Below are 144179 nucleotides of genomic sequence, written 5' to 3' on the forward strand. Positions count from 1 at the left end.
TTTATTCTATTGTCCATTTCTGGTTTGGCCTAGTCCACAAAGTTGTTTTCTATAGATGTGAGCAAGTATGCACATGTTTTAGAGATCTTACAATCGAAAATGCTTTTAAAAAAAAAACCATCTTGTATTAATTTTTTTTTCGTTTGCACTTAATGATTTCAATCAACAACCATTTGCACAAGAACTAATGTCAAAGATCTTCACAATTACGAGTCAAAGTTTCACCATACGTTTCAGGGTTAAGAAATATATTTATAACATATATTTTGTTCTCTTTTTTATTTTGAGATACCTTGATCTAGATAATATTTGAAGTAAATTTACATGAATAATGTGTTTTCTGTGACTCCAATGGTCTGTTTGTTCCTACGGCCATGTCAAGAATTGGTGTCAACTTGCTAGGTCATGTAAGTGGCATAGCCCCAAATGTGGGCAAAGAGAAACTAATGTGAGTAAAAAAAATGGTCTCCCTATTTTTCTCATTGCAAGAAACACCAATAGAGGATTCAATTTGCAAGGGATAAGGACAGAGGTTTGAGTACCGCAAGAACCCTCCATGATCAAGATTTCCATATTTGGTTGTTTCATGAGCTAGATTCTCCAAACCCTAGAGTATTTCAGAATTTGAATAGGTGGATCAAGGATACTATGTTGTTCTTGACATACTAGCCAAAGCAATATTTGTTTAAGTCCATCTACAAATTGATACTAGAAAATTATTTTTATTTTCCATCAATATAGAAGTCATGTGTGCATTGACAAACTTTCTTGGAATAACCCTAATTTATCAATTTTGGTAGGTTAATAATACTGGTATTATTGGGATGATTCTTGATTAAGAAGCTATGATGCAAGCTCTTCAAGTTTCATGGGTGTAAGACACATTTGTCAGAATTTTTTAATCTTATTAATCGCTTAATACTTTTCTTCAAGTTTAAGGAGTGTAATACCTGTCCATGAGATTTATTCCATTGATGAATGTTTTTTCAGAAGGTCTTTATGTAAATTTATGCATTGTCAATGTGTGCATAACCCTATTTCCCTTTCCTCATAACAATCTAATATTAAGTTTGTGTAGGTAAAATATGTACCTCACATGTGTTTGTTGAGCCTTATATTTTTCAAAGTTCATCATTTCTCACATGTTGTAGGTAAATAGATAGGTATATACATAACAATAAACATAAAACAAAAGTATTGATGTGGAACTACGTCTCACTACATTTTTATTCTTTTGATCTCGATTTCAACAAAAACCATCTCTTGTGCCAGAATACTGGCCCTCATGAATGTAGGGAAGTGGCTGAATTTTCTAATAGGCATCATTGTTGCAATATGTATCGTAGTTATGATTACAGTACAACCCAATAGATTGGTGTTTTACATTTCACTTTCAATTTTGTTAGTTATTGTGACAACATGAGACAATTTTTTTTACAACATATTTTTGCCTAAGAAAATTCTACAAAGTCATTTCAAGTTTAGTAGATCTGTATCAATACTTATATATGAGATAATTATAGGTTTGATCATATGGAAAAATATTTTTCTTATTGAAATATTAGGTCCTATAACAATTAATGGATGTTGCAAGCATCAAAATTATTGTCATTGTGCCCCATAACAACTCTATCTTGAAAAATAAAGTGATTAACTTATGTTCTTGAATCTAGTGGATTAATTATATACAATCGAGAATTTTCTTAATGACGAGTACCTTGTATATACATATTTTTAAAGGTAATATGAGGTTTCCTATAACTCAAACACATCTCCCAAGTAAGAGTTCGGGTGAAGATTATTGCTTTTACCTAAATTTATGTCCCTTTTTATTATTATGGTTTCTGAAACTCATGGAATCTCAAATCTGAACTGTTTACCATGTCTATGGATTCCCTAATAATTTATTTGACATTATCAATTTGACAGACATTGATATTAGTATTTTCACATTTGTTTGCTCAAGTTAATGTGCTATGGGTTGGTTATCTTCATGGGTTTAACACAAACTGTGAAACAATCCTTTAACATTAAATATTGATTGTCTTGCATGCATGAATGGAGTAACATTGCTATACAACCACTTGATGTGATTTATTCTTATATATTTAGTCTTGTACTTAATATAACTTTGGGAAATAGTTAGAACACTCACTTCTCTTTCTACATCCTTTGTAAGAACCATTGAGAATGGAAAGTCGTATGATGCTCCTTGATGTTTACATATCATATATTGTCATATTCTTTATGTACTTAATGATAATAAAAATTATGTTCTACTTTTTCTTACAAAAGCATATCACATCTATCGGCTTCTTATTACAAATACAAAAACATGCAACTACTAGTATATTCCTTAATTTAACAATTGTAACATATTTGTTTCCTATCGACTCACTGTTGCAAGCATAAAAGTGTGCAACTGTTGGTCTAGAAAATAAGAAAAAAAGGTACAAACCAATTTATTGCATGGTCAGAAACTCTACAATTATCATTTACTACTCTCGTTTTACTACAATTAGGCTGAGTACTGAGTATTTCCATCTGTACACATCAAAAGCTTTACGTCAATGTCCACATGACAGAAAGAAAAATGGACAATTTATAAAAATCAGCAGTGAAGCAAAGATAAAAAAATGATGGGGCAGATCAATTTTTCTGGAAAGCCAACAAGGCTATTTTCCTAGCAGGTGAAGGCTATGTAGTTTATGTGATGAGTGCACCTGAAACAATCTAAAGTTTCAACGAAATTATCACACGATAAAAAATTTATCAGTCACACTCAATGTTTCCTCTAATCTATTATGTATGCTTGGCTTAATAATTCTCCATTCTTTCCAGCTATCTTTACCACAAATATCCCTCAACTATATTTGGCAAGATATTGGTGAAGAAGCTGGAACACACTTTAGGTCTTTTTTGGCCAAGCCAATTTTCTGTTATTTAATTCTTATGTCATAGTTTTTATCGTTTGTCTAAAAATAGGTAAAACACAAAGATAAATTTATTTGATGGAATAGATTACATATTAGGAATTTTATTTTTTTAGAAAAATACATGATTTTTAAAAAGTAAATTAATATTTTTTTATTAAAATGGTAAAAAGTCATTGAATTTGAATGAATATTTTAATTTATTTATACACTTAAAAAACAATTTAATAAAAAAATTAGATTTTCTTTTATGTCAAAAAAGATGTCATAAATCTTGGAAATTAACAAATGGATGAATTAGAAATCTTCTTGACCAAATAATTATCCTTAAAACAAATATATACTAAGAAAGAATAAAATACTTTATTTTGATACCAATTTTGTTATTGAGTTATTTTTCATTATTAGTTTATTAGTCTTGCCAGTTTTTCAATTTGTAGAGTTGAGCATATATCAAACCTCGTGTGTAAAAATTAATTTTTTTTTTTTTTTAAAACTTTAAAATTCGTTTAATATAGAAGAAATCTATTAAATGTCATTCAAATAAATTAGCTTAAAATAAAATTAAAAAAATATTATAAATTTATTTAAATTAAATGAAAATTATATCCTTAAAATGAGAGAAATGAGGATTTATTTAGTGATTCTACGACTGGATGAAATTTTAATAGGATCGTTGAGGTAAAGGGTCAATGTCAACAAATTTAAAAATAAATAAATAAATAAACAATAGCTCTAATAGAGCTAGAGTCCTGCCTATTGTTTAAGGAAAATACACTTAGGTGATGCATTTTGTCATAAGTGATAACATAAATAATATATGGAGTTTAGCTATGACCAACATTTTTCTATTTTGGTTAGAAGCATCAAACAATAGAAAAATGTTGGTCATAGCTAAACTCCATATATTATTATTTATGTTATCACTAATGATAAAATGCATTGACTAAGTGTATTTTCCTTAAACAATAGGCAGGATGCAGGACTCTAGCTCTATTAGAGCTCTTGTTTATTAGTCCCTGCCTTATAAATAAGGCAAGGAACTAATGTTCCCAATTGCCCCTCCTAATTAATTTTTCTAACCAAAACCATTCAATTTCTAAAGTTCAAATACAAATTTATTTTTAAATTAATTTTGAATCATAAATTCCTCTTTAATGATTGGTTGGTTTGAATTTTTCTAGGGATATTTTCATTTTTTAATTAAAAATTAAAAAATTAAATATCTTCGATTTCTAGAAAGTTCCAGAAATTCTTTTACATTCTTCTGTTACACAAATGCTCTTGTGACTTGTAATTACCTCCGTCTAATGGCTTTTGTGGAGTCAAATTGGCAATGCATACTGTAATGGGAAATTGGAATAGTTGAAAGAAAAATCCACCCCCTGCTTGTATTGTCTATGTCAACACTAGTAGAAATTTGCTTACCATGATATAAATTTCAATCCTAAAAAAAATAACTAAACAATGACATTTTAGTTCAAGAAAAAATTATCCATTTCCCATTACTTATGATGACCTAAATTTGCCCCAAATTTGATATTTTATTATTTGTAGGAGTTGTGCAGATGATACAAAATTTAGTCTATGATTTCCAGTAATCAATGATGGCTGATAAGGAAACAATGGAGGATTCATGTACATCTTGTATTAGCAGTCCATGAATTTTTTTGGAGCCATATGATCCAACCTAGGGTTAAAAAATGAGAACACGATAAGTCCTGACATTGTATATTGTTGTTCATGTTTAGCTTTGGACTGGCCAAAATGTGACAAAAATTATATGTATAAATAATAGAGGAATGAGCAATGGTCATCCTCTTTGATCACATGGCAAAAAGACTCTCTCCTTCAAAATTGATGTGAGGGTAGCTAGATGAGTGTTGAGAAAACTTTCCTCATTTGCTAAATAAGGGCTTCTCCCTATCTCAAATTGAATTCATGTCCTAAATTCAATGAAGATTTACAAATGCTTGGATTACCCAAATGATTTTGTCTAGGCGTTTTTCTTTGTAGAACAAGTTAGACTTCAAAAAATCTATCCGTCAAAGGAAAATTGGGAAAATCAATGACAATTTTTTATAAAAATGCTATAGTTGTCATAGATGGTTTAAAAGAGGGTTTCCAACAATAACACATTTGAATGAGGGGTGTTGTTAATGTATTTTCATTTATCTAGCTGGAGGGCCTTATCTATTAGGAAACTATCATCATCAGAACAAATTAAATTTAGAGGAATCAATTGAAGGGTTATGGTCATCAACGAGGATACCAAGAGATAGGGATTAGAGTGAATGACACGAGTTTGAAGCATTCTGCTAGTACATTCCCACTGACACAACATATTATCTCAAATCGACTGACATAACATCTTATCTCAAATTGATTAAAGGTGAAGTCATTTTTTAATATTTTTGTTTTATTTTATTAAAAAGAAAAATTGAGCTTTGGTTTAAATGTTTTCTAGAAGCTAATTAATTATTCATAATTATTGTATAATATATTATTTAAGTTAAACTAATAAAATCTAAGAGGATTGATTAATAATTAAAAAAGTTTTTTTTTTGGAAAAAGAGGGGTAAAATTTATTAAAACAGAAAGGATTACAACAAGGAGCTATGTCCTGAGCAACAAAATCATCAAATTCTTGTAACAACTCAAGGGGAAGTTGCCTCCTATCTATAATATTCTAGCCTAGAGCATGAACAAAAGCCCATTTGGCCAAACAATCAACAACTTTGTTCCATTCATAAGCAATGCAAGTAAACCTAATGAACTCAAGACGGGTACAAAAGAGAAGATCTTGATTAACGATAGTGGTCAACTACCAACTAACATCTTCAAGCTCCTGTGAGGAAAGCAAGTTTACCACCACTTGGGAGTTAGACTCATAGATGATCTTGCGACATCCCCCAAACAACATTGTTCCACAATATATAAAATGACCTTAGCGTCCATGAGATTGTTAGTATGGTCACCCTTATGCACTGAGAAATTTTTTTTGCTTCACCAAAACTACAACGAGTCACTCCCCTAATACGAGCAGGGCCTGGATTCCCTCGAGAAGAACCATCAATGTTAATTTTTAGAACTCCATGAGGATGAGGAGTCCAATGCTCCTCCTAATTCACCCATCCTTTCCCTTATTGTCAAGGTTGTTTGGGTACTTTTTGATACCATTGAGCTGCAACCCCATCCTGAAGATGAAAATTGAGGTGATTACATGTAGTAAGATCAGTTGGATCCATACCCCCATCTAGCACATACTTCACTTGAATAGTTTCCCAAAGAGAATGTGAGATCTTCCACCAAAGATGCATAACACTAAACTGAACATCTTAGAAGATTCAACGATTCCTCTCCAGCTAGTTATGCCAAAGAATGAATGATGGGTCAACAATCCAAGCAACATGTAGAGGAGAAGACTTGGAGGAAGCATTGCCCAAGTGGGCCCAGAACTCAGGCAAAGAGGAAGCATGCCTACAAGAGCAACCCAAACACTCCACCAAATGTGCCATAATTGAGTAGAAAAGGAGCAATGGAAGAACAGATGGGAGACAAACTCCTCCCCATTACCACACAAAACACAATGAGAGGGACCCTAAAATCCACGTTTACAAAGATTATCCCACGTAAGACAGTGATTGTGAGCCACTAGCCACATGAAAAAATTGGACTTGGACCAAGAAAATTTATTCCAAACTTGCTTCCACCAAGGGACCTCAGCATCCTTGAATAATTGTCTAGTTATCTTCGGATACCCAGTAGAGACATGATATTTACCATACAAGGTACCTCCCCAAGCCAAAACATTTGGTCCTAGTAGAGAGGAACACTCCCTAGAGGCCAAAATATGAGAAAGCTCTCGACGATCCACCTCTATGCCTCTAGGAGGCCAATCAGAAGAGTGCTTCTATCTATAACCAACAACATGTCCCAATTGATAAGGAGTCTTGTAATGAGCCACTTTATCCCATCCATCAACATGAAAAGAATCACAGAGTCTGAAGATAAGGGTACATCGATAATATGGATGAAAAGCCATCCCAAGCATTAAACCAAAACAAAGCCTCAAAGCTCCCTTGCACATCTAGGAAAGATCTCTCTTGACTAATAGAGCATCGGTCTTTAGAGTATGTTAGACCATAGAGCCACGACCTTCAAGAGGAAGTGAAAAAATAGAGCAAGGATTTGCACCTCTAAAATATTTATGGGTGATGATATGAGCCCAAAGTTGGTGTTGTCCAGAGCACCATCACCAATAAAGCTTTGTAGCCAACGCTTGACTACTCAAGAGAGCTGATCAAAGACCAAGACCACCCTCCTTTTTAGGCCTACAAACAGCCTCCTAGCTAATTAAACTTGATTTAGTGTTACACAAATTATCACTCCAAAGGAAATTCCAAGAAGAGCATTAAACACCTTGAGAAAGTAAATAAGACCAGCCTGAACCATGCTTCTATAAGTAGGAAGAGCTTCAATAATAGATTGAAGAAGAGTAACTAGAGCAATAGTAGAAAGCCATCTATGAGTCCAATGATTTACCTTTTCCTAGAGCTTGATAATCAAATTTTGCCAAAAGAGTCGTGGCTACCTAGAACAACAATAGGAATGCCAAGATAAGTCAAAGGAAGCGACCCAATCTGAAACTACAAGATATCAACAATCCTTTGTTGAATAGAACCAGGAGTGTTAAAAAAGTAAATGGAAGATTTGTGCTCATTAACTTTTTAACTTGAAGCTGCCAAATAAATATCCAAAGTATGTCGAAAGGCTTTAGCTTCCTTGATCCTAGCAAGACCCGCAAGAGCAGAATCTTCAACAAATTGAAGGTGAGAAAGAGTAGGTAAACCATTACCCCACCACCACCGCTGAATAAAATTTAGGGATGTCTGATACTTAATGAAACTGCCCAAGCCCTCAACCATGATGATGAAAATATAAGGGGAGAGAGGATCGACTTGGAGGAGACCTCTAGAGGCATTAAATAGTTGGGAAGGTTGACCATTAAGAAGAACTAAAAAAGAGGCAGAAGTAACACAACTCATAGTCCAACTCACCCATTTAGAGCTAAAGCCAAAGGTAAGAAGAATATTCCTCAAGAAACTCCATTTAACTCTATCATAGGCCTTAGTCATATCCAGCTTAACAAACATAGATGGCTCCCTTGAACTAGCCATAGAGTGAATAGCCTCAGTAGCAATAACCACCCTATCCAAAATTTGTCTTCCAATAACAAAACCACCTTATTCCTCTGACCTAATAATGGGGATCCACTTTTTAATTCTCTCAGCAATCAACTTAGTAATGACTTTGTAAACCACATTACATAAGGCAATAAGTCTAAAAAACCCTAGCTGATTAGCTCCCTCTTTTTTTGGAATAAGAGTCAAGAAAGTAGAATTCAATGCCCGAAGTATCTGCTTGCTGGAATAAGATTCCTTAACCACCTGAAACAAATCATGATTAATGATGTCCCAGAATTCTTGAAAGAATTCAACTGGATAGCCATCGGGACCATGAGCCTTTCCCTTAGGCATGCCAAAGACCACCTCCCCTAGCTCTTCCAAAGAGATCGACTACACGAGATAATCATTCATTTCCCGGGTAATAAGGGAAGGAATACAAAACAAACTAATATTTTCTTCATTATCAGCAAGAGGAGAGTCCTTAGAGAAGAGAGTAGAAAAGTATCAAGTAGCCTCCTGGAACAAAGCTAGCAGGGAAGTCAGTTAGATACCTTGAGAATTAACCAAAGAAGAGATATTGCTTTGATTTCGACAAGATTGCATAGTTTTATGGAAAAATAAGTGTTCCTATCGCCTTCCTAGAGCTAATCAACTCTAGCCTTTTGCTTACAAAAAATTTCCTCTCAAAGTTCCCATTCTTCTAGAGCTCTAGAAGCTAGGGATTCAACCCTTCCAAGATCCTATGAGAAACCTCGATCTCTAATCTACCTAGTTATGACATCAAGATCTTCTTGAGCAAGCCTCTTCATAGAGTGAAGGTTCCGAAAACATTATCTATTCCATATCCTGAGCTGCCTTTTAACATATTGAAGCCTTTTAGAAAATGAAAACATAGCAGTACCATATGCAAGAGCACCATCTCTCCACCAACATAATACAAGATCATGAAGAGAGGAGTCAAGAAACCACATCAACTAGAACTTAAAAGGTGGACGCTTTAGAATAAAAGCCCTAGTAGCAAAAAGTTTGATTGGCCAATGATTAGAACCCCTCTAGTCTAGAATTTTCGAAGAGAGAGTAAGGGTGCCACTCAGGCCTAGAAATTGATGGTCATATTGGTCGTTTTTCAATATTTTAACCGTATATGATAGGCTATTTTTTTTAAAGGCCATACACATTGACATGCCAAATTTTTTTAAAACCGTTAATTTGACAGTTAGATTTCTCAATAAACTGTCAAAATCTCTTATAGGGATAATATAATACTTCACTTACTAATATAGATATAACATTATATTAAAATATATGTAATAAAATATAAGATATTTTAATTAATATATAATATATATTTTTGTATATTAGTAGTAATTTAGAATCTAAAACATATGAATTTTAGAAACTCAACTTACTAATAAATAATACTATGATGTAATTGTTAACATATTTTATATTATTCATTATATATTTATATTTCTATATTTTTAGCTTAATTCATTGTAATTTGTAATTATTATTATTTTAGAATCTTTTTTTATAAAGCATGTGATTTTAGAAACTTGTTTAATATTTATATTGATTTAAATTTCTTATTTTTAAAATTAAATATATTAATTTTAGAAAGTTGCCAAGTTTCTTTAATATTTTTATGATTTTATATTTTTAATCTTATAAATTAAATCTTCTACGTGTTAAAATTTTCTTATATTAATTTAGAAACATCTAATATTTTTTAATATATGATTGACTTGTACTTATTTTTAATTATTGTTTTTAAAATTATTTTCAAAACAAATAAAAAACAAATAAAAACTTGTTGTAAATATGAGATTTCTTTATTTGTTACTAAATTATACTTATTCCAGTTTGTATCTATATAAAATAATCGTATCACCAAAAACATTATTTTTTGTCAAACAATTGTATTTTTGTTTTATCGTAGCTTCAAAATTCTTCTTCATCAATTGAATCACATAAGGTAAATTTTATGTAGTTTTCAAAATTCTTCTCTTCATTATGTTGAATCACATAAGGTAAATTTTGTGTGCTTTTTAGAACTCTTCTTTTCACACATAGTTACTAATGTTATATTTATTTTTGTAGGTACATAAAAAATGTCTTCAAAGAGAAGGAAACAAGCAACTGTTGGAGAAATGTATAGGTGGCTTGGAAAAAAAGATTCAGATGCTTCTTGTATTTCATTACTAAATCAGGATGAACAATCTCACAATAAAAATTTGAAAGAAATTTTTGGGACTTCTTTAGATGAGGAATTAAATGAACTAACAAATCAATTTGGGGAAGGGTATAGTTTTAATGATGAAATTGAAGATAGGTCAAATATTTCTAATCAAGAGAAGGAAAAAGTTCAAGTTAAAAGAAAATTTCAAATGGAATGGCTAGAAAAATTTGTGTAGCTAAATCATTTTCATGATGATGGTAACATAGTAATGAAATGTAATTATTGTGAGAAGTACAAGATGTGAGGACCATGGGGTGTAGGGGATGGATGTAGTAATTTTCAACATGATGCTTTGATTACTCATGAAAAATCATAGATACACAAAGATGCTCAAGCAAGATGGATTAATGCAACATAACATAAGATAAAGTCTATTCCTAATCACATTTTAGAGATTGAAGATGTTAATAGGGAAAGAATAATAACCACAATGAAAACAACTTATTTTGTTTGTCAAGAGGATTTATCTTTAACCAAATATGAGAAAATATGTAAATTTCTCATGGATTTGAAAAACCCCAATATGCCAAAAAATCAAGATTACTTTGCATACACAAATCATAAGGGTGCTAATGAGTTTCTTTTTTGCATATCAAAATATCTTGAGAAAATTCAAATACATGAGATGTTGAAAAGTCCTTTTTTCTCACTAATGATTGATGAAAGTACCGATCAAAGTTTAGAGCAACATCTTATTGTTTATGCAACATATTTGACTTTGGAGGGTAATGGGATACCAGTTTCTAGTTTTATGAAGATAATGAGTGTACTAGATGGTAGAGGGAAAACTATATATGATGCTATAAACCAATTAATGAATGATAGAGAGCTTCCATTAACAAAGGTAATAGTTGTCTCAACTAGTGGGGCTTCTACAATGGTTGGTTGTGAAAATGGACTTCTTTCTCTTATGAAAAAAAATGTTCCAAATCTTATTTCAGTACACTACATAGCTCATTATGAATCATTAGCAGTGGGTGATGCTTCCAAAAGGATACTTGAGTTATTGTGTGTTGAAAAAATTGCAAATAAAGTGCATTCATGAATCCAAAATTTACCAAAAAGAAACAATGAGCTAAATGATTTACTTAAAATTATGTAGATTGATATTTTGAGTGTTTTTCATATCCATGCAATCAGATGGTTATCCAGAGGAGAAGTCATAATAAGACTTGTGAAGCTTATGCCAACCATTTTAACCTTATGGGAAAAAGATAAGAAGTGTTCATCATTATATGAAAAGGCAAGGATTTACTCTATTTAGTTTTGTTTACAAATGTTTGCCGATGTTTTAGGAGAACTAAATAAATTGAATAATGTTTTTCAAGAAAAAAATGTAGACATAATAGTTATTGGTTTGGCTCTTGATGAAGCTATAGGAAATTTATATAGATGGTTTTTAAGAAGTGGCACATTTGTAGAAGTTACAAATTATCTTTCAAAATTCTTAATTGATTCTAGTTTGGATCTATTGAAGTTAAAAAAGAAGATGTTGTAATTCATAAGCATGAATTACTATATATTCCTATTCCATATGAGGGGTTTCAGTATGGGGATGTAGGGAAGAATTTCATGAAACCTTGTGTTGAAGGAACATAAGAAAGTTGTCAACACTTGACAAAGGGTTATATTCAATCTCTCATTGATTGTTTGAATGAAAGATTTCCAGATCTTCCTCTTTTTAATGCAACAAAACTTTTTAGCCCTTCTTATTATCCATCAAATCATCAGACCTCAGAGCATTGGCTTGATAAGCTTCTTCAACATTTGCAACATACTAATTGAAACAATGTTAATGATCTTGAATCTACATTTGATTTTACTAGTTGCAAAAGAGAGATGAATTCTTTTGTTGATGCATTGCATTCAAGTTGTGAAGGTTTTAAAATGAGAGATGCATGGAGAGTCTTTCACAATACAAAGTATTGGCATAGAAGTTATCCTCATACGATGAAGTTATGACCGATTGTTCTTACTATTCTTGCAAGTACCGTTGATTGTGAAAGAAGATTTTCAAAACAAAATATCATCAAAGATGTCAAAAAGTCAAATCTAGGTTTGTATACACTAGATGCATTAATGAGAATATCATTAAATGAATGTGAAATAAATGATGTAAACTGTAATGAAGTATGGAAGAACACAAAGTCAAGAAGAGTTCTTGACCTTTGATTAAATTTTTTTTATTAGTCTATGTTTTGTATCCCAATTTTAATTGAATTTTTTTCTTATAGATTGGAATATTAGATGGTGTACTTTTGAGTATATTTTTTATATTTAATATGTTGCAAATTATAGTGAAAAATTATTTAAATTTAAAAATAATTTATTAAATTATTCATATAAAGAAAATTTGACAATCAATAATTTTTTTTGAGCATAAAATGAAAGGCACTAAAATGACTCAACTGTCATCAAAAGTTCATATGATAGGCAGGGGTGACCGTCAAATTCCAGGTGTGGTGCCACTAACCTAGAAACAAGAAATCTATCCAATCATTTTGAGATAGCATCAACCCCAATCCTTTGATTATTCCAAGTATAGAGACCATAAGAAGGCTTAACATCAAAGAGGTGCAAAAGCAGTATGTGCTAACGAAGAAGAGCAGAAGAAGGCCCCAATCTAGTTAAATTACCTTGCTTCCCCTCCAAACTTAAAGCTGAATCGAAGTCTCTTGCTAACACCCAAGGATGAAAAAGGTTGACAATTTCTAACTTATTGAATATGCCTCGAAAGTTCCTCCTTTCCCACAAAATCAACAGGCGCATGCACATTAGTAATCATGATTACCTCTCTTGAGTCCAAAGCAAAAGCCACCATAAAGAGAGCTGAGTGAGAAGACATCTAGCCAAGGGGAGAAATTTTTCATGGATCCCAAAAGATAGCCAAACCATTAGCACTTCCCATAGCCCCAACACATTGGCATTGCTCATGAGGCCAAATACTAGAGGCCTATTAAACCATAGACTCCATAGAGAGCTTAGTCTCTTGGATACAAAAAATTTAGGGAAATAATCAACCACCAAATTCTAAATAGCCTCTTGTCTAGGGATGTTATTCAACCTCCTAACATGCTATGAGAGAATAATCATCATTGAGTAGAATGGGGAAAATTAACATCCAATGGTTCCACTAACCTAGACTCTGTCAATATATCGCCTGTGAACTTAATCTTCTCTTGGTTTGTTTTACGCCCACTTCTTAGAGGAGGAGTAGAGGAAACTTGCTTAAAGGGTCTATGCATCAACCCTAAGGGGAGAGGAGACCCCTTACCCTTACCAGATGCTAGCACGTCCTTAACCAAGTTTGCCAGAACAATGTCATTATCCTCTGACACCATAGGTTTTGCCAAAGCATCTGACTCAAGAGCTATAGGGACCTCACAATTCTAGTGTACCACAACTTGGGATACCCCACAAGTGTCATGAAGTGAAAGTCCCTCATCTGGGCAAACTGGGTCAGATGAGATACCAGGAGGAATACCCTCCTCTAAAATCATACTATCCAACACCTTAAAGCGATTAAAACTTGAATCAGATTGTCGATCTTTCAAAGGCCTCTTCTGATCACGTCCCTTAGCTCATGGCCAAATAGGGGTATATCCATCCTTATCTTGCATTTGAGCCTTTCCCTTTCTCGTAGTATCTAGTTGATTCTTCCCCTTAGTTGTATTATCCATCTGAGCTTGTCCTTTCCCTGTAACATCTACTAGACCACCATCCTTGCTAGTTGTAGAACCATCGACTCCTTTGGAAGTCAAGCTGTGAGGATATTGATGTTGTAAATGACCGTACTCATGACATATTCAGCATCGAAAAGGGAGGGATTAATAATCTAACTGCTGCACCCAGGAAGAAGCCCCAAGACAGATTTCCAAAGAATTTAGTAATGGGTTATTTAAATAAATTTCAACACAAATTCTAACAAAAGAAATGACCTTTTGATCGAGGGATTGATGCACAATTGCAGTTGGCTTTCCTAGCAAAGCAACAATTTGACGGAGGATGTCTTCTCACTAGAATTCTAGGGGAAGGCAAGGCAAGCGAATCCAAACTAGCACTATTGAAAGGAGATCTTCAGCAAAATTAAATCTTGAATGCCAGGGTTTGACAAATAACCCCACATGGTTATAGAAATAAGACCCTCCTTCAAAAACACGATCACGATTAGACATGTATGCGAATACAACAACAAAAAAAAGCTATTCCTAGCTAGCATGATCTCCATATCTCTTTCCACTTGTTGTAAGTGACAAATCCATGCCTCCAGAGTAGATAACAAAATCTAGATTCTAAGAAATTTGCATATCAAAGCATGCTTAGTCCAATATTCAATGTCCTCCATCACTGCCACTGGAGGAATAACCAAAATTGGGCGATCATGGCTACATGGAGAACAACCATTAACTTTTTTCATCTTGAAGCTCTCTCTCGAATAAAACGATTCAGATATTGTTGCATGCACAATTGGAGAAGAACCATTTGTCCTCACCAATACATAAAAAATCACAGGCCCTGCCATGCAAACAATACAAACCCTAATCCAACAATGTCAACAAATGCTCTCCAAAATATGAAACCCACACTAACTCTGCCCAACAACCGTCAATCCAAAAAAGAATAGAGAATAAATTTAACACATGGGCTAGGGTTTGAGCCCTAGTGGAGCATGCCTCCATCGCTATCAAACTATGATTTTATGATTAATTACAAGATCTAAATGTTATATTGTACATAATACTTTTTAAAATATGATTTGTGCAATGATTGTTGGCTATGTACAAAATCAATTCTCCAATGAAGTTCAAAATATTTCAATGAATAATATTTCATAAACTTATAGTAGAAATTATTATAAAATGATTGTTTTATTTGAAAATGGTTAAAGTGACATAAAAATGAGAGATAGATGTCAATGTTTTATATATTATATATCTCACATCTTTAAAATTAAACATGTTCATAAAAATAATTTATTTTATTATCATGTATTTATGATTTCTATTTCTTTAGATTACTTTTAGATTAAATTATTTTTTATTAACAATAAGATTAATAGTTTAAATACAATGCAAAGTAAAAATAACAGCAATCCCCTTCAATAATTAGAACTCTTATTCCTTTCATATTCTTCTTTTACCATTTGGTTGCTGGCATAGGAAGAGAAAATTAGAATAGAAAAATGCAATGGAATGGAATTAATTAATTAATTTTTAAATAAAAAAATAGATTGGGAATAGGAATGGCTATTCCAGTTTCAACTATTTTTTTGCATAGACAAATGCTCATTTTAGAGACAAAATTGGAATATGTCTTCCTATTCCTTATTTTGATTGAGTGTACCAAACAACAAATATAAAACCTATTCTAATTTTTTTTTCCTATTCCAGTCCTATTCTAGCAACCAAATGGACCCTTATGTCATTGCACTTTCTATGCTATGTTCTAGCTTTCATTTTGCACGTAAGGCAGGGACCCTAAGCTCAATGAGAACTCTTGTTTACTCTTTACCTCCGCCCTCTTATTAAAATTTCATTCAGTGTTTTGCTGGAATATAAATTAAGCATTGGCATTCAGAATGCTGACTTTGGGATTCTGAAACTTGGAATCCAGATTATGATTAGGGAATCCAATTTGGGACTGTTTGGTTGACCAAGAATTCATTGTGAGAATACAGATTTCCTCTGTTTGGTTGCACATTGTGGAATTGGAATACTAGCCAAAATAACATGTTAAATATTATCATCCAGCTATAGCATTATCATCATGCAAAAAAATTCAATACTTATTTGGTTTGTTGAAGTCCAAACATTTTTAACAAGTATAAAAAGATTAAGTCATGTTGAAAGTAAACATTATCATAACGGATGAGGATGATATTGTACTTATGGATACTAAAACTTTTATGACTCTTGCTCTATAAAAAAAATACCATTGATTATAATTCACATAATTATTGATATGAAATATGTATATTGTTCAAGTCTCGTTGAATGAATATGAATCACAAGAATTGATGAAATAAGAGTCAGAATCATTCCATTAAAAATATATATATTTGTAGAGATCCAATAAAAAATTTGATCATCACAACATTCAAACTCATAGGTGCAAAGTCTAAATTTTTATATTAAATTTTTACGAAATCTTATCTGGAAACACTTTTACGCCAGAAAAAAAATCAATAGAGTAAATTGTTTTTGTCCTGCATACAATTCATTTAACTGAGAAACAATGTATGTAAAAAAGTTATTTCACCAAACTTCTTTGCAGTAACTACTGAAGCGGATCAGGCGGAAAAAGCCTGATAAATTACTCAGCAGTGGCAAATATATGAACAAGTAATAGTGGAAAATTTTCTCCCTATTTAAAAAAATTAAATTTCAATTCCAATTCCAATTCCAATTCCAATTCGGATTGTGCGGACCCAAACAATGGATTATAATTTTTTTAGAGTTCTGAATGCCAATTCCATTCTAATTCCACCGACCAAACGGACCCTCAAGTAAATGCTCGTTTCTCTCTTTTGCGCCGAAGACGCCAGCGGGAAAGCCAGAACCCAAAGCTATCGACGGGTGAAGCTAGCTTAAGCTCGTATCTGGTCAGGAGCTTTGATTCTGTTCCTCCCATCTAGCTGGGTAGCAGAGGAGGAAGAATAATGCTTTGCATGGGCACCCCAATGTGGAAGATATACAGCGGAGTGGAATCAAAGTTTGTGAATGCCAAGGGTTGCTATGATTTTTCCAAAATTGGCATTAATAGCAATGATACCAGAGCGTTCAGAAGGGGTCGGAGCTTTTTGTTCACATCATATTCTTCAACTAAAAGCAAATGCAGCTGCTCGACTCTACCGCTCAAGCTCGACACTGGTATTTAGTTCTCATTTTGCCTTGTTTTTTTGGTAAATGTTCGATGCTATATTATATTTCATATATTTTTATTGGATTATGGCGGGGAAGATTCAAGCCTCGTCTTATGCTTTGCCATTTGTATTATTCGTGGACTTCACGCAATGACACTTCTGTTAATAGACTCCGCAGGAAACTGTTTGCAAGAACCACTTCATATGCTACGAGGAACGCTTTCTCTATGGAAAGTTTCTCTATTTCCTGTACCGCGGTCGGGTAGTTTTACCTCGAAAACATTACATAAGCGGAAACCACTTTGTTCCGTGGCCTACCATACATGTACAAATCACTTAATTGTTGATAAATTGCCCTTTCTATTAAAATCTGGGCTTCATCTACGAAAGTCTAATGATTAATCAGTTTAGCTCGTTCCATGGATGATAGAACTTAAAATGCTAGTTATGAATTGCTGTTTCAGTATAACGTACCAAATTGAAATACTTGAACATAGAAAAATTGCAACATGGACCAGAAACATTGAACATTCAACATAGTAATGTAGTACATATCCAATAGTAACATTCAAAATTCAAATAGAAATTCAAGTACCCTTCCTTGTGGTGACCTAGTTTAGGAATGGTGAAGGTGGGGTACTCGGGTACTCCAAGTACTTGGTGTAGGGATGTCTTGGGGACAGGTACTTTGAGGTTTGGGTAGGGGTGGGGGGAAAGAGGGTGCATTTGCATCCATGCATATTGCTTTTGAGCATAAGCTTTTATGGCCCGTGTGAGTGACATTCATAAGCATAGGCGAGACAAAGTGTGGATGTATTTTGAGAGGACTTTGTAATATGAAGAGGAAAGAAATTATACCCTTTGCAACTTTAGTTGCATGAGTAGTCAAATTCATATGGAGAATGTAGAATTTTTGGTGATAGATTGTAATACAATGGAAACAATAATTTGAGATTGTTAGTTTCATTGTAATCTCCCCTTTCAAATTTTCCCTAGAATCACAATGGCAATTACATCTTTAACAAGTATAATATCTCCTTAAAACAATACGACCTTAGATCTTGCAACCAAAACCAAGTGGTATTAGAGCTCCAATTTAGCAAAGGTGAAGAATCAAATATTGTGTAGTAGTCAAGATATCTTGGACATGTAGCATGGAGTGACTTCTTTCATAAGGAGTATTGTGTGGTGTCATCCTACCTCAAGGTTTTTTCCCATTTTTGCATTTATTGGATATTAGGGCATCTTAGCCCACAAAAGTCAAATGCTGTGGTGATATCTCCTTTGCATTATTCTATTGGAATTATTATGTGTAGATCTTATCACTAAGATGAGTTGGTCAATAGTTGGGTTAATCTAGAGCATCCTAGTGTCATGTCCCCTCTCTAGTCTGATTAGTAGAGTCATGAGAATTGGCCTATTATTAGAGTCTCGTAGGCTAGCAGTGGTAAATAGAGACTCATACTAAATACTCAGTGACCAGAGTTGGTCCTAAGTCAGTTTGAGAGCCAGTCAGGGCAGTTCCTTAATTTAGGGATTTTCCTAAAATTTAGGAGGTTGTGACAGTGATCAAATTTGAGGCTCATTGGGACTAGTATACGGTTTCAGTTTCAGGGTGACAGGGTATATTCCCTAGTTTCTAGGAGTATCCCTAGTTTTTAGGGATGGGACTGCCAGTTGGCCCACATTGCCCAACATCAGTTGCAGGCAGGTGATAGGACCTGTTCACTGATTATTTGGTTGGTTTGGCTTTCTAGTTGAATAAAAGGAATTTTTAAAAATATTTCCTAAGTTTGCATTTAAAGAAATTAAAATAAAGTTATTTATATAGCTAATTGGAGTAATAAGGGGATTTTGGCTTCATTTGGTTAGGCAGGCCTATGTGTTATAGCTGGTTGGAAAGATCTTGAATTATTATAACTTTTTCTCATCATCCGAAGACCTTCAAGCACTTAGAGTTATGTTATTTGAGGAAATGGGTATTTTTCCTATACATAAAGGCTTTTTAATTGAGAAGATGCCATTTTATAATAAAGGGAAAGATATATTCTCCCTTTAGGGTTCGATTGGCTTTGAGAGGGAGATAAAAGGAGCGTTGGCTCATTCTTTCATTATCTTTTACATCTTCATTCTTGGTATTTGCGATTTTTCTCTGAGGAGCAATTCTAGAGGATTGAGACGCAAACCCTAGAGCTTGGCTATTGGGACACAAACCCCAATAGGTGGTTTCAACAACATTCTATAGTATTGTTTCAGTAGTTGACAAAGATTGTTAAGTTCAGCGTTTGGGGGTGCTTGTGCATTACACGTTGAGGGTCTTGTTTGGCATTTGGGATCTCCTTGCTGCCTTGGTGTGATTATAGCAGCTGTACGACTGCCATTTAGTTGGCATGTGATTTGTTGGTTGGCTTACGTCAACCATCTCTACCCTTTTGTTGCGTGGCTGGTCCATTCTTGCAACTGGCATCTTCATTCCTTGTTTGTAAACACCTTTGCTAGCATACTGATTACATATCTTGCTTGGTATGATTTGTAGCTATTTTGGTTAATTGAATATTATATTATTTGTTGTTGTTGTTAATTATTGTTTTACTTATATTTGGAATATACAAAAAAAGAAGAAACAATGTTTGTGCAACTTTTGTCTAATTCTCCAAGACCACAAGGAAAGTATAGGAAAATCTATTATTTTAATTAAAATTTTCAGAAGTTCATTGAAAAGATCCTTTTGAGATCTTTTAGTTGTATTAGAGCTTGAAACTTGCCAGCCTGTAGGGTTTCAGTGAAATTATCACAATAGGTTATAGAAAAGGGTTTGATAATTCATTTAAGCATTTGGCATCTATTTTATATATCTTCTATGCATCCTAGTGGAAAAATACATAGGTTTTATGAGTGCAAGAGAAACCAGTGGCAAGCAGAGGCTGCCAGAGATGCAGAGACACCAACTATGGGTGAGGCATAGGGTGCTCTTGGTGATGACATGCCTACAGAGGTAGAGGAGAGAGACTGATTATTTCACAGCCTAGGCTAATCCAGACATTGGACAGATTACAGGAGACCCTGGAGCGGATGGAATTGAATAGGCGTGGAGGTAGATAGGAAAGACAGGGAAGGAGCAGGTTGGTTTTCGTTGCGGGAAGCCAGTGTAGTCATCGATCCCATGTTTCGGCAGAGAGCTCCCTTCATTCCCATAGGTAGGAACGTCCATGTATTCCTCTTTTGGATAGACCATTATTGCCTCAATTTAGGCAAGTTGAGTAGCCAACACAGGTGGAGCCACTTGAGATTGGATTCCAGGATTCAATCATGGTAGCTACAGCTGAGTGGAGAGCCTTACCCCAAAGGTTAGGGATGTTTTTCCTTTTCGACAATATTGTGCATAGTGAAGGGATAACACCAGGTTCAGAGGAGATAGGGGCTACAGACCACAACAGAACAACGACCTCAATAGAGTCACTGGGAAGATCACACTAGCTACCTATGATGGCGTGAGTGATACAAGTGCACGAGCTTGAGTGCACAAGCTGGATATCTATTTATCATTGAGATCTTGCCTGAGAGAGAGGCTATACAATTTGCGGTTTTGCATTTAGACGGGGTTGCCTATTGCCTATGATTGGTGGCACCATGGATTGGTCACCCAAGATCACGCCATGATTCACTCCTATGCTGGATTCACTGAGCGGCTCATTGCTAGGTTTGATCGTAAAGACATAGAATTTTACTACCGAGAGTTGGCACATATTAGGCAAACAAGGAACATGGAGTCTTTTGTGAATGAGTTCTAGCGTATTGCAGTCATGGTTTCGGACATGTCTCATAGTTGTTGTGTGATGCTGTTCATAGAGGGTTTGTAGGATAGGTTGAAGAGACTAGTACAAGCATTTAGGCCAACCATCCTCAAGGAGGCCATTGATGTTACATTTAGACTGGACACCTCTCCTACTCCCTATCAGGCAGATAAAAAACCTTTTAGGGATTCTTGGCCTCCCTAGAAGGCCAACACTTCCCAGGACAGAGGGGGACCACCTTCTAGACCACTCAGGATGGACCAGGAGTTGAGGAAAAAACTATGCTTCTCCTATAAGGAGCCATGGGAGCCTGGACATTGTTGCCTTGGTTAGACAAGGTTCATTTGATTGAGGTGACATCTGAGATAGGCAATGAGGAGATACCTGATGGTTAATACTGATACTGAGGATAGTCTAGAGGAGGTTGAGCAGGAACACCTGCAGTTAGAGCTAGACACTTTGGAGCATTTGGCGTTAGCTAAAGTAACTATGGCTACTCTCTCCAGTTATCCCAGATTTCATGCCTTTCGTTTGAAAGGTAAATTGAGAGGCAAGCGGATTATGAGCTTAGTAGACACAGGTGCCATGCACAACTTTATTGACTAGAAGCTAGTTGACAGGTGTGGGTTCCAGTTCGAGGAGTTTGTTGGTTTTGGAGTGAAGGTTGTAGACGGTGCTGTTTTGAGCTGTACTTGGAGGATTCCTTAGCTTAGCATCCGGATGGGGGACTATACTCTGATAGATGATTTTTTTATGCTATCGCTGGAGGATTATGATGTAGTTTTGGGCATGCAGTGGTTATAGGGTATTGGGCAATACATCATTGACCACCATCGCATGCAACTAGAGTTTCTTTCTGGAAGGAAGAAGACTATGTTGAGGGCAGCTTCAAACGGTGGTCCTAAGGACCACAGACTAGAGACTATCATTCATCGTGATGACATACTTTGGGTTACATGTTGTTTTGTGAAGTCCAAAATACCTACACCTCAGGATGGCAGGGCCTTTCATATAGACATAGAGTTCATCAAGGGGAACAATTTTATTGCTAAGACACTTTACAAGAAGCCATGACTTGCTGCCCTATGTTCATTGAGCCAGATTTCGGTAGATTGGAAGGCTCAACTTTTAGTTGAGTATTGCAAAAATCAGTATGCTTGTGAGATCATGGATGGGTTGACACAGGATGACGGATATAGTGTAGTGGGTGATGTCATCTACTACAATGGCAGGGTCTACCTTGTTCCTGAATCACAGTTGAAGGAGCACGTTTTGCATGCTTACCATGATACTCCTATAGTAGGACATCCTGGTTATGGTAAGACCTATAGGGCAGTATGGGAAAGATTCTCTTGGAAGGGTCTCAAGGATGATGTCTTATGCCATGTTCGTGAATGCATGACTTGTCAGCAGAACAAGTTAGAGCATACTTTTTCGGTTGGATTGTTGCAGCCTCTGCCTATATTGGAGCAGAAGTGGACAGGGATATCTATGGACTTCATTATAAGTCTTCCTCAAGTTCAGGGGAAAGATTTTATTTATATTGTGGTGGACAGGTTGACTAAGTATTCAAGTTGTCTTTTAGAGAGATATTTAGATTCCATGGTCTCCCCAAGACCATAGTGAGTGATAGGGAGAACAGTTTCATGAGTTCCTTCTGGTAGGAACTTTTCAAGCTAGGAGACATAGAGTTGACTCCCAACACTAGCTACCATCCTTAGATGGATGGACAGATTGAGGTAGTTAATAAGTGGGTGGAGGGGTATCTGCGCAACTATGTGTCAAGGCAACAAAAGGCATGGGTGCGTTGGCTGTATTTGGGCAAATATTGTTATAATACTATGCACCACATGTCCATTGACATGACTCCCTTCAAAGCTCTTTATGGCTACGAGACGTTATCTTTTGTTGATTTCGCTTTCAGTGACAATAGAGTTCCCTTGGCACAGGATTGCTTGTAGGAGAACCAAGATATCATGAGATCTCTTAGGGAGAATTTGTAGCATGCTCAGAATCAGCATAAGATGTACGTTGATCGACACAGGACGGAGAGAGCATCTGAGGTGGGTGATATGGTTTTCCTTTGTCTACAACCTTACAGATAGAGCACCCTTAAATGGAGAGGAGTTGAGAAGCTCAAGCCTCATTTTTATGGACCTTACAAAGTACTCAGGTGAGTTGGAGAGGTAGCCTACAAGATTGATTACCACCAGAGAGTAGGGTTCATAATGTGTTCCGCGTGTCATGCCTAAAGAAGGCACTAGGGCAACATATTTCAGCATCACACAATTTACCTCCTTTGGATGAAGAGGGTAAATTGATTTTGGTCCCTAAGAAGATTCTAGAGGTTAGGAAGAGACAATTGAGGAGTAGGGTGATTCGGGAGTACTTGGTGAGCTGGAGAGGTCTACCCATAAAAGATGCCACTTGGGAGGGTGAGTTCATTTTGCAGTATCTAGCATTGCAGTTGCTTGTGGGCAAGCATCTCTAAGAGGGGAGGAATGTCATGTCCCCTTTCTAGTTTGATTAGCAGAGTCATGAGAGTTGGCCTATTATTGGGGTCTCGTAGGCTAGCAGTGGTGGATAGACTCATATTGGATACTTAGTGACCAGAGTTGGTTCTACAGTCAGTTTGAGAGTCAGTCGGGGTAGTTCCTTAATTTTAGGAATTTTTCTAAAATTTAGGAAGTTGTGGTAGTGATCAGATTTGAGGCTTATCCGAACCATTATACGGTTTCAGTTTAAGGGTGATAGGGTATATTCCCTAGTTTTTAGGAGCATCCCTAGTTTTTAGGGATGAGACTGCCAATTGGCCCACATTGCTCGACATTGGTCATAGGTAGGTGATAGGACCTGTTCACTGATTATTTGGTTGGTTTGGCTTTTTAGTTGAATAAAAAGAAATATTTTTTAATATTTCCTAAGTTTGCATTTAAATAAATTAAAATAAAGCTATTTATATAGCTAATTGGAGTAATAAGGAGATTTTGGCTTCATTTTGTTAGGCACGCCTATGTGTTATAGCTCATTGGAGAGGTCTTGAAATATTTATAACTTATTTTCATCATCCCAAGACCTTCGGGCACCTAGAGTTATGTTATTTGAGGAGAGGGGTGTTTTCCTATACGTAAAGACCTTTTAATTGAGAAGATGCCATAAGGTTCGATTGGCTCTGAGAGGGAGATAAAAGGAGATGTTGGCTGATTCTTTCATTATCTTTTACATCTTCATTCTTGGTATTTGCAATTTTTCTCTGAGGAGCGATTTTAGAGGATTGGGACGCAAACCCCAATAGGTGGCTTCAGCAGCATTCTACAGTATTGTTTCAGCAGTTGACAAAGATTGTTAAGTTCAACGTTTGGGTGTGCTTGTACATTGCATGTTGAGGGTCTTGTTTGGCATGTTGGGATCTTCGTGCTGCCTTGGCATGATTATAGTAGTTGTATGGCTGCCTTTCAGTTGGCATGTGATTTGTTGGTCGGCTTATGTTAGCCATCTCTACCTTTTTGGTGCATGGCTGGTCCATTCTTGTAGCTGGCATCTTCATTCCTTGTTTGTAAACACCTTGGCTGGCATACTGATTACACATCTTGTTTGGTACAATTTGTAGCTATTATGGTTGACTAAATATTATATTTGTTGCTGCTGTTGTTAATTATTGTTTTACATATATTTGGAAAATTCAAAAAAAGAAGAAACAATCTTTCTGCAACTTCTGTCTAATTCTCTAAGACCACAAGGAAAGCACAGGAAAATCTATTATTTTAATTAAAATTTACAGAAGTTCAGTGAAAAGATCCTTTTGGGATCTTTCACCTAGAGATGAAGATAAATTTGTGCGTAGGCATCATTTGACATTGGTCTTAGAGTTTTGTTGAAATTGCTTCTTGCCATTGGTAGAAAATGCTTATGTATTGTAGCAACTATAGGAAATATTGCAATTAACATGCAATTGCCCTAGTGAAACACATTTGCTCCTTGGTGAAATCAGCAAATTGGCAACAATCCAAGGAAGGGTTTTGACTGTTATGTTTGACTTTAGGGCATTGGTTGTAATGTCCCCAAATTAGGAGAACCCAAAATTTCCCTGGATGATAGTTTCTATATAAAAGCAAGTAGGCTTTTTAGGCTACCTTTTTGCTTTGATTGAAATCCTGCAAACAAGTTAGGAAAAATTATAATTGTAATTCATAATTAGACATTCTTGAGCTAGAATAAACATATATCAGATTAATAGATTATTTGAATCAGATTATAAGGTGTTTCAACCATAGAAGCATAGATAAAAGTTATCAATGAATTTGTTATGCAATATAAGTGTCATACTACACTTCTAACTAGATCACAAGTCTGACTGTTATAGTTATAATCTGTTCTAATCTCTTCTTTTCCTATGATGAAATGAATGAATGTGGATTTGATATTGTGACACTTAAGTGATTGATGTTTGAATGACAAGATGATTGATTTATTTCTGATTCCAAGACATAAATTGATTGATGACGATCTGATTGCTTGCTCAATTGGTTTTTTCTGATTGATAGATTTTGTGATTCAAACTTTGCTGATTTTATGATTGCTTGAGATGCATTGATGAGTGATGATGTATTGATGTATGCTTGGGATGATTGCTTGTTTATAATCTACAAGTGAAAGGGCTCCACCTTTGATAAGATTTGAGTCACTACTTTTCACAATATCCGTACCCCCATATTCATCGTTAATGGACAACACCAATGACTAAATTAATGGACTACACCAATGATTAATTTCCTATTGCACATTTGGTAAGGACCCTTGCCTCACCACCCCTAACGTTCAGGTCCCTCCCTCTTGAGAGGAGGGCACCTCTCTATTGGGGCTGAGGCCCATTAATTATTATTACCCATCCCACCCTAATCCACCTTTCCTACCACTACCTATTCTACGCCTACCTACCCTACTCTACCCTACCTATTCTACTACCTCACCCAAATAGAATAATTAGATCAGCTGGTGTTGCCTTTGTGACCTTTGTGAACAATATGTTATTCTCCCAATTGATCTCCCCTTTGGATGTATTCTTCTAATGGAACCTTCTTCTTTAATATCTCCTTTGGGTGTAGGGAGTCACATCCTTTGGTTACAAAAAAGATACATCTATTTGATGACAACTGATGCCTCTTTCACACCTTATTTAATCTCACCTATCTCTCACTTCTCAAATCTGCTTTTATTGCTTTTCAAATCTGCACATATCATATTTAGGGGTCTGAATTTCCATGAGGTACAATTTGATGCACCATCCAGCTTGTCTTCAACTTTGAGTTTGTTCATGATGGTTCGAAGCTGAATTAAACAACCTTGAAGACAAGCAAAGAATATTGCAAAGCTAAGCGATTTGGTTTCGTCTTTTTTCTTGAGACCCACTTTGATACCATGTTAAATTTTCGAACCAGCATACATAAAAAATTAGAAATGTAATATATTGAAGCTCAAAACACAAAAAAACAAATTGCACAATTATTTATCTTGGGAAAACCCTCCACTTGTGGGAAAAACCCAACCAAACCCGAAAAATTAGATCCTTTATTGCATATTAACAATATTGCTTCACAAGCTAAGCCAAATGAATGCCTTCTTCACTTAGTCTGTAATCACACAATAGACATTTACAAAGGAAGAAGTGCTCATAGTAATGACAACACTTTTGTGAGTCGCTCAAATCACAACCTTGATGCATGTTTACACTTGTTTTTCTCAACCCTCCTGCGATGTCCTGCATGAAGTCTTCCACAAAGCGTTGCCATTCCCGCCTAACCTTTGTTTGCAGCCATGGCTGTCGTTGATCGTTGTTGTCTGTTACCGTTAGCCTTGCTCCGATTTGCAGGTGTGGCTCTAGTGTGGCTGTCCTTCCTTTGTTTTTCTTTGCTCCTATGCCCGATTGTTATGCTTACCTTTCTGTCCTTTCACTCATTCCTTCCTTCAGCGTGCTTTCATGTTATCTTTGCTTCTCTATTCGTTGTTCGTTCGCTGCATCTCTACTTCTCTTCTCGCATATTTTTGTTTCCTTGCCTCATCGCATCGTTGATTGTTCTATTGTTTGCACACGACCTAGCTTGACTTGGTATTATCGTGATCGTGCATCTCTTCATGCGCAGTGTTGTTGTTGTTCTTTGTTGCCAGGTTAGATGCTTTCATTTTTCTATTTGGTCGCGCAGGTTTCTTAGCTTGGTCGCGTTGCATCTTGGACATTTTCATGACATTCTCACGACACTTTCATGGCCCTTCCATTTTTATTCTCTGGTGGTTTGACATTTTGGCTAGACATTCTCACTGCTCACATTTTAAAGGTTCTCTCTTGAGGCATATTGAGGACGACACCCTGGGAATTATTCCATCTGCTACTAGAGGTTGTTGTCGTGCTTACTTTAACAAATGGTTTTTCTTAACAAAAACAAAGACAGTTTATAAAGAGATTTTCCCAACATTCATTGAATAGATAATTGTATTCCTTTTCACATGACATTAACTGTTTTAACTAACAATGATTACTGAAATAACCATGTTCATCTGAGATAACCATATCAATGAACAATTGAAATAACTAATTTAATGATTAACTAAAAATAATTATATCCATGATCATCTGAAATAACTAGAGTAACGATTAACTGAAAATAATTGTGTCCATGATCAACTGAAATAACTAGATTAATGATTAATTGAAGATAATTGTATCAATGATCAATTGAAATAACTAAATTAACGATTAATTATCTTTTCTATATACAAGTAAATAAATGCTTATCATTAAAAGAAGAAAAGAAACATAAAAGTATCGTCTGGTGGGTCTTTGGCTGGCTGTGCAAGCCTCGACTTTTGGTAAGAGAAGCATTGACTTAGGTTTAACCTTCCAACCTTAGACCATACTTATCCCCACACAATCTATTGAATTAGAAAGACCCTCCCTACCTCGAGATCGGGCTTGGGATACCCTTAGTCCAGCCACTTGAGCATTTTGGTATTTAGAATGTCCGCACAGTTATGGACAGACATGTTTGCATAATTGGCACCACTGATATTAAGTGATCAATAGATGGAAAAAATGCTTTTAAACTACCTTGGCCAAGGTTTTCCTAATGGGTTCAACGACCCGATCACCACCATTCGACTTGACAACAGGAATCATTTATAGGGACAAGCATGAGCTATTAAGTAAAATTATTTAAGTAGATTGAATGTATCAAGTCTGATTTCACTTTCTTTATCCTTGTAGATTCCATCTCACCTCTTCACCTTTTCCATGGCTAAATAGCCAATGAGTCCTAGGTGCTCGGAATTTCAGAGCAAACGACTCTTATTGATTCATGAAGATTATAAACTTCCAGCATTTCACAATCTGTGATTTAAAAGCTTATATTCTTTAAAAGAATAATTGTAGAAATAACTATCATCCGATTCCAATTTCTATTGGCAAAAGTAACTTATGATTCCATGTTATAGATACTTTACTATGCTTATTGGTAAGCAACTCCCTAGAGTTATTTAGTTATGAATGAGGATAATCTACAGCTCGTAGCTATGAAAATCAAATTGTAATAACATGGGAATAACATTAATTGGGAATGGTTATCACATGACTTGATATAAATCCGAAACTACCTAGAGTCTTGCTAAATGATTGGTAATCAGCTCTTCTTCAGTTGCTTGTAGACATAACCACAGTGTATAAATATTACTTAAATCCTCAACAAGGAAGGAAGATATGCGATAGACTGTAATAGAATGACATTGCTATGAAATGAAAAAGGTCTTCGCATGGTCTTGCAGAGATTCAATGGATTTATAGCATAGTATTGGCTATGGAGGAAGCTAGAATAAGCAAGGAAAAATGCGATAATAAAAGGAAATCGGGAATGTGTGCTCTTGCATCTTTTGTCTCTCCCCACTCATGAATAAAAAGGTTTTGAAAAGACTCTTTGGCTTCCGTAACTTAAAGAATTATCTTGGCTCTTTGAGCGCCAATTAAAAGCCAGGTGTTCAATCGGTTTCAAACAAGGAAAAGAATAAAAAGATGGAAAAAGAGTTGGAAGGTTATAATTCAAAAATTGTTATGATTTATATTTATCTATGTACATGTAAATATATTGGTGAGGTGGCATCATTTTATTGTAAGAAAATAATATTATGGTGTCACTTCATTTTTATGTCTATGTGTATGTACATAAGTATATATTGTAATAATATGGTGAAAGAGCATTTAAATTCTTTTGAGGTGTGTATTATATTTTAATTAAATTATTTTATGTTTTTTAAATTATTTATTTAATAGCTCATGTGGGTCCTATATATGTATCTTGAAGTTCAAGTCGCTAGGTCCTTGCCAAGAAGTTTAGGGTCATACCTGTCATTCCTATTGATTGGACTAAGCTAGTATCCCATTCCATTGATCCCATTTCGCAATGCTTCCCCCCTTCATCTTCTCCTGCAATCACTCATGAAAACACTACCACTATAATAACAAGTTCCATAATAATTTTCATATAAACATTTATAAGACTTTAGTTATTAACCATAATATCAAAATCAAACAATTGCTAAACATCATATAACAAATAATGGTTAACGACCATCTTCATAAATAGTTAATACAATGGATATAAATAACTACCCACTTCACATGATTATGAAAGAATAATTCGTTAAATCCAATGGCTATGAGTTTTTTTAAAATTTGGTCAAAATTTGGGATGTAACACTTACAAACAAACTCACACCTAGGTTTAGAAAGCTCTCCCAACTAGTTGCATGGGCTTGATAACTCTGACTGTGAGTGTATACATTACTTGCTTCTTGCTGTTGTGCGTCCTATTTGTTTTTTTTGATGTTTTGCAACTAGTGTTTTGCTGTTGAGAGTTCCTTTGCTGTTTCTCTGCAACATTGCAACATTCTCACTACCGTTTGAAACATGGACCCCCTACCCACTCTAGTCATGTATTAGCGGATAGTTGATCGCATGGAAAAACTAGAAACCAAAAATGCATTTTTGAAAGGCACAGTTCATTCTTTATCCACCACAGTTGCAGAATTGAAATTATAGTTAGCTGGTTTATCTTCCACTTTGGATTGCGCCTTGGCTAACCTTAGGCTGTTGGTGGACTCTAATAAAGAACAGGTATAGGAAATAAAAGACCAGCATACCAAACTTGTCTGTAAACAGTCCACCCTTGCGTTTGAAGCAAAACAATAGTTGGAATCTTGGGCCTCATTTTGCAGCAATCCTAGTTCCATACCACTTACAGGGGTTGAGGAACTTGTCCAACTAAACTGTTCAATGAGCATGTCAAATGGGCTTGTGAACTCAACTTATGATTTTGGGGCCTTCCTCCTCCTCCACTGAGCCTCTCCTTACAAGGTATTCCTTCATTAATAATCAACTGGATGTCACAGATATTACATTCGATAGAGGGCAGATCAGACACAATGGTACTCTTTTCCTCAAGTTTCTCACACTTGCCGATTGTATGTGGGTTTTTAGGGCAAGGAGGAAGCTCTTTCCTCATCCCACTAAAATATACCTTAACGAGGATCTTACTGGGTCACAAGTGTCAAAGTTAAAGCATTAATGGGGTCTAGTTGCCAAGACAAGACAGGTTGGTTAGTGGGCTGTTATTAGGAACCTCAGGGCCGTCATTCGTGATTCTTCTCCCCATGGTTGGAAGTCAAGGATGATCTTCGTGGCCAAATGACGTTTGCGGTGGCAATTAGACAAGCGGGTTATACCTTGTAGTTCCCTGTGTGTCCACTGTTGGAACAACAAGGGTACTTTATGGTCCTTGTTGGGTCTCTTTTAGAACGCCATTGGTTTTGCCGATATTGTTTTGGTTACCGAGATTGATGAGTCTTGTCTTCCTATTCGTGGTATCCTAGGTTTTAAGTGGTTGGCCACTTGTAGAGATGAGTTCAAATTTTCGAGTGGGGTTAGGGGGTCAGGTTAGGTCCCTTTTTGTTAGGGACCAGCTAATGTGCGCGACTTCTATTACATACTTTGACAGCTTCACTAGATTCTTGTGGATTCATCTTAGGGTGGATGACTCTTCTACTGGTGACATCTTCATTGTAGTTTGCTATGTTTCACTGGCCAACTCACTTTACAACTTAGAGGAGGGGGACCCCTATGTTGACTTGTAGGATTGTATCAACAGGTTCTCAGCTATGGGCGACATCATCTAGGGGATTTCAACTCCAGGACTAGAGACTTATAGATCCTCCTCCATGACTGGGTGATTGGTTCAGTTTGTACTACGGAGTCAGATCCTCACTCTTTGAGTTTACAATGCATCTTCAACGATAGTGATGGCCTATTGACTTGATCTAGCTACCACTTGTTGTAGCTCTGTGAGTCTTTAGACTTAGTGACTTTGAACAAGCTTACTTGTTTTCGTGGTTCTAGTTGCTTCACTTGTTGGACCCATTGTGGTGGTGTGAGTGTGGTGGACTATGCCCTCTCTTGTACCTCTCTTATATTGTCTGTTAGCTGCTTCTCCATCTCTCGTCTCCCCTTGCCAATCACTCCCTTCTTAGCTTCACCCTCAACACTTCCCCCGCCCCTGCCATTCCCCCCTATATCGTTTCCCCCTACCACTGTTTTCTCCTTTGCTGGTGGCGATCGTGACCTTTTCACTTCCCACCTTAGACAGTCTCTTTAATAATCGCTCTTCACTAACACCTCTTGTGCCTCTACCATGTTTGATCACCTTGCCATTGCCATTCAGGAGTCTGATGTCCTCTCCTTCCCTCACTGTATGACCTCCTTCTCCTACACCTCCCACCGCTTGCTTTCCTACCTTTTAAACTAGTGGTTTGATGACAATTGTAAATCCTTCCACTGCATGGTTTGTACCGCTTTCTCCTCCTAGGGCCATTCATTTGCCTAGCTGAGGCTCTCCTATCATCACCTTCTTCGTCGTAAGAAGTGCTCATTCTTCCTCTCGCAGTGCAGGTCCCTCTGTGCCTCCCTCTTGTTGCCCCCCCAACTCTTTTGGCACACCCTTTTCCCCGCCCCCTCCTCTCTGGATCTTTGTGCGCTTGCCTCTTACACCTCCACCCTCTACGACATTCCTGACCAGCCCCCCATCTACACCACCCCCACTTCCCGTTGTCATCTCTTCACCTTCACCAACATTTGCGAGGTTGTTAGATCTATGCATAGTAGCGAAGCACCTAATGAGGAAGGGCTCCATTTGATCTTGGGTTCTTTCTTCGATGTGGTCTTCAATAGACTTGTTTGCACCGGTTTCCCCTCCTCTTGGTCATGACACATCATCCATTTGATCCACAAAGCCAGGCCAGCCTTAGACCCAACAGCTATAGGGCCATCATGGTTGGTTTCACCTTTGCCAAACTCTATGGTACTATTCTGCACACCATTCTCTCTAGGGAACTTGACAAATGACATTCAGAGGCCAGACCGATTTTAGGAAAAAACTTTTTAGACTATGGATCACATCTTGACTCGTCAGGCTATAACTGAGGATGCTGAACATTGCTTGACAAAGGTGTACTGTTGCTTTCTAGATTTTTGCAAAGCCTTCGACTTTGTTCCTCGAGTGGTCTTATTTCAGAAACTTTAGATATTGGTATTCTTGAGATTCTCATGACTACTATTATGAGATTATATGAGTGTTTTGTTGGCTGGTTCTGGACACCTTAGGGATTCTTCGAACCTATTTAGAGCACTATCGGGATGAAGCAATGCTACCTGCTTTCCCCCACTTTATTCAATATCTACATCGATGAGCTTGAGGCTTTCCTTAGGACTTCTTGCTTCATGATGATGGTTGTTATCTATATGAGGTCTTGATTTCCATCCTTCTTTTTGCAAATGATGTGATCCTTTTGGCCTCCTTTGGTGAAGGCTTCCAATGCCTTTTGGTTGGCCTTGCTTCCTTTTGTGACTCGAGACAACTTACAATTAACCTGGCTAAGGCCTAGGTTATGGTCTTCAACCTTTTGAAGACCTCTCATCTACACTTCTTCCAGGTCGAGGAGATTGAGATTTCATCTACTTACACATATCTGGCTATTAGATTCTCTGGACCTCATTTTAGTATGAGGCCAACTATGCAAACCTAGGTGAACAAAGGTCCTCACTCCCTTGCTTTGCTCGAGTGAAAGTTTTTCTGACACCATTTCCAAGACAGCAAGTCCAAGATGTCCCTCATGGATTCTCTTATTAGACCTATTGTTCTTAATGGTTCTGTGGTGTGGGGCCCCTCCCTCCTTGCTTTCAATGGGATGTCCGTTGAGCTTGTTTAGACTCTCCTCCTTCAACTTATTATCAGGTGCCATCAACTACCCCTACTAGTATCATTTTGGTTGAGTATTGTGCTCGCCCCTTCATGCTCGAGACCATCTTCGACTTGACCTGTTCCTTCATCGGCTTGGGAGGTTTGCTGATTTTGCTGAGGGCCGGTACAAATATTCTTACTCAATATATCAATCCTTAGAGGTAGTTGCATGGACTGATCCTACTGGTCGGGCCCGTTGTTAGTATGCTCAACCTTCTGCTTTTCTTGCTTCTATTGGTATTGAGATTGATTGTCTCCCTCCATTCAAGTATTTGCTGGATGCCCCCACTCATCTCCTCCCTACCTTGTCAGAGTTGAACGGGCACATTGAAATACCCCTAATCAGATATTTGCTCGATCTTTCCCAAAAATATATTCCAAACTAAAATATGCAGATATATTACCAAACTCAAATGAGACCAGTAGAAACTCCAAACAATATGTACCCAGCTACATCTTGAATATAATATTCAAGAGTCAAACATAGGTAGAAATAATACGATACAACAATAACACCTGTAGATTCTCCACAAGAAAATAACCGTTCTTTCCAAGTTGCTATTCAAGATTTGAACATATGAAAGTGCGTTACAAACCAGGAATATAAAACCCGTAAACTCTTATACAACTCTGTAAACATGTTATTTGATTATACAACAACAATACAATAACCAACACTAAAAAACCCAATCTTAAATATACATTAATAGTCAGATTGGAATACTAGAATAAGAATCTATAAGCGCATATGAAACACCTGAATTGATGTCTCCCCAAACAATGGGTTTGCATCCACTGTTTGCCAGCATGAGGGGCCACGTCCTCATACTAGCTGAAAGCTGAAGCTTTCCAAATACTCTTGCAAGAGAGAACTGAAATTTGAAATAATAAATGAAGCATGCCTAGGAATGCCTAGGAATGAACCTCTTTCCCTTTTTAATACACAAACTAAGACTCTTTGACTTCCCTCTGGCGTTTTGTCTTATTCCTCCTTGACCTTTTGCCCTCTTTATAACATTAAATTGACCTTTTTATAATTTGAGTCTATGCTTTCCTAGTCAATTTTAACATTATATATAATAAGACTTCAATATTTCTAATGTCCCAAAAAGGGGACATTACACACATTTAGATGGACATCTACAGGCGATATATCCACATGACATGGATCGATCCCTTAGTGGGTCTTCGTCCTACGATGGCCTTCTATGCTGAGCACTACATATGATGAGCACTACGTTGACCTTTAGGATGGCGTCATTGTCGGTCCTTCCTATGTTGACTGATTTTGGTCTCATGCTTTGCGTATTCCCCTAGGCTCCTTTAGAGTGGGCTCCCATGGACTTCACATCTAGACTGACCACCAGGTAGACCGCGTAGATCGGATTCGCTAGCTTTGTGACAAAGGATTGGTTGAGACAAAGTCACACTTCTTATTCCACCGCCCTATATATTATGAGATTTGGGGGAGGTTCTATTATCTCTTCAAGAATTGCCAGTCCATAGCTTCTTTCTTTAGATACACTGACCAAGGGTGTCTGGGGCTGTACATCTATGAGGCTACGTGTCTTCGTGATCACACTTTGCAGCTTCAGTCTCCCTCGGGTTATGGTTCTGATCAGCTTATCACTTCCTTCTTTCTGCTGGATTCCCCCACTAGAGGCACCAATCATTCACTGGGCCTGTCTACTCCTGTTCATGCCAGATCCGTGAGACCTCGCAGAGATCATACACATTGGCGGCAACCCTCCACCCCCAGGGATGCTCGGAGATGGTCTCGGCGCCCCTCTTGCCCCAATGGTTATCCTTTCGGTTTTTGGTTACTTCCAGCTGGTCAATTGACTGTTGTTGGTTGTTATTCATTGTCCCCCACTGCTCTGGACGTTGGTCCTCTCCTTGCTCTTTGGCTTTGGTTGTTAGTTCTTTCCCCAGGCACCGTTTGGTGTCCTCTTTGCTGCTGTTTCTCTGTTGTAACTTTCAGTCTCGTAGACCCTTTTTGTGGTCTCTTGTTGGACATTAATAATTTACCTAATCTGATCTACACAATGATTACAAATAAAGAGATAAGAATGTGACTCAATTTCCAAGGACAAATATAGAATCCTCGACACATATAGAGCACACTATATTCTGCTCACATGAATATCACACTAAATTTGTCTCGCCTAGAGATCACACTGAATCTCTTATACATGGCAACATGCAATGACTGTTTCAACATCACAAACACGAACCTTCGATCTTCCAAGACAGAAACACTTGACACTTCCCACGGATCGATGACAGTTACATTCTATTTGGTTTCATATTCTCATTGCCAGCAGGAGTGTGACATTTGGTGCGCCAGCTAAACCTTAATGGAGAGACCGTTGAGAGATAATTACATACTCAATATGAGCACCCAAGACAAGCCATGGGAATGAATAACCTACAGCAAGTGCACTTCCATAAAATAACCACGGATGGTGACAGTAAAGAATAAAAATATTCAATTTCAGAACCATTTTAAACATAAAAGACTGGAACTTTGCATGGAAGGAAGAAGGCATGATGGTGAGATAGCTGGCAACTGTTACATGGCAATATCTTTGACATAACTGCAAAGGCAACTGAAATGCATTCAGACCTTTGAAATGAGCATATGACAACATGAAGGACTGCAAAAAGAATTCTTGAGCTGGAAATAACATCACTGTCATACTTGAAGAAACAGAGCACAAAACTGAAGCTGAACAAGAGATACCCAATCAACAACATAAACAACACAAGCAAGATGATGTTCCTGAAGCTATCAAACATTACCATATTGGACTCTGCAGTCTTCATACTAATTATGAATCATATTGTCTCTTTCAATGAAATTAATACCCTGGCATTTCAAAATAGTTTGACAGTTTCCGTATTGCTAAACACACAATCATGGTTCAGTATGATTCTGTGAGCACTAGTACTTTTCTCATGCATCTCAGCTCAGTCCACAGTTGCATGCCTGTTCTCTGTTGACCAGTCGTCAAATACTCAGTTCTGCTTATCTGTGAACAAAATTTTCAATCAATCATATTGCTATCGGGAAAGTCTTTTAGATGACGAGTGATACCAAATTTTAGCTATATTTTTGTGTTAGGCTTTGTAAAATATTAATTAATTGTCAGACTCTCTGCAAGACTGCTTAGAGTTACTCAGTGCCTCAAATGCAATAGATATGGAGAATGTCCATGCTTGTTTAGCTGAGCAGGGAGAGTCTTTAGAGAAATTGAATCAGATCAATGCATCTTCAAATGGTATTGTAATTTATCAAATTCATATCAATGTCAATAAACAGCCTGTCTCATTCTATTCATGTTTTGTTGACCATATTAGCATCTATAGCTTGGAGGATTTACAACAGGCTCTTTTCGGGTTAACAAACAACAATAGCTATTTGTCAGTGATTATCACTGCTAAAGACAAATGAAATCTGTAACTTAAAGTACTGTAAATGTCAATGTTTGCCCTCCCTAGTAAAAGTAAAACCTGGCAAGTTAATCAAACAAGCATAAAAAATAGAAGGGGTTAAATACAATGCGTTATAATGCTAACCTTCAGCTCCACTATTTGAGTACCAGTTCCAAAGCTAATGTGTTCATCCTATCAAAGAGAGTTGATTATAATAAGGCCGTTCCTGCTTATCAGTTGCCACGAGGTATCCTGTTGCTTCATCTGTAGTCTTTGTTTATGCATTAAATTTGTGGCCAGCTTCAGCAGCAAGGCAATGCCATTTTTTGACCTAGTCATGTTACTGCAAGGATATCTGTGCCTAATCTTCCTCCCAGATACATATCTTCCACTTGGCTGTATTTTGCATCTGATATATATGCAATGTGTCTGCCCGAAATTAAAACCTTATCTATTAATTTGGTCAGGCCAGTTGGTGCATTGTTCCTCCATCTTATAGTGGTCCTGCCCTGTCAGCTAGTTTAACTCAAAATATTGATACATTTGGAAATAGTTTTATTCCAACTTAGTCCTTTGAGACTCAGAGGCTAGGCAACAACAACAGGGTTCTTTCTCTTTAATTTGTCATTTGATAACCGTACATATCTTTTTATTCACACATGTGCTCAAAGGTCTGATTTCATTGATAGTCACAAACTTGATATAGCTCTTACCAAGGTAATGCAGGGTGTCATGTTATAATAGTAACACAGATTGCCAGCACCTAAACTGAATATTGGTTCCATAAGGTTGTAAATAAATTGATGAGAAAAGGGTTTGAATGACCCTTATTGAATGATGCATTGCTCATCTTGTCAGTTGTTTTTAAAGCTCAAAAGGAATATGACTGGCAACAATGAGATTATTTTCTTTATGTAGTGGAGATCTTCAACATTCATTATAGTTTCCAGACTCAGTGAGATCTTACTGAACCCATGAAAACTCTGTAGGTCCAGTTGGCCGTGGCTGAGTTGGAGTGTTTTTGGGCTTTAGATACACTGAACACTTTTGTCAAATTTACCCATGACCTTTACCTGGTCTTGTCTATTTTAATACACCACACACAGCATTGGATGTGGTACTTTACCTGATTCAATGTTCTGTATGTTTGTATATTTATGCATGTAACATGTTTACTGAGGTTTTGAGCATGGTCCACCATAAAAGCCCTAATGATTTACTGATTGTGCTCATCCTATTTGACTGCTCTATTCTAATGTATTTTGTTAATGTTTGGTAGCTTCAGTTAATTAAATAATAAATTATATTATGATATATTATATATATAAATAATTATGTTATTACCATTTTATTGAATAGACACGTCCCATGAAGGGACATGTCTCCTCTTGGTTTATTATCAATATAAATAAGAGATTGTTGTAAAGTGGAAAACACATACCGAATATAATGGCAGTGATAATACATTTGCCGCTTTGCGACAGTCCTAAAAGCTAACATGGTATCAGAGCAGGCGGATTACTGGAATAATGTGAATGCAAAGGTCTCACAGAATTATTAAATTGAAGTTTGTGATTCTTTTATCTACTGCAGAGTAAAGGAGAAACACAGTTCATCTAAATCAGAAATCACAAGAACATTGGAACCAAATCTGTGTAGCAGGTTGTCTGATCAATTGAGGACTTTTGACGGGATGATCAGATGATCAGCGAGCCTTGTCGTCCAAACTTTGAGGCTGGTAGTCGGATAAATTAGGGACAAGACCTGTGAGCTCTTTGCAGTCCCAAATCTTTCGTGCTGGACACCATTGCAGCAACTTCACCAAGCGCACGATGGAGATTATTAGCAGAATAATAGCAAAGGAGGTTGCATATATCACACTCTTGACAATTATCCTTGTATCAATGACTTGCATATCAAAGACAATAACTTTTGACCCGAGCAGTCAAAGTATTCGACTATGCAAACCACGGGAGAAACGTATGTCACTTACCACGTGGGGGATAAATCAGATTAGATGTGGAAAGAGAAGCAATTCATCTATGAGGACAGTCAATAGATGATTTGACTATGCATCGCACTTTTACAAAGGATTTAATCATACCAATTTGATTTGATAATCGACATTGGGGAAGCGATAGGTAGCGATGGGATCACAACACATGCTTGTATGGTGTGCGCCACATGGATACTTGTAATTGGGAATCACAAGGTTTATGCTTGTCATCATCCCTTGACCCTGGAAATAAATAAGAAAGGGGTGATGCGAAGGCAAGTATTTATATCTTTAATTAAAAGTGAATATAGATTAGGGAATAGTACTACTACATTTTTAACGATTCACACTTAAGCAATGACCAATCTTTTCTCGTCCTGCTATAAAAGAAACATTAAGGTAAGTACTTATCTAATTCATTATGAATATATTTTTAATTAATGAGTTTTGGTGTATTGAGAAATTGCAAAGACTTGTTAATAAGAAAATGGTAAATAGGAAACATAGATTAAAATATTGAATACATGTATACTATATTTCTCTATGTTATATATTGAAATGATCCTATGTCATAATGCAAACTATTTATTATTCTTGAGTATTATTATAGTGTCTTTCTCTTATATTTAATTTTTTTTTATAAGAGTTATTTGCCTTGATCTTTTCCTTCAAGATTGTTCTTGCAAGAAGAAGAGGGGGATTGAGATTCATATGGAGACTATCATTTCATTAGAGGCAACCTTGAAATGACAGGGAGCAGATTCAATCAACCTTTGGTGATCTCAAATGAATTGATTAAGAGGGAGTAAACCATTTTGAGATGGGTTCCTTTGTGATCAATAAATTGAATCAGACAAGAGGATTGTGATTAAGGAGTATTCCTCGTATCTATGTGATTTTAATGGGCCTACCCCCTGTGTACATCATGAGGAAGTGACGACTTCCAAATGATGTCACTTGTATTTGTAGAAGTTATTGTAAGATGACGATCTTACAATAACTTGTATTACGAGATCTTATAAATTGAGTAAATGGTGAATGTCTTGCATCTCAACATTTTGGGAGACCATTACTCAAAGTATTTGGTGAATATCATTGATATTATGGGAGGCCAATACTCATGATATCATATGTGATATCAAACCTTATTTTGAGTAATTGGTGAATATCATATGATATTATGGGAGACCAATACTCGTGATGTCAAATGTGATATCACACCTTATTTGAATACTTGGTGAATATTAGATGTCGATATTTTTGGAGGCCAATACTCTTGATATCATATGTGATATCAAAACCTTTTGAGTACTTGGTGAATATTATTGATATTTTGGGAGGCCAATACTTGTGATATCAAATGTGATATCTAAATGTTGGATATCTTTTGATCAAAGATATTCTTAATATATGTCTTGTGTTTATCCTCCCTAACTAAGAGGGATTGTTGATGTTTGGTAGCTTCAGTTGGATAAACTTTGAGATTAAACTCATATATATATATATATGTTTCTAGTTTAATTAAATAATAAATTATATTATGATATATTATGTATATAAATAATTATGTTGTTACCATTTTATTGAATAGACATGTCCTATGAAGGGACATGTCTCCACATGTCTCCTCTTGGTTTATTATCAATATAAATAAGAGATTGTTGTAAAGTGGAAAACGCATACTGAATATAACAGCAGTGATAATACATTTGCAACAGTCCTCTAAAAACTAACAATTTTTTTTATTACTTTAGGAGTTGAAAACTATTTGTTTAGTTGTTGGTTCTCTGCCTGTTATATGTTTTATCCTTCGGATATTTGCTGGGTGGATTTGTAAAATCACATCTCTTTCTAAATGCCAGCCCTCATGGATTCTTTTATGGTCAAGGCTGGGTCAGATGTAAATATTTCTCTTTTTTGATAGGATTTTAATTTTTAACCCTTCTCAAAAAAAATTCTTAAATTCTTAATTAAATCTGTTATTCCCTTTTTATACTCATATTGGCAATTTATTGGAGCTCCTTTAGTTTTGCAAACTAGTATAATTATACATAACTGAGTTCAATATGCATTGAGTTCTAAGATCTTAACCTAGTTTTATTATTATATTTAATGAAGTTTCTTTATTAGTAATAATGAAATCGTATCTTGTAGATGGCAACAGAAATTGTCGGAGTGCAAAGACTCTTGTAAAAGGAATGACCTACGTTGAATTGGAAGTAAGTGCTGCAAATATTTTCTTAGTTTGCTTTTTCATGAAATTTGTGTATCATATTCTTGATTATACTTCCGAGAGAGTTTATTTGAATTCCATCACTCAGTCTTGGAAGGTGTGGACTGATAATACTTTTTAGTTTTCTCATGAAGATTTGTATATTGTATTCCTGATTACTCTCAATTGAATATTTTTTGGCTTTCATCTCTTAACCTTTTGACTGCATGATCCATCTGAGGAATCCTTGGTTTTGTGTGTCATTTTGAGTAGAGAACTTGGTTAAAATATTTGGTTTTCATATGCTTCCTTTGTTCTTCTCTTCACTCTGTGAGAGTTTGTATTAAAGTTATGTTAGCAATAGTAGACACATTCATGTAATGCCCCCTTGCAAGTTTACTTTCGTAGACAGACTTGGGGGTGATTTATTGTTTATCGGAAAAGGTGAATGCCTTATTTACTGACTTTAGTTTGAACTAGCCTTTATTTCTAGTTTACTTCTTGGTTGCAATACTGTTTTTTTGAATTGTCAAGGATGTCAAAACTTCTCAGTAAATCTTGATTTCACAAGTAGAAAAGAAGAATGTTGTAAACAATTCTCCATAGATAATTTTCTAGAGAGAATTATTATCTGGTATCAAAACACTTTTTGTTACCTATGTGCATATAAATTTTACTTATAGCAATTTCATTTGAACAGGCCTGGGTGCAGTCACTTGGTTACAGGGCGAGCCAAGCTTTGATGCTATGGAAATGCTTATATGGGAATGGTACATGGGCGCAGCATGCAGATGAAATGCAAGGTCTTATGTTCTCCAGTTAGCATTTGAATTGTTCACATTTTCGTTAAAATTATAGCTTCAAGTCAAGAATTTACTTCAAGTCCGGGATCATTTACCACATTTCATATGATTTATAATAACTTAAAGTTGTAAACCACAATGAAACACATCTACAGAGGTATCCTAATCCTCTTTTTGTAGCATTTTACCCAATAATGCTTCTGTTCTGATCTCCTTTCTAGCGGCTTGTGTCTTTTTGTGTATGTATCATATAGTAATTAATAGCCAATGTTAGCAGATACTTGTATATCATTGTACATAGATTACTTAACTGTCAAGGACATTTGATGGAATGTAATGCCATTGGCAAACAAGAATATATGCATGGCATCTTCTTCTTCTTCTTCATCCCTGACTTGGTCTCTGAGAACTCTACCACTGCGATTGTAGCATCACCAATAGTCACGCTACATTTCCTCTTAGGCTCTAGTACCTTTGGACTGAATAGAGAAGTAGATTAAAATCACTGATTTCATGTGGTCCTTGTACTAGCAGGAGCAGGTCCCCTTGATGGTAGAGTGGGAGGTACAAGTGTTCGGTCCTCACCATAAACCCATAATCTATTTACATCAACTCTTTTTTCAAGTTATGATTCCTTACATACTCAACACTTTTGCATGGGACATGAAGATGGCATGCATTAACTCTTGCAATGCTGCTTTGGAATTCAAGTTGATGAAAAATTCATCTTCATAGCCTAGTGCTCCCTGTTGACCCAGGTTTTGCTTGAAAATAGTTTTAAAGCTAAGTTGCCAGTTCAGATTCCGGTATGGATGCGTGTTCGAGATTCGGGTTCAAAATTTGTCCAATTTTTTCCTGGGTTGGGTTCAGATTCATCTTAGGTTCATCTATAGAAAAACATATATATTTTTAAAAATGTGTGTGTATTTATGCAACAAATAAGTCCATACACCACTCTGCTAATAGTAAACCAACATAGAAAAATACACCACCATATCTACGCTTCAGTTCAATAGGATATTGATTGCATCATTTAGCCATACATACAACATGATACACTTGTTTGGTCACATGCATGGGACATATTTCCATATCAAGGGGACAATATGAGAATGAAAGGAATCGTAAAAAGATAAGTACAGCTGAGATTAGATCAAAAGTTGAGATTCAAATTTTAAGCCCTGGATTTAAAGATGCTGTTGCTTTTGTAAAGAAATCCCTATATAATTGTCAATTTGGATTTCCTCTATAAAAGTTTTCATTTTCATTCACAAATGACATATAAACTGTCTTTTTTGGCCTTTTTATGTCATGCCAAAAACTTTATAACCCAAAACACTAATGATTTTTTTCTTTTAATTAGTAAAGCAATCTAACTTTTTTTTTAAAAAAATAATAAAACCAAGAATATTAAATCTATACTTTAGTTAAGGCTACAAGTTATAAATCTGAAACATAAGTCTGCATTCAATTTCTTGTTTTTCAATCCCTTTTCATTTAAACAGAATATGAAATAGAATACAATACTTCCAGTTCCTTCTTCTCATTTCTTTACAAAACAACAATGAATAAATACCACTTTTATTCAACAGGGATGCCTTTAAATCACATTTATTTAACATTTTTTTTACAATAGAAATCTGCTACTCTTTTTCTTTCTTCAATATTACAACCAGCAAACTGTAAACTATATTCCAAATGAAACCAAAAGAATTATATGTTTTGTTGGCTTCTGATTTGACAGAATTTAAATGACCTTTTAAAAGCAGAGAAATACCTAGGAGTTAGCTAAAAACCGTGACAAGTATTTTCTGAGAAAAACAATTTAAAAGGACCAATTGATAAGACTCTACAATGTCTTCTCCACTTTGAACTCTTCAAAATTCAGGTGTGTTTACCTAGGAATTCATTGTCTCTATCCAATTTTCAGATCTCAATATGAATTCCCCTATAGCAGATAAGTTGGTCTTAATTCTTCTAATTCTAGGACTGTAAGAGAAATGATAAATGACTGATCTATCAAACCCTAAAACTCCATGAATCAAGTATAGGCTCACTTTTCAAATCTTCAACAATAGAACATTAAAATGATGATTTATAAAAGGGTTATGCCATATAGATATTCCAAATTATATCAACTTTAATGGATGACCAGTGCCTTATCTATTGGGCCATTTTCTCACAAGAATTTGATATTTACTTATTAGATCTATCTTATTTAGTTCTAAATCTATCTTATTTACTTGTGAGAAGAATATCAATATTTAGTTCTAAATCTCATTCTTATCAAAATCTTCTTTGTAAACCAGGGAATTCTTCCAATTCATATCAAGCATTTACATAACCCATTTAGATTATAAGCAGAATGTGAACTGAAATATAATTCAAAACCAATTACAACTGAGACTTAGTAAAATTTGCTATTAAATCTCAGAGAATTAATTGGTAACAAAAGAAGAGACAAGTGTATAGCCAACTTTTTGCATCTTTGTATTACTTTCTTTGAAAATATACAATTCAATGTCAACTCCTATCAGAGAAAACTCAATTAGATCAGCAACTATGGAAAAAAAAACATATATAGTAAATATGGACTGACTCAAAAATGAACAAGACCTTGTTCAACAAAATGATTCTCGAACCCCTTCTCTAGCCTTGGGAACTCATTTATATTGCTTGAGTTGCAACAAGCTTCGAGCATAGAGGGAAAAGGACAATTGCCCTTGAGACAAAAATCTCATTATCCTCACATCATGAGAAAAACTGAAAAAAATTCATGGCACTTTCTGTTCAATAGCAAAGTACTTTCTCATTAGCTACTTTATGGTGGGGTAGAGGCCTATTCTATTTTGTCTTTTTCTTGCTCCTTCAACTTGCTCAGTCGCCGTCTCCAGAAGGTATTGCTTTGATATCTGGCACAACCTCCCAAATGGTAATGTCAGACTCTTCATCTGGCCAGGTGGCTTCTCTAACAGTATTCAACTCATTCAAACATTTATTCCACTTGGCATCTATTACAGCTCGAATCTCTGCAACTGTCTTGTTGATATCTACTTCAAGTTTGTACATAATGTCAATAATATCAAAAACTGTAACAATATTAGTTCACTGTTGCTATAAGCAATAAATCTCTCATGTTTCAAGATATTTTCAAAAGAATTAGACCATTCTTGCCACTCCCTTAAGTTATTATCATCATTAACAATTTTTTGAATGAAGCCAAGTGTCCCATTAGCAATGGTCTTCATCTTATTGTTTATCAACTGCATTTTTCCTGAGAAGAAACCATTCAACTCCTTGACTCTGTTTATCATCTTCCTCGTAGAAATGATAACCTCCGTAGGCAATTCTTTCTTCTGTGTCAAAATTGGGACAAGCCTATCAAAGAATGAAATGTATGGGCCCCATATGGTAAATAATGGAGAAAGTAAAGCTAATACTTCTGAGCATTGATACTCTGCTCCTTGTAAAGCAATGCAACTATTGTGGAGATTTTGTGAAGCTTGTTTTAGGACATTTATTTTATGTGACAATATACTTTCCATTGTCCTTACTTCTATTTCTTTGCCTGCTTCCAATTCTTCCACTTCCATTTGTTGATCCATACCCACATTTGATGCATCAATATTTGTTTGTGTCTCTTCATCGTTTACCTCAATGACTGGCCTTGCTACATTCTTCAAAGTTTTAACCTCATTCTCTAGAGCAGCCATTCTTTGTTCAAGCACATAAGTTTTCTTCATTTCTTCTTCATATTTCTTCCTTGTCTCAATGTACATGCAATAAGTTTGAAAGAGCTGTTCTTCCAACATGTCCATCTTGCTTTTCCCCATAAGTGACACTGTGTTCATCATATTGTGTATCTGGTCACTTGATGTTGTAGTGGCATTCCAAAATATCACAATTCCTTGGGGGGAGTCTCTGACCTCCATAAGTGTTGGCTTATCAGACTTAGGGGCCATACTCCAAATTGCCATTGTCTTAGTATCAATATTGAAACCAGTCCCTTTCAATTCTTCAGTGATATTGGTCTCCTCAAATGAGACAAATTTACTTCGTCTTCTAATTTGATCTAACATAAAAGATGAACTTATTTCCCATCCAGGGAAGAGCAACATTCCACTTCTCTTTACTAGCTCTCTAGTTTCAGCTACAGTGAGGGTTTCACTGTTTGGATCATATTCTTGTAATTTTTGCACTAGCTCTGCAACACTTTCCTCTGAATCTCCTGGTTGCAATTGTAGAGATAGTTCATTTTTCTTAATCTTGAAAAGAAAAGATTTGAATTCCTCAGAACTAATGAAGTCATCATCCTTCATAAACTCTTGAGCTTGTATAATTCTGTCATCTATCATCCTGGCCTCAAGCTCAAGTTTGTTCGGGATTTGTTCATTATTAGTGGCCTGCTTTATCAGAAAATTGTGTGTGATATCATCACAATATTTACTCCTTCGTGGCTGAATTTGGAGGGGCTTTTCCCTTGCTTTGTTTGGTATTTCAGTCAACTTCTTCCTCTTTCTACCACCTTGAGCCCAAGAAGAACTTTCTAGTTGCTCCTCTTCTTCTTCAATTTCAATCATGATGTCCTGCTCAGGGGATTCAGGCTCTATTCTGTTTCTAACTTTAGGAGGCACCTGAGACATTATGCTTTCATAATTTTGGATACATTTTTTGAATCTATCCAAATATCTCTCTTCATGATAGAAACCCTTAAAAGAAGGATTTGTTCTTTTCATTCCCTCTTCAATTTTCATTATGTCTTTCCACATTAGGGTCCTATCTCTGCATTCCTCAGTCTCCAAGCAATTTGTGATCACATCTTTGTCCCAACAAGGCTTGCTACTGGGCAAATTGTATTTTTTCATTTGTTTCAGGGCATGCCAAACAAGATCATTAGGCTCATAGGTACTAACAGGAGCTGAAGGCAGTAGAAATTCTCTCATAAATTCATCCAATTCTTCTGTTGCATCCTTGCCTATGGTAAAGTCCCAACTTTAACATTTCTACATACAAAAGTTCCTTTTCTAATTGTGGGTCCCAGGTGTTCCTGTTTCATCATAATCAATTGCCAAAAGAATTCAATGATTCCCATTCTCTCTGGAATGTGTCTTGGTAAAAGATGAGGAGGTTGGGGGCATCCATAAACCCTTATGATGGAACAATTTTCATAAAGAAAAACACTTCCTCAATCATGTCCCAACTTCCTACCATCATCATAGCATTTAGAGGGTTTAATTAACGTTCTAACACCCCTAGGGACCCTCTCAATTATATCAGCTAGCATATTTGAAACTGGATGCAGAAAATCATTGTAGAAAGCTAAAAAATTTGCAAGGGATAGAATCTTTGCCATACCCTAGTCCACCATTGTACTAGCAAGCTTTCTCCCATCTTCTCTGTTCCGTCAATAAAATCAGGATTGATGTGCCCTATGTTCTTGTACAAGATTAGATGCATTAACAATGAGTAATGGTGAAATTTGAAATTTCACATTTCTCCCTTTTGTGTAGCTGTGATCTCATTGTAACAAAATCGTACCCCACATTATGGTGCAAATCCTGTATATCTAAGGTCATGATATATACATTACCAGGAGCATTCATAGTTCCATCCAACCCTATCACCTTGTCCACTCCAAAGACAGTATATTGAAAATATTTGCTGAAAAATTCCAAGGGCATGAGGTCTCCTACCTTTTTAGGAATTTCACCCTTTTCTTTTCTGGACCTTGCAATGTGCCTCCTCATAACTCTACCAGTGAAGAAGCTCTTTTGAGTCTTGAAAGTCTCAGCAAGTTTGTCCTGTTCAATAATTTTGGTCATAGGCCCTCCCAGGTTGAAGACTTTTATGGATGTCTCCCTATCTAGTGTACACAGGATATTTCTATCCTTTCTGTGAAACCCATGGGTCACAGGATTATATGCCTTTATCAAGGCTTTCACCAAATCAACATCAACAATGACTTCTGGCATAATTAATTTTGCCAAATTTCTGTTCCAAGGATTTGAAATGGGTGGCTCACATTACCTGTTGTTATAAAAATACCAAAACAATTCATTGCCATTCATTTTTGGCACTTTAACATCTCTGCAAAAATTGTAAGGATCTTTGAAGATGTGTGAATTAACTGATTGAGAATTTGATGGTCTTGGTAGAAAATAGACTCATTCATCAGCATATAAACTCGCTATCTTCGTCTTTCCTTTCTTGACACTTTGAGTAGCTTCTTCAATATTCACTTGAGCAATCAAATTTCCCTCTTGTGCCATTTTTTTTTGAATTCAAAATCTCCAAACACTTCTTAGCAATTCAACCCTTTTGAACACACTCTGTGAATGTTGTGAATGAAATTCTGTTACATCACCCCTTTTAATGGTGCTTGAGCATAGAAGTAGCATTAATGGCATTTTTAAAGCGACATGCATGAAAATTTTCGAAAACTGAAAAAAGTATCACATTCATGCTTTACGGCGCTCGTACTGTCAATGCTTAAATCCTTTTTACCCTTTTTAGACAATACTTAACATTTTAGCAATTATGAAATCTCAGTAGTCACTTTACCTCTTTATGTTTTATGCAACGACCACGTGAATCCTTAGTACTTTGAGTTGTTCGTGGCATCGCAAGGTTTGCTATCTAACTCTTCTGTCTTGCCTGCAACCATGTGAAACCCTTTATTTCTCGTTCGCAGTTAATCTTAACACTTGATCTTTAAGCCATGCGAAACAATGAACATTTCTAACATCACCTTGTCGCTGCTTCACGACTTCTATTTTACTTTATGCTCTTAGCTGCACGATCGAGCGTGAACACCAACTTCCTCACCTCTTAACCACTTTGCAAGGTCTCACCTATTTGCATTAACTGCATTCCCTAGGCTGCAAAGTTGCAAACACTTTAATCTTCTTTTCTCCGCCTAATAGTAGCATTGGCACTTTTGACCCGCAACCTTGTGTTAGATCTTATGCTTGAGTGATCGCTGCCTCCCCACTTAATCTTCAAAGCTTTCAAAACAGCCAACGAAGTAACGAACAAAGCCAACTCAAGCTTAATCTCTCGTTCGCGGCTTCTATTTTACGTTACAACTTTAACTGCGAGATTGAGCAATAACCAAGCTTTTATAAGATCTTAACTGTTTCGCTAGTTCATGGCTATGTATCAAACTGCAGCATTTAGCCACGCGAACCCGTGATCAAAGCTGGTCTCCAATTCACTCCGTAATACTAACTCTTAAGATTTTAAGCTGCGAAGTTGCGTGAAGGGTTTCTCTAACATTAGTCTCCACTTTGCTGTTTAATTATTCTTATTGCATCATAACGAACTGTCTCCAGATGTCTCCAGATGTCATATTCTCATGCTATTATGAGGCTAGAGATCTAGTGTGCATCCTCCTTTCGCATCGTACCCACTTGAACCATGCTCTCACACTTGACCACGGAGAAGCTGCAAAAATGCCTATTTAACTGTGTCGCGCCTTCGCTGCTTGAACCAACCTTTTGCAATAGACTGCAGAGACCTTGTGAACATTGCCCAATTAATTGAGTCACACCATCGCGCCTTAGAAAAAGGTTAAAACGTAACAAGGCAAATATATAGAGATAAGCCTTGGTTGTGCCATCACCACTTAAAATTTCAATTTTCTCTTAAAGTGCGAAACCTTTTAACACATTCATTTAAAACAAGAAGGGTTAAAAGATGAGAATATGCATACGGCCATGAAATTAGGGCCTCTCTAGGAAATTTCTGCAACATGAAAATGCAAACCCTAATTACACCAATTTAACCTGAATTTTCACAATAGGGTCTTAGGATTTTAAAAAGGTGAAAATACAGGCCAACATATTTTAACAAGTAAACTCCACTATTACATTCCATCTCACACCAACTACCACATAACTTTCTAATCCCTTAACACAAGGTGAGGGTATACACCAAATGGGAGACTTTCCCAAGTACAATGCAAAATAAATATAGCAAGCCTCTTTATACAAATGGATATAATAGAAATAATCTCCTCCAAGCTTTAAAACTTTATAAATAACCTGCAATAGAAAAACAATCTTCCCATGGAAAGCTCTCCTCCTAGCCGTAGGACTTTTCAAGGCCACCCCCGAGGTGGGAGAACCTTAACTAGGTGGGGAAACACATGTTTTACAGCCATTCTCACACACGTATATTTACACATCATATTTTTACAACACATACTCAATGTCACTTTTTAACACAATACTCCCAACCAATGCTTGCACTTAGGATCACTATTGATCCATCCAAAGGGTGAAGGTGGAAATGAACACTGGGGAGAATCCACATCGCAATATAATAACACATGCCTTCACAAGGCTATATATCTCCCATCACATGCCTTCACAAGGCTACCCTATATAATTTTACATGTCTTCACAAGGCTTCATTCACAACCCATATGGCTCCCAATTAAAGAAAACCCTTATGGCCCCCAAACAAATGTGGCACCATAACACCCTTATGGCATCCCTCTCCTTTATAGGGAGAGACACTCAGCCCAAATGCATTCCCATTCACCCTTCACCTAACAAGGTTCTCTTCTCTCCCAAGGGTGAGTTTCACCTTGGAACACCCATACACACACATAGAAAATTAAAAGAAAAATCCAAGAAAACTTACAAGAACACCATAACATTATTCAATACAATACACTACAATACATTTACAATTATACAAATTGCAACAACATCCAACATGAACACAAAGACATTTTTACCAATATGCTACTATGGCCACAAGAATACATTATATAGATACTAACCTTCTTCCAAGCTTGCACAAGGATGGCTGAGCTCTTCTCTACCAAGCTTCCTCTCCTTCCTTCCTAAGATCCCCTTCTTGCCTTAGCCAAAATCCCAAGAGTTCTCTCATGTTTTCCTCCCTTCCCTAGTGGGTTTCCAAATCTCCTGAGTATGTCTCTAAGAATAGAGAGTGGGCATTGACCTACCACTTCTTCCGAAACTCCTCTAAGAAGGCTCTCTACCATTCTCACCTACCACACATCATGAGGTGGATTTCCCTTGGTTTGATAAAAGATTCCCTTTTCTATCTCCTAGGTCGTCACTCTCTTCTAAGGCATTTTTGAAAGGTCATAGTTGATCTTTGGGAAACTCAACTGGCCTAGAAATGTACCCCAACCCATAGTACACCCATGGGACAAGTCATTTTAAGCCTAAACTACCCCCTAGATTCACTTTTTGCCCTCGAAAAACCCACCAAGAGTTGACCTACGAAATTGGGTGATGGGGTAGTTATCTTGGCTCTCTAAACAAGAAATATCACCTAGGGTTCCTACACTATTTACTCAAGTGTCACTCTACTATCTACCAACATGCTTGGCATGCCACATCACAATACATGTGTCAATTGACACCACATAAAACACATCACTTTACAAACACAAAGCACGCCAACATGGATATTTACAAATTTACATTTAGTACTAGTACAATTCACTCCAACATAAGTTTACAAATAAAAATGCAATTATAATTGGGTTTTGTCCCTCCTTAAGGTTAACCTTGGCTTCACAAGGAATGGCACAACAATCACTTAGCAAAGGTTCTCCTTAATATCCACGTTTATACTTCCTGCACACTCGTGAAAATGTCAGTAGTCCAATAGAAAGTAAATATAAAAATAAATGTGCAGGGTAACAAAATCATCATGCTCATAAATCCCAATATCCATTATAACACAATTTACATAAAGAATCTGCATAGTAACATTACCTAATTAAATCACATAGTCTTATCTACACTTCCATATTCCTTGACATCCTTGAATCTATATTCCTAAACATAGTGCATCATTATCTTTCTTATCTACTCCAAATGTAAAATCAACTTATATACACCAATGTAGGAATCAAATGAAAAACATAGAATTAAATTCATTTCCATTAATAAGCATGTTGTACAAGTCATAAACCATGATTAATAACATCACATAAAATTACCACATAATCTGAATAATTAAAATATCACTTGTCCATAAGTACTCAATGTATCGAAGTAGTATGATCATGGAATCTAAGTCATGAGCTACTTACGTATGTACTAGCATGATCAGTCACATCACATGGAATCATTACTTCAACTGAATAATACAATATAACCTAAATAGTTCACACTAGAATCACACATAATGTCGACTCCCTTGCCTAGTGCATATTCTTCTCATCATACTACCATTTTCAAGTTAATCAACTATAAAACATCCCATCACTTTCTCGGGATAAGGCATAAGCCAAAATTTACTTAAGACAACTAATCAAGATGCATTTCTAATTATGCCAACCTAAATTCAGTAATTAATCATAGCATATAGGGTGGATGAGAAAAACTTACACCAACATATCAAATTCACTTATTTACTTTAGTTAAACCCTAGTCTTATTTTACCATAATTAAATCATCTATGAAGGTGGCGTCAACTATTGCTTTCTTTTAGTTAGCATTTCCACATGGTTAGTCAATAATTACCATAGTAAAGCAATATAACATTTTACCAGAAGTAACCTTACAAATTTTGTACACATTAATTTATCTTAAGACCTACTATTAGGTTATCACATTATGGTTTCCAAGTTCCTCCATATTTCTACAACAATTCCTATAAAGGTATATGTCAGATCACTATTGCCGATATTATCATCTGAAGTTGTAAAGCTATGGTTTTATTTAGTGCATAAGAGGAGGGGTCTTACATTTTAATGGTCACTTTTGAGGTTGAGAGGGTCAAATAGATCAAATTAGGCCAAAAAAGCACCAAAAAAAAAGTTTAAAAAAATTGTTTTCAGACCAAATTCGGCCCATGTTTGACCACTGGGCAGCAAATTCTTCAAAATTCGCTCCAAATTCTGCTCGGGTTCTTCTGACAGAATTTGCAGCAAATATGTGGTTTTGTAGGCGAATTTAGGGAGATTTGACAAGAACGAGACTTTGTACAGAATTGAACCAGACTTTGAGGGTTGCTGGAGAGAATTTGGTAGCTTAATTTTGAAGGGCACTTCTTATCAAAATGATCCTTCTCAAATTAGTCTAATATCCTGGAGGGACAACTGAAATGTGCACTACCAATAGAACTAGTTGGTTAACCCACTACCAATAGAACTAGTTGGTTAACCCACTACCAATAGAACTAGTTGGTTAACCCCTTCCCTAATCTATATTTAGAGTTGAGATGCAACTCACATAGGCTCTTTTTTATCTTCTTCATCACTCATGCTGTGAGAATTACAACTCATAGTGACATTGTGAGAAATGAAATTTGTGGTTGCCATACATATGTCATAATGTCATTAAATTATGCACGGGCTCATGACAAAGTAGTTCTGTTTTTTATAAAATTTTATTTTAGGACGCTAGAAGCACATATACAGAGGATATGCAAAAATCCGAATCCTTGTTCTTCAACCTCTGTCAAATGATGACTCCATTTTTTTTTTCTTAACGAAGTTTTGAAATGGAGGATTCACAATTTACAAAATTCTAATTTGACTTTTTAGTTTTTAAAGTATATATGCAATTGCAGAAGAAAAAATATATTTAAAATTAAGTTAGTAAATGGATTTAAGTACTGAAATATTGCTATTGGAAAATTAAACCTAAAGCTAAAAGTTAAAGAATAAGAAATCTAATTACTAATTGCATTTTGAAACCCCCAAATGAGTAAATTACTAACTTGAAATAAGCAAAGTTGTAAAAACTAAAAACTGTCATATGACTGGTAATTTATAGTTGCAGATTTAAGAATGACTTGCAAATGTCCAAGAAATACCTTGAGGCTTGAAAAAAGTGTTAATTCAGTGATTGATTGATGAAGACTTTTCTTTTGCTCTTCCTCTTCCTCTTATTCACTCTTCCTAATGCTCTCCCCCAATTAATGAAGATGTGTTAAATGCTCTTGCTTCACTTTTCCTATCTCAATGTTCTCACTCTTGTAGCTTGTTGCTACTTCAAGCCTTGTTGTTGAAACTCGAGAGTGATTTGGAGTGAGGTTGAGATCTTTATTTATAGTATTTTGGAATCACTCAAGGTGTGGATGAAGCCCATGAACCTTTAGGGTTAGTGTTATTAAGCGTTTTTTGGTATTAAAAAGTTACTTTTTGAGTCTACATGAGGGCAGAGGATGCTTGGGTGTTTCTAGTGTGTTTAGGAGACACTACCGAGCCCTTCAAGGGTCTTGAGGACATCTGAATGTTTACTAGCAATCTTCAAAATAAGAGATGTTGTGGAAGCATCCCCTCTAAGATGTTCCTTCTTTGAGGGAGACATCCTAGAACTTCCCTTGAAAGATGGTGATGGTGGCGGACCAAGGGGTGCACATTTCCTTGCAGTTCCCACAACCTTAAGGATGTCCCTTCTCTTGAAACACTTAGATTTTTGGAGGGGACGTGTCCTCATAGAACACTCATTTTTATATTTTTTTCAAATTTGTGCTCACCTTCAAGGATGCATAACTATCTTTGTAGGTTTGAATTTTTATTCTCTTGATATATTTTATCATACTCTAAGGCACAGTAACGAGAATCGCCTGAATTGGCGATTCCGCGACCAGATTCATGCTGGGCGATTTTTTTGCATCGTGTATCGGTATCGCCGATTTTTGGGCCATGAATCGCCTGAATCGCCGATTTAGGCGATTCATGTAAAAATCGCCAAAATCGCCTACAAAAATCAGGTATGAATCGCCCGCGGCATGTAAAAAAGGAAGTTGAAATTTAAAAAAAAATCACTTGTTTTTTTCACTTTGTTTTTGACCTATTCTCTTTGTTATAAGTCTAAGGCACATGGGACACTTTTTCCTACAAAACTCAAACATTTGGCTGCTCTTATATTAAGTGTGCAATTGTATGTGATCATGCAAATCCTTTTTGAAAACCCCACTTGCCTACACAATGATGTTCCCTTGAATGGTGATGGTAGCTTTTTAACCTTAAAACTTCAGAACTTAGTGATTTGGTTTGCTTCATTTGTAACTTGAATTTCCATTTTTCATTGTAACTTTTCATTGATCTTCAGTTCCTTTAGCACCTGGTGAAATTGTGTAAAAGCCATATTGTTAATCTGCTATGATAATAAATGATGAAACAAACAAACAAGACAAAACTTTGTACATGGTTGCCTATTAAAATAATGTGACTTTTCTTTAATGGCCATCTTAGTTGTCCTAGTTAGTTCAGGTAGTTTTTATTTTTGTCTCAGCTCACTATTGTTTCATTTGGAAAAACATTGTCTCTATAAATCTATCTAAGGAGCTTTCATCTTTGTTCAACACAACATTGCTTTACCATAACATGGTATCAGAGCAAGTCAACAGTTTTTTTCAGAATTTTGTGATTTTTCCAAATAAAAATTTAGAGTTTGTTGACAAATTTTTATTTAAGAATTTGTGAGGTCTTGTTTTCTGAATTTTGAGGGTTGTTTTCTTTGAAAAATCATACTGATTTTTCATAGGGTATATCTGAGGTCATTTTCTCTGTATGATGACATGCAAGGAAAACCTGTAATTTTTGTGGCTTGAGCTCGGTTTGTTGGGAATGTTTTTGTTCAGCAATCCAAGCCATTTTGAAGAATCACATCCATGTTTGGGCAATCTCTCTATGTGGTTTTTGGCTTGCATTTGTGCAGATACTTTCAAGGAAAATCTATTCTGCAACTTTGGTTTTTCTAGCTCGCATTGCCTATTAACCACGTCTTTTTTATGCAATTTGTGCGTTTTTTATTTCTTCCCAATCATGTGTTCTGAAATTCTTCTACCTATATGCATTGTTTTGAGACCCAGGTCTTTGTGTGTTTTGAGGGTTTCTCCTGTGATGGTAAGGCCTGTGTCTGTGTTGTTCTTTATTTTCCTGCTCATGTGACGACTCTAAGAAGTCGAGGATGGCTCTAATGACATGCCTTCTGTTCTATGCAATGTCTTCATCTGCCTGCGACAACATGTCTTGAGCACGTAATCTGCGCTTTCCTTTGGCTGCCTGGAGATGTTCCGGTTTGGGTTTGTAAAGTTTATAATCGTTTACTGGTGGAGACTTGAATTGAAAAATAAGTGAACTTATGTGAAGATTTCAGATCTTCTTTAATATCAAAGTTCTGAAATATATATATATATATATATATATATATATATATGTGCAGATCTGAATATGCCTGAGAATGTAATGCCTTGTTATTGATATATTTTCAGAATTCACAAATGCATAGAATATATATATATATATATATATATATATATATATATATATATATATATATATATATATATATATGCATTGAGATATGTTTACGCCTACGTAGCCATACTGAAATACATAACAATATAATTAACATCCTTAAAAGTCATTGATCAGATGCTTATTGTTTCATATAAAACACTTTAGACTTAACTAAGTCTTGCACCCAATAATGCACCAATTCATGTTTACACATAATCAGATTGTTATTACATTATCGGTATTTGGAACCTGATTGATATTCATAATACAATGGACTTGATCGGCATTTATAATGCAATAACTTGATTGATATTTATAATGCAATAACTTGATCGGCATTTTATAAGGATGAATAGGTATATATATATATATATATATATACTGATTATAAATATTAAAAACACATATACATAATTTTGCTTCAATTTCCATGAAGTTAATCTTCTCAACACTCCCTCTTTAGCAATGCGGGAATTGAAGGAAATATAATACAAGTTTTGCACCACTTAAAAATGGTTTAACCAAATTATGGTGTTCGGCAAAATCCAGCCCGAAGAACAAAGATAATGCATGCTTCAATACTTTTGCTGTTAGAAGATAGATCAACTATAAATAAGGTCATCACCTTACAATAGTGATCTTACACATAAGAAAGGTTGTCACCTTTCATAACACATTTTTGCAAACATCTAATTTTATTCATGAATATAATAATTTACAATTGCATTTACAAATTTGTCATACCAAGTTTACCTCTGAAGTCAACATTTTGCTCATTTGTGAAAATGTCAACATTTTGCTCATTTGTGCTGATATAAATCAGCTTGATAACATTTCTGTCAACCATGTCTCTTATGTAATGATAAGGAGTCTTGATGTGCTTCGATTGATTATGGAAAATAGGATTTGCAGAAAGTTTGATGTAGCTCTGGTTATCACAATGAATCACTGTAGGACTTATTTGTTTTCCAAAGAGTCCAAATAATAGCTTTCTCAGCCATATTGCTTCGCATGCTCCCATGGAGGCTGCCATGTACTCAGCTCCGGTGGAACTCAAGGCAACTATAGGTTGTTTTCTATTGAACTAGGATATCATTGTTGATCCAAGGTTGAAGCAACACCGTGTAGTACTTTTGCGGTTTATGGAACATCCAACCCAATCAGAATCAGTATATCCTTCAAGTTTGATCTCTACATTTTTGTATTTCAAACCAAGACCAATGGTGCCACGTAGATATCTCAAGATATGTTTGGCAGCCATCAAATGAATCTTCGTTGGTTCATACATAAAATGACTAAAAACATTTGTAGCATAGCATATATCAGGCCTAGCATTTACAAGATACCATAAGTGATCCAATGATATGTCTGTAAAGAGTGGAATCAATAGATTCCAAATTCACGACTTCTTCTTTTAGTTTGTGTAGATTAGTTTCTATTAGAGTTGTTAGAGGTTTGCTGTCCATCATTCCAAATCTAAGTCAAGATGTCTTGAGTGTACTTCCCTTGATTGTGAAAAATATGATCTTTTTTTGACATACTTCTAGGCCCAAGAAATAGTGTAGTAGGCCTAGATCCTTCATTTTAAATTCAGCTATGAGATTTTGTTTGCATCTTTCAAATCAAGTGATCATTACCTATTATCAATATATCATCAACATATAAAACAAGTATTAACATATCATCATTAGAAATTTTGAAACATATTTTTGGATCAGCTTCATTCTTTGAGTATCCTAGTTTGGTGAGGTAGCTATCTATCCTTTCATACTAAGCTTGAGGTGTTTGTTTGAGGCCATAGAGAGCTTTCTTGAGTTTACATACATATTTATCCTTATCCTTTATAGAAAAACCTTTGGGTTGTTCAATATATACTTCTTCATTTATGACACCATTCAAGAATGCTATCTTGACATCCATTTGATGTATCTTCCATCTTTTGGATGCTGCAATTGGAATAATTGTTCTTACGGAAGTGTAGCAAGCAATTGGAGCAAAAGTTTCCTCATAATCAATACTTGCTTTTTGAGAAAAACCTCAAACAACAAACCTTGCTTTATGCTTTTCAATACTGCTATCAGAAGCATATTTGATTTTGTATAACCATTTTGATGAAACAATTGATTTGTCTTTTGGTCTACGTACAATATCCCAAACATCATTTTGTAATATGGATTCATATTCCTCAACCATAGCATCTTTCCAAGCTTGACAAGTTAGGGCTTTTTCAATAGTTGACGGTTTAGATTTAGTAAGTTTAGTTACTAATGCAGTTTAACAAGATTTGTTTTTGGTGTTCTTGCTTTCCTCGGAAATTTCATTTGGTTCAACATTATTTTCTTTAATCATTTTCCTTGCCCATGATGGCCTTTTCTTGATATTAGTGATGTCTCTATTCTCTGTATGTGGTAACAATTCATTCTCTTCTAATATGTTCTCCCTTTGAATTTTAGTTTGTAGATTTCCATCTAAGTCTATGGGCTCATCTTTTGTACTTGTAGATAGTTTTAAAGCAGTGTTTTCTTCAAATATGACATCTCTGCTTATTTCAACTGATCTTTGTTCACGTACATAGACTCTATACCCTTTGAAGTTCTCACTATACCCAACAAATATTCCTTTCTTCCCAGATGGTTCTAACTTGGTTCTTTTTTCTTTAGGTATGTGAATGTAAATAGGGCAACCAAATATTCTAAGATGAGTTAAGTTTGGTTTAGTTCTTGTAAAAACTTTTTCAGGAGTTATGTTTTCTAGTATAGAGTGTGGACATCTGTTTTGAATGTATACGGCTGTATTGATGGCCTCTGTGCCCAAAATGAGAAATGTAAATTTTGATCATGAAGCATAGCTTTTGCAGCTTCAACAATGGCCCTGTTTTTTCTTTCTGCTACCCCATTTTGTTGAGGATTATAAGGTACTGTACACTCCCTTTTAATCCCAATAGAGGTACAAAAGGGTTTGAAGTTTTCAGAGGTATATTCTCCTCCATTGTCTAATCTTAACATTTTAATTCTTTTTGACGTTTGATTTTCCACTATTTCTTTGAACTCTTTAAATTTTGGTAGGACCTTATTTGATTCTTTCACCTTTAAAAAATAGATCCAAGTTTTCCTGGAGAAATCATCAATGAATATTATATAATAAGAGAATCCTGCTAGAGAAAGTGTTGGCATAGGTCCACATAAATCAGAGTGAACTAGTTCCATAATTGATTTAGACTTGTGTTAACTAGGAGGAAAAGGTCTTTTTATATTCTTTCCTAGAGCACATCCTTTACACGTGCCTATATGATTTGAATTTAAGCTAGGTGTTCCAGTGGTGATTTTTTCTATATTTGGAAGTGAACTGAATCCAATATGTCCAAGCCGTCTATGCCATACTTCATTAGAATCTGTCACTTTATGGATTAGATCTTGCTTTTGGATGTTGCATAGTTTATATAGGGTCCCGTCTCTAGTCCTTATGGTGATAGCATTCTTGAGATTAGTGTTTTCAGGCTAGTACAATACTTTGTCTTCATTGAAGGTGACTTGAAAACCTTCATCAGCAAGTCTAGAGATCGATACTAGATTTCTTTTTATGCCCGGTACAAAGAGAACATCTTTCAATTTTAGTTTAACCCCAGTTCTTAATTGTATAGAATAGGTCCCAATTCCTTTTACTGGATATGTGGAATTTTCAACAATGGTGACTCCTTTAGTGAGATAATTTTGAAAAGTTTCAAACTTATCTCTAAATCCTGTTATGTGTCAAGAAGCACCACTATCCATTATCCACACATTTTCGTTGGATTTCATCTCACTTGATAGAGCAGAATAGAATAACAAATTTTCATCCTTTTTTGTTTTGGCTAAGGAAGGTAGGATTTTTCCCCTTTCTAGGCAATTTCTGAAAGTATGTTTGAATTTCTCATAGTTATAACATTGAACTTTGGAGAAGTAATTTCTTTTGTAATTATTATTCCCTTTCCTTTGAATTTCCTCTTTTTCCCTCTGTTGTTAGAGACTGAGAAGAGCTTGATTTTCTCCCTCTTGATTTGAAATGATCCCTCTAGAAATTAGTCTTGATTCTTCTGATGTGCAATCATTTTTTTAGTTGATCAAAAGCTGGCATTGAAGGTCTGCTGACAACTTGGATGAATGCTTCCCAAGATATAGGAATCCTCTTAGTGCTATAATGGATAGTTTTTGGTCTTCTACTTTGCTTCCAATTGAGGATATGTGCTTTTTTATTTTGGAATTTTTTTTGAAGTAGGATGAAATTGATTCTCCTTTATTCATTTTTGTATTCATCAGTTGATTTTTTAATGTAATCAATCTACTTGAATTGTTGATTTCAAATGTATCCTTAGTTGTCTTGAATACTTCGAATGCTTTTTTTAGATTTGAGATGGATGGAAGACTACAATCTTTTATTGAATCAGCAATGATTTTTCTAGCTTTATTAGTTCATCTTTTCCAAGTGGCCTTTTCTGCCTCATCTTCAGGCATTGAGATATTTGATTTAATGAAGGATTCTAGTTCCAATTCTTCGAGAATTGTAATAATTTGTATTTTCCATGAGAAGAAATTTGCTGCTTCTTCAAGCCTGCCCTCTACTCTCGCATTGTTTGACATATTGTTACTTTTGTTTCAAGATTTTGAATTAGAAAGTCTCTCTACCAACCTGGCTCTAATACCATGTCAAGTTTATGATCATTTATTGGTGGAGACTTGAATTGAAACATGATGAAACTTATGTGAAGATTTTAAATCTTCTTTAATATCTAAGTTTTGATTTATTTACACACACACACACACACACACATGCAGATCTGAATATGCCTGAGAATGTAATGCCTTGTTACTGATATATTTTCAGAATTCACAAATGCATACTATATATATATATTGTGACCCTACGTAACCATACCTCAATACAAAACAATATAATTAACATCCTTAAAAGTCATCGATCAGATGCTTATCGTTTCATAGCAAACTCTTTAGACTTAACTAAGTCTTGCACCCGATAATGCACCGATTCATGTTTACACAATCAGATTGTTATCACATTATCGATATTTGGAAGCTGATTGGTATTCATAATACAATAGACTTGATCGGCATTTATAATGTAATAACTTGATTGGCATTTTATAAGGATATATGTGTGTGTGTGTGTGTGTGTGTGTAATCAGATTTAACATACTGATTTATCATCAGATATATAAAAACACATACATAATTTTGCTTCAATTTTCATGAAGCTAATCTTCTTAACAGGGTTTTCATAATTTTTTTGGATTGGTTTATAATTTTTCCTTAAAATATTTGGGGGGTATTAATAATTCTTTTTTGCTAAAAAGTTGACCGGGAGTCTTATAACTTTTGCCCATAAAAAATATTGTGGATTTTGTATGATTTTTGCCTCAATTTTTGCCAATTACTCACTGATGTTTCAGTGTCTGGTTTTGATCCATTTTTCTCCTAAAAAATTGTGTTAAAAAAAAAAATTATCCTCAAAATCGTTTTTGGTTTCTTCATATGGATGTTGTTTTTAGCCTTAGGGTTTTTTGATTTTTTTGCAAAAAAATCATCGGAGGGTTTTGTTGATTTTTTGGACAAAAATAATGTCTTCTTGCAGTCTTTTAGTGTTCATCTGCAAAAGTTATTGGTGAGTCATGGTATCTTGGAGTTTGTTTTGGGGCATTGTGCTCATCTGCAAAAGGGTTTGGTGGCTTTTCCTCAAAATCATGGTATTAGTTTCATCTCAGTGTGTCTAGCTATAGGGAGTTGATACCTTTGTTTACCAAGGTTGGCAAGTTATTCGTTATCTTGGTCATTTGCAGAATCAAGGAGGGTCTTAGGAGCAAGCTCATTTTACAGAGCATTCTGATGAGGAGGGGGCAGCCTTTTGTGCATTTGTGACCAAAAGACTTGTGGATTGTCTTCTTTAGGGTATTTAGAATGATGACCATTATGGGAGGGTATTAAAATAATGTAATGTTTGTTTACTTGTCATCTTAGTTGTCCTAATTAGTTTAGGTGGTGTCTAAATTTGTCTTCAGTTAATGATTGTTTCATTGATAATCGTTGTCTTTGTAAAGCTATTTAAGGAGCCTTCATCTCCTCTGTTTAATACAACATTGATTTACCATAATATTGCCTAGCTTGACTAAAAATAAAAGAAAAAGAAACCAAGGATTTAGTTTAAAGGTTGAACATGATACACAAATGGTGTATGGGCACAACGAAGTATAGGATATTACTTATGATTGTCTTCCTTCAGATGATATGGAAGTCAGGATAGGGTGCACGTGGCCTAGTGAGTTTCTAGAGAAAGATCTTATCTCAATTCTCAATGTAGTTTTGTTGCCCCTATGATATATATCTCTTCTATATATATATAAGCTTTTTGTTTGGTCAATTTTTAATTTGATTCATTTATATCGCCATCTCTTCCACTTATTTATGAAAGAGCACAGGCATCTGAAATTAGAGTGTTGGAGAGATCTATTTTTGTAAGATTGACGTCATGCCTGAGTTAATGTAGAGTGTAGTGAAAAGGAGCTGCTTGCTACCCTTTATAGATCTGTGTGTTCTTTTATATTTGTATGTTTGCATGCGACTATGCAGATAAAATTAGGTTCTAGATGCCTGGGAACAGATCTGCAATCATTTATAGAATGCTGCTGCAATATCATGTGCCTTTATACGTGACATTGTATTGAAGTTCTCTGATATGCTATGTTCTTAGTGAATCCTTACTCCTAATTGTGTATAAACGTTGTATGAGTTTGAAATATAGCTCAAAATTCAGATCTGATTGCATTTCAATAATTTACTCCAATTAAAGGGGACTGCAATGATTTATTGCTCCCATGCCTGTAGGTAAGTAATACCTGTTATGGGCTATATATTGGTTATGATTGAAGTTTATGGTAGGGTACTGAACTTTTTGTAAGCATATGGTGAACTTTGGTGTTGTAATATGATGGGCATCCCTTCTTAGCAAATCTATTTTCATTTTGCTGGAGACAGTTCTAATTCCTTGTTATAGTACTTGCAATGTTGCAGCTTCAATTGACATTCTGACTTTTCTCAAATATCAAATGAATTTCAACTTTGTTTTTGACCTTTAGTTCTTCATTTAAATTCAATATTCTGGGTCACTGTGTTGAGTCAGGCTTGAGCAAGTGCTTCAGAGAAGCATTGGAAAAGACAGCAGAGTTCAGTGCATTATCCCTTAAAGATGTCTATTTTGCAGTTGATGGCACTTGCAAGGTAGTTTTACGTCCATGATTGCATATGCATAGCATACTGGAGTGAAAATATTGATTACTTGAAATATTTTTTTCCTTGTGCTATATTTGATTGAGGGAACAGGGTATACTGTATAACTCAATGGACAAAAGGTGCATGGATAATGTAATGTTTTCAATACAACTCATAGTTGTTCCTTACTCCATATAATTCATATTTGTTTGTAAAGAAATTTGATTTACTGATATGGTGGCAGGAGGTTACAGATTCTATTCAGTTTGGGAGATGGGTTAGTAATAGAAACAGTTGTAATTCCATGTAGAAGAGGGCGTACAACCGTCTGCGTGTCAAGTCAAGTGGGGTGTGCAATGAACTGTCAATTTTGCTATACAGGAAGGCAAGTACTCTCTGAAATGAAATTGTCGGGCCTTTCCTTGGGTTGTCTGGTTAGAATACTTTTTATACATTAGATTACTTGCATTATATTCTACAGAAGCTTATGCTTTCAATTCCATCAATCTGGTAGCATATGATGCATGAGTGCTATACACTGATGCATACGTGGCCTTTTTCTAGGATGGGTTTAAAGAAAAATTTGACTGCAGCAGAAATCGTAGAGCAGGTTGTTTATGCTCGTCGTCTTTTATCAGGAGAGGTTGGTCCAATTACAAATGTTGTATTTATGGTATGCATCCTTTCCTCTTGTATTTAGTGTCTGATTGATGAGTGATAGATTATTGCTTGCATGAAAATCAATATACCATTGATGTGCCAAGAATGCTTATTTGAATAGATCCCAGAGTTCAAGTTGTTTAAACTTTGGGTCTGTACAGAGAAGTTATGTATCTGAGTTGAAGGGGCTTTTGACATTGGTTCATTCCTTTCATACGCTAGTTAAGTTTGACATTGCGTTCTCTTTGACAATGGCTTCTAAATGCTTTCTGCATATACAATCACCATTATAAATGTCTGAAATGATCAAAACTGCTTTTAGGCTATTTTAGATTCAATTTATTTCTTGCACCTATTTTGAGTTGGATTTAGAAAGCTGTCTACACTAATAATAGTTAGAATAGGTCAGTGCGAATCCAGTAATACCTTTAGGCATGACAGAAATCATGCCAGTGTGGGATCTTGGAGCCATTGCCTGTATAAGGTAACCATCAACAGTTATTAAAAAAGCATCAACGTAATATGTAAACAGGACCCATTGAAGCGTGCCAGCACATTACAAATTGAAATAAATAATGGGGCCATCAACCATTAGGGACAAATGAAAAATAATATGGAATCTAAGAATTTACTACAAATTGTTCACAAGTCATCACCCAAAGACCAAACTTCAATATGCATTTCACATAGTTGTCTATTGTTTATGCTGAACACAGTTTCAATGCTTTTATATACTTGGCTCTATGAGTGTCCATGGTATTCCTCTATAAGTTGTTTAGATTTATCATTTTACCCAATCCATAATTGTGAAATTTGCACACTATGAATTATATGACATGATGAAAATTCGAAATGGCTTTAAGTTCCTTGCTAATTTTCTCAAACAGCTTTGCTATCATTTAATTTGGTTTTCACAATGATGTAGTGTGTCAAAAAATTTTCTCCAGAGTTTCAAACTTTATTTCATGCATTGATGTATATTTTTCATGGCATCTAATTAATGTCAAGTTGGTGAACTACAGATATTGTATTCAAAGGGTTTTCCCTATTGGTCACTGTAGACTGTTAGAAAATTTTAAAAAATGTTGTTAGTATGCTGCAATACATTAGAGAGGTTTTAGTAAATCGTATTTCTTTTTTATAGGAGACATCAAGATTCTTATCTATCCTTTCGTACCAATTTTCCAATCTCCTAATTATGCTTTTGAAGTTTGCAAAAAACTAAATCAATCTTGATGATATAATTATGTTAAAAATTTGATATGTTCATTGGTTAAATCTCCTAGCATTTCTTATATATTGTAGGTCAATGGTTTGTTAGACTGATCTGAAAAATGGATCAGTTTAGTGAACCAGTGGGGTCAAGCTACAACTCACCCGGAGTGACATTGTTGGTGCTTTTTGGTGCTGAAGTTCACCTGCAGAAAGAATCACAAGTTTTTCAGTCTGCTGCAAGCTCATCTGTAGTAGTATTGAAAGTGATGTTTTACTCAGTCAGTTGACTGATTTTAATGCTGTCTCTACTCCACTTGTTTTATACAATCAACAACTCAGGTTGCTTCGGTTGGGTGGTATTATTGCTTGAGACAATGCTGCAGGTTTGGCCAAACAGTTAGGGCACACATTTGGGCGAGTTTGGTGGTGTTCAACAATTGCAGAAAGGGACAAAATGTCATCAGTGTTTGTTGGTAACATCAGAGGTTTGCCCATAGAGGAAGCAAACTTGTTGAGCAGAAAATGTTACCTTGTTTTGGGTGGCAATTGTATTCCCTTATTTTGGTGGCAGATGTTTTCTCCTCTTTTGGTTGCATTTTTCATGATTGGGCACATGATTGTTTACTGCCCTAATGGCGACTAATTTTAAGATTGCTGGCATTGTTTCTCTCATTGGGCAGTGACCATTTTCTCTAATTGGGCAGCAATTGTTTTGATAATGCTACTCCCTGAAGGGAGCATGGTTACACTTGTTTGGTGTGTCTCTTCCTCTTCTAGCATGTTTGCCATCCTCTCTTAGCAGGTGCTGGTTTTATTAAATTATTATGTAGGTGACCAATGATTTGATTTCCTTACAGGACTGCAATTATTTTTGGTACTCTTGGTTATGTGCAACAGCCATCTGCATTCCCCGGGGAGAGAATCTGAAGGCATAGAGGCAAAAGTTGAAGAGTTGGAGAGAAAATAAGTCTTCTCTGTTTTATGGCTGGGGAGGCCATGTTTGAGGAGGTTGGCTGGTTGGATAGTGTTAGCCGAAGCCAATATGCTGGTTGATTGTTTTAGCCAAAGCCAAGCAGGTTGACTAGTTTGCTGAGGTTAGTTGGCAGAGGATCTTGAAACTAGAAGGAAGAATGCTGCTGTGAGTGTGGAATAGCTGATAATTTTTCAAGGAGTTGGTGGTATAAGTCTAGCATCCTTGTCTATGGAGGTTTTAGTCCTTTGTTTCCATTTTTACAGCATTGTAGGTATTGGCATAGGTCTCTTTTACCTTTAAGAAAATATGTAGGTGTATGTGAAATCCCATGAGGCAATTTAAGACACTTGTGCACTGTGGGTTAGTGGCAAGGGAGTGTATTTATTATTTGTAGAGTTCTATTCCCATTGAGGGGTTCTCTAGAGTTAACTTTCTCTTTACAAATGTGTGATCGTAAGGTTATTTAATTTTTGCATTGTTGAGTTGTTCTTTATGTTGACGATTGACATCTGTGGTATTGCATGTTGAGCTAGTTGAGAATATCTCTATTAAATCCATATTGCCAATGATTAAGAGCGTGGCATAGTTGCTTTAGTTTATGGATCTTGCACTATCTCAATTACAATGGTTATATGGCTTGAATATCATTTTAGGCTGTTGAAAGTGTGCTCACACCAATCATGGGTTCTAACTTCTAGCTAATCACCATATTTTATGGGGTAACAATTTTAGGTGTTCTATCGTCCATGAGACTTGGGGATATACCATACTATTGTACACATAGATTTGATTGATTCATTATCTGTTTCTTTCAGTTGTTTGATCAAAATAGAATTGCTTGGTCAAAGATTTTATCTTGCCGATGGAGAAAGACATACATTCGTAATATTTTCTCAACTAGTGCAGGCTCATCAATATATATATTGGGAGAGGCTCTAGGTGTAAGGAAACTCGGCAAGAAAGAAATATAATAGTTTCTACATAACCCATAAAAATGAAATAAATATGCAATTGAAATCCACATGCAAGAGAATAGACAACATACCCACAAAAATTGTGAAACAAGATATACCTTGGGAAACCCTCATTGAAGGAAAAACCCATCCTCCAAAAGCATCCATCACCATGTATTATTCAACAAAATCACCATTGCAATACAACTATGGAAGCCTTCAAAGCCATAGCCACAACTGAGCAATCTATGTGAACAAGCATGAATTCACACATCCCATGCCATGCTTCCAACCTTCACAATGCTCCCTTGGCTAATCTGTCAAGCCTTGTCTCGCTTGACTCTTTCGCTTTTTGCCTTCCGTCTTCTCACTTCTGACAACAACTACCCTTGTGGTTGCTTATATAGTAGCAAGTCCCACAAAACCACATAGTGGTATTACATAAACCATGTGCTATCTAACCCATTGACCCCACATTTAATATTGAAAATTTAATTCTTTTCCCCAATATTAAATAATTACATGAAATATTATCACAATGTTACAATACAACTCATCAAGTATATCCCATGGGAATCTTTACATGTTGCTTGTCCATCTAGGTGCAACATTACATAATAAAATAAAAATAATACAATATAACAATATTATGCAATGTGTGCAACACCCATTATCTCAACAATCTCCCACTTGTATATATTCCATAGGGTCAATCTGTAGCCACATAAATTAACAAGGGAACAATCCCTCCCAACACATCCACCATCATGGATCAAAGTACACGAAGCGCTCCATCTTGGTACCCACAACAAAATCAAAGTATCGAGCATCTCAAATATGAATGATCTCACCTCCTATTATGTCACTGCCACCAAACATTCATAGAAGCCATCCAAAGAGAAAGCCACCCAACCTGTCGCATTAGAAGATCATAAAATCTTGTACTAACTGAAACGCTAAGCACAAAAACTTGATCCAAAGGTGTTCATGTATCCATAGTTGTCAAAATATTCATAGTTGAAATAGCACCCACAGCAAGTGCCAAACCCATCCAACTATTCATACCTCCAAAGACATACAAAGTGAATCTCACATCATCAACATATCCAATCTGTAATCTGTAATCAAAAGCCTCAAGAGCAACGTCGGCCACATATATACCAAGAAGTTCCCATTGCAAAGATAATGTCAAATCTATAACCAATCCACTCACAACATCTCAAAGAAGTGAATCCATATAGTATCAAGGACATCCACAATACATAGACCAATAACCTGCAAGAACAATTCTCATAACTAGTCTCCAACAGTCTCCCAAGCTCTCCACAACCAACAAAGGAAAGAGATAAAGGAATAACCATGTCATCTCTCACATGGCATACATGAGCACAGACTATTATTCACAATCTCTAACCAATCTCAAATCCAATGTAAGTAAAACCGAACATCTAGGAAGATAACCAAGACCAAAGAGAAACTATGCAAATCATAAACTGTATCATGTCTTTCTACACACACCTCTAGATGTAAAATGTGCAAGTATGATCTCCTCTATAGAACCTCAACCAAGAAGCCGTAACAACACTCAAACCATACCATATAACTAATCATGGATGTAAGCCTCTCACAAGAAGATCAAACTCATAAACCATTCCTAAACCAAGGAATATGCCCAATATAGAACCATCTCCGAAACTTAACCAGTATAACAACATATGCAAATGGAGATAACCAATGCTAAACCATTTTTCAAATGAACCCTCCGGAACTAACTCATGCACCGTAGCTCAAGATCCATATCCATGAAAGACAAGCATAAATATAATGCATCTGAGAAAAGCAATGGGCTATTACCTCTCAAGTAGCAAACCGCCGAGTAGACCAAGGGTGGGGAATGAGAATGCTCATCAAGATATCCAAGTCTCCAACCAAGACTCATCTAAGAACAATCTCCTCTCAAGTCCATATCAAGTGACTGCCCCTCAGACTTCCTATTGAAACCATCAACCATCCCAACAAACACATCTCTAATCCAGAGAAATCAGCATCACCACCATCTCTAAGTATCCATGAGCACCTGTAACCAATCAATCCATGCCAACTCCAAATGCAACATAGCAATATCATGAAGTATCCAGCTTATGATCAATGTACTCAATACCAAGAAACTAAACCAAGATCATTGTCAAAGTTCCAACTATGGCCTCAGGAACATAAACATGACAACATGATCTTACCATCTCAACCAAAGAGATAACATGCTCCATATGAACATACTGTAACATGTCAAAACTCTAAACGTGTATTAAGAGTATACCATGACATAATACTAAAACCATCCTCACACCAAGAATAATATGTCAAATGAAAGCATAAACCACACTTTTACCAAGAACCCTATGAGTCCTCAAGATGCAACAATTTCCACACACCATGAAGAAAACCATCTCCACATACCATGAAGAACCAGCTCCACACACTATGAAGATAACCAAGAACCCCATGAGTCCTCAAGATCTATCCATCTTCACACACTATGAAGATAACAAGTCCACCATGCAAATTTCAAAGACGCTTCTGCAGCAACAGGATCTAAGACAAACCTTCAACATCTGCAAACACTCAATAAATATATCAATGCCAACAACTCCTCAACTGTGGTACCAAGTCACCTATGGCATCATGAAGATCTTCTAGGTCTACACTCACACAAAAAAAGTGTTAACACCAAGTGAAACCAAGATCTCCAAACCAAGAAGATACAAACCAAACCAAAAACTAATCTTGCACTGTCACCCCATCACTGTTACAAGTTCCCACTAAACTGTATATCCAAGCTATCCATGACATCATGATGAAAAACATCCTCTAACCATGAGAATCAACCAAGGCATCAAACCATCAAAGAACTCAAAGTGCACATCATTAGCTTCTTAAAAAAAACCAAATAACCATGATCTTCAACCAAGAAGATATACCACCGTAATCAAATTAGGAATCCAAGCCAATGAACATCAATGATGTACTTATATATCCAATCATGTCATGCAAAAATCCATGGCATCATGATCACATTCTTGAATTGAGCATCTGATTCTCAATATGTCCAACTTGTTAACTTAAAATATTCAACCACAATCCTCCACCATGACTAAACGTGGTAACATCTCATCTCTTCTACATGAAGAAAAATCAGCAAATCATGTGACTTAGGGCGTAGACAACCCAAATGCAAGCCACCAATTTGGATATGCATCAATAATGAAAGATCAATGGGCAAAGACAACCCATAACCAAGTTATAAATGCAATCTGTAAGTATAGACCGCTTACAACACTGCACAACTTGTAGACCCAATAAATCATCATACATATATAAACTAAATACTGATAATTATATCATCATGAGACCAATCTGAAATATGAACTGAATATACAATAACATCAAACTCAAATCTCCAAACATACAATGTCATAAACTCACCATAGTCAATATATACCATAATTTGTTCAAATTAATATATCACCAAATAAACCATGTCAAACTTGTTTTAAATCTGAACAATGTGTAGAGCTCTCCAAGAGCTTTCCATTGACTACTCAAAGTCCAAAATCTGACTCTGTATGCCCAAGTTATACCCTAATCTGTGCTCAAAATAAACATTTGAATTTTGGGCTCTTAAACCCTGACAAAATGTCAAAATCATAGAACCAAATCTACACCATGTTGTAGTGCTCTGAATTAGCTTTCCAATGCCTATAAGAAGTCTGAAATCCGATATCCTGAGTGAAAGTTATGGCCGTTTTACCAAGACAGTCTTTTTACCATTTTCACTGTATTTTTTATTTTTTGTGACAAAAATTCCAACGAGATTAAATTTGACAGCCATCACGGGCTGAAATTAAAAAACTCTTTCATTTCTTCTGAACATGACCAAACTAGGCCATATTATATATCAAAATTATGGAAACATCGACCCGGATCCAATGGTGAGGTCTGTTTTTACTCAAGAGGTCATTTGTGCAAGCTCCTCCTTAACCTTCATTTAAATGAAACATCCAAAAAATCCTTTTGTCCAACAATTTCATATGCTCAAAATCTACCAACATCCCATCATAACAGCAAACCCAAAACCCTCAGATTTGGAATAAAAACTCATATATCTTGTCCATTCTTTTATCCTCTTATGTATTCCCATGGATTCAATTTAGGGTTACAATAATAAAACCTAGCTTTGATACCACTTCTAAGAAAACTCAGCAAGAAAGAAATATAGCGGTTTCTACATAACTCATAAATATGAAATAAATATGCAATTAAAATCCACATGCAAGAGAATAGACAACATTCCCACAAAAATTGTGACACAAGATATACCCTAGGAAACCCTCATTGAGGGAAAAATCTAGCCTTCAAAAGCATCCATCACCATTTATTATTCAGCAAAATAATTATTGCAATACAACCATGGGAGCCTTCAAAGCCATAGCCATAACTAAGCAATTTATGTGAACAAGCATGAATCTACACATCCCATGCCATGCTTCTAACCTTCACAAATGCTCTCTTGGCTAACCTGTCAAGTCTTGTCTCGCTTGACTCTTTCCTTTTTTGCCTTTGGTCTTCTCACTTCTCACAACAACAACTACTCTTGTGGCTGCTTATATAGTAACAAGTCTCACAAAACCATCATGTGGTATTACATAAACCATGTGCTACCTAACCCATTGACCACACATTTAATATTGAAAATTTAATTCTTTTCTCCAATATTAAATAATTACATGAAATATTATCACAATGTTACAATACAACTCATCAAGTATATCTCATGGGAATCTTTACATGTTGCACGTCCATCTAGATGCAACATTATATAATAAAATAAAAATAATACAATATAACAATATTATGCAATGTATGCAGCATCCATTATCTCAACACTAGGGGGAGCATGTCAATTCTTCTTAAGTTTGTTTATCCTAGCCTTATCATCCTTGGGCATTCCCTTGTTAGTGTAAGCAAATCCTACTTTGACTCTGTTCTTTAAACTTGACCCTTGATATATACATGTGACATCGGTGGTCTACTTTCATTTTATTTAACTTAATTCTTAATAGAGGATCCTCTTGCTTAGGTTTTTGTTCTTGTGCTTAGTTCTTTTTGTTGAGGATTTGAGGATTTAACTACATTGATGTCAACCCTCTTGTGTTTTGTCAATTCTAAATGTTTTAAGAGCTTGATTGCTTTTCATAATCTAGGGTCTCGTTTACCCTAGTACTTTACTGTTGCAATTTATTGTCTTTTTGTATCCAATTGATCTAAGTAGTTCATTTCATAATGTGTGTGTGTGTGTATATATATATATATATATATATATATATATATATTGTATATATATATATATATATATATATATATATTGTATAGTTCATTTCATAATGTATATATATATATATATATATATATATATTGTATATATATATATATATATATTGTATAGTTCATTTCATAATGTATATATATATATATATATATATATATATATATATATATTATGAAATGAACTACTTAGATCAATTGGATACAAAAAGACAATAAATTTCATATATATATGTATATTAAATATCTTGTATAGTTATTGTGCACATGATGTTAATAATATTTTATTTTAGATGAGCATTATCATATTAACTAGAGTAGCATATTGCATAAGCCTTGATATGATCCATAAGCTGAAGTAAATATTCCTCAATAGTTGATCAATTATGGATTTCTCTATTGGCCTTACATAAACTAGTTCACAAAATGATTTATTTATATTGTTTAAAACACAGAAAAATCTATTCCAGTCTATGTGCTCCTGGACCAACATAAAACATGTTCAAATCAACTAAAAGCAAGGTTAAAATGCAAGATGACTACTGAATATATTAGATACTTTCGGAGAAATTTTGGAAAACTGGAAAACCTCTAGCAAAAGTGAGCTACCAGCTCCCATTCCACTATTCGGATCATTAATACATTGTAGATGGATGGCATGATTTCAAAACAAACTCTTTAGCATGTACAACTAATTAGGAATACAAACAACATTGTTTACATTCTCAAAACCTGGACTCCCTAGTCAAGACGCAAAATCCCTACAAAACAAATGTAACACGAGGCTCTAGAGAAAGTTGATCTCTTGATTAGGTGTCGAGTATAGATTTTTTGCCATTGCATATCTCTAATAGCATCAAAATACATTTGTATATTAGAATGCAAAAAGAACTGTTCAAAACCTTTCAACTTTCACTACTTGACCAAACTTTGAAATCTCTACTAATTTACAGGTTTTGAAAAAAAATATAGTACATAAAAAAATATTAACAAAAAGATCTGAAGAGTAACATATGAAAAATTGATCTATGGAGCAGCAGATGAAGCATTAAAATGCTCACGTATATTTAGGAGTGCATTGAATGAATAATGAAAATGCCAACTATCCATATATTTTCATTATATTCAAAATGATGGTTACATTCAAAAATATAATTGGCAAATGGCCCGATGCCTCAAATCATCACTCATCCCTAAAGCTTGCATCAAACTCATCATTCAAACTACTAGACTCCTTAAGGTCAAGATTTTCCAAAGTAATAGCAGCCAACTTATCTATTGTGCTTGTCTCCTTTGGCTCTACATCTCATAGAGCTCCTAGACTCTCCTTGTACATAAGTGTGTTGTGGTAAATGAGATGCAAGGTTCAATATACAAATAGAAGTTTCTTTTCTCTTGGAGGTAAGTTGATTTGTCTTGATAGAATGGATGAAGCTATAGGTTGATTAGTTCCTCTCAATAGTAGAACTATAAACTTGGATCATAGTTGAAAAACTTGGACTTGGAAATAACCGAGCAAGCTCAACATTTTTGAAAAACTCAAGACTATACAAAATCTTGGCAATAACTTGACAATTTGTTGAACATTTGAAAATAAATAGTTTTAAATATATTCTTCAAAAACACACATGTTACTAAATTTGTAGGGCATATTACCGATTTCCATCACATATAAGTAAAATTTATAATACATATCATAGGAAATAAAATGACTTCAACCTTTAAATAAGTTACGATGCCACTTCTGCTAACCATGTTGTTTGTGTAAGTCGCCTCATCTAAAGAGAGTTTTGGCAAGTTGCATGACAATAACATGTAAATTAGCACATTCAAGAGTTATATCGTGATTCCTTGTTGCTCTCATACTGTAATCAAGTTTCTAATTAACAAGAGATCCCAAGGACTAATGAGATTTGGGATTAGAGATCCCTATGGGGTTGAGGACCAATGCTCCTTGTGGAATTTTAGGGGCAATGCCCCTGGTGGGGTCAAGGGGTAGTGCCTCTTGTGGGTATATAGGGGCAATGACGTCAATGGGGTCAAGAGGTTGTGTTCATTGTGGGTGTTTGGGGACAATGCCCCTTGTGGGGTCCCGGGGTGGTTCCCATGGTGTTCTTGTTGTGATATAGATTGGGGCTGAGGGGCAAAGTGCTTGTAATTAAGCCCAAGGACTTTGATGAAACCATAGAAATTGTTAATCCCTATGTTGCCAAGTGTTAATTCTGTAGCTTTGTAATCACACTGGTCTGATGAAGCAGATCGTACAGCTCTGATAATACATATGATGCCTTTGAAAGGCCTATAAATACATTGTTCAGTTCTCAAGCATAATTGGTGTCTCCCTTAGGGTAGTCTTGTTTAGTAAACTATGAACAAGATTAGTTAGTTTAAATACTACTTAATTTAATTCCTGATGGGCGCCGATTTTGAGAGGACAGTTCTGGCCGACCTAGAGAGGGACATGTCCCTTCTTGGGACATGCCACTTGGGCGCCATATTTATAGAGGCTATGTTTGTGGATAAAGAGCGCACAACACATTTTAAGTCTGCCTCTTTAGCATACATTACCTCATCGAATTACAAAAGGATATACATATTATTTGCAAGACTATTATCTCTGAAGTAAGTGTAAAGTTTCTGCTAAATCCTTATCTCTTAATCAGACTTTTAATTCAGTCTTATATGCTGAGAATGATCTTCTAAGTAGTATGAATATTGATGAAATTAGTGCTTATTATAATGTAGATACAATACTGAATATTTAACCTTTTATTGTGATAGAGAATCTCAGATATAAATTGCAGGATATAAAATGCTTATAGGAGCAGACTGCTGTAACTGTGTCCTGAAATCTGCATTTACAACCTACTTATATATCCTTTCTAAAGGGTATGTCCCTCAAGGGACATAACCCTTCCTAACTTGGCACCTTTAGGAGAGATATATCTATCATTAAATGCCAACATTAGAGATATATTACTATTAAGAGGAAGTATGGTCTGTACTGTCAGACCTGTAGGTTTATCTTGGTTAATATTCTTAACACTCCCTCTTAACTTGATAATCCTACAGAAAGATATTATATCTAGCAACACCAATACAGATGAATAAGCAAGAATTAATACTTTATATCTGTCTGTCTCTTCTTAGTATGTGGTATCATAGAATACATGATACAAAGTCATATTACTAAACCTGTGATATGACAAATCATTGCCACTAGTGATATTATATAGGATAAATTTGAAGAGTAATCTCTTCATTTATCCAAGTTATGATTTTATAGAAACTGGTATTTCCATAGCATAACATGATCCTTAGTTTTAAGATCTACCAGAATACAGGATAAACTCGGAGAATACTAAGATTCTTCCTTTATCCAATTTGTGACCCATGAACATTGCAATGTCAACATCACAATATGATCTTGAACTCATCTAGATCCTACAGTAGAACTCTACTGTTTAGCACATTATCTAAGAGATCGTCACCTCTCATAATGTTTTATACAAGTGTTCATAATTTTTAAAGATCGTCACCTCTTAAAATAATGAATACAAATGAATACAAATGGTGAAGCCCATAACAGTCAATAGCCTGACAAGATAAAATGATTTTATTAATAATCAAGAGAGTACAAATGGATTACAACTCAATCATACCAAATCTCCTCTTGAAGTGTTCTATCTTCACTTTAGATAGAGGTTTGGTGAGTATGTTTGCTGTTTGATCTACAGTGCAAATGTATTCCAATTTTATAGAATTCCTGTCTACCATATCTCTTACATAATGGTAAGGAATTTCAATATGCTTGGACTCTTCATGGAAAACTGGATTCACTGAAAGCTTGATGGAACTCTGATTATGACAATGAATAATCGTGGGATTCATAGCTTGCTTAAATAATTCCACAAGTAACTTCCTCAGCCATACTGCTTTTCGGGAGGCCATTGCTACTGCACTGTATTCAGCTTCTATGGAACTCTGTGCTACTGAAGACTGCTTTCTACATATCCAAGATATCATTGCTAATCCCAAACTGAAGCAACATCTTGAAGTACTTTTCCTATCTTTAACACTTCCACCCCAATCTAAATCAGTGAATCCATGTAAGTCTAAAGCAACTTTCTCATATTTGAGTCCAAGATTAAGAGTGCTTTGTAAGTATTTCATATTGTGTTTAACTGTGACTAGGTTAATCTCCTTTGGTTCACACATAAACTGACTTAAGGCATTAATTGCATAGCAAATATTTGGTCTTGTATTTACTAAGTACATAAGAGACCCAATCATCTGTTTGTAGAGAGTAGAATCTATGGATGGTGATTCTATAGCTGCTTCCTTAAGTTTATGTAGATTAGTTTCCATTGGAGAAGACATAGGTTTGCAATTCCACATTCCAAATTTCTTTAAAATATCTGATGTATACTTCCCTTGATTTAGTATGATACTGTTAGAATTCTGTTGTACTTCTAGTCCTAGGAAGTAATGGAGTCCCAAATCTTTCATCTCAAATTCTCTAGGTAGATCTTTCTTGCACTAATCTATGAGATCATCATCACCCGTTATTAGTAGATCATCAACATACAATATCAGAATTACCATATCATCTTTATCTGTTTTATAATATAAATTTGGATCAGCTTCATTCTTGGAGAATCCTAAGTTGGTGAGATACTTATCAATTCTTTTGTACCAGGCCCTAGGAGCCTGTTTAAGCCCATAGAGAGCTTTCTTGAGGCTACAAACAAAAGCGTTAGGATCATGAGTTTCAAATCCTTTAAGTTGCTCTAGATATACACCTCTTTTGAAATCTTTCCATTTAAGAATGCTGTTTTCACATCCATCTGATGTACCTTCCATCCCTTTGATGTGGCAATTGCTAAGACTGCTCTTACGGAGGTATATTTGGCAACAGGAGCAAAGGTTTCTTCATAATCAATCCCTTCTTTCTAAGAAAATCCTCTGGCTACAAATTTGGCTTTATACTTCTCAATACTAACGTCAACAACATGCTTTATTTCAAATATCCACTTGGAAGAAACAATAGATTTTCCTTTAGGTTTTGGAACGATTTCTCAAACATCATTTTTCATGATAGATTGATATTCTTCTGTCATAGCTTCTTTCCAAGTTGTATGTTTAATAGCATCAGAGGGATTGGTTGGCTCTGTTTTGGATAAATCACTTACGTTAGTTGTATAACCAGAGAATCTTTTAGGTCTTTTTCTTTCTTTGACTATTCCGAAAGGTGCAGCAAAGTCTTGAGCTGCTTTAACTGTTTTAATTGCCCAAAGTGGTATTTTCTTTCAATTTTCTTCAAGGTTCATGTTTTGAATTTCATCTTCAATTTCTTCTAAGTTCTCCCTTTGGGACCTAGATTCACTATTTCTTTCAGAACTAGATAAAGGAGAAGGTTCATCAGAACTTATGGCTCTTTTGAATGCAAGATCTTTTTCAAAGATTACATCTCTGCTAAGTTCAATAGTTTTCTGTCCAGGTATGAAAATCCCATGTGCTTTTGAAGTTTCACTATACCTTACAAAAATACCTTTTCTCCCAGAGGGTTCTAACTTGGTTCTTTTTTCTTTTGGAACATGAATATATATAGGACATCCAAAAATTCTATGATGACTTATATTGGGTTTTACTTTAGTAAATACTTCTTCAAGTATTTTATCTTTAAGATTGGAGTGAGGACTTCTGTTTTGAATATATACAGCAATACAAGAGGCTTCTGCCCTAAGATAATATTCTAGGATTTGGTCAAAAATCATAGCCCTAGCAGCTTCTATAATTGTCCTATTCTTTCTTTCTGCTACCCCGTTTTGCTCTGGGTTATAAGGAACAATGTATTCCTTAATCCCTAATTCTTTACAAAACCTTTTAAACAAGTCTGAGGTATATTTCCCTCCGTTATTAGTTCTAAGGGCTTTAATTTTATGTCCTGAAATTTTTTCAGTTAATGCTTTGAATTCTTTAAATCTTTGTAGGATTTCTTCTGATTCCTTACATTTTAAAAAGTAAATCCATGTTTTCTTAGAGAAGTCATCTATGAACAAGATATAATACCAGAATCCTCCAAGAGAAGGAATAGACATAGGTCCACATAAATATGAATGAATTAATTCTAGTACATTATTTGTTTTCCTAGTACTATCATGAAAGGAACTTCTGGTACTTTTACCAAAGCACACCTTTTGCAAATACCAAGGTGGTCTTTATTTAATTTGGGTAATCTAGTAACCATCTTTTCCATAGTTGATAAAGTTTTGAAATTTAGATGCCCTAATCTTCTGTGCCATATTTCATTTGAATCTTTAGCTTCATGGACTAGGGCTTGAATGGATCAACTAGATTCTGTATTCAATTCATACAAATATCCCTTTCTTTGACCAATTAACTTCGCTTTCTTGATGGAAGAGTTCTTAGCGCAAGTTAATACTTTGCCATCCACGAATGCAACATTGTGTCCATCATCTTCAAATGCTGTAATTGAGATTAGGTTTCTTTTAATCCCTGGTACATAGAGTACACCTTTAAGAAGAAGAGTATTTCCTGATTTTAGTTTCAAAGTACAATTTCCAATTCCTTCAACGGAGTGTGCTAAGTTATCACCAATGGTAACTTCACCGTTAACCTTTTTTTATAAAGAATCTAGAGTTTCTTTGTATCTTGTTATATTTCTAGAAGATCCACTATCAATTACCCATGCTTTAATTGAAATTTCATTTGATAGAGAGGAATACAAAACACGGTTCTTAGGATCATAAGTATTTTCTTCTCTAATGACATCTGTACAATTTGCTTATTGTTTGGAACTTTCAGGACAAGTAGATCTATAGTGTCTAAATTTTTCACATTTGAAACACTTTATTTTAGATAGATATTTCTTGGGCTTCCCATTCTTTTGATTTCCCTTTTTCTTCTTGAAATGCTTCTTCTTGTCTTTATAGGAGTTTGTATTAAGAACGTGAAGTTCTTCATCTTTTACTTTTGGTTTCCCTCTTTTCTTTAGTTTTCTGGATTCCTTTTGAAGATGATCATTCTTGAGTTTGTTAAAGTCTGGGAGCTGATCTCTGGCACTTATTCCTTGTACGAATGTCTTCCATCAATCTAGCAATCCATCTATAGCCATAAGTGTTACTTCTGTGTCACTAATGATTGTTCTGATGCTTGATAGTTCGTCTCTAATGCCGGCAACTCTTAAGTAAGAACTTATTGATTCTCCTTTCTTTATTTGAATGTGATTCAGTTGCCTTTTTAGTGCAAGAACCTTGGTTGCATTGTTTACTTCATAGGCATTTCGTAATGCATTCATCATATCAAAGGCAGTTTGATGTTTTTTAGGCATAGGTACAATATCATTTTAAACTCCATCCAAGATGATTTGAATAGCTTTTCTATTTCCTCTACTTCAGATAGATTTGTGAGGTTCAACTGGGGGTTGTTTGGATGCTCCATCAATGAATTGTTTTATATTGTTTTCTTCAAGAATCATCATCATTCCGAACTTCCAGGCTTCAAAGTGCTCTTCACCATCAAACCTGTTCTCGGGTCTGATTTTGTAAGCCATGGAAGATAGAAGATTGTTGCTTGATGTGTATAAAGTCTGATTACTGAAATTTAGCAAAGCCTAGGTTCGATTACCGGAGCTCTGATACCATGTAAAGTTTCTGCTAAATCCTTATCTCTTAATTAGACTTTTAATCCAGTCTTATATGCTGAGAATGATCTTCTAAGTAGTATGAATATTGATGAAATTAGTGCTTATTATAATGCAGATACAATATTGAATATTTAACCTTTTATTGTGATAAAGAATCTCAGATATAAATTGCTTATAGGAGCAGATTGCTGTAACTATGTGTGCTGTAATTTGCATTTACAACCTACTTAGATATCCTTTCTAAAGGGTATGTCCCTCAAGGGACATAACCCTTCCCAACTTGGCACCTATAGGATATATATATATATATATATATATATCATTAAATGCCAACATTAGAGATATATTACTATTAAGAGGAAGTACGGTCTGTACTGTCAGACCTGTAGGTTTATCTTGGTTAATATTCTTAACAGGAAGAACCAATATTCAATCTGAAATTGAACAAAACAATCTCCATCACATAGAAGGTATTATATCAGAAAATAGTTGTAGAATTTTACAGAATATTTTACATCAGAATTTGCAGAATATTTTACATGGTATTAGAGCTCTGGTAGTCGAACCTAAGCAAATTTAAGTAATCAGACCTTATATATATATATCTAGCATTGTTCTCCTATCTTCAACGACATATATAATCAGACCCGAGGACAAGTTCTCTTATCTTAGATTCCATCCGGCAAAACAATTGTTGAGATCTGGACACATCTCAAAAGTCTTCATGAGACTTCTGACAAAAGCCGAGCCTTCTTTCTGAAAAACACTCTGTTTTCTATTGTCATGGATGAGCGCACCTCGCTCCAGGCACACTTGAATCGGATTCAGAAAATCTGTGATCAGTTACTTGCCATCGGTCACAAGATGGAGGAAGAGGATATTGTGTTTATTACTCTTCGGAGTTTACCAAAATCCTATGTGATGGAGCCTATAATTTGTGCCTCCATTTATATAGTCGCTGAAATGTATTGGACATCATTACAAATATAGGATCAAGACACTGTTTCTAGAAATAGAATTGATGGTCTTGAAGGACAGAGGGTACCTAAAAAAATTGGATGTCTTATTACCTGAATGAAAATATGCTACCATCTGCTTCAGTATTCTTCCAGTATTCTAGAAATTATCAGTAGTTTTGTTTCCTTCCAGCCATCACTTTCAATTTTTTAAGTTACATCGGGGTTGGTTAAATGTTTCAAGATATTGGTTGAATGAGGGAAAACATGTATATATTATGCTAGTTTTTTACAATGAGATTATTAATGGTTATGCAGTGATAAAACTAAACAATACTCAAACACCCAATGCATGCCTTCAATGGAGCAGGAACAGTTATATACAGTGACAATGAATTTGGCATATGCTGATTTTAGTTTTTGTGGTTCCAGTATTTATATTTGCAGTCAGAGGCAGCAACAGCTGAACCAAAGTAGTAATCAGAAGCCTTACCTGTAAATGAATTACTTCCAGAACTAGCAGCAATCATTCAGAAGAAATGGCAAGCTGGAATCCTTATATTCAAAGGGATACTAGACGATGCGTTAGCAATGCACGATCAATACAGAAGAGAATTTTGACTGAACATGTTATTTTCAGATATCTTGTTAGAAAACCATGCGTCATTAGCATTTCAAAATGAAGAATGCAAACATAATATTCAGTCATTTATTTCTATTGTATAGGCTACAAGTTCTGAAAGTGAGCAAGAGAGCAATTATTGATATGCTAAATCAGATGTTAAATCCTTTGTATATCAATTACCATCTGTGAATTATTCCCCAGTTAGTTCCAGTTATTTGGGATCTTCAGTATCCAGTTTAGTAAATTTTGTCTAAAGCAAAGTTGAGAGTCACTATTATAGGCATGATATAAAGGGGATGGCTTGTCACACCAAAGAGTGTCACATATATGGCTATTTTACGATTTCCTAGAAATGTGTCTGTTAAATGCTTGTGAAAAACAGAAATAGGATGGCCCTTATACTGTTGTTGAATTGCAAAAATATCAAGCATCAAGGTTACTTCACCAGGAGCACACTGTTATGGGCTGAAGATAGAAAAGATTGGATGGCATTATCAAACATTTAAGAATTATATATGCTTGTTCCTGCCATAGAATTGAACTTTCAACAACATCAAAATGATGGAGTGAATCCTGCTTAAGATTGATGCCTCTGACGGTGACTTAGATACTGCAATAAACGATGATGATTTTCTTAGGTGGAAAAAGGAGGTGAGGCAGAAGCAGAGGCTGTGAAGTCCCAGACTACAGAGAAGGCAGACATCAAATTACGTGCCTCTGTTAGAGAAATGGATCTGATGCAACATTGATGAAAGACCTTATATTCCTCCAGATGGAGAAGACGAATTCACAGATGATAATGGAACTGTGTACAAATGAGATCGTAGTCTTCATGCTTGGGTTCCACAGGACGGTTCTTTTCATAAAGGATCATTTTATGAAGAAGCAAAATGACACTCTTGTTCGCAATTCCAGAATATTGGATGATCATAGTTTCTAACATTGATTTGTAACTGGATTCTCATCGAACCTTTTCAAGTATAAGTGATGAAATGTAGATGCCACTGCACAGTGGAGTCTTTGGTGCCCAGATCGCTTAGGAAGGAGTCATTATTTGTAATTGGTATCTCACGTTATGTGTTGTTTGATTGCTGGTCTGTGCGTTGCGTATTAAGGGCAACAACAGGTTTTCATGCAAGCGTCTCCACCATTCATTCTTTTCCTGCAATGAGATCATTGTTTTTCGAATGAATATTTGCGAGTATTTTCAGGTTTGAAGATTGTGATTGGAACTAATTGCCGGCAGCTTCAGTTTGATCGAATTCGTCTGAAACGGGATGAAGGCCCTCCTTGCGTATGAGAAATGTCAAAGTTCTAGTCGCACGAGAGGGGTTTCGAGTCATGAGCAAAATGTATGCACGTGTGGGTGATGGATGCCGTCTGTGCAGATAATGGTGAAAATGCTCACATAATGTTAGGCGATTCAGAATGCAATGCGGATATCAACGACAGAGGCAAGCGTTGGAGTTTATCGGCATGGATGGAAATGTCCATATTCGAATTTTGATGATTTAATTAGCAGGCAGGCAGTTGTGAAATGTTAGTGTTTTAATAAAAATTTATAACAATGGGCAGTTAGTGATTAGTTTTGAATAGTTGTGTTATCAAACATGACTTTTCAAAGAGACATAACCTTTCAAAATATGACTCTTCGTAGTCTATATAAATGTGAAATGTAAATCAAGTAGAAGTCTGAAAAAATTAAAAAAAAAGAAACTTGTCATTATTCGGCAGATACATTACTGAAGTTCTTATTTTTTTCAAGGAGAAGCAAAAGTTACGAATTGGGCAGAGAAGATTGTAAAATTTCTGAGCATTAATATAAGCATTTTGTGGATCAAACTATGCTGAATAGAGCATCAGATGATTGAGTGTCTTCAGCATGATTTGTTCAACAATTAAATCAGTAAGAAATTCTTTTTATTTTGGAGTTGGAATATATAGAACTCGTCCTTTATGGTTTTGTTGTCCATTTGTTTCTAATTTATCAATTTGATAGGTACATTAAATTGTCTGCTATTATTCAGATTTGATCAATACAAATAGTGCAGAATATAATTTCAATCCCATTGTTTATAGCTATTGTGTCCGCATAATGGTTAAATCATAATAGACTAGTCTGAATATATTGCATTGTGGCAATTTGTGGCATCAAATTGATTAAGTTATTAACAAATACTTTATCATTAGATACTATAAAGTTGTATGTAAGGAATATATGTTTGACTCTATTACCCAATTAGAATTCAGCACTGATCATAAACCTGCTCATTAATTTTGAATTCAATGCTGGCATATCTTTATCCTTTTTCTTTGAAGATTTGACTTCATATAGTAATTTGTCTTAATTTTCTTATTTCAGCATACAATTCTTATAAATTTTGAAGTTAATAATCACAATTTGAAGTCTTCTTTGATGCTTGCTAATTGAGGAATTCATTTGAATGCAATAGTCTGCTACAAATTGTCTTGGAATTAAGTTTTGCCATCCAGGATTTAGGTAAACAGGCCTTGGTCTAGCAGAACCAAAAGCGCAGAGGATTGGAATCAATCTTGTCACGTTGGCCAAAATCAGTTAGATACCCAGCATCGAGCAGGCAAGGCTCGTAGGTTTCTAACCAGTGATTTTGATAACCAACACTCTGAGCATTTTATCGAGACTCAATATCACATCTAGTGGTGCTGATTTGAAGTTCATTGATCTCTGCACACTGCTGCTTCAGCAAGATCGGTGGAAACAACAGTTCAGTAGCAGCTCCAGTTCCACGTCCACTGAGCAAGCCTTTGCTGCAAAATCCTTTCAGAAGGATAAAGGCAAGTTTTAGTAGCCATCTTAGCAGAAGTCTTCTGCTCTAGCATCAGATGGTTCTAGAAAGAAGAACATTCAATGCAACTACTACCACAAGTTTGGACACATGAAGGTTGAATGTCGGAAGTGCTTAGCTGCACAGTCTAAGCAATTAGGTTTGCAACCCAAAGCAAATAGTGCAGAGCACACTAAGCAGGCGAAATTTTCCTTTTATGCCTTCATGGCTAAAAGACCTGCAGATCATGTGAAGTCATCTGCTTGGTACATTGATTCAGGTGCCTCTCGTCATTTCCCTCACCACAGAGATTGGTTTACTGACTACCAGTCTTATTCAAACTCTATTATTTTTGGTGGCAGAGAAGATTACACGGTTGTCAGTAAAGGCAACATTCAGATTCAGTCTATTGAGAGGAATCTCATATTCCTTGATGTGTACTACGTTCCAAGGATGGAACTAAATCTACTCTCAGTCAGTCAGCTGTTGCAACATTCTCCACACTTGGCAGTCACCTTCAGTTCACATCAGTGCACCATCACTGATTGGGTGACTAAGTCTATTGTTGCAGTGGGTCTTGAGGATCATGTTCTTTTCAGACTTATTGATTCTGGTGATTCTCAAGACTTAGCTATGGCTGCTCGGCGATCTTCTATCAGCACACTTTGGCATCAGTGATATGGGCACTTAAATGTGCATTATCTCTCACAACTTGCTTGGGATGAGCTTGTTTTTGGATTGCCAAAGATTCAGACTCAACACCTTGGAGTTTGTGACGCATGCCAGGCTGGGAAGCAACATCGCACACCTTCCACAAGTGGCGATTCTTAGCGAGCTTCTCAGGTAGTTCAGCTTGTTCATGCCGATATCTATAGCCCTATGGCCACTCCTAGTTCTTGCTTCCAGGTATTTTCTGTTGTTGATGATTTCGGTAGAAAAATGTGGGTGTATTTCCTTGAAAAGAAATTTGATGCATTTCCTATATTTCAGAAGTTTAAACCTTTAGTTGAAAAAGAGTTTGGGAAATCTATTATTACTCTTAGATCAGACAAGAGGGGGGGGGGGGGGGGGGGGGGAGAATTTTGTTCTAATGCTTTCTCGAAGCTGGATACACATGGCGTCAAACGCCAGTTAACCACATGCCACAACAGAACAGTGTAGTTGAATGTCAGAACAAGATAATCACCGAGATGGCTTGTTCCATGCTTGAACATAGACATGTTCCGAAGCAGTTAATACTGTAGTTTATTTGTTGAACCGGTCACCCATAGTGGCAGTCAAAGGTAAAACTTCGGAAAAGGCTTGGTCAAGTTGCAAGCCCAAAATCAGTCACCTGAAGGTTTTTGGCTCCCTTGCTTTTGTTTGGATCCCTGATGCTTCACACACCAAGTTGGATGCCAAGAGTTAGAGACTCATGCTTGCTAGATATAACAGTCTTCACAAAGCCTACTGCTTGATCGATGTTGAGACATCTCGTCTCATACACAGTCGTGATGTAGTCTTTGATGAGCAACGAGGACCATTCATGCCTGTTTCTCCTGTTCTTGATCCAACAGACCAACCTATGATGGCTCCTGATTTGGAAGTTCGGCTTCCATTAGGTCCACTTGATGAGAGGGCTCCAGTAGCTCTTGTAGCTCCAATTATTCCAGTGATACTTGTATAGACACCTCCAACTTCTCCTGTAGGATCACCTCATTTTGTAGATGCTTCACCTGAGTTTGATCCAGATTCTTCTGATGAAGATCCTGCTGATCAAGCATCTCCTAGTACTAATGTTGGTCATTCTCCTATCTGGCCTAAGTGGTGGGTAAGACACTTGCTGATCTTTGTGATGATGAGCTCATTGATGGGAGAATTGCTCGGAAAAAGAGCAAAACTATAGATACTGTTAACTTCGCTCTCATGGCCTACATTCATAGTGTGTTTGAACCTCAAACATATTCCCAGGCTAAAGGAATTCCAAAGTGGGAACAGGCCATGACATCTGAACACTAGAGCTTGCTGAAGAACAACACTTGGGTCCTTTCTGATCTTCCACTAGGGAAGAAACCCATTGGCTGCAAATGGGTCTACAAAATCAAATACAAATCAGATGGTACTTTGGATAAGTACAAAGCTCATTTAGTGGCGAAGGACTTTTCTCAGTATCAGGGCATTGATTATGAGGAGACCTTTGCTCTTGCAAAGATGAGCACCATCAAATTAGTCCTAGCCATGGTAGCACAATTTGGCTGGAAGGTCCATCAGATGGACGCCAAAAGTGCTTTTCTGAATGGTGATCTCCATAAAGAGGTCTATATGACGTAGCCTCCTGGTTTCAAGGTTGCTGGTAAAGACCATTAGGTTCTCAGATTGCTAAAAACTCTCTATGGCATGAAGCAGGCCCCTCTAGCATGGTACATCAAGATTGATAAGTACCTTGGTGATCAAGGCTTCAAGAGGAGTTCTTCAAACTCAAATCTTTACATCAAGACTACTGATAGTGACATCATCCTTCTGGTTATTTATGTGAATGATTTGATCATCACTGACAGTTCAACATCTTTGATTTAGGGAATCAAACAGAATTTATGCCAGTCTTTTGATATGATTGACCTTGGGCTCATGCATTATTGCCTAGGTATTGAAGTTTGGCAACAGTCTTCTAGTATATTCATCTATCAGTCCAAATATGCCAGAGCCCTATTAGACAAATTTTGAATGCAGGAATGCAAACCTGCATCTACAACTATGGAGAAAGGTCTCAAGTTATCAACAAAGTCCAGTTCTCCTTTCGTTGATGATACTACATATAGGCAACTAGTAGGCAGCCTCATCTACCTCTTTGCTACTAGGCCTGATATCAGCTTTGCAATCAGCTATATTTCACGCTTTATGACAGCTCCTAAGGCTGATCATTGGATGGTAGCAAAGTGTGTGCTTCGTTATGTGAAGGGCACTTTAGATTATGGACTTCTGTACTCTTGAAGTTCTAATCCTAAACTCAGTGGGTTCACAGATTCAGATTGGGCAGGCTCTGTTGATGATAAAAAGTCAACATCTAGATATGTGTTCAGTTTGGGATCCGATGCAGTCACATAGACCAGTAAGAAGCAGCAGACAGTTTCTCTCTCCTCTACAGAGGCCAAATAGAGAGGGATTGTTAAGGTAGGATGTGTAGCTGTTTGGCTTTGTCAGATGCTTGGGGATATGCAAATGTCATTAGCAGGTCTAACTACTTTGTTTGTTGATAACAAAGGCGTTATCAAGTTAGCACAAAATCTAGTCTTCCATGAACGAACCAAGCATGTGGATGTTCACTGTCATTACATACGACAACTGATTGAAGACAAGACTATAGATTTTCAGTATGTTCCTACCGTAGATTAGACTGCAGACATTCTCACCAAGCCTCTTGGTCCTGATAAGTTTGTCAAATTCAGAAGACAGCTTGGTGTGTTAGATAGATTAACCATTAAGGGAGGGTATTACAATAATAGATAAGTCATCTATTATTAGTTAATAGTTATCTATTGTAATTATCTAATAAGCTTTAGTTTGCTTTCTCTAGAATAGAATGTTTCTATTCTTTACGATCATTTCCTAAGAAAACATCATCTCATTCTTTTATATATATTGACCGTCTGGTCTCTGTTAATATCAAGCAAGTATTTTACCAATTACTTCCGTAATATAGATGCTGCAGATGTATCAATGCAAAAATACGTATTCCTCAATGGCCGAGTACATACAACAGAGTTGCTGCTTATAATGGATGTTTTTGATTGAAAGAAAAGAGACTTTGGCACACGAAATATCTAGAAGTCGGGTGTTATGGAAGGTGGAGAGAAGATTGGAAAATGTAGTAGGAGATAATTGGGTGTATGATCTATATATCTATCTCTTTTCATGGCTTCCATATTTAAATAACAAATTGTGATTTCTTGGCTTCCGTAGGTGAAAAGATTATATGCGAATTTATATAGCCAAGTGTTTAAATTGATTGTAAAAGAGAGGGAAAGTAAAAGGTTGGAAGAAAGAGTTGGAAAGATTATGATTTGATTATTGTCAATTTATCATGCCAAGTGTTAATCAGTTAAAAGCAAAGAATATTAAAATGGAAAAATAAAGTTGGAAGATCATAGTTTGAATATTATTATTATTTTATATTTATATATGTACATCTAAATATATTAATGAGGTGACATCACTTATTAAATTATTATAATATAATGATGCTATTTCATTTTTATATCTATATGTACGTATATACATATATATTATAATAACATGGCGAAAGATCATTTAAAATCTTTTGAGATACGTTTTATATTTTAACTCAATTATTTATGTTTCTCCTAGATTATTTTCTTAATAGCTCAAGCAGGTCCCACAAATTATATCACGTGTTTAAGTCGCTAGGTCCTCAACCCATTTGCCCAGTGATGGTGATGCTCCTGTGCCTAATTCTTTTTTGACAATGCTTCCACCCCTTCGACGTGCTTCCTACAAGAAAATTCTCTACAGTTAAATCATATTATCATGACAAGTTATAAATAATCATAACGGCTAACCGCCTATTCAATTTCATGAATTCGTGATAAATAATTATAATTACTAACCATTTTACCATTGCGCAGTATTATAACAAATTTAATTGTCAATTGACTTCATGTGAATCGCAACGGCTATATTTTAAATTAGGTCAAAAATTGGGATATAACAATATATCCATGTTCCAAAAGAAAAGAGAACTAAGTTAGAACCATCTAGGAGGAAAGGCATTTTTGTAAGGTATAGTGAAAGATCTAAAACATATAGGATTTTCATACTTGGATTGAAAAATATTCAACTTAGTAGGGATGTAATTTTTGAAGAAGATCTAGCATTCAAAAGAGCCCTAAATTCTGAAGAACCCTCTCCTTTACCTAGTTCTAAAAGAAATACTGAGTATGAGTCTTAGAGGGAGAACATGGAAGAAATTGAAGATGAAATTCAAAACCTTAATCTTGGAGAAGTCAAAATTCAAAGAAAAGAGCACTTTGGGCTTTTAAAACAGTTGAGGAAGCACAAGACTTTGCTGCACCTTCTGGAATAGTCAGAGAAAGTAAAAGACCCAAAAGATTTTCTAGTTATACAACAAACATGAATGATTTCTCTAATTTAGAACCAACTAATACTATAGATGCTATTAAACATACAGCTTGGAAAGAAGCTATGACAGAAGAACACCAATCGATTATGAAGAATGATGTTTGGGAAATTGTTTCTAGACCTAAAGAAATATTTGTTGTATATTCCAAGTGGATATATGCTGCTGATGGTAGTATTGAAAAATATAAGGCCAGATTTGTAGTTAGAGGATTCTCTCAAAAAGAAGGGATTGACTATGAAGAAACTTTTGCTCCTGTTACTAGATACACCTCTAAAGAGCAGTCCTAGCCATTGCTGTATCGAAAGGATGGAAAGTACATCAGATGGATGTAAAAAAAACATTCCTAAATGGAAAGATTATAGAAGTATATTTGGAGCAACTTGAAGGATTTGAAACTCATGATCCTAATATTTTTGTTTGTAGGGTCAATAAAGCTCTCTATGGGCTTAAGTAGGCTCCAAGGGCTTGGTAGGAAAGAATTAATAAGTATCTCACCGGCTTACGATTCTCCAAAAATGAAGCCGATCCAAATTTATATTATAAAAGAGATAAAGATGATATGGTAATTCTACTATTGTAGGTTGATGATTTACTAATAATAGGTGATGATCATCTCATAGATCAATACAAGAAAGATCTAATTAGAGAATTTGAGATGAAAGACTTGGGACTCCATTACTTCCTAGGACTAGAAGTACAACATAATTCTGACAACATTATACTTAATCAAGGGAAGTACTCATCAGATATTTTGAAGAGATTTGGAATGTGGAATTGCAAGTCTATGTCTTCTCCAATGGAGACTCATCTACATAAACTTAAAGAAGCAATAGCAGAATCACTTTCTATAGATTCTACTCTTTACAGATAGATGATTGGGTCTCTTATGTAGTTGGTAAATACAAGACCTGAAATTTGCTACGCTGTTAATGCTTTAAGTTAGTTTATGTGTGAGCCAAAAGAGATTCATCTAGTTGCAATCAAACATATTATGAGATATTTACAAGGCATTTTTAATCATGGGCTTAAATATGAGAAAGTTGACTTAGATTTACATGGATTCACTAACTCAGATTGGGGTGGAAGTGTTAAAGACAGGAAAAGTACTTTAGGATGCTATTTTAGTTTAGGATCAATAATTATATCTTGGATATGCAGAAAGTAGTCTTCAGTAGCTCAATGATCCACAGAAGCCGAATACGTTGTAGTAGTGATAGCCTCTTGAGAAGTAGCTTGGCTAAGGAAGTTACTTGTGGGATTATCTGGGCAAGCCATGAATCCTACAATTATTCATTGTGATAATCGGAGTTCCATCACGCTTTCAGTGAATCCAATTTTTCATGATAGGTCCAAGCATATCGAAATTCCTTACCATTATGTAAGAGATATGGTAGACAGGAATACTGTAAAATTAGAATACATTTGCACTGCAGATCAGACAATAGATTTTTTTACCAAACCTCTCTCTAGAGTGAAGATAGATCACTTCAGGAAAAGACTTGGTATGGTTGAATTGAAATTCATTTGTATTCTTTAAATTATTAATAAAATAAGTTTATTGTCAGGCTATTGACTGTTATGGGCTTTACCATTTGTATTCATTATTTAAGTGGTGACGATCTCTGAGATAATGAATACTTGTATAAAGACATTATGAGAGATGATGATCTCTTAGATAATGTGCTGAACAGTGGAAATCTATTGTTAGATTTAGATGTGTTTAAGATCACATTGTGATGTAGACATTTCTATGCCTATGAGTCACAATTTGGATAAAAGAAGAATTTCATTATTCTCCTAAGTTCCTGTGTTCTGGTAGATCTTAGCTCAGGATCATGTTGTGATATAGGAAAACTAGTACCTATGAATCACAACTTGGATAAATGAAAAATTTAATTATTCTTAGGATTTTATCCTGTATATTGCATTCCATGCAATATCATTATCACTAGTGTAAGTGATAAGTCATATCATAGGTATAGTAATATGACATAAGTATCATATGTTCAATGATACCTCATGCTTGAGGATTCAAATAGATATAGAGTATTATTCTATGCTTATTCATGTTACTTGATGATGCTAGATATGTTATCTCTCAGTATGATTATCAAGTTAAGAGGGAGTGTTAATTCTATAACTTTGTAATCACACTGATCTGATGAAGCAGATCGTACAGATCCGATAATACATATGATGCCTGTGAAAGGCCTATAAATATAGTGTTCAGTTCTCAAGCACAATCGGTGTCTCCCTTAGGGTAGTCTTGTTTAGTTAACTATGAACAAGATTAGTTAGTTTAAATACTATTTAATTTAACTCCTAATGGGTGCCGATTTTGAGAGGGCAGTTCTGGCTGACCTCGAGAGGGACATGTCCCTTCTAGGGACATGCCCCTTGGGCGCCATATTTATAGAGGCTATGTTTGTGGATAAAGAGCACACAACACAATTTAAGTCTGCCTCTTTAGCATACATTACCTCACCGAATTACAGCAGGATATACATATTATTTGCAGGACTATTATCTCTGAAGGAAGAACCAATGTTCAATCTGAAATTGAACAAGACAATCTCCATCACATAGAAGGTATTATATCAGAAAATAGTTACAGAATTTTACAGAATATTTTACATCAGAATTTACAGAATATTTTACACCAAGTGCCCTAACTTGCCAGTTGTATGTGAAAATAAAGTAAAAATTGAGTTTGCAAAGTGCAAGCAAGAAATAGACCAGTTATTAACCAAAATCTTGTGAGTTTTAGAGGGGAAAATTGGTGCGAGACTTACAAAAATCTCATCGGTAAGCTTTTGTGTGAGTAACTCGCTTGACAGTTCGATTCGTAAGTACTCAACATGCTTTGTAACTGTGTACCACTAACAATGAGGAAATCTGGGAGAACATGAATTATACTTTGTTGTATCCCACAATATTGTACCTCTTCATGTATGATTTTAACTTTGCATGTCATCAAAACCATGAAATCCCATATATCATGACATCATAAGGGAGATAAATCAAAAGTATCAAGGATGAGTGTATTCAATTCTATCAAAGCCCATCGAAGTCCATCATCAAATGACCAGATCAGGGTACAGAATCAATATACACTAATAATCAATGTCATCAACCAAAGTATATTATCAAATGATCCATCAAATGATCAATGCTATATCACTAATATACACCTGATAATCTAGGGGCAACCTAACTCCATCCATCGCCTATACCTCTATCTGCACCTGCACCAACAGACGACCCTTCTCTTCCATCAGTCCCTGATTTTACATCATGAGAAGATCTAGTTAACCCCGTGTCATCAAAAACATCTAACCAAGCCTATCATTTAAAGTATCAGTCAGTCAAATCATCCAATTGATCATTAAAATCAGTCAATCATTCAATTTATCCTAATCATCTATTTGCTCACCTTGGGCGCATCAACTTTCATCTCTCTAAATCTTGAGAGCAAAACATCAACATATCAACCAATCATATCAAATCGACATCAGTACAACATCAACTAAGTGATTTTGATTGACATCAAACGGGATCAACACACCATTAACATATCTGGAACATCAACAAATTTTTATCAATGAAAGCCTTTGTTATCAAATTTATTTTCACTGGGGCAATCATTAAATCAAACTTTATCAGGAAATAAATAAAAATAAAAATCTCCATTCACTTATCGAAGGGGCTTACATATTATCATCATAGTGCAAAATCTATCATCAAAAGCAAAATCATCAAATTAATTCAATAAAAGAACTTCAAACAGGGACATAGGATATGAAAAATCTAAAAATCATTACCGGGGAATCTTTATCAATCAAATCAATCAATCAGGTATTGTATCGAGATCTTATCCTTAGATCATTCAAATCAAACATCAGAAGATCGGCCATCAAAATCAAATCAGACATCAGTTAATCAAACATTAGACATTCTTTGAGCCAATGTGCCTTGCACATAAGTTCAAAGAGGGGCATTTAAAGACACCCTAAATCTGTCAAGCATAAATCACAGTGATCAAATAAAATTATATCAACCATTGTGAGCAAAAATCAAATTAATTGATTATTCATGCTACAGTGGAATAAAATAAATCAAAAGGATTAAATAACTATGAAATTGATTTTAATTAATTGTATAGCTTATTTTTACTCCTAATTCCAACCTATTCAAGGGGCACACTTGCTAAAATTAATCAATTAAATCAAATATTGAATTTCCTAAATTCTCACTCATCACATGGAAAGAATTCATTCAACCAATGAGAATTGAGGAGAGGGCTCACATGGATCACTAAGCCTTTTGAATCTTGATCACTCATTTTGTCATCTTAGCCCCTTATTTGAAACCATTAAAATAAAACTTACTCAACCTTGGTTAACTTAACTCAACCTAACTCTACCCCAAGCCCTTGAGAAAATCTATAAATACTAAGCATTCTTAGAATAATTCATCCACCCTCTTGTTGTGCATCCACGCTATAGGCATTTAGCATTCATAGTTTCTTTTGAGTAATCTAGTTCAAAATATGCATTTTAGCTTAGAATCATTGATCATTTAGCTTTAATCACAAATTTTCCATTCTAGGACTGTCACTTGGATTGCTTGGATCTGAGAGCAATTTTAACTTCTTAGATAGGAAGATATAGGATGGTTTTACGCTTGCAATTCGATAGTTTAATCTTGTTTTTCATCCTTTTTAATCAAATTGTTGAGTTTAATTTAACGTTCTATGAATATACATCAAAGTGTATACAGTATGAAACTAAATACTCCAGGGTGCTATCCTAGCTTTTTGAAAGAAATCCTGATTCGATTTTTTTTTTCGGTGTAGTAAATTTACTTTTCTAGATGTCATCAGTTTCTTGAGGTGGACTTGCTTATTTTCTGTTCCCACCCCTTCTGTATTGCATGAAAATTTTAATTTGTTTTGTAAGAAATGAGATTAGCAGTTGTTTCTAGTTTGAGCAATATAGATAATAGTAGTTTTGCAATATTTTTATCACTTAGTAGTTAAACATTCTAGGAAATTTGGAGGCTTGTCTGCAAACAATGATATAAGAGGATTAATTGTTTCTCATCTTCAGCTTGTAGAGAGGTATGTGATACTTTTGTGGCTGATTTTTGATATTCTTTGTTTGCATCTTCCATTGCTCTGATGTTTATAAGTTAATTGTTTAGCCATAGAGACTATTGCTTCAGTGGAAAATTGCTTACTATGCCTTGCTTTGATGTGTGGTCCATCTATCAAATTGTGGCCATCCAGTGATGGGGATGCATTTGAACTTGAAATGATTGTGGTTTTTCATGGTTGCCATGAGACTAGTATTGGTATTGGTATGTCTATTTTCAAAAAATAAGAGTCGGTTGTACTTGGAGATGCTGTTTTCTTTTAATATAATTTAATACTTTATTAATTTGTTAACATTAAAATATAAAATGTTATGACATTGAAGTTTGACAAGAAGATTCTTTGTAAATATTAACATTAACTTAAAAGTTTAAACACACAAATGCGAAAGAGTTCATACTACATATTTGATTGTAGTTATTGGAATTCTCAAGCTTAGCTTCCTTCGTTGGTAGTAGAACCAGTGTAATCACTGAATCCTTGCTTCAACCACTTGATAAGGCTGCCATTTCTTTTATTAAAGGTAAATTGAAAATATAAAAATTCTTGAAAAGTTTCCAAGGTAAGTTTTAAAGGAGAATTGAAAGGCTCATTTGCTATTTTAGACATTTTTTCTGTCTCATTTCAAGTTTGGAGTTCAAGTTCAGCTGCAAATCTTAGGATGAAAACCCTGGTGGTATTTGGCTTTGGAGGCAAGATATCTTTTCCTCGTCAAATGAATGGTGGATTCATTCAGGATTCACATTTGGATGTAATTGGATAAACAAAGATTTATTTGTGATGCTAGCTTCAGATTTCCAGGTAGATATTTATCAATTTTGGAGGCAAATGATAAATTTGTAAATTGGGTTGAGAATAGTTGGAAAACCAGGGATTGACAGTGCTACGTGTGCAAGTGAATTTTGGTACAGCTATTGTGCCATGAAGACATGAATAGACACACACACACACACACATCTGGCCGTATAATTTCCAGCTTCTGTAAGGCTAGTACTACTTGAATGCATCAGAAAGGAGGGCTGATAGGTAGTATTAGAGGCCGATAGAGCCTTCTCTTAAGTTGTGTGAAATAGCTGATATGGAGAGTGAAAGGGAGTCAATAAAGTTTCAACCTGCCAACACTATCAAGGAAAGGTGCTGCAGCTCTCCCAGGCTGCCGTACCAGTCATTTGAAGGCTGCAACGGTACTTGAATATTCCATACAGCTTGGAGGAATCAACAAAGGTTGAATCGTCAACCAGTTAAGCCAACTGATTTATAATATCTGAAGATTTAATTGCTGTTTGTAAAATTCTGTGCACCTCATTCTTTGTAACAGCAATACTGAAGATTATACAAATTATTTTTTTGATTACTATATCATTGATGCTTGTATAAATTAGTTATTATCGTTATTAAAGGGTAAATAATTGATGCTATGATAATTAATTTCCTTATTCCCTCAAATTGATAGAAAACAAACACATAGCATATAGTTTGCAAACTGTTTTGACAAAATGCCTTGAAATTGGTAAACAATATTTTGGTACAAAACTTTGCCAGTCTATTACATTTAAGGACTATATTTCTAGTTGTGGACTGAGATTGTTTCTTGGTATACAAACTTTTCCTTGCCGTTTAATCTATTCCTTGCATTGCTCGTGTTAATCTAAGATAATCCCGATATGTTTGATGTGCCATCTCATATCCCTTTTGCTTGTTTATATATAAATGGGACCAATTTCTTTTAATTAGGAAAACTTTTTTTTAGTTCAATATTCTTTCTATTTATTACCCATTAATCCATTTGTCTTTATTGTTGACTTTACCGCTAATTTTCATTTCCAGGGTATGGGTGAGCCATTGCATAACTTTGACAATGTAATGAAGGCTATAGAGATAATGGTTGATTGTCATGGGCTCTATTTCAGTCCTCACAAAGTGACAGTTTCCACCAGTGGCCTTGTGCCACAATTAAGACGCTTTATTCAAGAATCCCCTTGTGGACTAGCTGTTAGTCTCAATGCAACAACAGATGAGGTATATTTTTTGTTAGGTTTCTTAAATCCAACTAAAGATATTAGGATTCAATCTCTTCATGCTTCACAGATGTTCCGATTCATCAAATTTTAAGAACAGCATGCTGATGTGCTTGAGATCTATTTAATCAGTCCATAGAAAAGCAAATAGCTACACTGTACTGTGAATTCATTCATGAATCCCCTTGTTAACTAGCTGTTAGTCTCAATGCAACAACATTTGAGGTATATCTTTTGTCAGATTTTTAAATCCAACCAAAGATTTTAGGACTCATCGCTTGGGTGGTTCACAGATTTTCTGATTCATGGAATTGTAAGATATCATGCTGATGTGCTTGCCAAAAATCTATTTAGTCAGTCCATATACAAGCAAATATTTACACTGTACACAGTATAGCTTAACAGGATATCATGAATTAGGTGAATGTATGAATTAACATATATGAGATAATTTTTTGTACATAAAAAAATGTGATTGATCTCCTTCCTCACCCTTTCATTGGGTGGAAGGGAGTTAATAAATGTGTCATTCAATTTGATTTTCTTATAGTTGAAGTAGACATTCTTCATTAACTGACATTTCTTGTTGTATATTGACATATCAAGATTATCACAACAATTCATTTGACTTGCAGGTAAGGGATTGGATCATGCCAATTAACCGTAAATATAATCTTGATGAACTACTTACTACTTTGAGAGAGGAGATCAGTCAAAGACGTAAATACAAAATTTTATTCGAATATGTAATGCTTGCTGGAATCAATGACAGGTATACAAGTTTCTCCAGGAATCCCTCAACAAAATTCTCATTCCTTTTTACCAAGTTCGAATAAAATCCCAGCCAATTGATACACTTACAATTTTTATTCTCAATTCATGGATCATCAGAATAGAGGATGCAAAGAGGCTGGTGCATCTTATTGAAGGAATTCCCTGCAAGATCAATCTTATTTCATTCAATCCTCATAAGGGATCTCCATTTACTCCTAGCTCAGAGGAACAGATGCTTGCATTTCGAAATATTCTTGCAAATGCAGGATACACAGTATTTATTCGCTATAGCCGTGGTGAGGATCAGATGGCAGCTTGTGGGCAGCTTGGTCACCCTGGAAATAGTCAACTTCCACTAATGCAAATACCTGAAAGATTTCAGGCTGTAATAGCTTCCTAATGTTTAGATTGCCTCTAAGTTTATGTCTTTTGTTTTCATAAGGGGTTTGTATATTGCCCATATTTATATTCATCCTATCAAATTGCACATCTAGGAGGGTGTAACCATATAATTTTGTATAGAAATACATTTGTTGTAGTAGTTTTTCTATGGTGCGTGCTTCCTGTAGTGTAGCAAAATCCACTGATTATAATGCTTTGGCTGTATGAAATCAAGTGGTACACCCAACACCCTCCTAAAAAGGATGGGGCTTACGTGCCCTTGACAAATAAATTAATTGTTAACTCTGCTATATATTGGACTCACCTTGGCAAGGTTCTCAACTAATGGCATTGTAGATACAAGGGTGTTGATTTGTGTCCCCATAAAGGTGCAAATCTCTCTCCTTGATTATCATCTTGTATTGATATCTTCCAAAGAGTTTTGGGTATACCAATTGAGTGCATTAATGAAGGTTTTCTTTGTGCTTCTTAGGAGTGGTAAACAACTTATTCTCAAATATCGAGTGGGGTCTGACTTTCCTCAACTTTCAAGTAATGAGCTTTTACAGCCAACTCACTTTTTCATATGTTTTTTGAACATTTAATTTGTTGTGACTACATTCTACCATTCCCAAGCTTGTATGGCTCAATTTCCATTTGTATAACTTAAGAGCTACTTTTGGTGTTGGTGATTCCTTAGTAGTCAACCCCATGTACCGGATCACAACAAGATTTCTAGAAGCTTCTTTTGGGCACTAATGACATGAACACCATTATTACATAGTCCTTTCATCTTTGCCTTATGGATCATCATTGAAGTGGATGGTAGGTGGATCCACTACAATTTTCTATTTCCATAATCACATTTTTAATCTTTTGAACGACTTCCTAATATCAGTGAGTATCTAAATTTCAAGTATCATCATGAGTAGTTCGAGATTCATGTAGATGTGACAAATTAATATGGCAGCTATGAGTTTTGAGAAACTTAGCTATATTCCAATGATGATCCTATTGCTTCTTGGTTGTTTGATTAAAAAGATCAAGGCAATAGTTTGTTAAGCCAAACTAATTGCTATAGGGTAATCATCAACGTTCTTCTCACCTAGTAGCAATGGAAATTCTAGATACATAGACATCTTTTGTAACATACTCTAATATGTACTAGGTTTTTTTTGTTTAGCAATAGATGCAAATATATCCTATACTATGATAGGTATAATCAAGCAATCATAAAGTGTTTTTCCTTAAAAGTCAAGTTACTCCCTATTGTGTTTTTTTTTTCGGCGCTCTTTTTTACTTCTACCGTGTTGTGATGTCTAACAATCCCTTGGGGGGAAATGAGTGTTGCATTTTCGCTCCTTGCCTAATGGGTTAGGGCTTTCTGCGTGATTGATTTTTGCCTATAGAGAGATTTGGAATTTCATGAAAATTGTTGGTATTTGGTAGTATAGATTCTTTAGAACCTTTTGCTTCCATGCATGCAGAGGCAATGGTACATTTGAATAAGATTTCATCAATGTTAGGCTCTTCTTTGGAGAGAATGGTTCCAAGGATTAAGAAAGTCGATAGATGGTTATAGAGGACTCAAGATCGACTTGACTTGGTTATCTGTCTAGAATCAGTCTAAGAAGATGTTTCATACTTGACCAATAATGCTCTTATTTGCAAGTTTAAAGGTCTGTGATTCTCTTTACTCATTCTAGAACTTGGGCAAGATGAGTTTGGATCTTGAAGGTGATTTGGATATTATGTTGGCTACTAATAACTATTTTATAGTGGTTTCTACATGCATGATAGATATAAATAAGGCCTTTGAAGGAGGTCCTTATTTTTTTAAAACTAGGTTGGGCTCTTCATCAACCATGACATGTGGGGTTTAATTAGGTGGAGGAGCTTCCTTCAAGATTCCTTGTATGTATTCGTCTTCTTGGGCTCCTACTTGAATTTTGGAGAAGAGAGACTCTTCATTCAATTGCTCTTCTTTGTTGATTAAAATAGATCGTTTTCTGCAAATGTACTATCACGACCATTGTAATTGATGTGCTCCAAATGCAGATTTGAATCTAATATAAATATGAGAAAAAGAGACATGTCTCTATGGTGTAATCATCATTTAATAATATCATATTAACATAAATAATAATAATATGTATAACAATACACACACACACACACACACACACACACACACACACACACACATTTTAACATGGATAAGTATCTAGAGGAAATGATGATTTACCAATAACAATAATGTGTCTCAAATTGAACCAATCAAACTTAAGCTACAACTTTAACATTCCCTCTTAGCTAGGGAGGATTTGTAGAACACATATGCTTTCAAGTATATAAAGAGATATAGTCTCAGTATGATATTTTTGGAATGAGATTTTTAAGGAAATCAAAATATATTCGTCAATTTAGATGTTATCTTTCAATATAATCTGAAGTATGATTCAACAAGAAATATCAATCATATGATATTCATCATACTTAAATTTTTTTGATATGTGCATTGACATCAAATATGAAATGTCTATCAAGAGAATAAGTTATCTAATTTTTGGCTCTTGAGGACAATTAAATCTATCAGATTAACAAAAATCACAATGTCATGAACTCTATCATGACAAATATTATGATCTTCGACACTCTGGGACAACAACTAAAATAAAGTTTGATCATAATATGTTTGTTATCACAACTTTCAACACTATGTGACAACAACTTAATGAAGTCTGTCATGATACTTTTGTTATCATGACTTTCAACACTTTGTGACAACAACTTAATGAAGTTTGTCATGATAACATGTCTACCATTTATAAGATCGTCACCTTACAATGGTCACCTTCGGTTTATATAGGTTCGTTATCATGACTTCCAACACTTTGGGACAACAATTTAATGAAGTCTGTCATGATAACAGCTCTACCATTTATAAGATTGTCACTTTACAATGGTTACCTTCTATTTATATTATGGCAATGAAAGATCATCACCTTTCATCACATATCATATGCAAAATAGTAACCACCATGAACCAAGTCAGAGGGTGGTGCAAAGGCTTTCACCTCAATTCTCTCTCACAGAGAAGAATGCATTACAAGGAATTTCACTTAGAACTTCTCCTCATAGAGGAGATATTATTCACAAAGGATTGCGCTTCAAAATTCTCCCCCTGAATAGTGATCCTGGGAAGTCAGGTCCAACAGTTACTCCCTTAGAGGCTCTTTTCTCCCAAGGATTCTTGTCAGACTCACTTTGAATTTGATATCAATATTTTGATTTTCTAGTGATAAGTCAATACATCCTCATGAAGCACTCAAGAGTAGGCCCATCAAAATCATGCAGTCACACACATGTATTTTTAGACTCCTTTTAAGTATTAATCTTCTAAGCTCTTGTGTTGCCTTTGAAAAAGTGTCATACTCTCTCTTAATGGAAAAGGATACTCATAATCTCAATCATCAAAGATATTTGCTTCAAGAGCCTCACTTTATCTAGCCTGATCACTTCTTTTAAGCTATTGTCATAAGCTGCCTAATGAGTCATTCTTCTTTTCCTGCAAGATCAACTTCAAATACAAAAGAAAAGATCAAAGAAAATAACTCTTTTAGTACGTGTAGAATTACAAATAAGAGAGAGAATACAATAAGACACAACTATCCTCTCACAAAAATGTACAATTGACCAATTTTTAAAAGATTGAAAACATCATGGATTTTTTTAAAAAAAATTAGTCTTTGATTTGTGATATTACTATCAGGATTTAACTGTGTGATTTTTGAGTCAAACTCATTGACCATGTTTCATGAGTAGTGATTCAACATGAATCCATCTCTCATGAGAATAAATGGAACACTTAGCACTCATTGGATCTAGGTGATGCTCACAGGGGTGAAGCACTGGGACTTCCCAGGAGGTCACCCATCCCAGTACTACTCCAACCTAAGCGTGCTTAACTACGGAGTTTCCTCCATGGTTAAACCCGAAACTCAGTAGTTAAGCACTCTCAGGCTGGAGTAGTACTGGGATGGGTGACCTCTCGGGAAGTCCTGGTGCTTCACCCCTGTGAGCATCACCTAGATCCAATGAGTGCTAAGTGTTCCATTCATTCTCATGAGAGATGGATTCATGTTGAATCACTACTCATGAAACATGGGTCGATGAGTTTGACTCAAAAATCACACAGTTGAATTCTGATAGCAATATCACAATTTGACTAACTGTGGAAATTATCTCCTACTTATCAATTGATGAGCTTAAAGGGCTTTCCAATGAATGGTTCATAAGGCACAACACTTGGTGAAGGTTTTGCAAATGGGGTTGCAAGCTTTGGGTTTAACCATGGAGGAAACTCTGTAGTTAAGCGCGCTCAGGCTGGAGTAGTACTAGGATGGGTGACCTCCCGAGAAGTCTCGATGCTTCACCCCTGTGAGCATCACCTAGATCCAATGAGTGCTAAGTGTTCCATTTATTCTCATCAGAGATGGATTCATGTTGAATCACTACTCATGAAACACAGGTCGATGAGTTTGACTCAAAAATCACACAGTTAAATCCTGATAGCAATATCACAATTTGACTAACTGTGGAAATTATCTCCTACTTATCAATTGATGAGCTTAAGGGGCTTTCCAATGAATGGTTCATAAGGCACAACACTTGGTGAAGGTTTTGCAAATGGGGTTGCAAACTTTGGGTTTAACCATGGAGGAAACTCCGTAGTTAAGCGTGCTCAAGTTGGAGTAGTATTGGGATGGGTGACCTCCCGGGAAGTCTTGGTGCTTCACCCCTGTGAGCATCACCTAGATCCAATGAGTGCTAAGTGTTCCATTTATTCTCATGAGAGATGGATTCATGTTGAATCACTACTCATGAAACATGGATCGATGAGTTTGACTCACAAATCACACAGTTAAATCCTGATAGCAATATCACAATTAGTCTTTGATTTTCATGATCTACATAGTTTGTAGTCGAAAACAACAAAAAATTTGGAAAAAAGTCACTACGTTTTCAAGAATCTGGAAAAAAGAAAAGTTTGACTTTGTTTTGTTTTTGGTACTTTTTTGTTGGAGATTAGCTTGTACCAATACAATAAGCAAGTAAATATAATGCTCAAGAATAATAAATAGTTATCTACACATTAACGTTCTTGATACAAGTTGCTCCAATAAAGGTCCATAAACATCAAACAAGAAAATGCCTCTAATGGGGAATGAAACATTGGTTAAGATAATCATTCACACCCCCCGCCACCCCCTCGCCCCCCCACAATGTAGAATATCCACATACTTCATTATTATTAATTTGAACCATAATATAGTCTAGTTCACTTCCACATGTAGATGAGTTATAGTCATATTTAGTCTTCTCGGGATGATCCTTGTGTATGCGTGTGTCAGTCTCCCTCTCAATCTCCCTCTTTTTCCTCTCACTTGACTCTATAATATGAATATAAAAGAATTATATTTAGTATAAAGGTACACTATATAAGGGTTGATGTTTCTACTCTTCATATATTTATCTATTTGAGATCTCATTTCTGATCCGAGTAATACCATAAGTGATAGTTAATCTGAATTCTTATATTATAGTCTCCTTATTAAAGGTTCTCGTGGTGTCATTTCTCCTATAATAAATCTCTCTAAATTCATATATCAATAACTTCATAAATCTATCCGAGGTTGAGCACTTGATTTGTTTTAAAGTCAAGATAATTCGATCAGTTCCGTCATGATTATAATTCTCTAACCATCTTGTAACCAGAATATGTCTATTTAGTATTTTTATCTCACATACTCATATTCTATTTTAAGAGGATCAACTCACGGAGCCTGACTTACGGCTCACCGAAAAGGGCAAATTATCTGTTGTCAAACTTAAAGATCACCGACTTCTTCTAAGACCACAATTGTTATCCGTGTATAGTTTGAAGTAATCATTTTGCTCGGATAGTCAGTGTACCAATTGGATATTACTCTTGTATATTGTTTATATCCACACTAAGGATAATTATATTTCTTTGACTCCATGATGATTCTTAGTTTATGTCATATCATCACAATTACCAGAGACCTTTCAATAACTCTGATGTATAACATATGCTAGGAAAGTGCTCAATGTGGGAAGATTCCACTAAGACAAGACTCGAGTAAGCAATCCCATTTATAAAAAACGATGGTCTAAATATATATCAACTGCTACCAAGCGAATTCGATGATTCTGTCCCATGCTGTTGACAGAGTTGGATTTGATGATGAGATACAAGTATGGACTCTCTTCCTTCACTGAGTTGGATGACAGATTCAACGTTGTTTAGTCTCAATGTACATTCCCTATTCTTATCTCTATTGTGATTTACTTGACCGTATTTTTTATTTTGCTAACTGTAATCACCAACTTCCAATAGTATTGAGTGTTGTATTTTCGTACCCACTCTTCCATATCTTCGTTTCATCTCATTTTGGTATCGTTCTTCTTTGATACCTGGGCATAATCCTTCATGCCTCCGAGGCGGTAATTATGTCATTTTGATGACTCTCAGTATTTTCTTTCTGGTCTTCCTTCCCAAGATTTTACCATGCCTCAGATTATTCCATTGAATCATACGCAATAATTGTATATGTTTTTCAGTTCATTGTTGAAGGTGTATAGTCTCTTTTCAAGTTTCTCATATAATGGGGCCATTAAATAGCTCAAGACTGCACACCAGTATATCCGAGACAAGCGACTCATAATCTTTCTCCCTTTTCTGAGTAGTCCCACTTGTATACTCATCCTTAACTAGTAATGATTTCTAAATCGATTAATTTGAAGGCTTATTTTCCGCACATTAACATTTTATTCTGTGATGAAGCAGCTGTATGGTTTGAATCATCGAGTTCTTTGTTAGCAGATCAAAAATACCTCTGTATATTCTTCACATTCAAGGTCCCACCTTTGACTCGTTGACTATTTTTTAACTGGATCGACCTTAAATATAGACATTAACCCCATGTGATCCAAGAGATTTAAATCCAAAGGTCAATGACCATAATAACACCGAATCGATGGTTTCAATGTTCTCCTCTTGGTAGCTTCCACAAGACATATTAAATCCCTTTCTGGTGGCATTGATGACTGGTCTTTGTCTTAACGTCATTGTACTCCATTGATGCCTGTTAAGGAAATGATTTTTGTTCTCTCATACATCCGCTAAGTATCTCAAATTAAGCTACTATGGAAAAGAAGCAAACTTCTATTTTGGCTTTATTTGCTCTGCGAAGAAACAAAATACCCTTCTCTTCAATTCAACAGACTCAAGTCTTCCTTGCCGACACGCATGGGAATTTTCATTACATCGACATATATTTTATATATTGCTTTTATTCCTCCTGTCCAGGCACTCCCGTCGCTTGTGAGTCTGGCCTCTCGGAGATGATTATATATCAATAATTTTGACACAGCGTCCACTATCAACAATGACCATGTATGTTTGCGCACACTCCATATTCATTTTATTATGCTTTGAATGCTCCACTATTGGCAATTTTGAGTTATTTCATCATATTTTAATTGTATTCATTCACAGCCTAGCTCTTATTATTATGTTGATTAAAATGGATCATTTTTTTCAAATGTGCTATCATTGCTGTTGTAATTGATGTATTTCAAATGAAAATTTGGATCTCATGTAAATATAAAGATAGGAAACATGTCTCTATGATGTAATCATCATTTAATAATATATATATATATATATAGAGGAAATGATGATTTACCAATAATTTGTTTAAAAAAATCTCAGATTGAACCAATCCAATTGAAGCTACAACCTTAACATTCTTTTAGGTAAACTCATGGGCTTTGCTACCATTAAAAAAAAGTGTAATTTCTTATGCCTGCATTTTGAGATTGATTTAAATAACTCTTCGCCAAATTCTATGGAGTTGCACCTTAGATCTTCCTCTTGGATTCAACAGCTTGATTATGAAATGTTGTTGTTCAGATGATGTATTTGTCATGAATACAAACAATTACAAAAGAAATATCCTCTGTTTAATCCGACTATAGCTCTAACTGGTACTCCTTCAGGTTCTATCCCTATGGATGACAAGGAGAAGGTTGTAGTGGAAGGAAATATAGACAAAGAAGGTTTTTCTCCAGGCATACCTTAGAGTAAGGGGAGAGGGAAAAAGAGAACAAGGAAAGATAGGTAGTATGATGAAAACTTTAATCAGTTTGATGCTCTTGAAGATTTGGTTCAAGAAGAAGGAATTCCTATTGAAATATCTTCTAGTGTAGAACCTTTGGGATTGGATTTGTAGGGAATTTGTGAGAATTATAAGATGATATTGGCTTTGGCAGGACAATAGGAAGGACAAATGGATATAGACATACCCTCTCACACTCTTGATGCTCTTGTTCTTAGCGAGTTCCTTTCCAAGAAGGAAGTCAATTTGGTTCAAGTTCTTGTCCTATCTATGGTGAAGGAGATTATGGACCTAAGTAAAAGTAGTGGAACTTCTTGGGCTTTGGGTTTACAAAAAAAATCCTTCAAGAAGGGTCCTTTAGAGAAGAACTAGAAAGCACATTGAAAGCCAACACAAGGGAACATTAAGTTGATAGATGAGACTTTGGTTGAATATGGTCCAGTGAAGACTATTTTTCACACTTCTCTCAATACCATAAATGTTTATGATTTCATGGGATGTAATGTATGAATAATATCCATTGACAAAATGCTATTTGAGAGTTAATTGTACCTCACTCTCTAGATATTATTTTCATTCAAGAAACTAAGTTGACTATTGATAGTTTGCTCCATAAAGTTCCTAGAGTTTGGTCTCATAGTATGTGTTGGTGTGTTAGAGCTCAAGGTAGCTCAAGCGGTATTCTGTGTTTGTTGAACCCAAATTATTCCTCTATGGTGGATCTCAAGCCCCTGATCTTCTCTTTCCTTTGTTGCTTCTTGTTTGGATACTGGTGAGAACCGCCTCTTCACTATTGTCTATGATCTCGTTGATATTTTGGGTAAGGCACATCTTTGGGTTCATATTATGTATATGTGCTCCTTGATACCTTTGCTTCTACTGATTCTTGTTGGTCACTTTAATTTAGTTTCTAGTATCATGGAGAAAAAGGGCGGGTTAGCTCATTTGAACTAGTTTGACTATCTCTTTTAGGATAATATCGCTCTTTTGAAGTTGATTGATGTGAAAACAAGTAATGATATTTTTACCCGGGATAACATGATAAGTGGGGAGACAACTATTTTTGAAAGGCTTGATAGATTTCTTGATTCTTGCTACTAGTTGGTGGATAGGTGAACCACTTGCTCTAAGATCCTACATTAGAGAGGTTTTGGTCACTACCTGATAAAAATCTCAACTAAGTCATTTATGGTCTGAAATAACTCTTTGAAATTGTAGCTTATGTGGTTGCATGATCTCTCTCTCTAGAATTTGGTGGGTGATTAGTGGTAGGAAGGGAAATCAACTCATGGAAGGCCTATGTACTCTTTTGTTAAAGGTTGTAGTATGTGAAGCATAAACTCAAAAACTTGAATAGATAGGGTTTTGGGGATCTTCGTTGCAACATGATTGCTGCTCAAGCTTGGTTGAATAACATTATTTGATTAATTAGAAACCAAGGAATGACCTTGGATTTAAGTAGAGAATAATCTATTTCTATCAAGGAGTTGGATGAATGAGAGCTATATGAGGGGATTTTTGGAAACAACAAATCTTGTATTGATTGGCTTCAAGAAGGGGACAAGAACATTGCCCTTTTCACAATTTTGTCAAAGCTAGAAGAAATAGTAATCTTATCTCTTCTCTTATGTCATGAGAGGGGTCTCATTGTCTTCACAGGGATATATTTCTAGGGATATTTCTCAATATTTGTTTGTGCTTTTCATTGAAGATTTTCTCTTGACAAGAGGAGTTGCATTCCTTCATTGATTTCTCATGAGATGAATGAAGCGCTCATCTGACCGATCTCAATGTAGGAGTTGGAGGATGATGTGTTTCACATGAAAAAGGGTAATCTCAAAGCCTTGATTTTCCTATTGAGTTTTTAAGAATTCTAGGAGATTATTATATTTAGCCTTTTGGAGATGATTCAAGAATCTCATAGAAATAAACAAATATTAAATTCCTTGAATTCTAGTTTTTTTTACTCTTATCCCTAAAATAAAGATACAAAGAGTTTGGACCAATTTTGATCTATTGCTCTCTATAAGGTGGCATATAAAATTATCACCAAACTTATTGCAAAAGACTTAAAGGGTGCCTCAAGATATTTTTGAGCTGAGAGGTTTTGTTGAAGATAGGTGAATGCTTGACAAGATTGTGATAACTAAAAAAATATTATATTGAAAATTTAAAAGAAAAGGCTATATTTGTCGAGTTGGATATGGCCAGAGCTTATGATAAGGTCAAATGGGTGACCTCAATCTTAAGTTATGTTACCCCATCTTAGTTCTCTTTTCTTATTAATGAGGAACCATTAGAGATATTTGGTGTTGCTTGCAATCTTTTGGCAAGGGGACTAGGCATATTTAATAAGTCTAATGTGAGACATGGTATGATTCTAGAGTGGAGCTGGAACAATCTATCACCTCCTCATTCTCATCTTTAATTTGTTGATGATATTGCCTTAATGGATATGGCTAGGAATGATGAAATTATAAAATTTTGAAAAGTTTCAAATACTTGTATGATGGCTCTAAGGTAGAAAAATAATGAAGGCAAGTCTTTCATCTTCTTTTTTGATACCCTATGATTTATTGGAAACAAGATTGTAGATATTCTTAGATTCTAGATTGGATATTTTTCCCTAGTGTACCTGGAAATTCCCATCATGGTAGAGCCTTAGAAATGGGGACGTTGAGAGGTATTTTAGACAAGCTTTATAACAAGGTTAGCCATTGGACTTGCATGTGGCTTTCATCTTCATGGAGAATGCTTATTTTGAAGTTTGTAGTTTAGGGATTTCCTATTTAAAGATGTTTTATACATGTTTCTCCTGTTAGCTTTGTAAAAGAGTTTGAGGATCTTTTCTGCCATTTCCTATGGTCCAGTGATTTTCTTTCTTCAAAATGGAGCTTGGAAAAATGGGATTCAATGTGTAGGCCTAAGGAGGAGTGTAATTTGGATCTTCAATCAATTGGTATGATCACTTAGGCATTAGTTGCCAAGCTTTATTGGAGTGGTACCTGCCAAGATTGAGACTGGGCTAAAATTCTTACAAGTGTCTCTCAAGGGTAAATTACTAATATGTGCCCATCTATGAAATGGATGGGAAGGCTTTTATGATTTGGAATACACTCATGCAAGGATCAATGCTCAGCAAGGAAGGTATTTTTTGGATTTTCCATGAGGGTTCTAATGCTCTCTTCTTAGATTCTTGGGATGACTATCCTCCTATTGTGCATAAGTTTTGTTATCTTCCACCTCTATAATAATTCATTAAAAGTAAATTGTAATAATAATGTGTATTTTAAGTTAATTAAGAATATGAGTTAGTTGGATGTGGCTATTTTGAATGATCCCTAGGAATTGCCAAGTAGGGGTAATCTAGAAGATTGACAAGAACTTGCTAAGCTTTTAGTAGGTAGGTTATATAGTTTTGTTAAGGAGAGGGATATTCTTGCATGGAGCATTGAACCAAAAGGAAAGTTCTTGGTAGCCTCAATTTATTTGGAGTTGGATAGAAAGCATTATTGTCAGATTATGATTCTTTGGTGGAAAAAAGTTTGGAATAAATTCTCTTGACCAACATGTATTTTTTTTTCTTATTGTTAGTGGCTCAGGGTAAGTGACTTACTTGGTAGAATCGATACAAGATTAGATTCCATGGTCCTCTTTATGTTCTTTTCTAGAATAATGAGAAGTGCACTTCTCATATTTTATTTCAGTGTCTCCACACTAGAATGATTTGGCATTGGTGGTGGGAAGCATGGTATCACTTTTGTGTTCATGCTACTTCATTAGTGAAATTCTAGAAATGTCTTGGATGACCTCCTGCTAGAACATTTTTTCTCCAAGTCGCTTATGAAACTAACCTTTTTTCTCATTCTTTGGAACCTTTGATTGGAAATGAGTCACATAATATCTTAAGTGAAGAGGTTGGAAAAGGCTCAAGTTGGAGAAAAATTGCTAGTAGATTGCAGGAAACTACCTTTCCTAAATGTGATTTCTCTATGGTAATTGATCCCAAAGATCATGGAATCATTGAGAATTTGAATTTGGAGTGATTTAGCAGGGATTTCAAGGCTAGTAAAAAGTTTGCAGAAATCTCAAAAAAGTAGTCACGAAGAAGGGAGATGGAATCTCGTTTGGAGGGACTTTTGAAAATTAATATTGATGATTGATACTATGGGAATCTTGGTCATGCAAGATTTAGGGGAATTGTAAAAGGAAATAATGGTGGGGTGATCTTCCTTTCCTCTATTTATAAAGGGGAGCATTCTAATTAAAATTTGATAGAAGTTCTTTCTATTTTGCATGTTGTTGAGAGAGGTTTCTTCCCAAATGGAGAATTATTTGAGTCAAAGTAATTTGAATTATTTTGTTAATTGAGAGGACACTACCGAGAGAAGAAATAGTGGCGTTCTAAACACATATTAAACAATATGAAGACTTCTATTTATTCACAATATTAAAAAGTTCATATAATTTTGGACAATCTCATAAGCGAGATGGATGGATGTTTGTGAATCAATCTAATTTGAGAAAACTTGTACAAAATGCGTATGTCTGAGTTCATAGAAGATGAGAAATCTCGTGAATGGGATGTATGCCCATGAACTCCATAGGATTTGGGTGATCTCGTGGATGTGATGTAGGCCCATGGATTCCATATATAAGATTTGATACAAGTTGGTAATCTCAACAAACAAGATGTATTTCCATATCATTTTGTCGTTGAATTCTCATGGAAGTTGAAAGGTCATTTTTTCTACATCCTCATTAGAAATTGAATAGACAATAAAAAATTGAAAAGTCATTACAATTGACTACAAATAATATATATGATTTAATATAATATGCCAATTTAGTTCTAATAACAATGTACCAAATTATTGTGGATTTTTTCAATGGTTGATGTTAAAGATGTAGTAGCTTTAGTTGGATTGAAGCATATAATAAATCATAACTCTCTCTCTCTCTCTCTCTCTCTCTCTCTCTCTCTCTCTCTCTCTCTCTCTCTCTCTCTCCACACACACACACACACATATTTGTTTACATACATGTATGTAATAAATATTGAATGATCTAAATTTATAAATTGATTTTCTATACAATTATTTTGTTATAGCAGATCACACTTCATCTTGGTGCATATATCTTGTGCCTTGATTGAGCTCTGCATTATATAATTGACAAGACCTGGAAAGAACTTATCATGCTATATTTTCATTAGTCGACCCTTACTAATAAAGCAAGGTATGCCACTGTTTTGATCAGACACTTTGTTCTTGTGATATTGCTATCAGGATTTAATTGTGTGATTTTGCGTCAAACTCATTGACTCAATTTGACTTAATTGTTTGACACAAAATCACACAGTTAAATCCTAATAGCAATATCACAATTTGACTTCCTATGGAAATTATCTCCTACTTATCACTTTGTTCTTGGTTAAGTGTTAACAAGCGTAATTTAACAAACAAACATGACCATGTAGGTTCATGACCCTACATGGCATAAGCCACATAGAGTCATATCCCTATGCGAGCATGACCATTCCCACTTGTATATATGTGTCATATTTTTTGTAGAGAGGATATTAATCACAATGACATATTATTATCTACACTAACATTGAAGAATATACTTATTTGAACACTGTTAATATATACAACATTTCCAATATATATAATTGCAATAAAGTATTATTGAAGATAGGATCAGACCAATCATAGAACTGTGCAATATAACAAGGTTTTAATTTAGAGTAGAATTGATAAACCTCCATCATTGATCTTTATTTCTTAACATGGTATCAAAGCCTAATTTCTAGAGTTTAAACAAGATATTGAAATCACCTCTCAAACTTTAGACTTACACAAAATCTACTCAAAAAATCAACCATGGTGAATACTATCAGACTTGAGGACAAACTCAAAGGTGCATCAAACTTTGTATCATGAAGAATTCAAATAATGATCATTCTTCGAGAACTTGAATTTGAATTATATGAAAAAGAAAATAAATCTATGCTTGAAAATGAACCAAATAAAACAATATGGAAAAGACATAACAAAATTATTATAGATGCTATAAAATATCACATATTTCCAACTATATAAAAATTAAAATCCGCCTATGATATGTTCACGACTATTAAAAACACATATAATGCAAGCAGACTACTTACCTTGAAAAAACAACTTCGTCATATCAAGATAAAAAAAGGAGAAACAATTACATCAGATTTTATGATAATTTCTTAATTAAACGGTCAACTTTCCACTATTGGAAATAATGTAGATGACAAGGAATTATCCTTGATAACCTTTAGAGGGATACCAACTTGGGAATCCTTTATTCAAGGGATCTGGGCATGACTTGAACTACCAAAATTTGATCAACTTACGAATGACTGCACTTAGGAAGAATCAACATCAATTACAAGAGGGATAAGTCCAAATAAAGAGGGTGAAATACAAGCCTTGCATGCAAACAAAGAAAAAGGAAAGAAAAGCCATTTTAAATGGAAAAGGGGGGAAGAATAATAAAACCTACAAGAAAAGAGATATGTCTAAAGTACAATGCTATTGGATTTTACAAGTGGGAAGAATACTTATGAGAGGGGGGGGGGGGTTGAATCAAAAGTACCAAAATTTAATCTATACAACTTTTTAACTGAAATCAATACATGCATGTAACATATCTAATTAATCATGAAAGTAAAGGCATGCATGAAAATAGAAAACACAATATTTGATCACCTAAAAACCCTCCAAAATGAGAAGGTAAAACTGGGGTGGGGATGACACCCACAACTTATCACTGCAGCAATATGTAACTTGTCAAGGTTACAAAGTTTGACCATCAGCAATGGTCTGCCCTGTTAAAGACTCAAACACTCTATTAGAAGTGACCTGTCTAAAGGATTTACAAACATTCATTTGGAATGTCACCCTATTAAAGGATTTACAATATGGCTGTTAAACCAACCTATCTTCATAAGATTTTCATTCTCCTAATACAATGGCTAGAAAGTATAGTAGAATGTGATGACCTGATAACTTACAATCCTCAATTGTTGATTTCAGATCCTTGTTCTGTCCAATCTGATCTGATCCTTCTTGATCTGATATGATTCTGTTCGACGTGTTGATGCTCTGTTCTGACCAACTGATTTTGCAATGCTATCTTTCTTCTAAGTCTTTACACCCCTTTCACTTCCTTCAAACTTCACTAGTATTCTCTCCTTGCATGCATTCTCTTCTCGCATACTCTTTCTCTCACACACAAATTATGGGGTTTCATCCTCCTTAAAAAGGTTTCATGACTTAGGGTTAGGTATAAATCTACAATTGAGATTCATCCATCTTTCTCACTCAAATCTTTCCATTTTTCTAATTGGTTTCATGTTGATGTCATAGGGAATTGAAAAGATTCAATCTTATCTTTTAATCCTTCGAGATTCATCTTATGTCACCTCAAAAATGGTTTACATCTTAGTTTGTGAGGGCACACACTCTTATGCTGATTCTGTGTTACTTGACACTTACTGATTACTGATGCTTGACACATATAGGAATTGTGTCTTGCTCGGCTCCTATAGAAATTCTATCGTGCTCGACACCTATAGAAATTTTGTCTTGCTCAACACCTATAGTTTACTTGACACATGATGAATTTTTGGCTTGACACATACTATAACTCAGCATCTATATTATACTTGACATTATCTAAGAAAGTTTGTTAAGTGTGTTGACACTCAATCGTCAAAAACAATCTGAGACCAACAATCTCCCCCTTTGACATAAGTGTCAAAAACACTTAATCATACATTATGAATATGATCTCTTTGAGTATAATATACATTTGTTTAGCATATATACAAAACTTCAAAAATTGTTCAAAATTTATAACTCCCCCTGAGTTGATGTGCCTTTGCTATAACCAAAACTTCTCATGCTGGATTTGTCTCATGCTGAATGTTGATTCTGATCTATCTACTCCGTTTTGGTTTTACTCCCTCTTTCACACATCTTCCCTTGTAGTTGTAATTTCTTTTTGGCTTATCTTTCTCTTCCTCAAAATTTATCTTCATGTCTCTCCCATAGTTTTATCTCCCCCTTTTTATTATAATTATCTCAAAATTTTATCTCCCCCTTTTTTGATGCTTATATCAAAGGGGTCTATACATTAATTGAATATTTAGCCAAAAAGGATTTATTTACCTCCATAACTATCCTAAGAGCAGCATCCCAATTATCTGGTGTAATTTCTAGTGATTTAAGCTGGATGCCTATCTCTGTTGCAAGGTGAACTAGGCCTTCCAATGTAGAAAGATTGGGGTCTTTCTTTAATACATTTTTAGCATAGGCTAGTTCTTTCTGCAAAATTTGAAAATGCTTCTCACTCTGAGCTGGGTCCTTGGGTAGTTGCATAGCAGATATCTTTAGGTTCCTCTCCAAGCTCATTATCTGCTGGCTAGTTTCTTGTGTGAAAATTGACGAGTCACACAATTTTGAGTACAATGAGAATATATTCTCAAGTAATGCTTTTACCCTTTCAATCTTCTTTGCTAGCTCCACCTGAGATAGTGCTATTTCACCTGATATTCTTTCATTCACTTTTGTTTGAAACCTCTTTACAAACCATTCTAATAGTTTTGCATTAGCATCAAGGTCTTCATTCTGTACCTGGTCCACTATATTGGATAGTTGCTCCATGATTGGCTTGGTTTCATCAGGTACCTACAAGCTTAATGCATCTAAAAAGATGTCTTTTATCTCAATCAAATCTTGCCTTTGTTTATACTTATTTTTTAGTATCTCTTACTTCTTCTTTCTCTCAAATGCCTCTTGCACTTCATTTATTAGATCAATATTCATATTTTCTTAGTCATATTTGGGAATGACTATGTCCTCATCTAGTGCAGGGTCTCCATAGTGAAGTACCCTTGCTACTCTTGCAGAGCTCAAGCCTCGTGCATATATTTGTAGTGGTATTGCCTTAGTGCTCAGCTTCTATGATGTTTTAGTTGGAGTCCTTGTTGTAGGCAAGTTTACTAATGTTTGTATTGCCTCTTGCTCCTTCTCCTTTGGGATCTCCTCCTCTACTCTTTCTTGATTAATTACTATGATCTATGGAGGTGCACCTTGTTCTTGTGCTATAGAGATAGAGGTACCTATCTATCTTGTTTTCTCCTTTACTAGCTCCTCGACAATTGTAGTGACTGGTACTGTGGAGTCAACCAACTTGTTCATGGGGTTGTCCACTTGTGGCTGTTGGGATATGAGAAGGTGGTTCTTGTGTATTCACCTTATCCCTTGTTATGTTAGCTACAACCTTTTGTAGTTCTTCCACACTCACCCAGACTGGATTTGTACACAACTGAGCTTGTAGTGTAGTCTAGTGAAGAATCTTTTTGAGATCCTCTACAGTCAATGGATTTACATTTTGACCAGAATTGTTAGGAACATCTTGAATAGTTACTATATTTTTAGGTGTGGGAGTTACATGTGGAGGACTTGGTGGTGGCAATTGTGTGTCTTGCACACTTTGTTCTTGTTGCTACTCCTTAGTAGTTGCCATATCAATTTTTTTTTGCCTCCTTCTCCACTGTAACATTTTCCTTTTCTTTTTCTCCTTCTTCTTCCTTATCATTGTCCTCTTCTTCTTCATTGTTTCTTCCCTCAAAAGGCCATAAATTAATTTCCACATTTGAATGGAATTTTTCACAACATCCTCAATCTTATTCTTCAAAATACTAAAGGCTCTATACTTGGGTGCAAATTTTCTCCCATGCTTGTTATTTGCTTTTCTTATTTTCCCTTTAGTAAGTTCAAGCATTACTCGAGCCAATGTTGACTCTCTTATTTCTTTTTCCATATTGAGGCAATAATGCCATTTATTTTCTATAATTGAATATAACTTCTTAGGCATTGAATTGACAAGTTCAAGTGGAGTGTTCTTGAACTTTGCCATCATGGTGTAGACTAACTCTTCAACCATGTTTTGCTCCTCTCTATTCAAATAATTAAAATCAATACCTTTTAAACCTGATAAGTCTGCATTATCCCTAATATTGTCACATATGTTTTCTAAATCAGACTTAGTGGTGTGACTTACCACTCTGAATTGGTTGTTGTCATCAGATTCTGTTCTTTCTTCATCTGATTTAGGAGGAGCAACATATTTTCTTCTCAGCTTCCTCTTGGATAGACCCTCCTACTCAGTAGCTTTCCTCTTTTCCTACTCCTTAGCCTTCTTTGATGTGGCTCTTGTATTGGCCCTTATGGTAGGCTTTTCTGGGCTAGGCTTGGAAACCTTCTTGGGCTTGGCAGCTAGTTTAGTAGAAGGTTTTTTTTTCTTTGCTTCTGGCTGTGCTTCCTTGGTTTGATCTTCCTCCTCAGCACCTTCTACCTCTTCTGCATCTTCTCTCATACCTTGGGTCAATGCAAGTGGCCCTTGATTATGCTCTTCTTCATCCTCATCTTCCTCTTTATCATCCTCCTCACCTTCTATTGTGCCTTCACCAAATTTAGCCTTGAGCTTCTTGACCAATCTACCCTTTTTCTTCAAGGTTGAAGCAGTTTTCAACTCCATATCTACCTTGGATCTGACAACATCATAAGTGCCAAAGTGTTGAGCACTTTTGTCAATATCTTCTACTAGCAATAATATGATTGCTGCTGATGCCTCATCAATATTGATTTCATATCCAAGGGGCCTTAGCCATCTCACCCTTGGTAGTACTGCTTGAATGTATGTGAAATCAATGCCAACTAAGAAACATATGTCATTTATGTGCTACTCAACAAGAGAGACTGGTATCCTTAGTCTCTGTTTCATTGACTTCTTAAAGTCTTCAAAGTAGCTGGTCATTATAGTTTCAAAATTTTCCCCCATCTGTTCTATGTATTCATTCACCTGTACTACTATTGACCTATTTTTTTCTAGCTTACCTTTCCAAAAGAGGGGAATTCATTATGAACATAGAAAAATAAACATATCAAAATTGCTCCAAAGTTGCATTGGGCTCCCTTCGACCTTCTTATAGTTCCCAAGTTCTCCATAATCTGTTGTAGTTGTAGTTCAGCTAGATCATAAGTATGATCCTTCTTAACAATTTTGTATCCTATGTCTACTACAATATAAGGTACACTATTGAGTTGGCTTGACTGATAGAATTTATGAGATATGACTCTAACATCAAATTCTACAAGAAGATCATTAATGGTATCAATAGTCATCCCTCTCTTGTTCCACTTTGCCCCAGTATTCTTCTCTATGGCTTCTTTAGAATCACTCCTTAGGGTTTTTGGCCATTCTAGGGTAGGGTACCTAGTTACTCTATGTATAATCCTTTTAGATAGTTTAATCGGTCCATCCTCCAACCATAGGCATCCATCATGGATTTTGATCAACACAATTCTTACCCATTCCATTTTGAATACAATAGGGAAATCTAGGTCATGGGTTAAGCCCTTCCTCTCAACAATTTGAAATTCTTCCTTCAATACTCCATTGTCACAAATTTTTTTGTATGCTTCCCTAATCTCCATATCACCACTTGCACCTATTTTTCTATTATAACATCTCCTAACATCTTGCACCATCACAACTTTAGGTGGAATCATGGATAAAGCTCCAACAGGGTTGTTCTTATAAGAAACTTCAGGAATTGTCTAAAATTAGGTTGTTTCACTTCATTACTGACCAATTGAACCTCAAATGACTCCTTGTCCTAGGGTTTCCTAGAGCTAGATGCCATTTCTTCAAACTAGGGTTTCAAGATGTAAAAATTCCTTAACTGCATAGCTCAGCACTAGTGTAAATACCTTGAATCGATGAAATGATGTTGAATCTTGGCTTGAATATGCACAAAAGCTTCAATCTCTACTTGGAAACCATTTCTGTACTCTTCTTACTCTTTCTCTATGTTTGCGATGATGAAAAATGATTGAAAATATGACCTTATACCCTTCATTACATAGCATTTAATGCTTAGTGCATATAGAATTGTCCACTTGGCTCCTTATGCAATTCTATTTCACTCAGCTTCCATTTGATTATTCAACACTTGGTATACACTGGAGTTTTCCTTACTTGGCATCCACTACTATCTTGGCTTCTACTGACTTTGGTTGACAACTCAACATCTAAAGGCAACTTTCCTTACTCAGCAACAATGTGAAAATTTTGAGGATTTAACTTTACATCTTTATTTATGCTGATCTATCCTTTTCAATACTAGTTTAGTCTTGGAATTGATGTATGATAAAACATTTAAATATCAGTCACACATACCATCTTTTTCTTAGTTGGATGAAGTGTGACCACTTGACCTTTTGGGTGAAGTGATCCCTCCATTGGATGTGTTACTTCCATCTTTTCTTTTCCATGTTCTATTCATTTCTCCTCTTATGTGTTCAACACCAACTTTTTCTTTTCCTTTGTTGAACTCAAAGTTAGGTCCCTTTGTCCTTATTGGGCAGTGCTTGCTGATGTGTCCTATCCTTAAACAATTGAATCATGTAGTTTGGCTCAACCATCTATTGTGGCTCCCACTAAAATGTGTTCCTATGCAATTTTTAGGGATGTGTCCATACTCTTGATAGTAGTGATAGTTTTTCCTAGTGTTGTAGTCCCAATTGTAGTGATGTCCATGACTATTTGACTTTGCTAGTTTGTTTGGAATCCACATAGGCTTGATCTGCATTCAAAGGCTCTATGTCCATACTTCTTGCAATTGTAGTAGTGACCTTCAAATCTTGGTGTCTTGGTGGTTCTAGTCCTGCAGTCATGTACCTGATGACCTTGCTTATTGCACTTGTGACAATGACCCATGTTTTTAGGTTTGTCATGCTGGTTGGCATTCTTGCTCCTGCACACATTAGAGGTATTTCCCTTTTTAACACAAAAAATGAAAAGTGGGTTTTATGTTCTTACCTTTGTTATTTCTTTCTTCTGTAGTCTTAGATGACTCTCCTTTTTCAGTGCTAGTGTATCCTAGTCCTGAAGTGTCATTGCTAGATCTTGTTGATTTCAGTAGCCATTCAAAGTACTTGATGGCTTCATTAGCTTTGTTGGAGCTTTATGCAATTTCCTTTTCTCTTATCAAGTCATTTTGTAGTTTTTCATTTTACATCTTCAGTGTTGAGATCTCAATGTCCTTGACATTCAGTTCATGATGGGCATTCATCATTTGGCTTAAGGTGTCAAGCTACATGTTGGAAATTCTTGCAAGCTCAATTGATTTCTCCTCCAATCTATTGGCTAGGTTTCTCTTGTCATCTTCTATCATAGCTTTTTCTTCAATAGCTCTCTTCTTCTGTTCAGTCATTTCACAAAGCATCATGGCTTGTGATTCTTGTTCAACCTTGACAGTTATGATCTCTTCTACTTGAGCTTTATTCTTCTCCATTGGGTTTGCAATTTCTACATCAAATTCCTTAGAATCTTCATTGGCAAACACTTTTGAGGTGTCAATCTCCTTGTACTGTGTATCATTCTCAGCTATGACAATTTCTTTTCTTCTCTTTAGGGATTTTGTCAATTCTACCCTAGCTTCTTCCAGGGAATGTAGAATGAGATGTATCTCAATCTCTTGATTCTTTATAATCTTCCCAAGCTTATAGACTTCCATATTTGGATCTTTTCTTCAACCTGTAAGGCTTCTCCTTCTAAGAACTTGGCTCTAATGCCAATTGTTGGATTTTACAAGTGGGAAGACTACTTTTGAGGGGGGGGTGAATCAAAAGTACCAAACTTTTAGCTATAAAACTTTTTAACTGAAATCAATACATGGATGTAACATATCTAATTAATCATGAAAGTAAAGGCATGCATGAAAATAGAAAACATAATATTTGATCACACAAAAACCCTCCAAAATGAGAATGTAAAATTGGGGTGGGGATGACACCCACACCTTATCACTGCAACAATATGTAACTTGTCAAGGTTACAAAGTTTGACCATCATCAAAGCTCTGCCTTGTGAAAGGCTTGCCCTGTTAAAGGTTCAAACACTCTGTTAGAAGTGACCTATCTAAAGGATTTACAAACATTCACTTGGAATGTCACCATGTTAAAGGATTTACAATATGGCTATTAAACCAACCTATCTTCATAAGATTTTTATTCTCCTAATACAATGACTAGAAAGTATAGTAGAATGTGATGACCTGATAACTTACAATCCTCAATTGCTAATTTCAAATCCTTGTTCTATCCAATCTGATATGTTCTTCTTGATCTAATATGATTCTATTCAAAGTGCTGATACTTTGTTTTGACCAACTGATTCTGCAATGCTGTCTTTCTTCTAAGTCTTTACACCCCTTTCACTTCCTTCAAACTTCACTAGTATTCTCTCCCTGCATGCATTCTCTTCTCGCATACTCTTTCTCACACACATGAATTATGGGGTTTTGTCCTCCTTAAAAAGGGTTCATGACTTAGGGTTAGGTATCAATCTATGATTGAGATGCATCCATCTTTCCTACTCAAATATTTTCATTTTTTTGATTGTTTGCATGTTGATTTCATAGGGAATTAAAAAGATTCAATCTTATCTTTTAATCCTTTGAGATTCATCTTGTGTTAGCTCAAAAATGGTTTACATCTTAGTTTGTGAGGGCACAAACTCTTATGTTGATTATGTGTTACTTGACACTTATTGATTATTGATGCTCGACACATATAGGAATTTTGTCTTGCTCGGCTCCTATAGAAATTATGTCTTGCTCGACACCTATAGGAATTTTGTCTTTCTCAGCATGTACAGTTTACTTGGCACATGATGAATTTCTGGCTCAACACATACTATAACTCAACATCTATATTATACTTGGAATTATCTAAGAAAGTTTGTTAAGTGTGTTGACACTCAATTTTCAAAAACAATCTAAGACCAACAAATGCTAGAAGTGTGATAAATTTGGACATACTCACATGCATTGCCCAGAACAAAGGAAAACTCATGCCTTTATAGTTAAAGTCAAGGAAGTTGAAAATTCACTATTCTTTTTAGCCTTATCAAGTGAACTAAACACTAACAAGACTACTTGAATAATTGATGGCAGAGCATCTCAAAAGATGACTAGATTCATAGACCAATTAAATTTTTTTGAAGGACACACAACTAAAGAAATCACAATCGGGGATAACTCCACCTATCTAGTGAAAGGAATTGGGACTTGTTCAATACAATTGAAAACTAGAGTTACCCTACAAATAAAAGATGTACTATTTTTACTAGGCATAAAGGGAAAATTGGTCTCCATCTCTAGTCTAGCAGACCAAGGATATCAAGTCACTTTTTAGGAAGATAAGGTTCTATCTTGGCCTACAAATTCTAACATAAATTTTAAATCACTATAGAGTTTAGAGATAGAAGCTTATATAAACTTTTTAACACTCAAAACCTAGCCTTAAATTATGACATTTCCAAAACTAATGAAATTTGGCACAAAAGGCTAGGAAACCTCCATTTTTGTGTCCTACCCTCCATAGAAAAGATTGTGACCAACTTACCTAGTCTAAAATCTGAATTGTTTGGAACCTGCATAAATCAAAGGATGTTTTCCATGTAGCAAACATAAATCAAAAGTTGTTCTTGAACTTATTCACACTTGTTTGTGTGGTCCAGTGTTCGTACCCTCATTAGGGGGATTTTTGTATTACATGATTTTTGTTGATGACTACTACAAAAAAACCCAAATTTATTTTCTAAATCTTTCTAAAGCTTAAAGAATCAAATGAAGTATTATTGAAATTTAAAGAGTGTAAAACATTAGTTAAAAATCAAACTAGAAAGAAAATTAAGACTCTAAGATTTGACAATGGGGGTGAATACATTTATGAAAAATTTAAAGAATTCTACACTTCTTTTGGGATTAAGGGGGAGTATATAGTACCTTATAATCCACAACAGAATGGAGTGGTAGAAAGGAAAAACATAACCATCATTAAAGCTGCTAAAGTCATGATGCATGATCAAAATCTCCACACTTCATTCTAGGTTGAAGCCTCAAATATGATAGTGTATATTCAAAACAAATGTCCTCATTCAATCTTAGAAAATATGACACCTAAAGAAGCCCTCACATGAAAAAAACTAGATTTAAGTCACTTAATACTTTTCGGTTGTCTTTTATATATTTATGTCCCTAAAGAAAAGAGGTCCAAACTAGAACCCTCAAGGAAGAAATACATATTTTTTGGTTATAGCGAGTCCTCTACAACCTACAGAGTGTTAAATTTGAAGATGTTGCATATAAAATTTCTAAAAATATTAAAGAACTAAATGATGAACCAACTACAAAATTAGATAAAAACCCTACAGTTGAGATTCAAAGGGGGAATTTTTCATAAGATCATAAACCCATATCATCTAATCCTGAAAATGATGAAATCCTAAAAAACAAGAAAATACCACTATGGGCAAGGAAGATGATTGAAGAAAATAATGTATCCCTTGAAGAAATCTTTAGAGAAAGTATGAAAAACAAGAATTCTCTCATGTTATGTTGCACTTATAACTAAGCTCATCAAATTTGAACCATCAAATGTTGAAGAGGCCTTAACATGCCAAGCTTGGAAAGATGCAATGATTGAGGAATATCAATCTATATTGAAAAATGATGTCTAGGGTATCTTCCTTGGACCTAAGGAAAAATAAGTTGTCTCCTCTAAATGGTTATTCAAAATCAAACATGCACTAGATGGTAGTATTGAAAAACACAAAGCTAGATTCATCGCTATAGGGTTCTCTCAAAAGGCTAGAATTGATTATGAAGAAACATTTGCCCCTGTTGCTCGATATACCTCCGTAAGAATCACAATTTCCATTGCTTCATCCAAAGGATGCAAGATACATCAAATTGACTTAAAGACCACATTTCTAAATGGTGTTATTGATGAAGAAGTATATCTAGAAAAACCAAAAAGCTTTGTCATCCATGACAAGAACTCCTATGTGTGTAATCTGAAGAAAGTTCTCCACAACCTTAAACAAGTCCCCAAAGCATGGTATGAAAGGATAGACAATTCTCTTACCAAACTAGGATACTCCAAAAATGAAGTGGATCCAAATATATATTTCAAAGTATCAGATGGTGACATGATAATAGTTGTTTTCTATGTTGATGATTTACTAGTAACAGAGGAAGATCATCTCATTATAAAATGCAAATAGGATCTTGCATCTAAATTTGATATGAAAGATATGGGTCTCCTGCACTATTTTTTGGGCCTAGAAGTGTGGCAAAAAGAGAACTACATTTTATTGAATCAAAGAAAATTTAGTATTGACATTTTGAATTTTTTTGGGGATGATGGACTGTAAACCCTTATCTACACTAATGGAGACAAATCTTCACAAGCTTATAAGTGATGCATCTAAATACAAACCTACAAATCCCACACACTAGAGACACATAGTTGGATCATTAATGTATTTGGTGATCACTCGTCCTAATATCTATTATGTAACAAATGCATTGAGTCAGTTCATGTGTGAACCTAAGAAAAATCACCTCATGGAAATTGAACATATCTTGAGATACTTGCATAGAACCACTGGATTTTGTCTAAAATATGAAAATGTTAAAATACAGCTTCAACAATATTTAGATTCAGATAGAGTTGGAAGTTCCATTGATTGTAGAATAACGATAGGATTTTGTTTCAATCTAGGATTTGTAATGATATCCTAGTTCAATAGGAAGCAATCTACATTTTCTCAGAGTTCTATTGAATCAAAATGCATAGTAGCCTCTATGTGAGCCTGAGAAGTAGTGTGGTTAAGAAAGTTACTGGTTGGATTATTTGGGAAGTCCTTGAACCCTACAATCATACATTATGATAATCAAAGCTACATAAAACTATTAGTTAATCCATTTTTCCATAATAGATCCAAGCACATAGAGATTCCCTATCACTACATCAGAGATATGGCAGATATAAATATCATCAAGTTGGTATACATAAACATTGAAGAGAAAACTACAGATATATTTACCAAACCTCTTGCAAAGATAAAAGTTGATTAATTTAGAGGTAAACTTGGTATGTCAAAAATGTCAGTGTAACTCCTAAGATTGAGTCTTAGTCATATTTAAAATTAATAAATATTCAAAAATATTTTAAATGTTAAAAGATTTACTATTTTGTACATGTGGATAATGTCATGAAAGGTGATGATCTTTCATTGATGTATTTGTGAGGTCACTATTGTAAGATGACAATCTTAACAATGGCTTGACCTGTTATCATGATGAACTACATTAAGTTGTTAACTTGGAATGTACCAAAGATTATGATAAGGAACTTGTCATGATAGACTATATTAAGTTGTTGTTCCAAAATGTGGTAGAGATCATGATACTTGTCATGATGGACTACATTAAGTTGATGTCCTTGAGATCATGACTATTATCTGATAGACTACATTCAATTGCTATCTAGAGTGTGCTAGAGATTAGATAACCCATATCTTTCTAGGATATAACATATTCTTTTGATAGGCATCACAGATTTGATGGTAGTGCACATACCAAGAATATATCTCTATGATGTTATTCTTAAAATGTCATTATGAGATAATTGTGATGATTCAATCCTCCCTCGCTAAGAGGGAATGTTAAAGATGTAGCTTTAGTCAAATTGAATCATGTACTAAATCATAATTAAATTAATATTTATAATAATTATATATGTATGCTTTATGTAAATTATATATATATATATGTGTGTGTGTGTGTGTGTGTTCTTACCTACGTATATATAATATATATTGAATGATCTAATTTATAAATTGATTTACTATATATTTATCTTCTTATAGAATATCACACTTCATCATGGTGCATATATATTGTGCCTCGATCAAGCTTTGCATTATATGATTGACGAGACCTAGAAATATATTTATCAAGCTTTATTTTCACCAGTTAACCCTTACTAATAAATCAAGGTGAGTCATTGTTTTGATCAGGCCTTTTGTGTTCTTGGTTAAGTGTTAAGACACATAATTTAACAAATGTGTTAGGATTAATCATGAATAGAAATAATAATTACATGCAAATATAACCAATATTAGAAAATAATAAATTGCACAAAAGAGAATCCAAGACACAATAATTTAACATGGTTCACCCAATCCCTAGGTTACATCTACCAACATCAAGTCCAATATTATTATCATCCAGTGATTACAATCCATAATCCCTTATAGCTCAATATCGCTACAAGAAGCTACAATAGCACCATACATTATGAAATCCCTATCCCTAAGCCATTTTATACAAGCTTTTGCCACTTACCAAATTAGGGCTAGAATAAGTCATCCAAAAGAAGAAAAAAAAAGTAGTCGATGCCTTTTACAATAGTGAATCATTCCTGGGGCACTACCCCAAAACCCCCATAGAAATAATCTAGGTGGAAACCTTGCCAAATAAATCTCTAAGTCTTATTAGGCTCCATATCACAAAAATCTCCCACTTGGAGACTGATCATAGCACCGCTAAACTTTTAGTTCCCACTGGAATATCAAACCACCCTAGACACTGCTATTCTTTTATTTTGTTCAATTCAAAAGACCAACTAAAGCTAAAGAGGAGTTCAAATTCTCCCTTGTTACTGCTTTGGTAAACATATCTATTGAATTATCATCTATATGCATCTTCTCCATCTTTAATTGCCCATCATAGAAAATTGACCGAATGAAATGGTATCACAACTGTATGTGTTTTGTCTTTGAATGTAGAGCCGAATTCTTTGTAAGATGAATGTCACTCTAGCTATCTATAAACAAATAATTATCCCTCTATGGGTGTCCCAATTCTTCTATGAAGAACTGAAGCCATATCATCTCCTTGGCTACCTCTATAGAAGAAACATAGTCTGCCTTTGTAATGGATAAGGTATTAACCTTCTGCAATTGAGAAATCTAACTTACTATTGTCCACCAACATTAAATACAAAACTTGTAGTACTGCACTAGATATCAATATCCTCTACCAAATATGAGTCAACATATCCTTGTACATCAGTAGTAAAGCCCCAAAAATGTAAACACTTACTGAATGATCCTCTCAAATATTTGAGAATCCATTTAACTTCATTCCAATACCGAAGCCTTGGATGACTCATAGACTTGCTAACAACTCCCACTTCATGTGCAATATCTAGCATAGTATATACCATAGCATACATAAAGCTTCCTACAACTGAAGCATAAACTACCTTGGACATCTTAGTCTCCTCTTCTTGTGTCTTTGGACACATATCCTTAGTCAACTTCAAATGACTAGGTAAAGGTGTGCTGAAAACTTTAGCATCATTTGTGAAAAAAATGTTGCAACACCTTCTCAATATAATAAACTTGAGACAATGTCAATTTTCCGTTCTTTCCATCTTTACAAATCTTCATACCAAGGATTTGTTTTGGTGCCCCCAAATCCTTCATAGAAAATGAATTTGTTAACTATTTTTTTAACCCCTTAATGTGATCCATGTTAGACCCAACTACAAGCATATCATCAACATATAAACATAAAATAATATAGTCATCATCATTTAACCTCTTAAAATAAATACAATGATATGAATACAACCTACTATATCGATGCTCATGCATAAAAATGTCACATTTTAGATACCATTTCCAAGGTGCTTGCTTCAAGCCGTATAAACTTTTCTGCAATCTGCACACTAAGTTCTTCTTACCTTTGACCTCAAATCCCTATGGTTGTACCATATATATCTCTTCATCCCAATCAACATGAAGAAAGGTTGTTTTAACATAAAGCTACTCCAAATGCAAATCTTTAGTAGCCATAATACCTAAAACAATGTGAATAGAAGTCAATTTAATAAGAGAGAATATCTCATCAAAATCAGTACTTTTTTTTTTCTGTGCAAATCCTTTTACCATTAACCTGGCTTTAAATATTTTCTTACCTCCAGCCTCTTCTTTCAACCTGTAAAACCATTTATTCTGTTAATCCCTTTTACTTATAGGTAACTTGCATAAATCCTATGTCTAATTTTTAGCAAAGTGTCTATTTCTTCTTTCATTGCAAACTTCCACTGAATCTTTGAATCCACCTGCACAACTTCATCATAACATTTAGGTTCACCAGCATCAGTAAGTAAAATAGAATATGAAGAAGGAGAAAATATTTTTGGAGGTCTACTTAGCTTGTTGATTGTCTAAAATTCACTGGGGTGTGTGGTAATTTTAGTGTAGTTGTACATCATGAGGAACTGCTAGAACATCATCCTTTGGAGTATCATCCAACACTACATAATCATTTTCTTTCTTCTCATGCTACTGCAATAGATCATTGTACAATACTTTCTCATTGAATATGACATCCTTATTTCTTACAATTTTACAAGTTTCGAATTCCCAAATCCTATAACCAAATTCATCAATACCATATTCAACAAATACACATTTCTTTGACTTAGCTTCCAACTTGGTTCTATTTTTAGAATCAACATGTGCAAATGCTTCACAACCAAAGATTTTGAGAAAAGAATAACTCACCTTCTTACCTGTCCATGCTTCCTATGGAATACCACAACCCAAAGGAGTAGAGGGACCTCTATTGATAAAATATACAATAATATTGACATTCTCTTCTCAAATGTTTAATGGCAACCCAACATGCAACCTCATGCTCCTTGTATGCTCCATTATTGTCCTGTTTATGCATTTAACCACTCCATTTTCTTGTGGAGTCCTTGGAACAATTTTTTGTCTTTAAATACCATTAGTGGAGCAATAATCTTCAAATTCATGACTGTAATACTCACCACCATTATCAGATCTGAGATATTTTAATCTCTTACTAGTCTCATTTTTAACCAAGTATTTCCACTTCTTAAAAGTTTGAAATACATCAAATTTCTGTGTAAGGAATAAACTCATACTTTTCTAGTTACATCATCAATTAATATAACATAATAATAAGAGCCACCAAGGGAAGATACTTGAGCTGGTCCCAATACATTTATATGCACAAGCTCTAATTTCTCATTTTTTTTTCCTTTCCACTCTTTACAAAACTTACTCTCTTTTATTTTTCATACACACAACTTTCACAGAAATCCATATTGACACATTTCAGAATTGGTAAAACTTTCTTTGAATGAAGTAATTTAATACCTTTCTCAATCATGTGCCCAAGTTTGTTGTGTCATAGTGTTGTATCAAAATCTACATCAGCTGTTTGTTCTCCATGTTCAATTGCAACAATTGTTCCTGAACATTTATTTTTCTCTAAAATAATTAAAGTAGAAGAAAAAATATGACCTATACAAAGATATAAGGCTTAATTTCATACATTTTTGCTCTTCCAATTTTTATCATTAAAAGTAACTACACAACCCTCATCACCAAGTTACCCTACTGAAATTAAATTCTAAATTCCTACTCAACTGTAGAAGATGTCTTATCTCATGTAGTAGCCAATGATTCCCATTTTACAACTTAATCTTAACTTTTCACTTTCCAATAATTTGATAGGGTTCATTATCCCCAAAATAAAAAATCCCAAAATCTCCTTAGACATAATCAATAAAATAACCTTTATGTGGTGTAGCACGAAATAAAGCCCTGGAATCTAAAACCCAAGAATCATCAACACTTTCTAAAGAAAGAAGCAAAGAATCCTCTTTGGATTTTTTACTTACCACATTTGCCTCCTTTTTTCCATCTTGCTTATCTCCTTCATTATTTTTTCAAGTCCAACAATATTTATTCTTATGCCTTGGTTTTCCATAGTACTAACACTCTTGGTCCTCTATATTGAGACCTCTTCTCCTTTGATTTTCCTCTTGATTTCCCATAATTTTTAGAATTATTTCATGTCTTGGTCATTCTACCTCTACTTTGTGTGTTCAAAGAACTTCCTAATGTAGATCCACTTGAGGTTTTCATACAACTTTCCTCAGTCAAAATAACACCAATCACATCATCAATCTTTAGGGTATTATATCCATAAAAAAGTTACTCACAACCATTACCAAGCCATTCCAGCTTTCCAACAAAGAACACAAAATAAGAGAGCCCTAATTTCTTCATCAAAATTGACATTCACAAAAGATAACTGACTAGTAATAATATTAAAATCATTGAAATGATTTGCAATGGATCTACCTTCTTCCATCTTTATATTAAATAAATGCTTCATGAGAAATACCTTATTTGAAGTGGAAGGCTTTTCTTTCAAATTTGCTAGGGTTTGCATCAACTCTTCTGTCATGTTCTCTTTTGTAATGTTAAATGTCACTGATGGTGCCAGGCATAATTGAAGCTTCCACGTGCCTTTCTATCAAAAATTTTCTTGACCCCTTCTATCATAGTTACCTGTTTCTTGGGTTTTCCTTCCAATGGCTTCCATAAACCCTTTTGATAAAGATACTCCTCCATTTTTCATTTTCCATAATTGAAAGTTATGCCCATTAAAATTCTCAAACTTCATCTTACCCTTGTCTTTCATCGCTCCCACTTAACTGTGAAACCTTCCGATAAAGGATAGCTATAAAAAATAAAATGATGACAGTTTGGCTAAAAGAAATTATTTATAAAAATGACGATAGTATGGCTCCGATAGAACTTGTTAGGATTAACCACTGATAGAAATAAAAATTACATGCATATATAACCAATATTAGAAAATAATAAATTGTACATAAGAGAACACAATACACAAGGATTTAACTTGGTTCACCCAATCCCTGGGCTATGTCCAACAACAAGTCCAATATTATTATTATCTAGTGATTACAATCCATAATCCCTTATAGGTCAATGTCGCTACAAGTAGCTATAATATCACCAGAAATTATGAAATCCCTAACCCTAAGACATTTTACAAAAGCTTTTTATGCTTACAAAATTAGGGCTAGAATGAGTCATCCAATAGAAAAAATAATAGTCAATGCTTTTTATAATAGTGAATCATTTTTTTGGGTTTGGGGGTGTTGCTCGCAAAAACCCCCACGAGGTGTTGCCCTCAACTCCACCCTTACTACAATAGGGAGCGCACTTGGGGCATTTCCATGGGACCTTGCAAGGGGTGCTACCCCTTGACCTTGTCTTGGGGGCATTGCCTCAAACCTCATAGAAATAATCTAGGTGGAAATTGCACTGAACAACCTTCTGAGTCTAATTAGGCTCCACAGCACAAAAAAATGGTCATGACCCTATGTGGCATTGACTACATAGTGTCATGTCCCTACGCGGACATGCCCATTCTATTATGTATATATGTGCCATATTTTCTACAGAGAGGATATCAATCACAATGACATATTATTATCTACAGTAACTTTGGAGAACATACTTATCTCAATATTATTAATATATACAACAACTTTTCCAATATATATAATTGCAATCATCTATTATTGAAGATATGGTATGAACAACCACATAACTATGCAATATATTAAGGTTTGAATTTATATCAAAACTGCTAAAACTCTATCATTGATCTTTATTCCTTAATAGTTAGAGGGTAGACGAGGTTAATTGATAGTTGGTTTAAGTTGTTAATCAGATTCTAACTCTACATAATATGTTAAATATGTCTCTTTTTGTCATTATCCTATGGAATGGATCAAGGTGGTAGATTATTTATTTAAGTGGGTATTTGAAGATCTCGAGGGTTGGGATGTTGGAGAAGGGGGGATATTACCTCCAAACTATTTAGGGATCTTAGATAGGTTAATCATTAAGGATAAAAATATGTAATGTTTGGGGTTGTGCTATAATTCTTGGTTTGTTTTGAATAATTTTTTATCCCTTTTAAGGAAAAAAATTATGGAGCTACTTAACGTGAGGTTGTCCCACCCTTAATGTAATTCCTTGCCAAAAGATCCTTGGAAACAAGGATAAACATAGAATAACATACTTTTTTTTGCTAAGAATTATATTGTAACATGCATACAACTATCAACTACAATCCAAAGATCCCAACGAAAGACTAAACTAACCAACTAATACAAGATACCCAAGTGTTCATTACTTACTAGATCATACTTTCTAGCTAGATGATTAAACATACAATGTTTAATCCTTTAATCATGCTAATGTTTGATGGATCTTTTATTTTAAAACCTAAAATAAAATCTCCTACATGATTAAAACATACAATTTTAGTTCTTGTTAAAAATATTAACAATATAAGATATCCTCTAAGTGTTTCCAATATTGATCGATGTATGATCTATTCTAACTTGGGAAGGTGCAAAACCGAAAAGGGTATATAAATATTTTCACCTCTAGTACGTATGCAAAAATACTCACTAATCATGATATGACAATATAGGATTTACCTTTGTACGAGCTAGAATTAGCTATCATATGAGATTTCTCAATGAAGCATATACATTAGTATTGGAGTCATATTAGACAATACATCCTTGTATGAGAGTATGCCTTCCCATACAAGTAGATGCATTGATTGTACGATGAAATGTATTTTCGTATGAGATTTTAGGAGTAGCATCTAAATGTAGAAATCAAAACTAAAATTGATCAATCTCCACATCGAGGAGTTTTGGATACACATAGATTGAGGAATGGATACTTGATATCATCAATATCATCCAGGAAATGCAATAATACATCATCAAGCTAATCTACTAAATACAACTCTACTACATCACAATAGTAATACAACATCTAGGTAGAGAAAGAGTAAATCAAACATTCTAATCTATAAGATATCTCTAATCCATAGTAATGAGATACAACATAAAGTAAACATGAGCATCAAGTAAAAAATAAGATACAACATCAAGATAAACCAAGGAAAAGCATAAATCAAAAGTAACATACTTGATTAAATGTATAAAGGAAAATCATAAATCACAAGAAACATACTTCAAATACATTAGAGCACAAAGTAGACATCAAGATTTAACCTGAACTAGAAGAAGACCATCTTTATACACTGGTCTACAACAATTTTATAGGTCTAAACCTCCCAACCATGTGGTACCCTATGACCCACACATGTTGTGCTGATAGAGATAGCAACTCAACCACAACACATAAGAAAAAACATACAAGGCTTACAACCATGCCAATCAATGCATCATAACAACTCAGTTTTCATGAAGAGAATGCAATACATCATGTCACTATCTAGACACACTATAGGATAACCATTTAGTGATTCTAGTGGAGAGTAATCTTCTAGACATGAAAAAACCAAGCTATATTTGGTATAGTAACACACTTCTCCTAGGAGGCCCAATACCTAACATGGTAACCCACTCCCTCTAGAGGCTCAATATCATTCCCTCAAACCAACTCCAATAGAAGAAGAAAAACCATACAAGAACCACACCCTCAAACCAACTCCCTTGAGACACTTGATAACCATACATGTGCTCACTTATCTTGTCATTAAGTTTTATTGTCCCATTTATGAATTTTGGTTATCACTTGTTTAAACCTCTTTACATTACGTTGCCAACCACTTCCAAGTTGGGGTACATGAGAGAAGTTAGTCCATATGTATACCCCACATACCCATTCTCAACACATGATGAGTGCTCATAGGTAATAAAAATTCCCAACCCAACCCCCAAATGAACAATCCCTCAACTGACTGTTGAGCTCTCGTCATGCACGATGCTAAACGATAGGAATTCTTTTGAACTCCTCCCTTGAAAAGTCAATCTTGTGAATCAACTCCAAGGTTTCAAGTGATCTTGACACCTACTGGAATCTACTCAATTGAAGATAAATGTGTTTGTTCATAAGGAGGCCTTTGCTGGTTCATTTTGATTTTTGATGAGATGTAGAATCTGCTCACTGCTTTAAAATAAAATACATAATAAAGAACTATGTTTTTCTATTTTTTTTTCCAATGAATGCAATATAATGATGCAACTAATATGAATTCCTAAATTAACAAGGGGTTTGTAAAGAAAATAATGAGTACTTTAAAGAAAATAACATGAAAGTAAAATCCTAATGGACATAAGCTACAAAAAATAACATGTCTACGAGTTAAGCTTTCGAAGAAATCAGTGGATAACTAATGAAAATAGGAGCAGCACTTCGTCGATTCCACTAATGCAAATGTCGATGGGAAACTTAATAATCGTATGATGTTTCACTCTTCATCAAATTGCAAGGCCACGAAAAGTGTGTTCATGCAAGACAAAGAGTTATGCAAGCACAATTTGGTGATTTCTTCTCGAGCTAGATACATCAGTAGAATTTGTCAAACCATAGAAAACACCAAAACTAAAAGATCGCACAACAAAAAATAAAGCAATAAAATTTTGGCTCAATCACAATTCCATGAACATAAATTCACAAAACAATGACACATTTAGGCAAGAATCACTACACTCCAAATGAGAGCACCAAAAGCATATATTATTGCAAAATAATAGCGGCCTCAATTACATATTACAATCATGTATTTATAAGAAATCATCTATTTAATTTGTGTTGAGAGAGAGATATATATATCTTTATGCAATAATATGCTTTTAATTCAATAAAACAAACTAATTATGTATAAATTAACAATCTAACTAGTGCTTAGTAGGACTCCATCCATTTGTATATTCATTAATTGGATGCATGAGCCTTTACATGTCATAAGATAAAGAAATTGAGAGAAGATAAGAAGAAGATGGCTTTTAGTCAAAGTAGAAGTGTTTGGAAACATAGAAAATAGAAGTTGATCTTTCACTAGGCATTTGTTGGAGTTAAACTACTATTAGAATGCATTTTCGATGCATGGAAAGCTCTATTTTTGGAACTTGCAGTTAATTGTCAATGCACTTCTGGAAAAGTGCATCAGCTCACTAGCTCACTAGTGCACCAAAACACCAATGTAGCAACTCACCTCTAAGGTCCAAAAATGCAAAATTTTACTAAGTGTCAAAATTGAAATTCTAGCTTCTAGGTTTTGTCGCCCCTCATACTAGAGTTATGGCAGGATGCTTGCCCTTGAATTTCTCGATAATCTTAGTGATTTTAGCCACATCTGGTAAATCTAAAGCATCATATTATTCCTTGAACTTTTGTCTGAAGTTTTCTACTTCTATTAGGGTCTCAACGAAATCTCCAAGCTTGGTATCCAACTCTAGCAAGGCTTCTTCTATTCTAAAGGCCTATCAAATGTCATCATCTCTAGAAGCTTCTTCAAAAATATTCCTAAACTTCTCTACCACTACCTCTATAGGCATTAATTTCTCCCATTCATCATCCTCAAAAATATCAAGACACAAACCATTGCAATGTTTCTCTGCCTGGAAAATTTGCTCTCGAGCTTGGTCCTTGAGCCGATGAATCTCCGCATGTAATGTTTCCATTACTTTATTAATATCTACTATCTTTTCATTCTAATCATCAATTAAATCTAACTCTTTGACTATATATACATCTACAAGAATCCTGTACCTCTACCCTTTTATGGCCTATAATACCTGTAAATCTTTACCCGATGCATGTACTTCATCCATTATATTGAAATCCTAGTTCATAATTGCAACCATTTTGTCTAAATTTTCTTGCATAGCATGTAGTAGTTTTATATTTCCTTGGATGATTAGGATGCCCTTTTCCTCAAAACTTTCTTGCCATTATTGATAGGCCTTCAAAAATTGATCCAAGTGTACACTTCCCCCATCTCTTCTCTTGAGTACAACGTTTAGAGTATCCTCAGGGTGTTCAGGTTCCAAGGGACCAACAACTTTGGCTAAATATCCTTTTAGGACTTCATTTTTCCTACAAAGTGTTTTGAGTTCTACCCCATCCTACTCTAAGCTTTTGAAAACCCCCTTCATACCCATTGTGATCATCAACTTGGCTGAATCCAATATAGGCTTCCCGAGCATGACCTCTTTGATCTGGTAATCTTGTGGGCCTAGATCTTCTACGTCTACATCACAAGGAGGAATAGCCACTTGTGCAAATAAATCCTGGTTTTTATTACTATTAAGGAATGGTAAGGCTCTTGCTTCCTTTGATGGGGACTTAGGTTTGCTCAGAACCTCAATTAACTCAATCATGTCCTCTTCATTTGCATTGAATTGTGGCTTCTTATTTCTTATTACTTCCTTTTGTAAGCACCTCGGGACTTGTTCCACTGAGGGCCCACCTCTTAAGGATGAAGGATTTTACTTGGCCACCCCCTTTCCCTTATCACTTCTTTCTGGTGTTCTTTCCCTCTGTGAGGGCTCTCCTTCTATGGTTTCATTTTAGTGGAGCCCACTATTTGTACCTCAGTGTCTTGGGAGGTTTGTTAAAGATATTCAACCATATTTCCCTCTTAAGACACTTCATCAATTGCTATTTTTTGTGGCTCTTCCTCTTGTGAAGGCTCCTTTTTAACTTGTTCTTCCTCAGTACTCAGAGGTAAGGGAGTAGCAGAGCCTTTGTCTACAACTATGACTTGTAATGGGGATGGAGGAGTAAGATCGAGACCCTATGATTCTGGTGGCATTTGCATCCAATCCTCCTGTTGAGGCTCATTTGTTGGGGTATCCTAGATCTTATCCCTCATCAATGCAGTTCTTATGAGCATGAAGTCAAAATTTGACATTTTGAATATGTCAGTGCCCTCCACATCCTGCTCATCAATCCATTGTTGCATTTCATCTTTTGATGTAGTTATCTGCAGAGGTTCTTCTAGAACTAATAGCGATGTAACAATGTAACTTCTTCTCCTCTATTTCTCTATGGCTCTTGCTAGCTAGGTTCTTCTTTGCAATGGTACATTATCCTCCTCATCATCCTCTTCTTCTTCTTGTCCTTCCAGTTTGGGTTCTAGGATAGATGGAAAAGGCACTACCCTCCTGATCACCCTTTTCCTTTTCTTGACAGGAGTCTTGATTTCTTTTCGATTCGTAGGGGCAGAAGAGGATGCTTGTTCTACCTTGAACTTCAACCTTTGTCTCCTTCTAACTAGGTGTAATAGTTGGTGGAAGTTGTGGATCGATATGAACCTGTGGTGCCCCAGTATCCTCAGCCCCTTGTACATTTGGTTCCTCCTTTTGTGGGGGTGTCAGGATTTCACCTTTATCTAGCTCTGCTCTTTGTGGAGAACTCCTCTTTCTCTTTCCCTTTCTCTCCTAAGAATGATAGTATCTAACTGGTCAATGAAGTTGGTATACTGTATCCGACCTTATTAGTGACTAGGCTGCAAAGGTAGGGCTGGTAACTTTCTTCCCTCTACCTTTGGTTGGGCAAGCTTGTCCATGAAAAATTACAATCTCAGGTATTGGATCAAGTTTAAATGGTTTCTTGATCCAATCCTACATCATCTTGATGATGTACCTCACACGATGATTAATGTCATCATTCCCTTCCCTGTAAACCTCAGCATTCATTATGAGTCGTTCCCCAATTTTATCTACACTGAACAATGAATCGAGAAGCTCCCTTGAGTCTTGTTATAATACCTGTAATGGAATCTTTATCTTTAAGGCCTTTTCTACCAAATACAAAGTCATTCTATAATAATCCCTAAAATGGACATCCTAGTCATTTTTTGTGTTCATCCAATGGTCTTCAATAGCTTCTTCGTGGGTGAATTCTTTTCCTACCAGATATTGCACTCTCTTAATATTATCTTAACACGGTCGTGGAGAGTTGTATTCTTCTAAGGGATACTAATCCCATTCACACTCAAAAGAAGGAATATCCTATTTCCACTTTACTTGAAAAGGTCCTATAATCAAAGGCCAATTCCAACACGACTTCCATTATTTCCTAACTCTTCCATACGTAGAGTCAAGCCGTCAAGAAATCTCCAGAAGAACAAGTTTATCATTAGGATACTTGGGAAGCTTCTTTGGGTTACAGTAGTAGTAGCTACCCTTGGATATGTAAATATTTTAAACTAGATGTAATACGCTCCAAGTGTTGTTATCTGTACCATTGCATCATCAGATAATCTCTTTGCATAATCTCCCTCTATGAATTGGATAATAGAAAATATGAATGCATCATTCACGATTCTATATTCCTTGCTTTTCCCTAAGAGCTTCTTCCTTACCAATTGAGGGTAGACAATATATAGCCAAGCATTAGGATCCTACATTCTGCCTTGCTTATATAAACTAGGATAGTCCATTTCTCTTGTGGCTAATAGCTACACCAAATATGATTTCATATAGAATTTCCTTTTATCCTTCACCACTTCCAATTGTTCATAGAGAATTTCACTCAACATGTTGGCCTAGTCAAGTGGCATCTTTGTTGTCTTGATAGTCTTGATAAAATGTATCATGAAGACATTTAGGTGTCTGGCTGAAGGTAGACCCATTACTCTACTCAAAAGTATGATTGAGTATCTGATATCTTCCTTCATATGTCCCCTTGTCATGTCTACCTTTCCAGCTATCTTTCCTAGAGGGTTCCTCTCTATAAGGTAAGAAGATTGGATGATCTTAGTACCCTCTTTTAGGTGATCTCTGTACCACCTTTTTACTACTTCATAGGTTAACCTGATAAACTAATCCACCCTAGGGAGATGGAATACTCTCTCAATGTTGTCAGGTTAGAGGTCTAGGACAACTTCTCCAATCAAACTCTTCACCACCCTCTCCTCGATGACAAAATGTTGTGGAAGTGTCATTATGAGATTTGAGGATTGTACTAACATTGGGGGTGAAGCTGCATTTACCAACCCTAATCAGATTAAGACAGAAACCATAGCTGACCTCTCAGAGGGTCTATTGCAAATCTTTAGGAACTCCCCCAAATCAATGTGTCCTAAATCCGTGTTTCTGATTTCCAAGTAGTCATCCTAGAATCTTGATTTCAATGGAACTCCTTGGAATTTGAACACAATGGGTTTTGGTGCCATTTTCTCACCTAATGAAGATGCCATTATATCTACACAAAAGAGAAGAATGCCCATTAGTTTAAGGTTGGAGGAGAAACAAATTAATAATCACCTAATCTTAACTCACACAAAACCCCAAAAAGTCAGATGCCTCAAAAAACCACTAGAAAACCCTATTTTTAACAAAAACCAATTGGTACACCTAGCACACCAAATCACGTGCGCTAGATGCACAATTTTAAAACCACATTCTCATACATAAGATGTGCACTAGCACACCAGATCAGGTGCACAAATGTGCACTCATCCTTGGGTTTTATGTTTTAGCATGTATAAGGTCAGGTGCATACTAGCACATGAAGTTAGGTCTACCAGTGTGCAACTAACCTTTGGTTTTATTTTTAAGTTTTTAAGTTTTTGCATATGTGGGGATGCACACTAGCACACCAAGTTGGGTGTGCTAGGGTGCACCCTATTTTATTTTCACCACTTTTTGTTTTAAGTTGTGATGTTGGGGTGTGGAGTAGCACACTAGATGAGGTGCACTACTGTGCACCCTATTTATTTAAGGGTTAGTTTAGTGCACTGCATAGGTTGTGAGAAAAAGGAACTACACCTAGAGAGGGGCATCATTGTGGATGAAGATGAAGAGCGGGACTCGAATGCACAAGATATGCGATGTAGGAGTTTTGTGCATGAGTGAAAAAATGAAATTAAATAGATAAGTAATGGTGGAGGGATGGGGGACTTATATAAGCTAGGGCACCCTTGTGCTATGAAGATGTGCAGCCCCACAGGTGTGCTATAGTACATGTGTGCAACAAGTGGTTTCAATTCTTTGGAAGACTCCATTTAGTGCATTAGTGCACCAAGCAAGGTGTGCCAGTGCACAACAATGACTTTTTGTAACTTAAATCCTCTAATTCTTTGGTTTTTCCAGTGGGGTTTCTCAAATAGGACCTGGAATGTGAACTTAGGGGTTAGGTAAGACCTCAAAATGTCTCAGACCCTAGACTAGAGCACGAAAAAAATAAAGTAGGGGGTCCCCATTTCTGACTAAAATGGGGCGTGCATTATGGAACCACAAAAAATAACCTCGACTAAAAGAAGAAATGCCAAAGGCATTTCTTCATTAGCAAACATTCTTTCAATGTGGGTCAAACACCAATTGAATCTCAAACATTCCAAGAAAATTTTGAATGACTTCACAGTCAAAAATTCAGGATCCAAAATCTTCAAGTTCAGTGTGTGCTTAGTGTATTCATTTTCCTTGATATCTTAGGATGTTGTCTATTAGAATCTTTTGACAACTTGGAAACAATCTTCCACCCCTCCTAGCTCATTCATTAGGAATCTCCACGAAGGTTTCTTGTCGAGCGTTTGTCTGACCAGATGAGAGAATCAGTTCAAGGGCTCTTAGCAGGCTGTCACTTTCTTTTAATTTTTTTAGCAAATCCTTTTGAATCATTTGCTCCATGTAGCTCATAATGTTGCCATTTTGACTCTTGGATGAAGCAATGCTTTAGTACATAGATAGCTTATTTTGAGTGCATATCTACTTGCCTTTTTTAGATCTTTTAGAATCCTTCAGTCTTAACACCATTCTTTTCTTTATTTTCTTTTGTATCTTGACTATGTTTAGATTGTGTAGCCAGGACATCAGTTTCATTTCTTGGATTCGATCTTTTTGTGAACATCCCTTGTGTTCCTCTTTTAGAACTTTAGAAACTGTGACGCCAAACAATGTTCTTAGCAATTCTTTTGAGAAGATCCTTTTGTTTGAACCAATTGGGGTTTGGATCACTCCTTGTCGTCTTCAACCTTGATTTGACACCTAAGACAATTGATCTTTAATATTTGCAAAGTGTTGAGAACTTGTTGGTCTAGAATCCTAAACTCAAGACTGAGAGTCCCCGGCTACTACAAGTAACATCCATTCTTCAGTTGGTATAAGACACACAACCATCAAAATATTTTGACAAAGAAATAGCTCATCCTCAAATTGGAACCAAAAGAGTAGTTAGTAAGATATCTCAAGATAAAACCTCGAGTGCCCCTACCCCTGGACTGACACAACTTTGAAAAAAAATGCACAACTAAAAGCAAACACACAATTGAAAGAAAACACACTTGCAAAAAATAAACACACTTGTAGAAATAAAATCTAACTAATTTTTTTTTTGTGTATTCTAGGCTTCAAAATAATATTTCAGAAATTTCCCATTAATTGGTAATGGAACTAATTCCCCCTATAAGGAACTAAGCCTAAAAGTATTTTATCTGAGAATTTTCACTATTTGGTAAGGACCAAGACACAAGCATTGAAACTTGGTGTGGTTCCCAACTTTTCTTTCACCTTATCCCAAAGCAAAACAAGGTTAGAAATCCTAAAGGACTTTTTTGTGGACCTCTTGTCGAACCATCTCTTCATAACAACTTGATGCTTAGCCATGTGCTCCAATGCAACTATCCATTTTTTGTCCATCTCTAAAAGATTCATCAATCTGATTTGTACTTTTTCAGCATCTTTAGCATATTCACTCATGAATTTCAAAACAAGAATCCTAAGGTTGAGCAAGAATACTGGTTCTTGTTCGTAGACAAGGAAATATGGAGAAGTCCCCAAAGTGTTCTTGACCCTTACTCAATCTATCCATAGAGCATATTTGAGTTGTGTATGCCAATCTTTAGGATTCTCCTTTAGTAATCATCTTATTACTGAAATCAAGTTCTTGTTATTAGATTCTGGTACCCCATTTCCTTGCAGGAAATAATTCAAAGAGAACTTGATAATAACCTAATTTTTAAATGCTCCTTGCATCAAGAATATTGATACAAAAGCTGATCTGTTATTGCACACTAAAGTGAATGGCATCCCAAATCTAGTAATTCCAAGAAGTCTGTTACCACCTTAGCAGTGTAATTTTTGAAAGTTTCTACTTCTATCCATTGTGTACAATAATTAGTGGTTGTGAGAATATAAGTGTATCCAGTAGATGATGGTGGATTAATTGGACCAATGAAATCCAACCCCCACTTTGCGGAGGGGCAAACCTCATACATTGGTTGTAATGACATTGCTGGGTGTCTTTCTCTATTAGAACTAGTCTGGAAAACATGACAAGAACACACATGCTCAAAAGTGTCCTTGAATATCATGGGCCAAAAATAACCCGATCCTAAAATCATATGAGAAATTTCTTCTGTCGAACCATGCCTTGTACCATACTTATCATGAAATTGTTCTAGGACTTCCTTGGCTTCCTCATGTCCTAAGCATTTCAAGTAGATCCCTTCATAGTTCCTTATTTACAACTTGTTATCATGCAACATATAGGGCTCGCACTTCATCTTAAGTCCCCTCCATTGTGAACTATTCATTCAACTGGGGCACTGATTCTGTAGAAGATAGTAAACAATATCTTGGTACCAGACATCCGTTACTACAACTTGACCAATGTCAAATTAAGATACTATCATTTTTTTCTGATCTTTTGTATCTGTTTCTTTCTCAAAGTTAAATTTCTTTTCATCGCCAATCTAGTTATCAACCATCATTCTTGATAATCCTTAACCCCTGACTAATCTCATGGGTTGGATCTCTAAAACAAATTCTTGCAATATTGCCATCCATTTACCTTGTCTTTAACCAAGTTCATTTTGCATCAATAATGTCTTTACTGTTGGATCCGATACAATAGCATACACCTTATTCCTTAGTATGTCATGGTGGAACTTCTTTACCACTTTAATCAAGGCAAAAGATTGTTTATTGAGGTTGGAATAGTTCAAATCAACATTTCTGAGAGGGTAACTCATAAAAGCAATAGGTCTTTCATCTTCCTTCTCCTTTTTATGGGTTAGGATTCTAGCATACGAATGTTTTGAGGTGAAGGAATATATCTTAAAGGGAAGGTTGTAATCAGGACTTACTAGTACTAGAGCTGTGGAAATGGCTATCTTAATATCCTAGAATGATTTATTTACCTCAGCAACCCATTTTGTTTTAGCCCCCTTTTTGAGTAAATCATTTAGGGGATGCACTATCTTTACAAACCCACTTATGAATTTTTGCACAAAATTTATCTTCCCAAAGAAAGACTTGAGTTCCTTTTGACTGTTGGGGGGTAGTAACTTCAAAATGGCTTCAGCTCTATTAGGATCAATGGAGATGCCAACTGTAGAAATGACATGACCTAGGAGTTTTCCCTTAGTGACCCCAAATGAAAATTTCTTGGGATTGAGAGATATGCCATATTTATGACAACTATTAAACACCTATCTTAGATCGGCAATGTGAGTAGTTTGATCCTTTGAAAAAATATTCAAGTCATCCATATAGATAACTATACATTTACTAATCAATCCCTTAAAAGCTTCATCAATGGCTTGCTAAAATGTAGCCCCTGCATTAATCAATCCAAACAACATTGCCCCTGCATTAACCAATCCAAACAACATTCTCCTATAGGTGAAGGTTCCCCATTTGGTCGTAAAGGTAGTCTTTAGTCTATCTTCTTCTTCTAACATTATGTAATTATAGCCTAAATATCCATCCAAGAAAGACATCATTTTCAAACCATTCACAATTTTGAAGACCTCATCCAACGAGGGCAATGGGTAATTGTCCTTTTAAGATGCCAGGTTCAAATTGTGAAAATCTATGCAAAGTCAAATCTCTCAGTCTTCTTTTGTATAGGAACTAAATTAGCCACCTATGTAGAGTGACGCATAGGGAAAATAATCTTTGTGTCCAATAACTTCTTGACTTCCTTCATTATTAGAGGTTCAAGGATGGGATTGATGGGTATTTTCCTTTTTCAGAAGGATTTGGCATCGAATTTGATTGGGATATCATGCGTAATAATCTGAGGATCATATGTCTTCAGTTCTTCATAACTCCAAGTGATGACATCCTTATATTTTGTAAGAAATTTGAGAATGTCTTCCCTTTCTTGTAGAATCCATGCTTTCCCAATCCTTACCATCTTGGGTTCATCTTTTGTTCCTAAATTTTATGAATCACATTCTTCAGACTCTTTCTCTTTAGTGGTCCTTCTATTAAACATTGATTCATCACGATAAAAAATGTGCTCCAACTCAATCATCCCCTTTGTAATAGTATTAGTTTTCAAATTCAAGATTTCATCTTCATCTTGAGTTGTATTGTCCTTATGTGCATCATCCAGGGTGTTATCTATTTCTTGTCTCTTAAAGTGGCTGCTACAAATAATAAATTTGAGAATATGTTGATCATCTTGAAAAACTTGGAAGTTTGTGATATTGTCAAGAATAGACAAAGCAACAACCAATTTGACTAAGAATCATTTTAAGTTTGTTCTTTCGACTAGTTGTAATACACTTGTTCAAAGCTTCAAAATAATCTAGTAGATCCCATACCCTTTTCCTATAAGCAAGAAACCTCTTATCGTTATAGGAATATAGTGATTTCACTTGTCAAATAACTAACTGAAAATCTCCTTCGACTATGAGAGCTATAACTCCTTTCTTGAGTGCAAAAAGAAGTCCTTCAATCAATGCTTTGTATTCTGCAACAATGTTAGTACATCTAAATTGAAATCAATATACTACATAGAAAAACTTACCTTTTGGATTGATTAACTCAATACTTGCACCACCTCCTGATTTGCATTTGGAACCATCAAAACGAAGTGTCCAAATTGGGCTTTCCTTGGGTTTTATAACCTTATGCTTATTTTTCCTCAAATTTTCTTTTATCTAAGCTTGGAAGAATTGTCTTTTGGGTACCCATTGTAATATTTCACAAGGTGGGCTTACTAATTTTCCATCGTCATTCTTCGAAACTAGAAGCGTATGTTTTTCTTGTTTGTCCTAAATTTCATCTATCAATTCTTTGATTTCATCCACTTTGGGTTTAAGATGGATGACAACCAAAGTCCATCCTTGGCCTTTTATGTATTGTCTTCTTCTTTATACTTTGATCATTCTAGGTGGAGAAGACAAATCTCCACCATCTGGAGAGGTATCACTATATGCTGCATTTAGATCTTCAGTTTCCTCTTCAATCTCTTCAACAACATCAGATGTGTTTGTAAGAATTTGGTTTTCTGTGGGGTCATTTTGTGGATCATTGACTTTCTTTATCCCACCATTTGTGTTAACACCTTAGAAAC

The 144179-nt window shown here is 35.2% G+C and overlaps 1 protein-coding gene across 2 annotated transcripts; it reads left to right on the plus strand.

Annotated features, from left to right (window-relative positions):
- The first annotated feature begins 16854 nt into the window (after nucleotides 1–16854).
- LOC149566657 (Radical SAM superfamily protein) lies at nucleotides 16855–98482 on the plus strand. Of its 2 annotated transcripts, XM_089819978.1 has the most exons (10): nucleotides 16855–17230; nucleotides 40935–40999; nucleotides 41693–41795; nucleotides 63208–63305; nucleotides 63408–63449; nucleotides 63551–63681; nucleotides 63861–63969; nucleotides 96650–96841; nucleotides 97476–97612; nucleotides 97732–98482. In XM_089819978.1, the coding sequence occupies exons 1-10, from the start codon at nucleotides 17020–17022 to the stop codon at nucleotides 98012–98014; spliced, it is 1371 nt and encodes a 456-aa protein (XP_089676104.1). In that variant the 5' UTR covers nucleotides 16855–17019; the 3' UTR covers nucleotides 98015–98482. The 2 variants fall into 2 exon arrangements, with proteins under 2 accessions (XP_089676104.1, XP_089676105.1); XM_089819979.1 differs by lacking the exon at nucleotides 63408–63449.
- The last annotated feature ends 45697 nt before the right edge of the window (nucleotides 98483–144179 follow it).

Source organism: Cupressus sempervirens, chromosome 3 (genome assembly GCF_028749045.1).
Source record: "Cupressus sempervirens isolate cs-2001-9-10 chromosome 3, ASM2874904v1, whole genome shotgun sequence".
Classification (NCBI taxonomy): Eukaryota; Viridiplantae; Streptophyta; class Pinopsida; order Cupressales; family Cupressaceae; genus Cupressus; species Cupressus sempervirens.

What these genes read in the sequence shown, in the direction of transcription:
- LOC149566657 (XM_089819978.1), top strand. Translation starts at nt 17,020, where the DNA reads ATGCTTTGCATGGGCACCCCAATGTGGAAGATATACAGCGGAGTGGAA. An exon ending in ACAAAAGGTGCATGGATAAT is followed by an intron (nt 63,450 to 63,550) that starts GTAATGTTTTCA and finishes AGGAGGTTACAG; the next exon opens with ATTCTATTCAGTTTGGGAGA. An exon ending in TCAATGCAACAACAGATGAG is followed by an intron (nt 96,842 to 97,475) that starts GTATATTTTTTG and finishes TTTGACTTGCAG; the next exon opens with GTAAGGGATTGGATCATGCC.